The following is a 144,179-nucleotide window of genomic DNA, read 5'->3' as shown; positions in this document are numbered from 1 at the left end:
CCAATAGCCTCCAAAACAATGCAGAGAAACCCTGTCTCGTAAAAACCAAAAAAAATTTGTTACTGTTCACAAATGACCCAACTGAGGTAGTTCCCAGTCACCATGGGAAGAGGCTAAGACACTCCTGGACACCCTGGAGGCCGAGAGCAGCGGCAAATGAAGGGCAGCGTTCACTGGGCCTCCTCTTTGTTGTCCTGCCCTGCCGATTATTTCTGGGTTCATACCGCTCTTTGTGAAAGCTCTCTGCAAACAGAAACACTTCAGTCTGCTGTGATAAAAGCAATCTCTGCTTCTAAAAAGTAAGGCACAATTTTACGGATGTTCTAGAAGCTGCAAATGACATAAGGCTGGGAAGTGGGATTGAATGTGTGCAGTAAAGAGGCTGGGCCTCCCGTGCCTAGTGGCCCCGAGTCTCCCTTGGCTCATCTGTTCCTCTTGAGAATTCTCCTCTGTCCCCTTCCTCTCCCTCCCTCTCCGTCCCTCCCTCCCTCTCTCCCTCCCTCCCTCCATCTCTCTCCATTCCTCTCTGCCTCCCTTCCTCTTCCTCCCTCTCTCTCCCTCTCTCTTCTTCCCTCCCTCTCCCTCCCTTCTTCTCTCCTTTGATCTCTCTCCCTCTCTCCCTCTCTCTGTCCCCCTCCCTCCCTTCCTCCCCCCCTCCTTTTCTCTTTTTCAACTTGCTCAGGGCCTCTCTATCTCAGAAGCAGGAGGGTTTTGACTGAGCATGGCGCCAATTCCAGGTCTTGCTCCAAATGACCTTTCGGTTCAACCATTCGTCATCTGGCTCTGCCTGTCAATGCCCCAATTCCAGATCCCCGGGAGAAATGTCTGGGACAGAGGAGGACCTGTGATTCATAGTGTACTCAGCTACTCCAGGAGCTGAGGTCCACTAAATATGGGGTCTCTAAGAACGGAAGGTAAAAGGAAATTCACTCGTCAGTATCTCCCATCTCCCCTTCAAATGCTAACTCAATTTATATCATTACGCTAGTAACTTATATTTCTGACTGAAAAACAAAATACAAAGATAAGCAGATATATTTTCAAATACCGGCAATCTGGCCAGCTAATTATAACTACCACGAGCACTTTTTTTTTTTTGGCACAACCCTTCAGATTTTTTTCAACCACAAGTATTTAAATGTGTACTAATATCTTTAACAAGAACAAAATTAATTCATGCACAGTGCTTTAAAAACTGCTTTTTCATTTAAAAGTATGTATGAAAATGTTATATATAGTTCAGTGACTATAAATCAATGTGACTTTTAATTACTGTGAAATGTCCATGTTAACAACATGCTGTAATTTAACCAGGCAGTTCTTATTAATATTAAGCTCTTTTATTTCAATTTCTTCCTTAGCATGAAAAACAACAAAAACATATCTATATCCTTGGACACCCACATCTGCATAATGTCTGAGAACTTTTGCTACCATACATTCTTCCAGGAGGAGTTTCTTGTAGAAGGCAAGAGCTTGAGCAGCATACTGCACACACGTATAGTTCTGATACACATTTCTATGGGTAGTATAGCCATCTGAAGTGCAGTTTTCCTCATTTCCTGGGCATTATCATTCTCTTTAAACTACCTCGGCTTCCTCTTAACTGCTGAATTTTTTCCCCTGGCTTGCCATCTGTGTGGCAAGTTGGGTTAAAGTCTTAAGGGTTATGGCTCCCGTTAGGCCAGGAATCCCTCATCTGTGACTCCCCGAGACCACGTGTTTCATCTGACAAAGCATCTTTTCAGTCTGACCTTTCCCTGCCTTGCTCTCTCTATAACTTGCTAAAATATTTGCACTGAGCATCTGTCTTTCCTTACCAGCTGGGAGGAATCCAGGGTTGTTGCTCTCTTACTCTGTTTAAAGCTGTCAGACAGACCATTTCCAGGTTGAGCCCACAAAGCCTACTAAATATTCATCCTTGGTCAAAATGTGAAGTCCTGACTGCTGATGTAATTAACAATATGGCCAGTTGTCCAAGGGACTTATTTTTGAATCGGGCTTGGATATATGGGTTTCTACTTGCTTTTATCATGTCTTACTTTCATTTAGATGTATTGATTATATATATATATGTGTGTATATATATGCATATAATGTGTATATATTATATAACAATGGGATTCTATATAGTATTTCTACACATACATACAGCATTGACTGGCCAAATCCAACCTCCTTTTATCCGCCTAGCTTCTATCACTCAGAACTCTTAAGTTTGTTTCTACTCTGAAGATCGATCTTCCTTGTGTGAGAGAAGACACTGTCTTTTGTATCCAATTTATCCCATGTAACACAATATCCTCTGGGTCTATCCATTTTGCTGTCAATCACGGGATTTCCTTTTTAAACACTTTGATCATATTCACACCCAACTTCTTCCCCTGACTCCTAGACCCACCATCCTTCACCTGCAATTTTTGCTGTCCACACACTTCTGGATATAGGGTCATGCACTAGAGTATGGCAAGCTGCCGAGCGCCACGCCCTTAAAGAAAATGGATTCTCATTCCCCCAGAATGAACACTAAGGAACAGTTTATAGACAATTTGAAAGTCTTTATCCCAGCTAGCTGGGATGACACTCAAGTGTTCAGGGACCTAGGTGTGGCCCTGAGTATCCAGAACACAAGGCTTTTAAAGGCAGAAACCATGCCCTAGCATCTCTCTGGGCAGCTGCAGGGGACTTTACAGAAGCATGCACTCTGAACAGAAGCTAAGATGAGTTAGCTAGGGTATCTTGACCTTTGGGTCCTAGAATAGAGTTATGCAAATTCCCATGGGATTTTCCATCAAGGAGAATGGCCTCAGCAAGAGTGCAACATGGAGGAGCCTTTTTAGGCTCTTCCCCTGTCACACACTGTCCATAGTTTCTCAGTTCAGAATGGGGTCCCACCCCATGCTAGAATGCTGACTGCTTTGATCCTGTACAGGTCTTATGCAGGTAGCCATAGCCACTGTGAGTTTATAAGTTCAGTGATCATGTCACATCCAAAAGACACTATATTTCCACTCTGCTCCTCCCCAACCTCTGGTTCTAAAAATCTTTCTGCCCTCTGTTCCGCGATGGTGCCCAAGCCTTCAGGAGGAAGTGTGATATGCACGGCCCATTGGTGGCTGAGCAACCCACAGTCACTTATTCCTTGCACTCTGACAAGCTGTGACACAAAATGGGGAAAAGAGACCAGGGAAGGAGATTTAAGTGGGGACAGAAGAGGGGGTCGGGGAAGGGATAACTAACACTATTGATTTTGAAAAAAATATATAAACCTAATATTTTATACGGGTCTTAAATACATATATGTATATATTCATATAAAAGAGTTTCATTGGCATTACCTTACATATGGGTCATGCAGATCCAGAATAGACTGCCGAATATAAAGCCCAGTACCAGGGGAAGGGCATCTCCTCTTGAATCACCAGCCAGAGCAGTCTCTGAGACTCCAAAAGTAATACAAGCTATTGCCATTGCTCTTGCTTGCCCACCAGAACTTGATTGTGAGACCCTGTCACTGAATACAATACACACTATGGTCACGGGACATGTAGAAATTGAGTTGGCATGTGTAGAAATCAAGTTGCCATTGATCAGGAAGCTTCAGACCTCCCAGCTAGCTCTCAGGAGTACTAGAAGGGTGTAATCAGGATGCTGGGGGAGGGGCAAGTCAACAGTCTTAACCAGTAATGAACCTTGTGGACTGTAGTGATCACTGCCATGGCAAGACACACCCACACGTGTGATGGGAGACGTCATTCTGTAAATCTGTCTCTCTTATTGGTTGTTGAATAAAGCACTGTTGGCTAATAGGGAAGCAAGATAGGTGGGACTAGGAGTCAAGGAGGATTCTGGGAGAGAGAGGCAGAGAGAGACATGATGTAGACCACCAGAGTAAGAGGTCTGGAGCCCTTTCTCTGGTTAGAGAAATACTTAGATTAACAATTATGGGTTAAATACGTAAGTCAGAGCTAGCCAGTAAGAAACCAAGCAAATGGCCAACAGCTTCATAATTAATATAGTGTCTTGTGTGTTATTTGGGGACTGTAACTGTGGCAGGGCCTAGGCGGATGGCAAGGAAGACTATACTCTACATGTGTGGAATAGTGACACAGATATAACGGGGGGGGGGGCCAAGCACATTCTGCTTGGATGTATGGCCCCACTCCACAAGGAAGCACATCTGACCAAGAACACACGGCTGAGAAGCTCACAGGCCCCAAGACTGGAACCGTCACTATTATTTTGCTAAATGGACATAGTATCAGACTACCGTCTAAACTAATATTTCTCTACCCATAGATTACTGAAGCTCTCCAATCTCATCAGGAAGGTTTCTTTGTACAGTAGATGGTGACTAACCAAGGGTTTCAGTAGTCTTTGTAGATGAATAACATTTGAGTGTGTAGGTACACTCCCTTCATCCATTCACCTACTGATAAACAGATGAGTTCTAGATCTCAAATATTTGAAAGGTGCTTAAAAAAAAAACATGGGCACGTAGATATGCTGATTTCATTTCCAACATACAAGATAGCTAGGATAGTTTCTCTAGCTACTCATTGTTTAGGGGAAACAGGTATTCATTTATCTATCCATTTTATTTATCTTCTATTCACACATGTCATAAACAAGCCATGAGCCTCTTGCTCTTTTTGGTAAGGTCATCCTCAAATAACTCTGTTAATGTTGAGTTGCTCAACAAAGACAAATGAGAGCAAGCAGGTGGCAGACTTAGACAATCAGTAACAATATTTTAATCACTTCTAACAAACAGAAATTTGTGCTTATAAACCTAATTTCTCCAAATATGGGGCAAGCAAACGCAACTAAAATCATCTGTAATTATATAACCCATATGTAATCAACAGAAAGCACATTTTTATTTCTATTTCCTGCATCATTATCTTCAGCATAAGCCCAAATAATAGCTGCTAAAGAAACACTTCTGTTAAAGCCTTCAGGATGCACTTGTCTGCAAAATGGTCCTTTGGATGGAATGGATGATGATGACTAACCATGGGGAAGAAGGAACAGTAACCATCTTGGCAGTTTGTGTGTGTCGTTGAGATGGAAAAACTTGGAGGAAGTAGAGAGGAACTAAAGTTTACAAAAAATCACATGCAAAAGAATCACTATAGACCTAAAAAGCAAAAGGAAGGACTGGGGACTTAGCCCCATTGCTAAAGGACTTGCCTGGCATGTGTGAGACACCAGCTTTGATAACCCTAGCATTTGGGGTGTAGGCAGGAAAACCAGAATTTCAAGGTTATGCTTGGCTACATCACAAGGCCAGCCTTGGTTACCTGAGACCTGGTCTCTAAAACGGTGATGGAGGGAAGAGAGATACAAAACACAGGAGAAATATAATACTGGTTTCTGCATCAGAAACAGACCCTTTTATTAGTTAGACTCTTTCAGGGTAAATTTGGACACGCACGCAAGCACACACACAGAGGAATAAATAGTCTTTGGAATCATGCTAGAGTGTTCCTAGTTCATAAAGGAAAAATTAAACAGACCTATATGGAATTGGGCCTGTCCTGCCAAGCAGTAGGAACTATAAAGTCAAACAGCATGAAACCTCCTGAAGTGTGACTCTTGTCTTCATTTTCCTCTATGAGTCTTACTCAACACACCTCATTGTAGACCAGCTGCCGTCATATGTTAGAAAACATCATCGCCAGGAACTGGAAAGATTTTCACCCCAAGACTCTCCCAACCTAGACAGGACTGGCTTTCGAGTGCCAGATCTCCTCGATTTCCCTAGGAAGGCCCCATGGATTTCTCTGATTGTCCCACTTTGGATGGTGAGGAACCCTTCACCTGTGCCAAGTTGGCAATGCCAAGTACGACCATAGACCCTCATGGCTAGGGAGAGGGAGACATTTCTTGGGAGGCAATGGCATTTTTCTAGAACCTTCCAGCCTCTGCGAAGAACATCATATGCATGCATGGTGGCATACTCTGGTAATTCTAGCACTTGGGATGTAGACAAAAGAGGGTCCAGAGTTCAAAACTTGCCTCGGCCACTTAAAAACAAACAAATAACTAAAACAGAATGGTTCCAAATCATTTTTGAGAAGTTTGAGAGATAAGAGATGATTTTAGCTCCCTGTCTCTGGGAAACCATGAAACAGTCAAAATCAAGAGTCAACTTCCCAGCGCCTGTTTAGTTTAGGGGTTCCATCTACCTGTTGGCTCTGGCACCCATAATTCCTCCACATTCCCAAGAATCATTAACTGCCCAGGCAAACGGGCTCCTCCAAGGCAAACCAAGTGTTTTCTTAGTCCAAATCTGTCTTTTGGTATTGAGCTAGCCCAACCATCAGAGGGCTTCTGGGAAATATTGGGGATCTCCCTGTTAGATACTGTCCCAAGCCCAGCATAGGTACTCAGCAAGACACGGGCAAGCAAGTGCCGAGTCAGGCTAATCCTGGAAACAGACAGAGCAGACAACAAGCAGGGTGTGAGTTAAAACCCCAGAGATGCTTTGTTTTCTCCAGAAAACGCTATGCGCCCAATCCTAGTTTCTTTTTTATAGTATATTGTATTGCGTTATATTGTGTTACTTACCTTTTATTAGGGTTTTGAGACTGAATCTTGCTATGGATCCCGATGTTGCTGGCAACCCTGCTCGGACACCCCTTGGGGAAGAGGGTGAGAAGACCCAGAACCAAGGACTCAGGCACCGGAAGTCAGTGAGCAGCAGAGCAGGCTGCAGAGTCGTTCATTGAGGAAGTTAGACCTGACTTTATACCCCCTCCCAAGGTCCCATTGGCTCAGGCGCTGACTCTGCTGTGTGTCCTTTCCTCATTGGTGTTTCTGGTCAGGTGTCTCTGCGTCAGCATCTCTGGGCATAGAGGCAGGCTTGGCTCAGGAGGAAGTGCCTGCTGCGCATGCTCACGCAGGCTGGCCTGGGCACTGGGGGCAGGGCGACTGCGGCTTGGGTTGCTGGCTGCAGTTTTTCCTACAGCCCAGGCTGTTCTCAAACTCACAGCAGTATTTCTGTGTCAGCCTCCCAAATTCTGAGATTTAAGTATCTGCTGCTATCCTTGGTTTTGCTTTTCTTTCCTCTCGGCCTGCCCGCCTGCCCGCCTGCCCGCCTGCCTGCTGGTTTTCTTGGCTGTTAGCTTTCCTCTGTCTCCTCAAATCATAGGCTCTGATTTTATTTCCCAAGCGTTTATCTGATACTCCAAGTTGATAAAATGAAACCTGCTTAAGGACGTCCCCACTACTGCTATGCAACCATGCAAAGCAGAGCAACATCTAACATTCTAGACTGTACGTTCCATGTGAGCAAGGGTATGATTTTTCATTGCTGACTCTCCCCCGCCTCTAAACTTTCAACGAAATGTGACTTTGGTTAGGGCTTGGTAAACATGTGTTAAATGGGTTCGCATATAACCATGTAGTATTTGGATGTAACAACTATCCCTGCCATAAAAGGAGGCTCAGAATCCATGCTTATATATAAACAAGAAGCGCTAAGGACTTTGGCACCGCGTTTAGTTCACTTAACCCCGTATTTTATTGAGTGGCCAGCTCTGTCTACCATACTGTGCTGGGCTCGCACACCAGGCCACGACATGATCGCTTCCCAGAAGACAGAAGGGAATTGAACTCAGGACCTCTTGGAAAAGCAGTCAGTGCTCTTAACCATTGAGCCATCTCTCCAGTGCCGATTCTCTCTTTTTTGAAAGGAAAAATGATACTATTTTTCCCTTGAATTTTTTTAGTCGTGAAACCAATCCAAACATGTCTACACAATTTTTTTTAAATCCAACACTGAGCTTTGGTTTAATTGGCCTGGGAATAACCGGGTAGAGCACAGGACAGTGCTTTAAGGACACTGTCACCACACACCTTCTTGTCACTCCTGCAGCCACGAAGGACAAACAATCATTCATCTAACCATCCCCCCAGTTTAAACTTCGTCACTTCCTTTTGTGACGGCCTGGTGTTCCTTCGTCTTAGTGACACGCAGGAACCCCAGAACCATCTTCTCCTGCCCTTCTTAATACGTAAGGAAACGCTTTTCTCCTTTGCTCTGAGACCCACGTTGTGCAAACGCTTTCTCTGATTAGACTGCGGTACCTAACCCCCTCATTCCGGCTCTTGACCCGAAGGATTGTTTCCTTCCTAGGCAAAGGGGGAAAGCTGGCCTGATGGCATGGGCACAGCGGAGTGGGCAGGGTGACCAACTCAGCTCCCACCTGGGCCCAGATCCAGAGCTTCGAGTTGGCCCACCCCACCACCCACACCATCTGCTGGAGCACGTGAAGGGGCCGGTCCTTCGGAACCAAAGCTGCAGGATCTCCACACACAGAGCAACAGCAGGATATCCAAGAGGAGTCCCAGTGAGGACCCAAAATCGACAGTGTAGCAGAAGCCAGAGGCCTTGAACCAGACCAAAGAGTCCCTGCAACGAACATTTGCAAATTAAACTGTTTGGACAAAAGCTGTGGCACAGCCCCACTTTCCACGGCAAGATTTTTTGTTTATTTTATTTTGTTGGGGGGGGTTTCAAGGGCAGAGGGTGAGTATGGAGGGATGGGGAGAGGAGTGGGATTGGGGTATGTGATGTGAAATTCACCAAGAATCAATAAAAACTGAAAAAAATAAATAAATAGTTGTTGTGGTCATGGTGTCTCTTCACAATCATAGAAACCCTAACTAAGACACCTGGTTTCTGTGACTTTCAAAGACTTTCGTACATTCAATGAGTTCAGTGTGTTTTCCCTGGCTTTCTCCACTTCATGTAAGAACTGGTATCTTAAGTGGTTCTAAGTCCATTTCCACTATTTAATTTTCTTCTCAGATTTCAAATATCATTACTATATTCTTCTGGTCTGCTTCTCCTTGTGGATGCTTATCATTGTGGTAGCTTTATTGTAGACGTATCTACAGTTAACCTCTTCATTCATGGCTTCTGCTGTATAAATTCGTGCCTGCTATAATTAGGTAACAGCCAATTTCTCCACCCCCTTAAGTCTCAGTAGGCTTCGCTATTTGCTTGGGCCAATAGAACAAGGCAGCCTGTCCCCATGAGCTGCAACCTCACAGGGATTTGTAAGAGCCCACTCACTTTCTAGGGGTCCCCTTCTCCACGTGGGCCAGCATACGGTAACCTGATGGGGAAATGGGAAACTGAGCAGCTGGGTTGCCCCAGCTGAGGTCCTGGATGTGCGAGAGCACAACCAAGATCAACAGAGACACACTTGACCTGCAGGTGAGGGCAACTGTCTGAGACATCACCATCACTGCTGAGGGGAGGAGGGAGGGAGGGAGGGAGGGAGGAGAGCAGGGGAGACAAGGAGGGAGGGAGGGAAGGAGGAAGGAAGGAAGAAAGGAAGGAAGGAAGGAAGGAAGGAAGGAAGGAAGGAAGGAAGGAAGGACGGAAATTATTTGCACCAGGCTCCCACCCCACAGACCCTGACAATGAGTGCCTATGGTTTTAAACTACGGTATTATGGTATGCAGAAAGGCTATTTGGTGAAGTTTTTAAAAATCTCTTGCTGATGTGGAGTGGAAATCCAGCTGGGCGAGGATGCATGTGCTTAACCCACCATCCTCATGCAATACTCAATTCACTGTTTCATGCCCGGGGGTTACTGAGTCATGCATAGACATCACCTTAAGACCTAGTTATTAAGATCCATCCATTTAGTTTTTAATATAGTCACTTGGTCCTTACAAGGTAGGAACTCCATTCAGCATGGCTGCCACCGCGGCTGGTCTGTGGCGATCCTGTCAGTATGACGATACACCCAATGGGAAGCACACTCTGCCCTCCCTCTCAGTGTGGCCTTAGCTAGGGAGTCCTTTAGCATGATCAAGGGCTGGGATACATCATAACTGTGAAATGTAAGCAGTTAACCTGAAACTGCACTGTCCTGATGCATAACCTCCTTAATCTTCTTTCTCCTTCCCTCCCTTCCATCCTTCACCCCCTGTTGTTGTTATAGTTGTTTGTATTGTTTCTCCAGACAGGGTTTCTCTGTGTTATAGCCCTGGCTGTCCTGGAACTCATTATGTAGACCCAGCTGGCTTTGAACTCAGAGACCTGCCTGCATCTGCCTCCTGAGTGCTAGAATAAAAGGTGTGCGCCACCACACCCAGCTCATAATTTTTTGTTGTTTTGTTTCAGGTTTTTTGTTTGTTTGTTTGTTTTGTTGTGTGTTTTTGCTACTTTTCCACAAACAGCACATTGAAATGGTTTAAATAATCCATCTATACTGGGGGTAAAGCTTTCGAATATAATAGTAGCATGCAGTTCACAGTTCAATGTCTTAAATCAACAGAAGAAGATTAGAGATCCAAATCATGATTTTTACTTCCTGATATATACAACAGCTTGCTTTGTTGCCCTTCATTCATTGACTTCACTTTTATCAGCTCTCAAGATATCAGTAGTTTTCATCAGCTAAATGCTTACTTCCCACGATGGATTCTAAAGGAATTTATTTGAGTTAGGTCTGTGTTAAATTCAGCAAAGACAATGGACTTTGCATAGATTTGAAGAAAAATTGTTGGGTCTTTGGCTCTGTTTGTCAAACTAAGGCAAGAGACAGCACTAAGCCAATGCAATAATTGTTGGATCCCAGTCTAATTATGAAGCTTTGGGATACAATCATCGTTACACAGAGGCCTTCAATAATTTTTCTCAGCACTTAGCTTTTGTTTAATAGCTTCTAATTAAATGTACTTATTTTAGCCCTAAATTCAATGGTAATCTAATTCACAGACTTTTCAGAAGATAGAAAGGATTTCTGAGAAGTATAGAGAAAACAACAAAAGGAGAAGCATGTAAAAAATCCTGTGACCTTGATTAAATTTGGTGATACTTTGCACCCAATAGCGTCATCATTTTCATTTCCTACCGTAAAACGAAGTACCGATATGTTGGATGTAGCAAGCTAACAGAAACATATGGAAAGCATAAAGGAAAACTATGTCCCCATGAGAACACATAATAAAACATGTGTTTTTAATTTATTATTATATATATACAGTGTTCTGCATCCATGTATCCCTGCAGGCCAGAAGAGGGCGCCAGATCTCATTACAGATTGTTGTGAGCCACCATGTAGGTGCTGGGAATTGAACTCAGGTCCTCTGGAAGAGCAACCAGTGCTCTTAACCTCTGAGCCATCTCTCCAGCCCAAAACATATTTTTAAAATAGGATAATGTAAGAGTCCCAAGAATAAATTGATGAATAGTTATAAACACTGGCAGTATTGAAAGTGTGCTGATGAGTACCTTGTCATCCTCATTTAAAGAAAAGGCAACTAAGAAATAGAGAGGTTTAAAATGTTTCCATATATTATGCAGCTATAATGGGACAGACCTGGTTCTCAGACCCAGACGTTTGGTTCTGGAAGCAGGTTCTTGCATACCGCCCTGCAGCCCTCTGAATAAAACATTGCACACGTCACTTTCTGTGAATTCAGTCACCTCCAATGCACTTCCCTCTGGTAACTCCAAAACTGTCCTATAAGACATTATTGCATAGGTGTAACTGGTTATTTATATACAATTGTATCATCTTTACAAGTGTCTTTGTCTCAGTATATCTCCTTAGATCTTGTCACCTGCTTTTCCCCCTTTTTAAAAATCTGCTTTCTTTTTGCACAAAATATCCCTGTTGGAGGCCTATTTAACTAATTAGTGAAAACGATATGTTTTCATGATTATTGCAGGAGTCAGTTTCTTTTGTGTTGTACAGTTTGCGTGATCAATGCACCTTTTAAGTTCTATGGAGTGTGTTTTTCCTTCTAATTGCAGCAAATTGGTTACACTAATCACTGTGAGTTGTTGGCCAACATATTTATAGATTTGTACCAGGCGTCCTGCTACAAGATAATTGCTTAAAAGTACAGAGTGTGTCCACGGTGTTGATTGTAAAACTAGACCAGCATTAACCCCCATGATACATCAAGTGGGTGTCAGGCACTAATGGTTACATTAGGAAAAATAAACAAAAGGCATCGATACATTCTTTGCCTTTAAGGATACAACTTAACAGGTGTTATAATAAAAAAATCAAAGATGTTATGCTCCATCAGGGTCTGGAGTGGGGAGGATTGTGTAAAAGTTTCTATAAAAGCCTGAAGAAGGGAAGGCTTGACTGCTCTGCAGTCGTGGAGTCACAGTCACAGAGGAGGTGACAGATCTCCGGAGGTGAGCGAGTTCTCCGGTTGTAAAGAATGGCGCAGGACCTGGGAAAGTCATCACACTTGCGTGTCCCGCACGCAAGGTGAAGCTCCTGGTGACGAGGTCTTGTTGGCAGGGTGGATTCAGACCGTGCAGGTCAGTCGTCACGGAGGAAGACCGTGACATTTTTCATCAAGAATAAAGGATCTTGGAATTCCTCTCAATCCAAATGATTGTACCTCAAATTAAGCACGTCTCACCTTGCCTTGTGTGACGCTGCACAGCCTGACTCCTCTAGAGTCGGACACACACGTGCTCCACGAAACTCGGTGGATTCCGAATCGTGGAATTCGCAAGCTGATGTTTTGTTTGTTGGTTTGTTTCTTTTTGTTTGTTTTGTTTTTTAGAGACAGCTTGGTTCTGCAACGCGTGGATTTGATTGGGTTAGCTGGGGAGCATGGGAAACAAGTATTTGTGCGAATGCTAGGTCTAATGAAAGTTGGAGAAATAAGAACCTGAATGCAAAGCTACCTAGGCATAGTAATGGATTTAGCACCCTGCTGCTCTGATGATGGGGGACGCCCTTCAGTATATGTGTTTCTCTTATTGGTTGATGAATAAAACACTGATTGGCCAATAGCCAGGCAGGGAGATAGGCGGGGCTACCAGACAAGGAGAATTCTGGGGAGAGGAAGGAGAGAGTGGGCTCCCCTGCCCAAGGAGATCCCGGGAAGATAGGATGAGCTGGGCATTCTCTGGTAAGATAAGGCCATGTAGAAATATATACATTAGTAGTTTGGGTTAATAATTAAGACAGAGCTACCCAATAAGAAGCCTGAGCCATCAGCCAAACAGTTTATATTAATATGTGTCAGTGTGTTTAAATGGCTAAATGGCTTCAGGACCAGTTGAGGAAGAAACTCCGACTACAAAACTCTACCAGCTGACCCCATGAAATCCTAAACCACACGTGAAGCAAACTTACCCTGGAATATTCTCATGTAGTTCCTTAGTTTATGGAGGCCACTTACCGCTTTGCCTCTGAACATTCCATGATCTTCAAGGCTAATGCTTTCAGCCTCACAAATAAAGGATGTGAGCCAGTTTTTACTTGAACTTAAGCTCCTACCCTGTGTTATATAACCCATGCATCTGGTCAAGACTTTTGGCATAATTGTATTGCTTTAATAGAATGCCTCTCAACTTCAACTGTTTGGAAACTCAACCTATTTTTCCTGACCTAGCCACAATGATTTTTAGCATCAGCAAAATTCTGTAGGCGCAGGAACAACAGTTATAGGACGCAAAAGAGCTTGTAAATAAGAAAGACACTAAATGCTAAGGAGATGGGGGAAATATAGCGAGGGCTCTGTGCACATTTAGGCACTATATTTATAGTAGCGGGCAGGAACCTTAGATGCCTCAAGAGGTAAAGAAAAAGTGATGCTTGGAAGAAAAGGATTTAGAGAATATAGACCAGAGTGAAAAAATCTCCAATGTTAAACCTACACCTTTTAATGCCATTAACATTATAAATTACCAAAGATCACTAAATGTCATTCTGTACCTGATAATTCAGAAACAAAAACCCTGGAAATTCATTTTAAAATTACATTATATTCATTTTCCAGAGGTCTGCCTGTGACTCAGACTTTACTTAGTTAAAACTCTTTTCTCCACAGACTCGAACTAGGGGAATAACGAACTATTCTCCTCATCCCATGCCAAAGGGTCTCTAATGTACAACATCACCATATATCTTAAAAGCAACAAGATTTTCCTAGATGGGAAATTATAAGCAGAAGAAACCCATTATATGACAAACACAATTCTCACATCATATATTGATAAACAAAAGCAGGACCAGTATTGTACTCCAGTGTTGAGACAGAGACAAGCAACATCTGACAAAGATAACCAAGTTAAGACCAGAAATGAGAAATGAAGAAAACACAACTGGGTTTGGCTGAAGATGAAGCCCATCACCTTAGACAATGCCAAATTTGAAGGGAGGAAAATATGTACATTTTAATAACTGACTTTATTTTTATTCAATTTCATGTAAGAGTTTAATAAACTATATTATAAAAAGTCAAAGCATTTAATATCCATCAAAACACATTGTTTTGCTTGCACTTTAAGAAATGAAATAAATAAGAATGATATAAAATAATTCCATCAAGGCAAAAGCAGAGACCCGCAGCTAAGCATTGAGCCCAACTCCTGGAATCCAGTTGCAGAGATGAGGAGTGATGAGCAAAGGGGTCAAGACCAGGCTGGGGAAACCCACAGAAACAGCAAACAAGGGGGAGCTCATAGACCCCAGACTAACAGCTGAGGAACCAGCATAGGACCGAACTAGGCCTCTTGAATGTGGGTGTCAGTTAGGAGGCCTGGGCAATCTATGGGGCCTCTGGTAGTGGATCAGTATTTATCCCTAGTGTACAAATGGACTTTGGGAGCCCATTCCCCACAGAGGGACACTCTCTCAGCCTAGATACATGGGGGAGGGCCTAGAGGAAAAAATAATAATTCCAGTCAAAACTACAGTTTTCATAGAGGACACTTGCTATGGTATAGACAAGATTTCCCCACAAACCCACATGTTAAAAGTTTGATCATCAGGTTAAGGTGTTATTGGAAGGCAGTCAACCTTTAAAAGGTCTGGTGAGAGCAAACTAAGTCTTTGTGGACTCTCAGGTAAGCAGACCCCCTCCTCCATGAATTTGACCCTAGAATTCTGCTTTACTGTGATCTCAGAAGCAATAAACCAACTGTCTATGGACTGAATGAAATCTCCATATCTGTGAGCTAAAACCAACTAACCTTTCGTTCATATAAATTTTCTCAAGAATTTCTACCATAGTAACTGAGTTTGACCTCTGATTTGTTTTTATTTTTGTTTTTTTTTCCAAGACAGGGTTTCTCTATGTATCCCTGGCTGTCCTGGAACTTGCTGTATAGACCAGGCTAGTCCGGTCCAGAGCTCAGAGATCCATCCCCCCCACTCTGCCTCCCGAGTGCTGGGATTAAAAGCGTGTGCCACTACCACATGGAAGTGTCCCCTCCATCCCTTATTAAGAACAACAGCAGCTTGTCAACCCCATCTCTAGGACTACACCCTTGAAGATCCAATGGAAATGAGACATTTCAGGCTGAAAACTGTAGCACTCACAGAATTAAATCTATACATTGTGACAATTGTGACAGCTTAAGCTGATGGATGGAAAACAGGGGTACAAATCTATCCTAATAGACATTCCCACCTCATCTAGCTCATCTGAGGATCTGACAAGCTAGGCTTGGCAGGAACTTCACATACTAATTCTGGATCCCAGATGATACCATCCATTTTGTCTCCCGGTGGTGTCAGCAGCACATCTGGTTTTAACCCAAGTCTAGAAACAGGACAAGAAATCCCCGTATGAAGACAGCATAGTAGCATACTGCATTTCAATTCTTGTCATTCTCAAACTGTAATAACACCTTTAATTGGTCTTTGGTGAAAGAGTCACATTGACCTGCCCAGCCATTGGCTTGCTAACTTTTAATTTTTTTGGAGTGAGTCAGTTGATATGGGAATATTGCAGTTGTATGTCAACAATGGACTGCAAAAAAATGCCAAGAATTCCTGAAAACCATCTCTCTCTCTTTCTCTCTCTCCCCCCCCTCTCTCTCACACACACACAGAATTAAATGTTGACTGTTTTGCTTGTTGGTTATTCGTGTGTCTGTGATGTCTGATGTACACGTGAGAGAAGAAAGAGATTTATTTCCAATGAAATAAGAGTGTGGTGTTCAAGATGAGATGCCAACTATGAACACTAACCGTGGCTCTGAAATCAAGGAAAGAGGTTCAGCCGGGAGGTAGAACCACACGTAGATTAATAATTAGAGGTATGTCAGGGATGACATGGAAAATGAAGAGAACGGATACCTCAGTAGGCACTGATAAACTAAACCCCAGCTTGACGAGACCTCTGTATTTCGAGTCCTTGAATAATGAACTGAAACCTAATCTGACAATCAGACGCATGCGCCTCTTAAACTTATATTTTATTAAGTTGCTGCATTAGCATGCCCGGTAATGAATTTCATCGCGGCATCTTATGGCTGTGCCGTTACACTTTTCTCATTAATTCTCCCCCACTATCCTCCCCAACCCATCCCGCATCTCTATCCTTGTCCCCTTATTGCTGCCTCCTCCCACCCCTGTCCCCCATTTTTTTTCCTTCCCCCAGTTAGTCTTCCTCCAGTACTAAAACCTCTTAGCAAATGGCTGTGCCTCAGCCCATGCTGGCACTCCAGCTTCAGTCATCTGTGGGTGGCCAGCTGGCTACATTCAGATGAGACAAATTCTGAGCTGTAATCAACCCAACTGTGTATGTGTGTGTGACCAAAAAAGTTCAGCTTCATTAGTACAGTCTGCTGTGGCTGTAGCCTCATTTGCAGGCTGGCAGATTGGATGAGTATTGCATTGTTAGCTCTATGTAATAGATCAAAGTAGAAAGTGTCCCTGCCTTAGCAACATCCAGTCCAGGCTTTGACCTTGAAGTGACAACAGCACAGGCTACTACTCTACTGCAGGAGAGCCCTCCAGTTTCTGGGCTGTGACTGTGCCGCACACTTCCTGCAATGGAACTTCTTGGAACTTCTGCTGGTTTGAAGGACTTGTCAGTTAGCAAACCATTATTTGCTTGGTTAAACCTTTGAATGTGATTTGCCTAAAGTTTGTTATTACAGTCTCAATATCTTAAATGTCATGGTTACCTGAAATAAACTAACTAAATTAATTATGCGATGAACTTTAGTTCCGTTGTTGTTGTTTGCTTGTTTGTTTTGAGTTTGGCCAGTCTGGCATGTGGCCTCATTTGGGGAATTCTGCTGAGCAGGAAACCTGGCCCATCACGGCATGCTTTCCCACCCGGATCTGTACTGATGAAAGTCAACTCAGACTTGCGCTATCAGAAAAACTAGTTCATCGCTTCAGCTGCATTGGTTGAGCCGGAAGGGCTCTTAAGCCGGAAGCCATTGTTCAGCCTTATCTGCCCTAGCCCTGTGGGAGCGCTCATTTTGGAATGGTGTTAACAGGGAAAAAAGGAGCTTAGCAAGCTGGAGAAAAGACTTCCTGGTGCCATCATCTGTTCTATCAGATCCAATGAAGCCTCAATCCCAGCTCCTTCTGAGTTATCATTTGCAATGGAGAAAGATCTTCATTAATCCAAATGTTCGCAGAAAGGCGTTAGCATCAGAAAAAAAAAAAAGGAGGGGAAGCTGTATCCTAAATACATAGGAAGTGTTTAAAGAATGAAACATCTCCTTGTAAGAGGCGAAGTGGCCAGTTCTATCCAATATTCAGATTCTTGCTTCCTTGTTTTGAAGTAGAATTTAGACATAAACATGTCTCTTTCAAGATGAGAGCTTCAGAAGACACAAACGGTCAGGTCTTGAAAAGGTGACAGCAGCTGGAGTCTTCTAGGAGAAACACTGATGATGAAATGGATGTCTGTCTTCATGGTCCTTGGCTTTTCAAAGTGGCTAAGTCTCAGTCCCCCCACCCCTTTTATCCAGGAAGGAGGATCATAACTAATCGATTTCTCCCCAGAACTCTGCTGAGATTGCTTGTATAGATATGAGACCTTTTCCAACTTTGAGTTTCTTATTTATAATTTTTCTTGACTCTCAATTGATTAATCTATTCAGGCTCTCAGGCAAAATCCATTTACTACATTAAAGAGTAAAATAATTCATAACAAATGTGAACTTTTATAGTACATGTAGTTAGCAAATACTCAAGAAAAAAATCAACTTGACATACATACCCCGACAACAATTGAGGCTTTTAAAAATACCTCCTAAAATATTTTCATCATATGGTGACCCCTACTATGTGCTAGGGACCACACAGAACATTTTAATTCTGATACTATGAGGAGTTGATAGTGTTATCCTCTTATACAGATATGAAAAATGAAACTCAGAAATTGTATACCGACTTAGACAAGGAAAAGATAACCTCCATCTCCACAGAGTGAGACCATGTTCTCTACCAGGGTAGTGTGCAGCCCAGGACGGACTTCTCTGCCTGAGAAACTGTGGGCCGACACCTTTGCTACTAGAACTTGATTTATGAGGCTCCCCCGACACAAGAGGAAACATCTACATCTTTCTCGAAAGAAAGTTAGAATGCTTTTCAAACTTCTAAATGACAAAAGTGATTACAAAAAGTTGAGTCCTGGGGTCATAATTTATGCTTGACATCCTGGTATCTTCTGTCCTTATGCAGGTATAAGAATGACTTGTTTCAGCCTGGCTTAGTGGTGCACACCTTTGATCCCAGCCCTCAGGAGGCAAAGGCAGGTGGATCTCTGAGATCAAGACTAGCCTGGTTTATAAAGCGAGCCTTGGGACAGCTAGTTCCACACAGAAAAAGCCTGTCTTGACAAAACAGAATTTCTTGTTTTTTTGTTTTCCTCCCCAGCAGGTTATGAACTCTTAGAGAAGAGAGTCCATGCGCCATTCATCTCAGAATCTCTTGAACTTGGCTAAACTGTTTTCATGGAGTTTAATGGGTTTGTTGAGTAAAAGAATACACAGCTAAGGGATTGTTTTTTGCGGGTTGGTACAAGAGTAAGTGGAACATTTCACACCAAGTCCTTAAGAAACAAGAAATGCAGCACTTGAAACTGCAAGATTAAATGGTTTTTTGAGTAAGTTTTCTCATTTAACCCAATGTCAAATACCCCTCCTCCAAGCACTTGCCATGTTGTAGATACAGGACCCCTAAATCTTAGGCTCCCCATTTGAAGAACGTTTGGGCTGTTGGTCATCTTTTGATATTTACATGACCGTGTGTTGAGTATCATTCTATAAATACAGACACTTTTTAGTGAGTGTAGTAAATATGAGGTTGTACGTGACTATTCCTAGGGACCTGTGAACCAACAGCTATCCGTCCCAAGATCAATATTAAACCAAAGAAGTGATTGCACCCAAGCCTAGGGTGGTAAACCCAATGAGGTGATTGGAGCTGTTTGCAAGGAGCCTGGGTCAAGGGCTCCTTACAAAATCATGGGCGGCACTTAGAGACCAGCGTGGGTGATGGCTTACAAATACTACATCCCTACAGCCCCTGCCCAGCTTGCAGGCAGCTCCACTGAAGAGTGCCGCCACCCTCCCCAGGAGCTGTCTGCTGCTCAAACAACCTTGGAGGGGCCTCTAGTGTCTTGTGACTTTTTGAGGTCCCTAGGCCTTTGTGAGTCTGGTTAGACTTTTGAACCTCTTTCCTTCCTTCAAGAAGGAACCTTTCTATTTTGTTAGAAAAAATAACTATACAACAGTCAATAACGAGCGCATTCTAAGGGCGGGAGAGATGGCATGGATGAGAAAGACGTTTCCACTCATGTGTGGTGGTCCGAGTTCCAGCTCCGGTACTGACAGTGGATGAAGACTAAAAACTGTCCTCTGATTTCCACGTGGGAGCCATGTGTCAGGCGCACCTGAACTCACATATACACATACATACACAAACATAATTACACTATTGTGTTTTAATTTTAAAAACTAATACATACTTATCAAGCCCCTACACTTTCTTATTATTCACATACCTGCATATGAACATACACACACATATAAGATAGTAACAAATATCTCATGAAACAACATCGAGGCTCACTATATCCAGTGTACTCCTAATTGTAATAATCTAGTCTAGTCTAGTCATCTCAAATGTAATTTTCAAAATGACCGGTTTGGCTTACTGCATTGACTTATGGTCCACTAATAAGTATGGTCCCGAATTGTAAAAAAGACTGCCATAATAGAATATAATAAAGTAACATGGTTTGCCACCACAGGCCTTAATAAAAACATTATCACCTGTCAAGAATCAAACTCAGGATATTGGAGGGATTTAAATGCCTGGAGGCCTCAATTATCTCCTCATCAAGACCTTGTCATTCTCTAAATCTGGAGGACTGTTGAATTTTAAGCACAATCATCACCAAAGAGGAAAAGTAACCATTTTTCCTAGAAATCCAATAGGGTTGGAGCCCAGAAAGCCACAGAAATACGGAGTTGTCAGCCTTTCGATTTCCTGTGGCCCAGAAGAGTCTACAGGCTGTAATCTCCAGTGAGAACCTCACAGCAAATGCAATGGTGAATGCACCCACTGATTTGATTGCAGTCACGGCAAAAAGAAGTGAGGATCCTGGGGAACACGGCTGCCTACATATTGTAGGGAATACTACATATTTTATAGTAACGAGGGGAACATTTAATCAGCATTACGGTTTCTGAAGTCAGAACCCTAGGGTAACCAGCCATCCTGATTTGCCTGGGAATGTCCCAATTTTAGCTCTGAGGATCTTTTATCCCAAGAGAGTTCTCTGGTCCTATGTGAAATGCTGTGGCTGTCATCTTCACCCAGTCCTATGTTAAACTGGCGTGGCCACCATCTTGAGTGATTTTGCAGCTTATTGACTAATGATTACACTTGCAATGACACTGTAATATCCAATGGTATGACTCATCATCTCTGAATCATTCACTCAACATTTAGGGGCTGCAGTTTCCTCCTGTGCATCATGGGAGTAAAACAGAGCTTACCTGCCACCTATAGGAAGGCAGAAATATTGTGTGGTGGCTATGGTCTTTCACTGATGCAGGGGCTGGATCCAGAGACAACTCCAACACAGAGTGAGCTGGGAAGAAGCAAGGCTCTAAGAGCCAGGATTGTGGTCTTTGACCTCCAGCAGTAGCGACAACTCTTGCCACTTCTAAGTAATCTGAACAGAGATACAATGGCCTAGATGCCCAGATTCTTTCAGGATCGAGGGAAAGATAGGCATCTGTAAATAGAAGAGTTAATTTATTATAATTTTATGCATATATGCTAATATATGAACAACAAGAAAAGCAAACCACCAGCTGTGCCCTACCTCCAAAACAGAGAAAATATTATATAGATGCATTCTGTGTAAGGAAGTTAATGTTACTCCACAAGAGGTGTTGGCAATTGTCTAATAATTCCCATTTTAATTTTTTACACACATTCTTTCATGTTGGAGGTAGTCTTTTACTTTGCTTAAAATTCACAGAGTCAGCTATATTTATCTGAATCATTACCCTCTGAGATCCATATGTTCCAACTGATTTAATATGGCCTGCTTTTGTTGTGAATATAGGCCGTGGATAAAATGCTTCCTATTTATATTTTTAATTCCTTCTTCAAATGTTACTAGAAATAGACACAAAATTATTCAAAGCAGCCTATCCTTCCGAATGTAATATCAAGGGCCAATAACGCCACTGTTCTACAATAATAGTCTCTGATGACGCTGAGCCCGAAGACTGCAGAGAGACATTTTTAGAACCATGTTGAAAGAAGTTGTGCTGTACCCTTCGTAAATGGTTAAGCAAGGCAAAGTGTCAGCCATGCAGCAAAGGCTTTGGTCAGGGAAGATTCACTGCAGAAAAACGGTGAGCCTTACCAGCCAAGGCCGACAGCTTTTCCAGAGAAGTGGAGCACAAATCATACAAAACAAATTAAGACCTTTAAACAGCTCCAGAGGCAAGGAGTGACAAAGAGTAGAGATAAAATGTTAACATGACCGGGAGGACATAATGTGTAGGGAACAAATAAATCTTCACAACTCAAAGACCTCCAACCGCACTAATTAAATGCAAGTGATGTTTTTGTGCCCCATCTGTAATCCAGCTAAGCACCGAGTTAGCCATTCACCTTGGACAAACTTGGTGAGATGGGTATTAGAACCCATAGTTACCAGGAAGAAACAACAAATGTATTAAAGGCTACATAGCTATTAAATAACTGTTAGGCTTAAAATCCAGCTCTATCTGCTTCCAAAGAGAGGTGTGTGTGTGTGTGTGTGTGTGTGTGTGTGTGTGTGTGTGTGTGTGTGTGTGTACGTGTACTTAATATATGTCTAGGGCTGGAGAGATGGCTCAGCCATTAAAGGCTAGGCTCACAACCAAAAATATAATATATGTCTAGTAAGGGTTTCTATTTCAATGAAGAGACACCGGGACCACAGCATCTCTGACAAAGAAAAACCATAATATAATTGGGGCTGGCTTACAGTTTCAGAGGTTTAGTCTACTGACATCATGGTGGGCCTTGGTGGCATGTAGGCAGACATGGTGCCGGAGAGGTAGCTGAGAGTTTTACAACTTGACCTACAGGGAGAAGAAGGTCTCTGTGTGTTGCACTGGGACTAGCTTGAGCATATGAGACCTCAAAACCTGCCTCCACAGTGACACACTTCCTCCCAAAAGGACACACCTACTACAGCAAGACCACACCGCCTAATAGTGTCTCTCCCTGTGGATCAAGCGTTCAGATGCGTAAGTGTATCAGGGCCATACCTATCCCAAACTACACACACACACACACACACACACACACACACACACAGAGAGAGAGAGAGAGAGAGAGAGAGACAGTCACAAATTAAGATTAGTTTTTCAAAATCTTATTGACATAAGACTTTCATTTTTTTCTCAAGACTTAAATAGAATACCTTAAATTGGTAACTTTCAAATCAAGTTTTTGTCACTGTTTCTTAGTCTGCTCTCACATGGTGAGTAGTCATTCAATGCAGGTTAACATAAATTTCTCAAAGGTGACAGATCATGGCAGAATAGGATCACATCTCTACAGGTCAGTCTCAACTTTGGAAGAGTCAAATAGGCCTGGAGGCAGAAGATCAGGAACGCACAGGTATCTGGGAGTTAGGACATTTGCACAGCTGTCCGCATCCCACACTGAAAGTCCTGGGGATAAGTAGAGTCTTCCATTGTTAAGGGCATCACGGGTGCTCACTGAGGAAGCTCTGGTTTTGTGTAGCCCATTAATGGCAATAAGAGCCTAGGCAGAGATAACCCCCCCCCCCGGGGTTTGTATGGACAGAGCAGAATCTGCTGCATCCTCATAGTCACGGAACTAAAAGACTACACCAAGAGCTGGCAAAGCAAGTCTCCCACTTACCTGTCACCCGGTCCACGAGCCTCTTGTCCTTGCCAGTCTCTTTTGGTGTGCAAGCATCCAGGTCCTGCCATTTACCTTAGTCTGCGTGTAGAAGAATGTACAGTCGTCTGGGCAAACACTGTTCTGGGGATCGAGAAGGCACGCATAAATAAGATGAATAAAGACAGTTTTCCTAAGTAGTTCCCAGTCCAGTTAGGTATACAGATAAGACATGGCATTGTGAGTCTGGAGAGGCAGCCATTTAAAGATCAAGTCACAAGACTGGCAAGACAGCATAGAAAATGGAGTACCTGCCATCTAGCCTGAACTACCCCCAAGTTTGATGCCCCAGGAGCGTGATGGAAAAAGAAAACCAACTATTCACCCACACACATACACATACACAAAATAAATCAAAGAAGAGCTTGGATTGGCTTGGAGACACTCATGATGCTAAGACAAATGCATTGTAACCTATTCATAACAAAACGCCTTACGTCATAGAAGGAAAACCAACCATGAAAGTGTGTCCAGAGCTAAGGCGGCCAGAGACGGCAGCCATCTACAGAATATACACTTTCCAAACTGTCTAAAAATAAATGACAGATCTATGCACAGAAATGAGAGGGTGCTCAGCATCGTTTTTTTTGTTTGTTTGTTTGTTTTGTTTTGTTTTGTTTTTTAGTGCATCCTTGTGGGGTTTCCTGTGAAAATTTAACTGTCTGAGATTTGGGAGCTAAGAAAGCGTGAGGACCACAGAAACCAAGCAAGACAGATGAGCAGCAGAGGCTAGGGAAAGGATGAAGGAGTACGGTAGAGTTCAGTCAAGACTCAAGATACAGTGTGCAGATCCCAGGGGAGCTCACTGCCGTCTCTCCACCCAGAGGCACCTCTCTGCCGCAGAGCTGGAGAGTCCTGGAGGACCTGTTCCTTGCAGTTACTCCAAGGAGAGACTTACTGAGCAATGAGCAGCCAGAAAGCTCTTTCAACAGAAACACTGATGTGTGTGTGTGTGTGTGTGTGTGTGTGTGTGTGTGTGTATACATACATACATACTTACATACTTACATGTAACTCATAGCCTTTTTTGCTGAGCCCCTTTGATGCTGCAAGGTCCCTGAAGTCCAGGGCCCTGGGGTTGCTAGGCCTGTGAGCCTCCCGTTAACCCCTGTCCTCCCCATGTCCGGGCAACCCTGCTCTGGGTGTGAATTCCTGACGAGGTGAGATCAGCTTTCACGGTGCTTGTACTCGAGTTCTCCAGTGAGTTGTGGATTAGAAGACACGGAATGTTAAACCATTGCTATGGGACTAAGAGCGAATTGGTGTTCTCCCTTTGGACCTCGGAGAGGAAAATGAGAAGTGTGGCTAATCTGCAGCTTCCCAGCGCTGGTTAACATTACACGCCTGGGCACATAAGCCAGCCCTCGATACTGTTTCTTAAAAGGAATGAGCACTACTGAGAAAGACTTATGGTTTTAAAAAAATCATCAAAACGTATATTTTTTCAACAAAACTCAAAGTCAAATCGAGAGAAACAAATACTACGTGTGGCATAGCAAATAGCTGGTATTATCTATAATTCACATTACAAAACATTTAACACAAAACGTCCACTCAGTAGTGAAATTGATATAGTACATGCCATTTTAATACTATGCATTACGAAAGCTTCAGCCTTCTTCCCAAGTGGTTTCTGTCTACACATTAAATGATTGCAATGACTGTATTCTCAACTTGAGTCAGAAGTATGCAGTTTTCCCCAGAAATAGCACTGCAGTAAAACCCCAAAGATACCTGATTTTCCACAGAGTCCATACAGAGCTAAGGGATTCCAGAAACGGTTCGATTAAAGTCCTGCTCTCTGGTGAGCCCGTGGCATTTACCTGGAAGACTCAGGAGGGATAGTAAAACCACGGCATATCTTGCTCTTTTCCCTGGATGCTGCACCCATGTTGGACTGTGAGGATGTTTTTAGCTTAGAATTCTTCTCATCTCCATTACGAACAGGAACCACATTTGGCCATCAGATCTGCTATTCAGAATCTTCACCATTCAGGGAAAGACCTTTTCAACGGCAGTAGGTTCAGCGTTAGATTCCAAATCTTGGGGAGCCCAGCTACATGAGAGATTTTCTTTTTTCTTACAACTAACAACTGAAACTAAGCGAAGCAAATTGATAAATGGAATCACTCTCGTGATTCTACAGTCAGAAGCAATGTGGCTTTAGGGACAACTTGGGTCTAAGTGAGTCTCCCAATATATTGTAAAGAAACCCAACAGCGTTTTTAGCCTTGTTTTCTACCAGCCTAGAGACTGTAACTGGACACAGTCATTCCTTGGGTGCCATCAGAACTCTTGGGGTTGAACACTACTGGTTCAGTCCTCTGTTGAGCCCTGTGCCGTGACTAGCAACTGGAGATGCTGACCAGCAGCCCTTGGATTAGGCTGGAGTCACAATTAGGGGTAAGTAAGCCTCTAAAATAACACTTGGGATATAATTAGCAGGTATGCATCCTGCAAATTTCTTATTTTATTGTCTGTTCAGATACTGGTTTTGTGCATGCGTGTTTGCAATTGCCATAACAAGTTAGAGAAATGTTTAGAGTACTTCCCTGAGGAGCGTCTCCTCATTCTTCAAGATAGTACCATCAACCCAGTTAAAGAAACATTAGATGCATGATACACCTTCAGGCAATAAACTCCCACTTAAAAACACTGCTGTTGCCAAGCTCTTAATGACTCCTAATTGAATGAAAAAGAAAGAAAGAAAGAAAGAAAGAAAGAAAGAAAGAAAGAAAGGAAGGAAGGAAGAAAGGAAGAAAAGGAGGATATAACTGGTCCTAGGGGGTTGAGGATTTCATAATAGACATGAGAGAGAACAGCCAGAGACAGAGGCCTCTGGAAGAGTCCAGACTGAACACTCCTGATAAACTGAACTGTGCCAGATGAGGAGATGGGGAAAAGAGAGGGGAGAACCAGAACCCAGAGTCCAGGAAAGCAGCCCAGAAGACCAAGAGACAAAGAAACCCTTGTAGTCAAAATGACTGGGTTATATAAGAAGCAGAGAAGCTGGGGGAAGGGCAGCCCATTCCAGCCCCTGTGCTAGAGAGTTCAGAATAGGGAAAGCCTATGCTAGGTACCGGCCTCGCTAAGACTGACAAACATAGGCACCTTAGCCATTTGTCTGGAGTTGGAGTCCTAACATTAACAGCCGTTGAGTGGACGTTTCAACCATTTACTACCAATAAGACCATAAGGGCCAAGAAGGATCATTATTCAAAGAATAACCTGGGATTTGAGGTCCATACTCTGATGTTAAGTACCGGAGTCTACCTTTGGTCTTGATTCCTTTCTGCATTACATCTGTAACAAGTATTCTAGAGTTTATGAAAATACATTGATAGGAAACAGGCAGGCACTAAAGCCTAGAGAATGAGGAGATGCAGATGGTAACCTCCAACGTGGACAGGCCAGAAAATAAAGCCACCACTAGATTATTCAGTCTCCTGGTACTCCATGGTGTCAAGCCAATGCCAGCGTCAAAGTTTTCTACAATTTCCCTAAGGACACATACAAGGTTCTAGACAAGGGGGCTACAAAATCACTCTAGGTCCACTGGGGCATTTATACTGCTATTCAAGAAGACGAGGCAAGCTTGGAAAGCTTTTTTTCACACTCCACCTGCTTTGCCACAGGGTATTCTGTAGCCTTAGAAACCCTAGGATTCATTTGTTCGACAACAAACACTGTGTGTGTCGTACGCAATGTACACTCAAATACGTCCTTGTCGTGAAAACAGAAAAGACAACGAGGCCCAGGAAGACTAAATAGTTTGCTGAAGGTTTCAGACTTTGAAAGCAGCTCTGTGTGACGCAAATAGCCTGGGATCCTCCCAGACAGCCATGATTCCTTCTTGTGCAGTCTGGAAATGTTGCCTTGCTGCTTTCCAGCAATTTTTTTCTGATGCCAACCTCTGCCACAGCCTTCTTGAGCCTCTGGTATTCCATGATTCCTTTAAAAAAATAGTTACATGTATTGGTTTACGGGAATAGGGCCCATGCTGTAGCATGCATGAGGAGGTTGGATAATAATTTGCATGAATCGGTTCTCTCACCGTGTGGGTCTGTGGGTATTTGAACTCACATCATTCGTCAGACTTGGAGGCGGGTGTATTTATCTGCTAAGCTATCTCGCCAGCCTTTATCCTGTCCTTCATTCTCCTGTCTGGAACCAGGCCTTAGACCACTCTGGTGCGGTCTTCCCTAACTTCAACTGTTCCATTGAACGGACCTCCTCATTCTAAGACCCATCACCTAGACTAAGCAATTTCTTGCTCACTTCTCCCAGACTCTAATATCTCTTGACACTGTTTGACTGAAGTTATAAAACTAACCTTTGCACAGCTCCAATGACCAGCCTTCTGTTGACACACTAGATCCCTAAACAGGAAAAAAAATAGTCCTTAGGGTCTTTCCCAGAAAAATCTTCTACTTGGATCTTTTGACCCACAAACTCTAAGAATGGGTACACCATAAAAGATGAGACTGTGACCTGTCTAATTTCTGTAATTGAGAAATTATTGCAGGGATAAGAATTCCTGCAGCTACTCTGGAAAATAAAATGAAATGGTGATACAAAAACATGCACTTTAACCTGGGATCCTAGGACACAAAAGTTGCAGGGTTTAAGATTGCACATATATCCCTTCTCCAGCAGAAAAGCTACGTCTGACAGAGAGCCTGAATAAACCTCTGTGCACGCAAGCAAAGCATGCAACCCTTTAAAGAAGCAGACTAGGTCAATAATAGCCTATGGGAATGTCTGCTCCCTTGGACCAGCCTGACACTCCACTCACCATGCCCACACTCAGTGACTAATAAACACAAGCCGGAACCATGAGGTTCACTCCTCACTGACCCTGCTCCAGCAGTAACACACTCTAAATCCCTCAGTCACGGCCTCCCTTTAGGCTTTACAATTTGTCCCTGTGGCCTCTGGCCATAGCCATTCTAAAACTCAACTGTAGTGCTGCCTGGTAAAGCCCTTTAAAAGAACGAGTTCCATCTACGTGTATAGGGCTGCAGCACGATCCAGAGTTTGTAGGGAAGTTGTATCATAGGATGTTGTTTTTTTTTAAGTAAATAATGTCCAAAAAATCAGGTAGATAAAGCTATAAAAAGATGCATATTTAGATATTTATATGAATTTGAGTAAAGTTGATGATTTTTCTTTCACCAAGCAATTTTTATTGACAGCATAAGATAATTAGGATCGGAACAGAGACAGGATGGGGATATTTTACTATATTTAAATAAATATATTCTTTCTCCTTTTGGGGGGGTGTTGAGTCAGGGTTTCTCTGTGTAGTTTTGGAGCCTGTCCTAGAACTAGCGCTTGTAGACCAGGCTGGTCTCAAACTTACATAGATCTGCCTGCCTCTGCCTCCCTAGTTCTGAGATTAAAGGTATGTGACACCATGGCCCAGCTATACATAAATATTTTTAAATTACAAAACCTTTGGTATAATTCTATAGTGAAGTCACCACATACAAGTAAGATAATTTTATATTTAAGCTTTCTTATTCATTTATCTATTGTGTGTTTATACATGTGGGTTGCCTGTATGTGGAGCTCAGAGGATAACACGTGAGAGCCAATTCTCTCTCTCTAGCATTTCAGATCCAGAGATCAAACTCAAACCACCAGGTTTGGCAATAAGACCATTTATTGATGGAACCAGCTCTCCATAATTTCAAGAGAGTATTTTAAATAAGAAAAATTTTCACAGGAGAATGATCCCATCCATAGTGTGCCTCTGGGGGCAACAGTGAAAAGCATTGTTTCATATAATGCCAAGAAGGCCAGCCCTGCATGCCTATAACACCCCTCCTACCTCCCTAAGAAACAGCCCAGGAGTCCGCTGTGCTATCAAGAGTCACAAAAATCAGCCTTCTCATTTGGGTACTTCCTGGCAAAAAGACCATCAAATAGAAAGTGTGGGACTTGAGTCTCCAAGAAGTCTGAAGAGGAAACAGGAGGCACAGACGGGGTGACGAGGAGCAGCTCACTCGCTTGGCTTGGGATTCACCTGCGGATCCCAGCATGTCTCCCTCCAGAAGAGACATGACAGGTGACCTTGTCTGCCATGCAATTCAGTGGGCACACCACAGTTTGACAAATCACTATCGACTTTGGCATTTCGTGCGTGCGTGCATGTGTGTGTGTGTGTGTGTGTGTGTGTGTGTGTTTAAATGTGTATGTGTGTATTTATGTCTGTGTGTGTATATGTGTGTATATGTATGTATAAGTGTGTATGTATGTGTGTGTATTCATGCATATGTGTGTATATGTGTGTATGTGTGTGTTTTATATAAAATGATGGCATTATAGTCCACTGTCACCTTTTCATAGCACCTATCAGGAATGATGGGAGTCCTCAAAGAATTTCGGTATATGTAAAATAAGCCTCAACTTTGAGCCACTCCCCAAGAGGTATTTGCAACAGTGAACCTTTCATTTCGATCAAGAGAGCACGTCAAATATAAGAAAGACTGGGAGAATCAATCTACTCTAATTTATACAGAAAATAAATCTTCATAAGCCTCAATATTTCATCATGAGCAATAGAGTACATGAGTCACACCAAAATGTGATTGCACAAACCTCATTAATCACAACAGAGGATTTCTAACTCAATCCCAGAGAGCGTTACAGCAAGTAATGGGGGTTCTATGAGGAATTTTAAGTGCGTCTGTTTGAAAGGAGCAATGTGGAAAGCCCATGTTAACAACCATAAAAGGAAGTGTCTATCCTGCCCCCTCCCCAGCCTGGCACCTTAGACACTGTGCACCTGCTAACCTGCCGACAGACATGTACCATACAGCATCCTGAAGCTCCCATCTCAGATCTGCTCTGCATCCCAAAATGCGAGCCCATCATTGTCGCCTAGGGTTTCTGTCTTTTGACCCTATGACTCTTAATTCTCTGATCACTAAGGAATGATTTCAACATACCTAGAGACAGTCTCTCTCTCTCTCTCTCTCTCTCTCTCTCTCTCTCTCTCTCTCTCTCTTCCTATCACCTTGGAGAAGAGAGTCGATGCTGGCCATTCCCTCTAATACTTGATACCCACCCACTGTTACCAACTTGTTCAGTCCAAGTCCCTTCCCAAGGAAGCAGTCAAAAAAAGATGTCAGAAATAGTAAAGGCATTTGGGGAGGAAGGAAGTAGAAATCAGTAGAAATCTGATAAGAGCAAAATTACAAGGACTCAGATCAGAGACAATAAAGAAACTCTACATAAAAAGGAGCTGAGTTGACAATGACTAATAGTATGCGGGAGAGAAAAAAAAGAATTCTATAAATTTGCTACCCTTAAGCAAATGTATACCTCAACACACATAGAATAGAAGTCAACATAAATTCAACTTTTGGTGTTTGTTTTAATCCCTCATACCCGGGAGTTAGGGGTGGGGCCCTTACTCACGCTTTTAAGGTATAGTTCTGAGGTATACGTCTTGTATCTTGCCCTTCAGCATTAGAAGGAACAATCCCTCGTTTCAGGGCTCTTACCATCATTGTGGAAAATTCTCTCCCTGCATGCGATGGCTCCAGGTTGTAGCCTTAACCACTGTACCTTATGAGGCTCAAATCAACAGCAGTGTGTTTTACAGGATCATTTTTTTCTCCCTATGCTCCAATCGTATCTTAAAAGGTATCATAACTCAACGATCTTTTGCTCGGTGGCAATAAAGACGCCAGTCTCTTACTTGCAGGTGTTTCACGCTTTTATGGAACCTTCTAGGTCTCCGTTTACATCTATGTGACTCGCTTGGCTCCCGCGTGCGTTTCCATTTACTGTCTCTTGTGTTATTTTCATGGCTTCACCTATGTTATCTATTGGCAGCCACTCAGATCGTGGCAATCCGTGGCTGAAAACGGCTCCATTCTCCTCTAAGATTCCTCTTCCAAAGCTGCCTGCCTGCCTGCCTGCTGCTGCTGCTGCTAGGAATTCTCCCACCCTCATCTTCTAGTCTCTGGTCCCCGCTGCCTGTTTCCAGTACCCTGCGCACCCTTCAGACACCTTACCCGGGGACAGTAGAGAATTCAGACTGAGTGATGCCTGACACCGTTCTTGCTGCAGCACAATATTGTCAAACACCAGCACGGGCTGAGGCAGCTGGTAGCAGAGGGGACTCATCAGTCATTTCATGACCTCTCACCCACAGAGCCTGAGCAAAACCACCTCCTAAAAGAGATGAATTCCCAGCCAGGGATGGTGACATGTGCCTACAGATCCATCACTCGGGAGGTGGGGTTAGGGAAGATCATGGCTTCCAGGTCAGTTTAAGATGCACGGTCTCATTTATAAATAAAAAAATAAGTGAATGTGTGCAAATAAGTAAAGGTTAATTCCCTGTGCCACTTGAAAGACCTACCACCCGTCTCCATGCGTGAATCACGGGGATGCAGAGGAATAGACAATGTTCCTAATCAAGTACCTGATCAGGCTACATCACACGCAAACCGACAGCATCACAAATGACTTACACCGCTATCTGAATATATGAATCCATTTTAAAATCCCCAGTGTTTCTCATCTTCCTACTTGGGGAACAGATGATGTGGGAGCATCAACAGCATTCTTAATTTGGATGAAGCTGAGATGGACTCTGTCCACCACGGCAATTAGTCTACTATCCTGGCATTATGGGAACTCATGTTTATATGGGCCGTCCCATCTCCACTCCCCACTGCCTACAAATTCATAGGTGATATACGTGGACATGAGGCCTTTAGGAATTTATTAAATTTAGATTTGATCATGGAGGTCAGACCTACACATAAAGGTTAATGTCCTTAGAAGATGAAGTAGATTCACCCCCCCATTTCTGCCCAACCCAGACACAACCAAGAATAGCAGAATAAGCCCACAGCATGAAGAGAGCGGTCCACAGTCAGAACTGTGAGAAATAAATGCTTGTCATTTAAACTGTCCACCCTACAGTATTTTGTTACAGCAGTCCCAGCTGACTAAGCCATCCGGTAGCAAATGCAATAATCGTAAAAATCAAAATTAATAAACTGTAGTTGCACATCTAATGGCTAGCCATCAGCGCGCTAACTTCCCTTGGTGCAGAACCAGCCGTGCTGTCTGCTCTTGGTGACTCCGGATGAAACGGGCTACATTAAGACAACCATCTGTTCTGTTTGATTTGATGCCTGGAACTAAGACAAGAAACAGCAAGTTTATAGGCAGTGCAACTTAAACTTAACACAGCAGAAGGTAAACAATGTCTTCGTTGGAGGCACTGGACAGACTATCCTCCAGGAATGTGACTTGAATTAACTGTTGCCCCATAACAATCCAGTGGGCTCGATAAGTGCTAAATGTTTACGCAATTCCACGGCTCCAACATTGACTTGTTTTATTTTATCACTCTTTCACGCTTCATCGGTGAGAAAAAGCCACAAACATTATATAAAGATTTCAAGGCCAATTAGGTTATTCAATGATTATTTTTGCTGTCTGTGCGTGTAGACTACTGATGGCGTCTTGCTGATAGAGAGAGCTTCCAGCTGCTGGGCATTAAAGGATTCCTTGATTCTTACTAGGAGGGCGAAAGCTTCCCCTGGTACTTAGCGAGAGTGGTCACCCTCCTGCCAGCTCTTAAAATTGTTGGTAGCATTCCGGTAGGAACGGAACCTAAAAGCATTAGGTGCTAACTGCAAACAGCTGCTTTGCCGAACCAAACAGTGTACGGCTTTCAGAATAAAAACGTAAGTGGACAAGATGTACCACTGCTAACAATGCATTCTTCCACACAAGAGCAAGACCCGAGAAACGTCCTGGATTTGTGGGGCGCACACAGATTTTTTTTTTAGGAGTATGGTGACTTTATTTCTTCATGACGGAATTTCCCCAGATCTCTTAAAATTATGTCTTTTCCCGTGTTTCATGAGCAATTCCCTCTTACTGCCTGCAAGGGTAGTCAAATTACTTTTAATCTCCTCCTTCCAGGTTATTGAAAAGGATATCCAAGCGTAAGTGGCCTCATAATAATAGCCCAACTGACATTCTGCTAGACAGCCTTATCCTTGCTCAATCTAAACCAGAACCATCTTTCATTATGGTTTATGTGCCTCCGCTCCCTTTTCCAATCTGTTCAGAGCCTTTTTGATGTGTCACTCCTCCGCATGGAATTCTCTATTATCCTCCCGTCGGACTGAAGGGCAAGCCCACAACTGCTAATTCACACCAGAGACCTTCGGTGAGCTCGTCCTAACCTGACCCCATGCCTTTGGTCTCGCACCGCCTTCTTTTTCGTTTTCCACTCTGGAAGCCATAGCTACATTTTCGCATCTCCCACAAGATAACCTTCATTTGTGCGTGAAGGACTTTACACAGGCACGACACCTAGGAGCTGCATCTGGAAGCTTGGGCTCCGTCAGTTTTCCGTTAGCTTCCTCTTCTTCCTGCTAACCCTCTTCATAATACCTACCACGATTAAGTCATGATTTGTGAGTTCCTTGGGGGCGGGGCCTGAATTTGTCACGCTCACGCCTGTGGCCTCTGGTATAAGTCACAGACTTTCAGGAAATGCTTACAGAATGAGAAAATAATGAGCGAATAAGGTTTTTCATAAAAAGCCTACTTTTGAATCAGGCAGCAATTTTCTGCAGACTTTATGTGCCAAAAGAAGAAAATGTTGCTTTCATTGTAGTACCAACAAGAGTTTCACTTGAGGAGACCATTGCGCATTTTCCTTTTCAGCCATCTGAGATGAAAGAGACAAGGCAAAATTGACAGTATATACAGAGGAAGTGTATGCCACAAAGCCAGGATGATATTTCTACTATATTTGGAAGCTTCCAGTTTTAGATATACCCTAAGGAGTTTGTCTGGTTCTTACAATTATCTGATCCTGTGACAGATAGAGTCCCCTGCGATCACCTTCCGTTTCTCGAGAAGTTATGAAAGGCGTTATAGTTTGAAGAGTCTTTGGCACAAAAAAAATCTTCTGGGCAAGAAGACTGTATCCAGTGGTGTGGCAGTAACGGTTCACTGTCCACTGGGCTGTTGCCCTTTGGGGGTTCGGACACACACAGCAGCCCCTCCCCCCAGCCTCAAAGGAGCTCACAGTTCAGTCTGAAAATAACTAAGGACAACTCCAGGCAGACGCTCTTAGGCAATCACTTCGGCCTAGAGAACATGTAGGGTATGGACATGACTTACCCTGCCGTGAAAAAGCCAACATCAAAGTTTGGAGTTGAAGCAGGAGTAGGTATTTGATGGGGGAAGTCTTCTGTGCATATGTTTCTCTTGTTCCTTGATGAATAAAACACTCTTGGCCAACAGGGAAGCAAGATAGGTGGGATTAGGAGTCGAGGAGGATTCTGGGAAATGTAGTAAGGAGAAGTCACTGTGTGATCCAGACAGGAAGTGACTTGGCAGGGCAGAATCAGTATATAAGCTGGAGCAAGCAATAGCTCACTCTCTTCTCGTCTCTTCTTTGTGGAGACACTGAGCAGATGTGATATAGAGCCCAACGGAGTAAAAGGCCTGGACCTTTCTCCAGTAAGAGAAGACGATGTGATAATACTTTGATTGTCAGAAATGGGTTAATTTAGACAGAGCTAGCAAATAAGAAACCATAGCTAGCAGCCAGCAGCCAGCAACAGCATTGTAACACAGAGTCTCTGTGTGTTATTTGGGGGCTCTGAAGCGGCGATGGGACCCAGGCAGGAATCCCGTAACAAACACAGAAAGATTAGGGGAGGGGCACTCCCTGAGTAAGGCATATCGTAAGTGGTGTCCCTTCCTGTGACTAAACACGTTCAAGCACAGAGCACCCGAGGAAATGCAAGGAATCCCGCTGCTTTCGGGATGGTGGTGGAGTAGAAGCAAGGGCTTCTTCCATGCTATGCAGAGAGCCTGGACCTCACGCCAAAGGCAGCACACTGGGAGAGCAGCTAAGACTTTGAACCTGGGGAGCAGTGGGTGGCTGCTTTAGACAGATGATTGGGACAGGACCCTGTGAAGACCCTGGATTACAGTGGGGTGAGAAAGAGGTAGAAAATCATGTGTGACAGAGACCTCATCCCAGTAAGCCCAAGTCTCTATCCATCGCTGTTGCTCCTGAGTTATGGATGTGTCTTCATACTTCACAGGTGCCAAGAGACTTCTTTTTTTTTTTAAATGATGGCATTCTGCTGTCTTCTTGATCCACAAATCTCCTTTAGGTCTTCTTCCTCCTCTTCCTCATCATCCTCCTCTTCTTTTTTAAACATTAGTTACCATTTTGTATCATAAACTTAAGGGAAGAAGGGCTGGAGAGATAGCTCAGAGGTTAAGAGCACTGGCTGCTCTTCCAGAGGTCCTGAGTTCAATTCTTGGTAACCACATGGTGGCTCACAACCATCTGTAATGAGAACTGGCACCCTCTTCAGACATGCAGGCAGAACACTATGTACACAACGAATAAATAAAAAATTAAAACAAAACTTAAGGGAAGAAGTAAGAGCAACACTTAGCAAAGCAAGAAGATCTGATGGCCAACGTGAATGTACGTTTAAATAAGGTAATTCACTGCTGCGAAGGTTGCTCATCGTACGCCATCACCAACCATCATCAACCTGGTATCAAATGCAATGGCGATCACCGTTGCCCTTTGTTGAAGTGTTGAATAGATTGTGTTGTGGCTCTAGTCTCTCATATTGGGACCTCTCCAAAAGCTCTCTGCTGGCACAGTTGGTGGCTATTGTCCTCTGCTGGCTGGGACCTCAGCGAGGGTTCTCATCTGGACCTCTGTGTGGTCTGGGTTTCCTCAGGGCATGCTGTAGAATTGTACAGTGAGTAAGCTGAGGAAGACCCAAGTCTCTTCTTTAGAAGTGAGTCACTGTGGCTGGTTTGTTAAAAAGGACAAGAGTTAAGAGTTCTTATTTAATCAGGGAAATTTTTTTAAAAGACAGATTTCTTTAGCAACTGCCAGAATTTTTTCATGTCTCTGAACAACTCAAGAGATATTTCCTTTCATTCTGGTGCAGGACGAAGAAAGTGGTAAACAAACCACCATAACCAACAACGTCTGCAATAGATCAAAAGGTTGTAAAACTTCCCGTCTACATTCTCTGATGAACATCCCGATCTTAAGAGACTGAAGGATAAATCCATATGCAAAAGCTGAGCCTAGGCCATGGGAGTCTTCCCGAAGCAACAGCCTCCTGGAAGGTAAGAAGGGAGCTACGACTATCGTGCCTTCAGCTTGAGGGACAAGCAGTCAGTTTCCAAAGTGGGAAGAATCTGAAAACTGACGCTGGAATCTATGTAGAATTGTAAGTGGTTGCCATCATAGGGTATGGGGGAAGGATAAGTCTTTTTAAAAATCCTTTACATCATCCAAAGGTGACAAGGAACACATCCAGCTATTATGTACAGAGAAACCTGGATCCAGGGATGACAGAACTACATAAAAACTTTCGTGAAGGAATTTTCTTATAACAAGATTTATTTCCATCCGGGTGTGATGTGCTTTTCGCATCTGCCTTACAAGAGGAAGAGTATTTGAAATTCACACAGCTTACAACTGGGTTATACTAATGCCATTTACAATGTCTGTGTGATAATTTTCTATACCCTGATCGGCAGAGAGGGGGAATGAGCATGACAGGTATAAGTGTGGAGAGGGGAGAAAAGGGAGATGCTCTGTCTGTGTGGTTTGGACCTACTGTTGGGGAGAGAAGAAGGAAGCGTTTGCATTCTCGTCCATTTAGAGATCTCCTGGCTTCTCTATCTGCTCCTCGGGAGGGCAGCTTAGGGTAAAAGAATAGACTAAGAGGCAATGTTTGGTGGCCCTGTAATTACTGACCTAATAGTGAACTGATTCCTGACCGTTTCAACAAGGAGGTCTCAAATTTTAACCCTCATAAAACTCAAAAGGACCTCTGCTTGCACACTGGCTGGCTATTGCTGGCTGTGGGCTGTGACCTCAGCGAGGGTTCTCAACTAGGCCTCTGTGTGGTCTGGGCTTCGTCAGGGCACACTGTGGGATTCTACAGCGAGTGGGCTGTGGAAGACCCACGTTTATTCTTTACAAGTGAGTCACTATGGCTGGTCTGTTAAAAAAAAAAAGGCAAGACAGAGTTCATATTTGGTAAGTGAAAAATGCTTACTTAAAATATTTGGTAAGGGAAAAAATGCTTATTTAAAAATGCTAATTTCCGGTTCTCACACATACCACCAAGATTCCAGCTCAGCAGTAGGTCTGGTGTGGAAAACTGAAGTGAAGGGGACCGTCTTCTGTGGACCTGCCACTGTTCTGGCCTCAAAGGACGCACCTTTGAATAAAATACGGCCTCTACCCTTATAGCTGGCCTTCCAGACAGAGGGACACACAGTAAACATGTGTTTTTTCATGCAAAGAAGGGACGCGATGGACAAAGAAGTATTCTAACATCTCAGGGTGTAGGGCTGTGGTAGAACATTTGCCTACCATGTGCAAGCCTTGAGTTCAGCCCCCAGCACTTATAAAAGGAAGGGAGGGAGGGAGAGAGGGAGGGAGGGAGGGAGGGAGGAATAAAAAGAAAGGAAGGAAGGAAGGAAGGAAGGAAGGAAGGAAGGAAGGAAGGAAGGAAGGAAGACAGAGGCGGGAGGGAGGAAGGATTCTGGATAGGTAAAGGTAACTCTATGACATGCTGTGTTACTTATTTCATTCAAAATGTAGCATACCTACAGAAAAAGCAGTACATACCTGTGGTGTAAAATGGAAAATAAAGCCTCTAAAGAGAGGAAATTATTAACCGGGCGGTGGTGGCGCATGATTTAATCCTAGCACTTGGGAGGGAGAGACAGGCCTGGACCGACAGCCTCCAAAACAATACAGAGAAACCCTGTCTCATAAAACAAAAAACAAAAAAAGAGGAAATTATTAAATTGTGCCAAGTCCCTTGCACAACCTCTTAAAAAGACAGGAAGAAACACCATGACCGATATCATACAGAGAGCCTCTTTATCTAGTCATTTAACAGACATTTATTGAGCACCTACTGTATTCCAACCACTGGTCCAAGAGCTGGACCTTCTTCTCCTGATTGTGACAATCTGTCTACCATAAGCTATAAATGAGTAAATACAGTGTCAGGCTGTATGTATATATATATGATGGAGAAAGCTAAGCAATGAGGAAATGATTCCAAGTCTGGGTAAAAAAAACATAAGGATATATAAGTGGGATTCAGAGTGGAAATATCTGTGGGAAATAAAAGAATGGAAATTTTACCTCAGGGTCAGAATGGGAAAGACCAGGGTCAGGGAACCAATAGAGATGACTTAAAATAGAGAGAAGGGAGCAGGTCCATGTGAGTCTCTCGGCTTCCTCACGCCAATAGAAAGCCCTCTCTTTGGGGCTGATAGGAAACTAGGAAGAGTTGTAAGGGGAAGGAACACGTTGATTGACTGTAGCGGAAAAGCTGGTGGGAAACCAATGGGACAGGCATTAGAAAATACCTGGAGAGCAAAATAACTTAGACAGCGTTGTCTGACCCACTCTTACGGAGCCTCTCCGCCTCCATCCAAGCTCTCGGGTGCTGTCTTCCGTCTGCACCCGACACATCTGGGCTTGGATGCCCATTCTGTCTGCGCACGACACATCTGGGCTTGGATGCCCATTCTGTCTGCGCCCGACACATCTGGGCTTGGATGCCCAGCCCTTGCAGGGTCTTTGTTCACTCAGCTTGCAAATTCCCCACCCAACTCCCCTCCCATCCAAACTCAATCCCTTTCTGTCTCCCATTAGAAAACAAATAGGCTTCTAAAGAATAATAATAAAATATAACGTGATAAAACGAAACCTAATACATCAGAACAAGACAAACCAGATGGCAAAAAAAAAACAAAAACAAAAACCCAAACAACAAAAAAGGAAAAGAGCCCAACAGCCCAAGAAAAGGCACAAATATATATATATATATATATATATATATATAGAGAGAGAGAGAGAGACAGAGACAGAGACAGAGACAGAGACAGAAACAGAGAGACAGAGAGAGAGAGACAGAGAGAGACTCCTTTGCATACTCGGAAATCCCATAAAAACACTCAACTGGAAACTATAATATATATGTGTGTGTGTGTGTGTGTGTGTGTGTGTGTGTCGTGTGTGTGTGTGTGTGTCTGTCTGTGTGTCTGTGTGTCTGTGTGTATGCAAAGAGCCTGTACTGTAGAAGGAGAGGAAGAATACATAAGTAAAGATAAAAGTAAGATTAAACAACAACAAAAAAGCCAACAACCTGACACTACATTATGAGACAAGGAGCTTCCGAAGATGCCTTTGAGCTCATTTTGTTCGGGCCACCGACTGCTGGTCATGCGTCCTGCCGTGAAAAGGACTTCGATTCCTCTGTGAGAGTCCCTTGGAGAAAATTAAATTTCCATTTGCAAGTGGTTGTCAATTGGAGACGGATTCTGGTTTAGGAACTGGGGCCTGATGTCTGATTCTCCTTCAGCTCTAGCACCCCATCTGGTGCAGACCACAGCAGCTCTTATAAAGAAAAATATTTAATTGGGCTGACTTACCGTTCAGAGGTTCAACCCACTACCGTCATGGTGGGAAGCATGGAGGCGTGCAGACAGACGTGGTGCTGGAGAGGCAGCTGGGAGTTCTACATCTGAATCCACAGGCAGAAGGAAGGGAACGCCACGCTGGACCTGGCTTGAGCACCTGAGACCTCAAAGCCCTCCCCCCATTGACAAACTTCCTTCAACAAGGTCACACCTCCTAATAGTGACCCTCCCTACGAGCCTATCCCAGCCATTTTTATTTAACCCACCACAGCCTATGGACCGCAACCCAGACACCCTCAGCCTGAGCCATTATTTTAATTTAAGTAATTGGGCCTTAAAATATTCCTGCTCGTCTTGATAAATATTGTAGAGCTCACGTAGCTACCTCAGAACGTATCTATTATCTAATTTTTACATAACAATGTACATACACAGACCAATCAACGCATCAATAGTGACAGATAATACTTAGTAAAAATATGTCAGTGGTTGTTAAACCTGGCTAACAGTAGACACGTCTGGGGGTGTCATTAAAGTTCACAGTTTTAGATTTCTCCATAGACAAACTGAACCAAAACTAATATTAGTACCTGTGAGATAATCTGGAAATTGCATAAAGAAACAGGCAGTTATCTTACTGCATGCTACAGGCAGTTATCATCTTACTGCATGCTACAGGCAGTTATCTTACTGCATGCTACAGGCAGTTATCATCTTACTGCATGCTACAGGATGCAGGCACTTATAGACGGCCAGGGTGTCCAACATCCCCCCTGAGAAGGCATGGGTAGAGCAGCAATCTGTATAGAACAAGTGTTGCTCTCATTTCCATGCACAGAGCTCATTATGGGAAGATTTTACAGCTCATGATCATTTTAAGCACCGTGGATTTATGAGTGTAGCTGCCTCCACTGTCTCAAAAACTTCACTGAGAATTCTGCATCTTCCTGCAGCCCCTGGATATGGAGATGATGTAATGCGTTCTACCATGAGAAGGTGGGGGGAATGTTGTGGGGAATTAAGGAGAATGTAAAACACAATATAGAGTGTTGCAAGCCTTTGCAGTAACATTTTCTTTAACATCTGTTGTGACTTTGTAATTGAAGTCTGAGAATTAATTTTTGCTCCACAATTTTCCCCTGGAAGAGAAAGAATTAAAAAAAAGTATTTAAAAACAAAGGCAATTGAAACTTTCTATAAATACACCCCATTTCTTCACTCTCCTGGTCTAAGCTTTGCACTGTTTTATACCAGATCTTAATAACATCCTTAAGATGTGCCACTTTTTCTAAAATGTTAAGTCATAACATATGCCATGCCTAGCCATGACAGAGGTCCTTCCTGAAGGTGACATTGGTTTTAGTTCCATTTTTATAAGAGAATAAAGGCAACATGTTTTGGCTGAGCGTTGTACCATCGGCTCCAACTGGCTACCTCCAAGCAGAAGGACCAGTTCCTTCCCTTACAGATCTACTGGACAGAAGACCATCCCAGGGATGCCAGCGTGACTTCAGGTTCACTGCTGGCCAGGATGCTGCTCCTTGAATGGGCTATAAAAATATTTACAATTCTAATATTCAAAGCCAAGCTCAACAAAAATATAAATTCCAATTCTGTATTATATTTGTTGTTGTTATTATTGTTGTTTACAGACAGGGTTTCTCTGTGTAGCTCTGGAGCCTGTCCTGTAACTCGTTCTGTAGACCAGGCTGGCCTTGAACTCACAGAGATCTGCCTGCCTCTGCCTCCTGAGTGCTGGGATTAAAGGCGTGTGCCATCACCAATATTATCCTTCTTATACTCTTGTAGGGATCTGAGCACCCTCCAAGATTTCCTAGGCAACTTCATGGTCCCAGCATCACAGACAAGAAAGACTTCAGAACCTCTTTTTAGGTCTGCTTCTTTTGAATGTTCAGAAAACTCCCACGTGCATTTCTGAATTCCAAAATCTCACCTTAGCTACTTGCAAGTCATGCCGAAATTAGAAATTTGTTCCCCGGAGGCTGACAGGATCCTAGCATAAGGAACACTGAGTCTCTCCAGATGTTAGCCCAGGGCTACATTTACTATTATCACTAATTTGGGCTTGTGGTGGTTTGAAATAGGATGGCCTCCCACAGGCTCGGATATTTGAAAGCTTCGCCCCTTAGTTGTTGGAACTGTTTAGGAAGGATTAGGAGGTATGTCCTTGCTGGAGTCACTGGGGGGTAGGCTTTGAGGTTTGAAATGCCCAAAGCAGCATTATCGCATTATCAATTCTCTCTCTCTCTCTCTCTCTCTCTCTCTGTCTCTGTCTCTGTCTCTGTCTCTCTCTCTCTCTCTCTCTCTCTCTCTCTCTCTTTTCCTCCCTCCCTCCCCCCCTCTCTCTGCCTGTGTCTGTGTCTCAAGATGCAAGCTCTCAGCTCATGCGACAGCACCATGCCTGACTTTTGTGGCTGTCTGCTGAGACTGTAAGCTCTCAGAAAGCTTCTCTAAGTCGCCTCGATCGTGGTGTCTCATAGCATCAGAAAAGTAGCCACAACACTGCCCCTGCCTTTAGTACCAGAGTTCAAGCAGCTATTGGCTCTCACCTTGTTGATAGACAGTCTACCACCTCTACTAGAAACTGGGGCTTCTCAAACAGTAGCCTCAGACTTTAACCTGAACGAGAATGTCCTGCAGGCCCATTGAAATACAAAGGCTGGCTCTCCCCAGCCGAGATTTAATGTAGTGGCCGTAAGAATATGCCCTGCACCGTTTCCAGGGATGAGTGCCCCCAGAGAGGCAAGGCAGCCTAGGAAAATGCCCTTCCCATGCCTTCTAGTGTGAAGAAATGCCCCCATTTGTTTCTTTGGGCTGCTGTTCTAAGGGTACAAAACAGAACCTGCACATGCAGCCCCAAATAAGAGAGTTGATCGGGCCCACCCCTGCGGGAGGAAATACAAGCTCATGAATCAGCAGAGGGGACTGTTCTCTTGCGTGGGGCCCTTGTCTTTTGTTTCTGTCCCCAGTCACTCAGACACCTCCTCACTACTCATGTCTGCTACCCTAGGAAAATTGCTACCCTTTAACCGTCTAACTTTTGTCCAAGCAAGTCCTTGGGTTTTAGGTCCTTCTGCCCTTTGTGGTAATTTATATCATTTTATGGTTGAAGGGTTTTTTTAATGTCTATCCTAGATTTGCCCTTACCCAAGGCCAAGTGACCTTCCCAAGTGAGCGCGTATAATATTTAATCCGAGAGTACCATAGTCTCTCCTGCCCTACAGAGTCCTCAAACGCAATGGATTTCAGCATTGTCTTGGCAACCTTCAAATTCTATGGTCGAGATGCCATAAGGAGACCAAGTGTGACTAAGGGCTATTAATAGATTTTTTTTATCACTTTGGGTGATGAGCCTTAATTAACAGATGCAGGGCACATGAACCAATGTGTGCATGTGAGCGCGCGCGCGCACACACACACACACACACACACACACACACACACACACACACACCCCTAGGGGGAATAAAACTGAGATTGCAAGTTCCGCGGCCGAAGGAGATGCAATGCAAGGTTTTCCTTTGCTAGGAGATGGCTGCCTGTGCAGCTGTGCAGCTGCCTGTGTGCTGGGTTTTCCTTTGCTAGGAGATGGCTGGCTGTGCACTTGCTTGCTTGCCTGCGTGCTGTTGGAGTATTAACTTCCTCGGTAAATCAATAAGCTGTCAGTCACAGCGTGCAACAAATCTCCAAACCCCAGCCTTAGCGGAGAGCGTGCCAGCATTAGCATAAATACGATCATAATCATAAGGAAGTAAGTAGACAGGTGAGCCCTTTTTTATGGCTGGTGACCTTTATTGTCTCAGCGTGGTATGCTATTATATATGCAAGCCCAGTCAGCTTGGAAAGCGCATATTAATAATAGTACCCAAGACTTGCATCCTGATCAGGGTTGCCTTATTTGATACGTATACAGTTATAAGTGTGTAGCAATAGCGAGAATTTGTTCAGTGTTGCTCACTACCAGTGTTGACTCTGTAAAGGACCTTAAGGTGGGCTCAGTATAAATGATATTGTAGAAGAAAAATTACATTTCTTTGTTCCCACTACTAATATAGGTAGATTACTTTTGCGTGTGCTTTAAGGTAAAATGAAATTACTCACCAGTGTCTTTCGAAAGTAAACAAATCTGAATGAGAGAACAAAGAACTAAGAAAATGAAACACCTTCACTTATGCACGTGAAAAATTACATGTGTGTTTAATAGCCACATTATAATAGCATTCATTTTTACAATCTCGAATTGATAGCTGTTTTTCCTTCACATTTTAAGCTCCCAAATGTAAGCATTGATGCTGCCGTTCTATTGCACACGCCTCACAGTTCATACATGGATTGAGCTTCAAGAACTCTCTTTTTGTTTTTGACAGAAGTCAAAGCTTGTAAACAGAGCCCTTAATTGGTCTAGATACTAAAAAGGCTAGAGTCAGATACAGAGGGAAACGCTGAGAGATCAGAGAGAAGGAGCAAGCCACAGCACACCTTACCTCCTTCGCTTCTCAGTAAGAGAGCGACTTCCTGTTTCTCCCTGCTTATATCCTGTTTCTGCTCCACTAACTCACTTCCTGTCTGTCCGTACAGACCTCCAGACCTCTATGGTTAGCTAGTGGCTGGCTCCGTTCTCTCACCCCCAGTCAGGCTTTATTAGTGCAAGAAAGACATCCCCACAAAGGCTACTTTTGGAATTCATGATCCTCCTGCTTCAACTTTTCCAGAGCTTAGCTGGGAGCCTAGGTAGGCATATGCCACCATGCTAATATAAGTTGTTTTTCTTCTGGAAGATATAACAGATACTCAAATGAACAAAATAACAATGTGATCTCAATGCAGCCTCACAGGGAAAGCTCTGTTTAGGTGTAACTCAGACGCTAAAAGCAGAGGAACTCATTATGTAGGCAAATAGACACTGCCAACACTCTGTCCATGCCAAACACTAAACAGTTGTCCCCAGTTTCAGGAAAAGAGTGTCCCAGAGTCTCTGGCACACATCTAAAGCCAGGCTCTAGCTTCTTTTGTAAAACGTTGTAGCATTTGCATGTGAACTACCCGCATCTTCCTATATGCTTCAATAATCTCTAGATTATAATACCTGGTAGAGTATAGTCGTCATACTGTATTGGTCAGAGACCAATGACAAGGGGAAAGTCTACGTATTTTGTGCAGTTTTATTTTTTTTCAGAATACTGCCTGTCAACATTTGGTTGAATCTTCAGGTGTGGAACTTGCGGGTATGGAGAGCTACTGTGGGGAGCCGCCCCCACATTCTCTGTTACAAGATGGCGCCGACACCCGTTGTCGGTTGGAGTAAACAACTTTGGTGCGCACGTGCCTGCTACTTTTCCATCCCTTACTCTCTGCCTCTCCCGTGGCGTCATATGGGCTGACGAGCAGGAGCCAGTCAGGAGATGACACGTCCGAGGCGGGGACTGCTGAGCTATATAAGGGTTGGGCTTTTCGCTCCCCGGGGTCTCCGCTCTGTAAGCTTATGCTCTCCCTCTCAAGATCCTAAGTGTGCCACATCGTTCTTGCTGGCGGGACAGAGCTACCTCTCAGCAATCGCCACCTTGCTCGTCCCCAAATGAACCGCTAGACTCGTGCATGCCTTCAACATAACCACCTCCTTCTTGGACCTTACGTATCTAGATTCTACTGAATCTTGCTTTTCTTACTTCACCCTATGTTTTAGATGTAAGCTGTCCACTGTACTTGGTGAATTCTGTATGTGACCTAACAAAAGTTACACATGCATTCATTTGTTTTGGGGTGGGGGAGACATTGGGCTGTTTTCAGTTTGAGATTTCTAAAGCTGAAGCCATGTGGGTGTAGGAGCAATAAGGCAATATCAGTCGGGGATACTGTACCGCACATCCAGACTCCTTTCTGTGGGTATTGATCGTCCCGATGACAGTGCAAATATTAGTGCCGTTGCTAAGCGTATGCATATTATAATGTGCCTTGTGTATGACACAAGGCAGGTGTTAGAAAGCCCCTGTGCACGTGTCTGTTGAGCGTGTACCTGGGTGCGGAGCTCCAGAGTCAAGCAGAGTATGTGTGGCCTCAGCTTGACACCAATGACACCAACGTGTAATGCTAACATATACTCTTATTGGCGTTAAATAAAACCTCTATCATTCTTCACCAGGGTCTCAGCTTGAATTCTATGTCCTTTGGGTATCCTAGTTAAAGAACACCCAAGCACCACCCTTCCTGAACTGTCTTGTCTACCGCTCTTAACAATTTTCCTTGATATTTGGTGTCATGTTGTTTGTTGATGTGGGCTCCTCCAAATGAAGGTGAGATCCAAGAAAGCAGGAACATCTTCTTGCCCAAGACAAAGGGCTCATCTGGAACACAACAGCGTCCTGACAAATATTTGTTGAGTGCCTGCTGTAGATGTTCACAATAATGCCAGTAGGAAAGATGTCACAGAATATAAATTTTGAGCATCCCTGTTGAAAAGAGCAATGCTTTTTGAATAGGAATTTCATGATGCGTGAAATATGTTTACCAGTTAGTATTCAAGAATAATTATCCATTTAAATTATCCTTTAATATGACCATCATGGCACATGTAAAATAATTTTTCCTGCCTTGTGTATATAGGTAGCACTAATATTGCCTGTGCTGTGTGAGAAAACAGTGCCTGTAAATAAAGACTTCTCGCCTTTTAAAGTAGAGCCCACAGCAATCAATTGGCATGCCTGCCATAGACAATAATGCATGATTTCTCAAGGAACCCAGCATGTAATTGATGATTTAGTCTGAAGAAGCTTGGGCCTGTGATTGTCTGATGTCCATAGGATCCTCCAGCCAACCTTACTGTCTTGATTTTACCCAGCGCTTGGAATAAATATTCATGAATTTTCATTTTAAATCCAGTCTCTGTAAAATGGGAAACAGTAGTGCATGACTCTGGGAATATGCTGAATCCTGTCATAGCACTTCAAGGCCACAGTGACAAACACCCAGTCAGGGAGAAGGAATTCACTTCCTTGCAGGAACAGGACCAATTCCCCCCGCACCGCAGTGAATCTAAATACTCGAGTCAGGCAATGACATGTTAATCTATAGTTCATGACAGATCACTTCCCAAAGCCCCACATCACTAACTATTAATATGACAACTGATTGGGTGGAGATTTTCAGTGTTCCAACCTCTTCACTGGTCCTCAGTTTCCTTTCTTTTAAAGGTGTTCTGGACAGGTGGCTCTACCCTCCTGACCCACAGTTAACTGGGATGAGTGTCTAAATTCCGCTGGTGGCCTGTGTGGTGACTCCTCAGCCAGCAGTAGTACTCCACTCAGAAAAGTAACTAAGTAAGTCGAGTTACCTCCCGTAGGGAGTCTAAATGCAGGACATAAACAGCATTAGAAAAAAAATGGGGGAACATAAAGGAAACATGATGGAATATGTGGTTTTCACTATAAAACTCGGGATGTACAAATCACAGTTTTATTTCTTCTGTAATCCTCCAGATATTAAAATTATTCATGAGGCTGGAAAATAAAAAAACAAATAAAAGCCAGGAGAATTATCTTGTGCAGCAATCTACTAATCTTTGATTTAAACCCTTATGCACCAGCTGCTGTACAGACAACAGAATCACAAGGCAGGCAGAAATCCAGAGAAAAAGGAGCCAGTGGGAACCACGCGGCCACAGAATCTCTGAACGTCTGCTGCAGGAGAAAGCAAACTCAGGAGGTGACCAGCAGAAGGGCAGAGAATGACAGCGGCAACCTAAAAAGAGGTGGCAACTTAGAAAAATAAATAAATAAATAAATAAATAAAGTCATTATATAATCGCAAGGTCTTTACAACGACGATAACAAAATAGCAATGACGTCAACATTAATAATAATGCCAGCAAGAAATTATTATTAGAGTCAAGTGAATCACCCGAGTTTTCATGATTTTGAGACGTGGCCAAATGGCGAACATTCATTGTCTTCCTCTCTTTTTAAATTTGCGTGAGACTCAAACCTGAGATCTGAATTCAAAGTGGATTACCTCCAATGCCAGAGAGTTTCCAGTTTGGCAGATCCGAGGCATGCCCTAGGAATCTTCAGTGTATATGTCTAAGCTTGACATCTCCCCCCAGAAAAAAACCATGTCTTACAAAACACTGTTGTAAAATATCCTGTGATTGTCATCCATTCTCTTCAGTTTTGCATGTACAAACCAGTGTTGCTGCATTCAAGACACGTGGCTGCACTGGTTTTAAAATTATATGTCTATTAAGTATGGTTTTCCTCAGAGTTACACATTTCAGATATTTCATGATGAAAGTCCTTGTGTGTCCTGATCCCAGTGACATACAGCAGCTTATCTTCCAGTTACTCTGCTCCAGCCAAACCCATTGATTCCCTAATGAGCTAATTATGTTTGTGTTGGAATCCATCCGTGCATCCTATGGCAGTTTTGAACAAGGAATGCTCCCCCACAGGCCCGTGTTTTGAACATTTGGTCTCTACTTGATGATGTCCTTTGGGGGAGCTTATAGAACCTTAAGAGGGTGGAGCCTTGCTGGAAAGAGCATATCCCTTGGGGTGGGTGAAGATTCATAACCTTGCCTTGCTCTCTTCTTGATCCTTCAGCTTCCGGTGTGCAGATGAAGTGTGGTCTTCCTGTTTCCTGCTCCTAACACCATCCCTGCTATTTCCCCACTATGACGGACTCTCTCCCTCTGGAACCATGAGCCAAAATAGACTCCTTCCTTAAGTTCTTCTTGGTCATGGTATTTTATCACAACAACAGAAAAGTAACAAAATACATACCCACCTACCCAACCTAACCCAGGGGAATAGTGAGGAAAGAGCTCTAAAATAGACTTGTGTAGAAAATTGAGTGACGAGAGCCTGGCGTTGGTGGCGCACGCCTTTACTCCCAGCACTCAGGAGGCAGAGGCAGGTGGATCTCTGTGAGTTCAAGGCCAGTCTAGTCTACAGAGCAAGTTCCAGGACAGGCTCCAAAACAATACAGAGAAACCCTGTCTCGAAAAACCAAAAAAAAAAAGAAAAGAAAATTGAGTGAAGATTGTGTTGGGACTTAGTTTGGGGGTGGGAATAGAAGTTGGAACTCATTAGAGATAGTCCAAACAAGAGCCAAGACTATGTCTCCTGGTTAATATCAAGTTTTAAGACTGGAGGATCATTGCAGAAACTGGGGACAGGAATCAAGACCAAGATCTTAGAGCTGGAAGGATAGAACGAGCAAAAAATAGAGTCCAAGTGAAAAGGTCTCAGACATCATATCACTTGACGTTATATCACGTTATATCCAAATGCCTTTTAGTGGTTTCTGGGTAAGTTCATGAGCTGGTGAATGAGAGTCAATGAAAGGAAGATTCTTGTCAGTCTAAAGGTCGCATTGAATCAATTCTTCTTCTAACAATTCCTGTCTAATTCCTAGATTCTTAGAGGATGGGAAGTTGGCAATGGGACCTCTTCCTAGATACCACAGTATTTGCAGACAGAACTCCCTATGCCATTGGACTAGAAGATACTAATGGCTTGTGAATTAATATCTTGATAACATGCAAACTGGAAAATATGATATCTAATCAACAAATCAATGAGGATTAGAAATAGTAATACTCATATAACCACCTGATGGTTAGTCAGCACTCCAAACTTCTTGGTGGCTGCTACCACCAGTGTGGCTGCTATATGCCACTATTGCTATGATCCGTTATTACTTCTGATCAAACAACTTTTTGTGTGTGTTTACTTTTTCATTGAGTTATACATTTTCCCCACTCCCCTTCCCTCCTCTCCTTTTCCACCCTACCCCCTACTCCCCACGCTCCCAATTTTCTCAGGAGGTCTTATTCCCTTCTTAGGGAGATCCATGTGTGTCTCTCGTAGGGTCCTCTTTGTTACCTAGGTTCCCTGGGCTTGTGGCCTGTAGGCTGGTTATCCTTTATTTATGTCTAATATCCACTTATGAATGGGTACATATTATATTTGTCTTTCTGGGTCTGAGTTACCTCACTCAGGATGGCTTTTTCTAGATCCATCCATTTGCCTGCAAATTTCAAGATGTCACTGTTTTTTTTGTTGTTGTTGTTTATTTTGTTTTGATTTTTTACGGCTGGGTAGTACTCCATTGTGTAAATGTACCACATTTTCCTTATCCATTTTTCTTTGGAGCAGCATCTAGGTTCTCCCTGTTACTAACAGTGCTGTTATGAGCATAGTTGAGCAAGCGTCCTTGTGGTGGGAGTGGGAGTGTGCATCCTTTGGGTACATGCCCAAAAATGATATTGCAGGGTCTTGGGGTAGATTGATTCCTGATTTTCTGAAGACCCTGCCAACATCTTTCTCCTTTAATCTGGATCTCTCCTTGATGCTTACGGCCTGCCCAGACCATGTCTCATGCTTTTGACCCTCAGCTTTCTTCCCAGCAATGAATTGGCCTCAATCTGATGTGTACCCAATTATTACCCTTCCTTTGGAGTTACATGCCCCACCAGGTAACAGATAAACAGGTAAAAGCAATCCCCCCTTGATTACCAGTTATGCTTGAAGGCCCGATTCAGACACCTCCTCCTTCACAATGCTCTCTGATCTCCAGAATGCCTCGTACAAGCAGTCTAAATAATTAATCTGTCAGTTAATCACTTAGTCGGCAGTCTCTTGAATTGTTATTTGAATCATGTACTATTATTTAATTTATCGTGCATCTGTCCTGTGTGCTTAGTAAAATAGACCCTTCGGATGGTAGCAACGATGCCTTACTCATCTTTGTATGCCCCACAGCTAAGCACCATGCTTCGCACAGAGCTCAATAAATAAATGGGATTTGACTTGAAATGCTTAGTTAGAATACCATAAAAGACCAAACCATTCCACATACGGGGGAAGTCATTAAGATTTAAAGAGGCCATTAAGGACTAATCCAGTAAGGGAGAGGAGAGTAAATTGCTTACCTTTAGGAAGATTGGTTAACTTTCTAGGCCACTCTCGTTCTATTTAGACAATTTACTAAGGGCAAATTACCAAGTGGTACAGGAAGCTCAGAAAGGTTGATACCTGTTTACTTTTCACTAAGAGGTGAGCTATGCCTCTCTTTCCAACCAGATCCATCTCTTGTTTACAGGCATATTGAGAATTACGTTCAAGTCACCAAGTCACAGACTAAGAAAATCATCCCTGGAGAAGTGTGATGGCATGTTGGTTTTAGTAATAGCTGACTTGCTGTAATGTTGACAACACTCTTCCTACCCCATATTCCAAAAGGCTTATATGCAATAGGAATGGGAGGGAGGAAAAAAATGAATTCAGTTGTATTCACTGTTAACTGTCAGGAGACTGGTACTCAACACTACTAAAGTATGGAACGTAATGCTCTCTTCATAGAGCTGCCACCATTCCTGCTGAGAGAGGGAGAGGGTGGGGAGGGAAAGGAACAGGAAGCACATCGTCATGACACACTTGGGTGTATGTTGCCGTGGGATATTTTCAAGTGTTCTAGGAAGATAGAAGAGAAAGGAGGAGCCCTGTGGCTTTGGAGTAGACATGGGAGCAGTAGATATGTGAGCATCCAAATGATGTGAAGGGAAGGGAAGATGATCCCAGCAGACAGAGATGCAGAAACAATCAAACAGTTTGACTGGGGAAGAGCAAGAATCGTGGAACGGTAGACAGAGGGAGATTCCAGAAATGTTCTCATCCAAACCATGGGTTTTATAAACAAACATAGATAAGACCAAAGCGTGTTAAGTGACAGCCACACCACTAGGAGTGGATAAGCAACCCATGGACCTGTGTCTGCCTGATCTAGGCCAGATTGTGACGTATATGTGTGTTTTACCATCATAAGTTTCATATTTAATAGAAGGTCAATAAAAAAAAACGCAGGCTTGGCAAATGAAATTTCAGACAGATGAATTTTATCACTTTCTCAACAGGTCCTTATTGGTACCAACGCTACGCTGTGCCACGTCGTTCTTGCTCGAGCGCAGCCAGTGCTTGTGCTATGACCACCTTATCTCTTTTGTTTTGGGTTCTGAGCTTGCAGACCAGCCAGAGAATAAACACTATTCCGCAGCATAGGACTGCTCCAAACAATCCCACCCCCACCCATTCTTTGAAATATTAAACAGCTGAAGAAATCCATGAAGACAATCCCTCCGTGAAGGACAGGTCAAGGCGGGTAGAATTAATCTGAGCAATGGCGACCCTCAATTATAGGTCCAATTCATTGCAATTAGTGCCATCAATGTCAAGTTGTTCCTCTTTGTCACAGAATATGTCTCACCATCCTTTTGCTCCATAACGGTTCTGGTGAGTCGTTCTGGGTCCCAAAAGGGATTTTCTTCATTCTGTGGAAAAACACAAACAGCTCCCCTGGATCTTATTAGAATAGGATCCGGGCCTTTCCATTCATTAGTTAGCACATCTTTCCATTTTACAAATTCTTTGGGTCTTTGCGGATCTGAGCAATGCCTTGTTGCTGCATTTTGACCCTTATCATCCAGATTTTTAAAAATTCATAGTAAACAATGCCATGGCAATAGCCACTCTTGGTGTTGGGGGCAACTCCTTCATAATTCCCCCTTTTTGTTTTATTAGGTAAGACTTAAGTGTGCGATGTGCTCGCTCCACGATGCCTTGTCCCTGAGGATTGTAGGGCAGGCCTGTAGTATGTGTGACTTGCATTTGTGCAAGCTTCCAGTTCCTGAAAAGGGTATAAGCCTTCTCCCCTTTTTTGTTTATCTTCTAATGTCCCTCTTGAGGACTGTAAGGGCTCCCCCTTATCCTTAAATTTACCGGGGGGGTTATCTTTCTTAGTTACAACCGGTTTCTTTTTACGTGCACCTAACCTCTCACTACGCTTGGTTTCTGACGTGCTAGAAGGATTGAGAGGAGCCATGATAAAAATAAACACCTGCGGCTCAAATGAAACAAAAGTAACGACCGCGCAGCTCTTTTATCTACAAGAGACTAAAGCACACAGTCAGGCACTGCCGCTTATCCTAACAATTGTAACGATGTAACAATTGTAACAGAGGCTCCAATCCAAAGTCCTAGAATAGCATACCTCTCCGAGCGTAGTTACCTGCAGTTCTGAATCCTCCTTGAATCCAAGGGGTCTCCGATGGTGCTGACGATGATGAGGTCTGAGTTCCCGGGTTTCGGCACCAGATGTCCCGCGCTACCGTCTCGCCAGCAAGAACGACGCGGCACACTTAGGATCCTTCTGCAGAACAGCTTTAATGCGTCTTGAGAGGGAGAGCATAAGCTTACAGAGCGGAGACCCGGGGAGCAAAAAGCCCAACCCTTATATAGCTCAGCAGTCCCCGCCTCGGACGTGTCATCTCCTGACTGGCTCCTGCTTGTCAGCCCATATGATGTCACGGGAGAGGCAGAGAGTAAGGGATGGAAAAGTAGCAGGTACATGCGCACCAAGGTTGTTTACTCCAACTGACAACGGGTGTCAGCGCCATCTTGTAACGGAGAATGTGGGGGCGGCTCCCCACACCAAGCGTTCCACTTAAAGACAGGAAGCCAAGACTGCAGTGTTGGAGAGTTCTGGGGTGCACCGTGACTTCACAGAGTTAATGTGTTAGTGCAGGATGTGAGCAAACAGGCAGGCAGTTAAGTCACATGTTACGTGTTGTAACAAGGAAGTAGAAGGGGGTTGTGGACACACAAAGGACTTGGAAGAAGTTCTGGGACAAAGAACATTTCTCCACGGAGTAAGATCTAAAGGACGAGAGTGGGCTTGGCAAAGTATTCCTAAGAGGGGCAACAGTACATGCAAAGGCCCAAAAGGAATAAAAGATCAAAATTGTGAGTGGATCATACCTGAGGAAAAGTCAAATCTCAATACGTTGTAGCTATCAATGTCTTGTTTGTTACAAGCATTCTTCCCACCAGCCTGAGCCCAATGTCACCTCAGCCCCAAATGAACACGCAGATGCTATATTAGTTATAAAGCTGTTGGCCATTTGCTCGGGCTTCTTACTGGCTAGCTCTGTCTTAGTTATTAACCCATTTCTATCAATCTAAGTATTTCCGCGCGGCCTTATCTTACAGGAGAAAGAGTCCGGATCTGTTACTGCTCTGGCATCATACACGGTGACCGATTCGGCCTACATTTCCCAGAATCCTCCTTGTCTCCTAGTCCCACCCATCTTCCTGCCTCATTGGCCACAGTGCTTTATTCATCGACCAATAAGAGAAACATATGTACGGACGGGGCATCCCCATCACTTGTTAACTGCATTGTTCTATTAGTGGACCCTCAGACAACTCCCGCTTGTCACTGGAGTCACGCAAAGAGACCGACGCTCGCGAATCGATGATGGAGATTGAACCAGTGCTCCCCCGAAGATATCCAAGTCCTAACTGATGGAATGTGTATCTTCTTGTGGATTAAGGGATGGGGGGGATGGTTTGCAGATGTAATTCGCTTAAATAGAGGAGAGAGGCAGGGCACCCTGAGTTATCAAGGCAGACCCCAAATGCAGTCGTGTGCGGAACGCTGCAGCCACAAGCTGATAAGGGCCAGTAGCCAGCACGAGCTGGAAAAGGCGAGGGAGAAGCAAAGCTCTTTGGGAAGGACGTGGGACCTTCGAGAGGCAGGGTCTGATGGTGGCTCTTGAGGTCTATAGCCCAGCCCCATTTTTATTTGCTCTGTCACTGCTTTTAGGCCCACTCAAATGTGAACAAACTACTCCGTGCTCCTTCTGCAACAGTCACAAGCTGCCCCTACTGCCATCCTGCACCACTCCCTAGTAAGGCTGGGTATACCCCCAAACCAAGAGCCAGAGTAAGTCTCTTACTTCTTTCAGAAATGTCAACGCAAGATAGGATATTGGGGCCAAGAAGTAGGGGGGCCGTTGCTATAATAATAGACCCGATGGTGTGGCTGTTTAGTCTTTGAAAATGTGTGCCATGGATGTCAAGGGTTTGGAGCCATGGGCTTAAGAAACCCTGGGATTCTGTAAACAGTTTAATGGGGTGTTCCGGTGGGAGTGTGGAAGACCAGAGTGCGGAAAGAAACAATGACAGTGAAGTCTTGGCTCATGGGGGCTTTGGAAAAGAACATGAACTCTGCCCAGAACCAGGAAAGGTTATTCGTGTCGCGTTCTGGCAAAGGGTCGGTTCTCCTCTGTCGGCGTCGCAACAACTTGAAATGAAGCTGAGCTGAAAGGCGATGGACTCGTTTGTTTGGCGAAGAAAATCTCAAGGGAGTGTGACACTCAGACTGTGACACAGCTATTGACCGCTGTGTCCACCTGACTTAAGTTGGCAGAGCGCTTAAGACACAAAGCAAAACAAAACTGTAGTTTGGTGAGGAAAGGGGCGGAAACCTGGAAAAGCAGCGGACAGGCCAGACAAAGATGAGGTCATTGTTAAAGAACTTGGTACCACTGAAGAGAAGCCTCAGACTTTGCACTGGGTCAATAAGAAGGATGGGTTGGGGGTAAGACTTGCCCCAAGCCCACCTAGGGTGTAGCAATGCAAATGTATTTGAGAGTTTCTCATCAGAAAACAGAGTGCCCCAACAAAGACAGCTTGTAGGCTGCTTTTTAAAGTAACCAACTTAAATGTTGCCCTGATCTCAGGCATGAAAACACACTGAGGCATTGTATCAGTGGACCACAGGGGCCCAGGCTTGCTTGTCAAGCTGGCAGCTGAGCTTGGCATCATCCATGTGGTGTTGGTTTGGTAGCCGTGCAACACACAGGGCTTACCAGGTCATGGGAGCCCACTATGAGGTTCCAGAATGCCACTAAAGCTGGACAATATATAGTAGGGTTATAATTCCTGCATGGAGGTCCCAGTGTGTGTGTGTGTGAGTGTGTGTGTGTGTGTGTGTGTGTGTGTGTGTGTGTGAAGCTGTGAAAATGAGGCTAACATTGTAATAGAGACTTCAAGATATTGTTCATGCCAGAAACATGGGATATCCACCAAGCAGAACTCAGACACAAGTTGCTTGTTCCTATTATCCCTTCCCCACCATGATGGGCTGTACCTCCAAAATATGAGCCCAAATCAACCTCTCCTCCCTTCACTTACTTCCTCCAGGATTTTCTCAGAGCCCTAAAAGTCACGTGCACAGCAGTGAAAACTAGGGACTGGCTGGGACCATAGCCCAGGGGCGGAGCCTTGACCTACTAACAGTCAGGGCCCTAGGTTAGAGTCCAGTGTCATGAAATATCACCTGCAAAACTAGTCTAACGGTAAGCTTTGGTGTGAGAAAACCTGTTGCCATCTCAAAACACAGCTACACAAGCTTGCTGTTTTAAATCCTCTTGTCACGTGTAAACAAAGCCAGTTTTTTAAAGATTAGCTACTTATGCAAGCTAAATATTACTGTGTGTATGTCTGTATGTATTTGTGTGTCTGTCTGTCTGTCTGAGTGTCTACATCTATGTGTCTGTGTGTGTGTATCTCTCTGAGTGTCTATGTCTGTGTCTGCATGTGTCTATATCTGTGTGTGGGGGTCTGTGGGAGGGGTACGTGTGTGTGCATGTCTGTGTGTGTGTGTGTGTGTATTCCATGAACAAAGCTCTAGGAATACAAAAATTAACAAGGCATTGACCCAGCCATTACGAAGCTCAGACAGCAAGGGAAGCAGACAGGTAAGCAGGGAGGCCGGGACCCTGAGTTATACCTCACCACTTTTCAGTGAGGTTGCCAAAGCTTTCATCTTGTGGTTGAAGCAGACTAGAAACCACGGGACTCCCTTTCCTTAGCTGGCTTCATTTGCTTTGAAATAACAACTGACACCTCCTAGGAAGACAGCACAATGAGACAAAAATTGTTACAGAAGACGATGGGGACATCTACAGAGACTAGCGTATTTAAACTTTGCCCTTAGACGTAAGTCACTCTTCTTTTAATACAGAAAAAATGACGGAGATGATTTACAGCTAAATGGAATGTGTGAAGAGAACACGGCGTGTCCTGGGAAAAGGAAGTGCTTCAGAAAAAAAATCTCAATTATAAACAAATGTTGGGAAAGAGAAATACAGTGAGGGGAGTCAAGCCTCTTAAGTTAAGAGCTGGAGTGCAAAATCCCTGCAGAGCTGTGATCTCCGTGTTGTCAGCAAGGGTCATACCGAGTTCTCATGTGACTCCGAGACTCAACCCTGGTCATTCTGGCTCTTGCTGGCGCCGTGTCATTAAAATTAAGGGCTTTTAAAAGGTAATGCTGAGAGGTGTATAAAAGGTTGATGTGAAAAAGACCAAGACTGTGACAGTGGTGTCACGTCAAGCAGGACCTGTTGGGGAACTGAGAGAGGAAACCAGCCACAGTTTATTGCTTACTAGGATGGTTTGCGTACCAGAGAGGCGCGTGGGCCCTGGTGAGGAACCCAGGATCATTGTGCAGTCCCTAGCTTGACTCATTGCGAGATGATTGCCAGGGTTGCCGGTATTAGGTTCCAGTTGATACTGGGCCACCTGGGAAGGCAATTCAAAGCGGAAAACTGCTTGTTGTTTAAAAGCAAGGTAACGGGTTTGAGATGCGGATTTTGGAGAACTTCTGAATTTGCACGACACTGGTCCTTCATTCTAATCCAAGTCCTTTTCTAACCTGTATGCTCAGAGGTACGATCAGTTCACAGCCATACCGCACACAGATCTCACAGTCCTAATGTGGTGATAGCTGGCTTGAACAGGTAAAGTCTGTCTGGGGCTCAGAGAATGGAGCTTGCTACTAACTAACCATAGAGGTCCTGTACGGACAGACAGGAAGTGAGGCAGCTGGGCAGAAACAGGATATAAGCAGGGAGAAACAGGAAATAGCTCTCTTGTCTGCTGAGATGCTTAGGAGGTGAGGTGTGCTGTGGCTTGCTCCTTCTCTCTGGTCTCTCAGCGTTTCCCTCTGTATCTGACTCTGGCTTTGTACTGTCGAGACCAATGAAGAGCTCCTTGTACATCCTAAGACTAGAAGGCAGCTGAAGAACCTGATGGCATGATGGCACAGGTCATCTGTCATGCAATGTGATGCTGATGGAAGAAAAGCTTTTGTTCTACCAGGTGCATGGTAGAGAATCATTATTATTGATGATTTTACTGGCTTATGCATTAGCTACACTCAACCGTTTAATCGCTGGTTTAGAGTGTACTCAACTATTTGCAAAAAAAGAAAAAGTTGACTTTCTTGACATTTATCACAAAGGCATGAGTTGTGTTCACACAACGCAGCTGGCTAATGTACACATCTCAGAACGCGCCCCGTTGTTAAGGATTCTATGACTGTATCTGCCGTCAACTACGATTATAGTCTAATCTACCTGAGTCATTCATAAAGCTTAGTACTGAGCCAGAATACAGTGAAAGGGTTATGATCTCATCATGATGACTCACTGTGGTCAGAGAGTGGAGATGATGAACGCCCACCGTGTCACAAGCTCTTGACGATGACTTCAACAGTAAAAACACAGTCTACATATTTCTGATACATGCCTGACTGTAATACTTGAAAGACAAGTGCACTTTAAGTGAGGGTGTATATAGGGTCAACCAGCATACCAGTGTGGCTTCCACTGCCACCACCATGATGGCTTCTACCGCCACCGTCACGGAAATCATTTCTTTTGGGGTCTCCAACACTCGCTGCGTTGCAAGATCAGTGGGGGCTTTCCACCCTCATCTTAAGGAGCTACTCCTAGATTTCCACAGAGTAATGATTCTCTTTCTTGGCACATTCTTCTTGCATGACTTGGCTTGGCTTCCTCTCTCACTGGCTACTACATTTTAATCTCCATGGCCAGCTCCTTCTCCAGTGCCTGGCTCCAAATGACGTAGTTCTCCAGACCTAAGTTTCAGAGCATGCGTTCTCTTAGTATCCTGCCTTTTCCTCTGAGCCATCCATATGACTTCAAGTACTTTCAATTCTTTATGACATTGGAGTTTACATCCAAAGGACATGGGCACCAGGCACACATACCCATCTGCTTACCTGAAATCTCCATTTGACCACATCTTAGATACCATATCCAACACAAATCTTTTCCCCCTTCCCTATCCCCAGCTCCCTATATTGGCCTTTCCAAAGAGTATTGACATGGTACGGATTTTAGTCATGCAAGCCAGAAATCTGCCAGTCTCAGATTTTTTCTTACCCACTTGCTTTTTTATTTCTATGAAGAGGCACTGTGACCAAGTTAGAAGGAACAATTTGTTGGGGACTCACAGTTTCAAAGAGTGCGTCCATGACCATCATGATGGGAACATGGCAGCAGACAGGTAGGTAGGCATAATGCTGGGACAGATTCAGAGAACTCACATCTGATCTACAAGCAGGAAGGAGACAGAGCCAGAGCTAGAGAGAAACAGAGAGAGAGAAGAGAGTTAACTGGGAACGGCCTGGGCTTTTGAAACCCCAAACCCCGCCCACTGTGACATAGTGCCTCTAACAAGGTGCCACCTCCCAATCCTTCCCAAACAGTTCCACCAACTGGGGACCACGGAAAGCAAAGACTCAAATATTCAATCTACCACGCCAACATCTACAGTTGTTCCATCACTTCCTCCTCCAAAATGTACAGTAGTACTTCAGATACCTTCTGCTTTTGTCTTCCCTGCCACCTTTACCTCTAAAACCCCAGTATTTCTCTCCTGCACTAATTCTTTCAACGTCCTGTTCTTTCAATACGCTTCTTTCCGATCATTCTAGTGGCCATGTGCCATTCAAATGCATACGTGGGTGAACGGAGTCTCTCCATCCTCGTGAGACACATTTCAACGTGAAGGATGCTCTCCGCAAGACACGAAGAAAGGGCTCCTAAGATCCCATCTATTTAGAGACACAGAGGGGCATAAAGGCACTATGCGTCTACCAGTGGTAACAAAGAAGACACAAGCAAACCAAGCCTCTACCTTTCCAGTCTTTGGATCTGATCCGAATTCCCCAAATCCCAACAGGACCTGACACCCACCTTTTCTTTTACTAGGCCCTGACTCCTTGGTCTACAACCACAGTAGCCTTCCCAACAGTCTTGGATCCTGACATGTTCTCTTGCTCCCTACTGGGAAAACAGTGTTGCTCTTTCATGGAGAGTAAACATAGCTTCCTTGAAGAGGCATTTCCCTAGATACCTTACTTAAAGGAGCCCTCGCCTTTACCCACACCTCACTTTATCACACACTGTATTGATTTTATAGTACTTTGTTTCTTTGGTGTGTGTGTGTGTGTGTGTGTGTGTGTGTGTGTGTGTGTGTGTGTGTGAGTGTATACATATTGGCTGTCCATCTCCTCCTTTAGATTCTAAGCTCCGCTAGGATAGTGAGCATGTCTGATTGCTGTGTTCTCAGCACCGATCGTAGAGCCTGGCACATGGTGACAACAAATGAAATACCACTGGAAAGGCACGAAGATGGGAGGGAAGGAGAGAGGGAGGGAAGGAGAGAGGGAGGGAGGGAGTGAGAGAGGGAGGGAGGGAGGGAGGGAGAGAGGGAGAGAAGGAGGGAGGGAGAGAGAGAGGGAGGGAGAGGGAGGGAGGGAGGGAGGGAGGGAGGGAGGGAGAGGGAGGGAGGGAGGGAGGGAGGGAGGGAGGAACAGAGTGGCGGAAGGGAGTTTGGTTGTTACAAACTTTAGGACCTCTTACTAAGGACAGTAACTTTAGCTTTTGTTGTTTAAAACAGTACCATCCTAGCTTCTGTAAGCAGACATTTGGGATTTGCCTTGTGACACCAACACTCGTACAACCGAGAGAATTAAAGCTGGTAATTAAGGCTGGCAATCAGAGTTTTTCACTTCTTCTGGATTTTAATAACCCTTAATTTGCAAATGCTTGTGCCAGAAAGACTGCATCTTCAAAAAAAACCGCAGAAAACATGAAAACATAACTAATAAACCGGCACCCTCTGTTTGATTAAACATCAGAGGAGGAATAAAACCCCGAAGAAAACATTCAAATGTTCAGCACATCTTACTGTAAGAGGAAGGAAAACAGGGGCAGAATGAATTCAAGAGGGCTTGTGTGTGTGCAGGACTGTGGTTCCCCCTAACCCCGCCCCTCCGTGTCTCAAAGGAAGAAGCAACCCTCTTACTCCGGGCTAACATCTCCACCAATGTCTTTTTCTTTACCCCCTCTGGTACCCTGCTACAAAGGCAATGTTCTCCATTCCCCGTATGTCAACATCAGGATCCATCCACAGATTCCTCTTCTGAAGCCTAAACAAATCCAGCTTCCTAACCAAAACGCCACTGGTCCTCCATACCAGAGGGTTGCACATCCTCAAATCAAAAAACCTCTGAATGGGAATATTTGGGGATGCACACTTTTTTTTTGCTCTCCGTTATTTCCTGGGTGATACAATGTGAGCACCTCACACATAGCCTTAACTCGGTGTCAGCTATTAAGGGTGACCCAGGGTAGAGCTGGTACGTGGGAGAATGTGTGTGGGTTATACCGGCACATTCTGCCTGGAGCCTGCAAATGTTAGTAGGTGTTCCTGGAGCCAGTCTCGCTGTGCATACTGAGGGGCAACTGTAGACAGTTTTTGTTTCTCCACGAGCAGCCTGTCTCCCTCTCTAGCATGCTCCCCTGCAGAACAGTCTTTCCTGTCGCAATGCATTGCCTTAGAGATTCTGCTCTTAGCTCCTTGACACTGCATTAGCTTAGGTCATCTCTGACATCCCGACTCTCTGGACCTCCCTCCTTCCACGTGACCCCTCTGCAACAGCCGACCAGCCGACCATACCGACACCTCTGTGCTCGCAACAGTTAATGCTTCCTTCGGTTAACCGGAAGCAGTGCTCTTGAATCTCGAGCAGATAACACCAACCCTTCTAGTCCCGTTGGCTAGCCACTTCTCCTCTCTGACCGTTTGTACGGAATGGACTGGAATCCACCTGTATTTCTTTCTACCTATACGTTCTCCTGACTGAGCTTACCCAATTCTCGAGAGCTCCGGTTGACACCTGCTTCACGCCCAAAGCCACGTCCACTACCCTCCTGTAAGTGCCGATTCTACTAAACTTAGTTCTTTGCGGGCACCTAAAACCATCTCCAATCTCTACACTCAAGCTTTTCTAAATGCTCCGTATCTTAACGGATGGGCTGGCACCTCATCCATCATCTGAGACAAGATTCTAGAATCAGCCAGACTCGCCCTTCTTCTTAATTCCAATGCACAACAAAGTCCTACTTTTAAGTCATTTTCCCAATGAGTTTCCTTCCCGTCAGGCTTGTGTGACCACTTTCTAAAACTGTCTCTTCCTCCAAATTTAACATCCATCTACCATGTCATAGTCAGGTGCTCCTTCTTCTTCTTCTTCTTCTTCTTCTTCTTCTTCTTCTTCTTCTTCTTCTTCTTCTTCTTCTTCTTCTTCTCCTCCCCCTCCTCCTCCTCCTCCTCCTCTTCCTTCTTCTGTTTAAGTTCTTTCTCTGTATCCTGCTCCTCACCCTTCTATATCAGCTCACCCATATCCCTGGTCCAGAGTTTCTTAGGCTTCATTTTACTCACAGAGTGTTTGCTGGATTTTCTGTCACACTTCAAGGTTAAACTCTGTGGGGGCTTCTTAAGCCTCCCAGCCCCATAAAACGGATGAGTCATCCCGATTCACTCATTACAGTGCACAACAGACATCTGCCACACCACCCCAAACACTAAAAATAGCTCCACTATAGTCTAGGTTTCCTTTGTTCTATTTTCACTCCCTTGATTCTGAGAACTGAGACTTTCGAGTCTTCCTACTCTCTGCACAAGCACGGCGTGAAGCTCACTGTTGGCCATCTCGGAAGCTTGCTGAGTGAGGAAGCCTCTACACTGTCAAAAGGACACACACACACACACACACACACACACACACACACACACACACACACACGCACACAAAATGCCATCACGAAAGGCAGTCCCTCATGCCTGGCGGCAGTCATACAGCACATTAAAAATTTACTGCGCCAACATTCACCTCAAAATCTGGTTTTGCCTTTAAATGACAATCTTAACTGTAACTCTGATGGAATATTAAATATTTATTGAATAATGTTTTCTATAACAGAAGGAAGCATACGTTTTCAGGACTGCCTAGAGGTCTGATGGTTATCTAGACCCTTCCATTTGCCATTCGCTGCAGGGACTCTGTCTCTCACCCCTTGTGGAGCCATGAGCCTTTCTGACTTTTCTGTGTTTCCCATACTACAAACACATGCCCGAGCCCTGGGTCATGTCTGTGCTCCAGGTGCCTAAAAGTGTCATGAGAAAAGATCAGGAGTCACGCTATGTTTCAGGGATCTGTGCTTTACAAAGGCTCCATGAGTGGACTATGCCACCACCGGCATCCTATTGAAGTTGTTACCGAACACTCCTGACCTCCCCTTACTTAACTTTGTCTGGCTTCCTGAATTCACTTGAGTATCTGAACCTGACCTGTGACTTACTGTTATCTTCAGCTCATCATCAGAGTTAGTTCCTGGATAATGCAGACTAGGTCCCAGAAGCAGAGGGAATCGATGGCGACCAGATAAAGAGAATTAACTGAAAGTTGGCAGGAATGAAAGGACCAAATTCCAGATTCAGCCCAGAGTTGTATCTGGTCCTTTGATGTCAATGACTACCAACCACATCCAACGGGGAGAGCACTGGGTAGAAACTGAGAGGTGGAGACAGGGAGAGCAGACCTCTTCAGATCAATGACAGAGCGCGTCAGACGCTGGCCTGGTTCCCAAGAACAGACAGTAGTAGAGTCACAGTGAGAATTTGACTGTGATTGCCAGCCTCCAAAGCCTGCGCTGACACATCGAAGCACCCTGAACCTTTAGGATGCTGGTGGCAGTCAGTGCAAAATATAAAATGCCTGACTTGGCACCTGGTGCATAGTCCGTGGGCACCGTTCACAGTAGCATTGTCTACGGTTGACCCCACAAGGTCATCGGCCACTTTTTTTTTAACTGTGATGTATTTTGTTTCAACATCCGAAGGAGCTTCCTGTACCCTTCAAATTTAACAGCTCCGTCATGCTTGCCTTTCTTGCAAATTTTCACAAGATGGCTGTGGACTACCATCGTGGCTTTTCCTTATGTGCGTCAATTGTGAGTCTTTCTCTGTGCAAAGAGCTTCACTGTAACGAGATGATTGATTTCTCTGTGATTTCACCTGTGGACTTCACTCCGCGTCGATCTGGGGTTGCTTTGCTGCACTTCTCCAACGTCCTTCACAGGATTCTTGTCTCCATTTGAACACCAATGCTTAGAACTCCAACACTCATCTTCTCTACTCTCGGAGTTGGGGTATAATTAATGTCTCATCCGGGGCTTGATGAACTCCCCCAAAGTTATTATTCTTCCAATAGAAACATTTTAACGACTCAGTGATAGGGATGCTGTGTGCCCTGTACGTGTACACAAACAGAACACACTAGGTATACTGTGCCAGCTGGAGAGACGGCTCAGCAGCTGAGAGAACTGGCTGCTATTACAGCTGACGTGGGTTCAATTCTTAGCATCCACGCGGTCCCTCGGAACTGTCACAGTTATGGGGATCAGGTCCCAGGGAATCCAATACCTCCTTCTGGCCTCTACAAATACAAGGCATGCACACACAGTACACCTGCATCCATGCAGGCAAGCATACAAAATGAAAATCAGTAAATATTTAAATAGATTAATCAGTATGGTCAGTAAAACAAGTGGACTTACAGGATATGTTATTTTTATGAAGACAAACGTCTCACTAGAAGTACACAAGGAACAAAGAATACTTTAAAACGTGGTTCCACACACACCAAGGAGGACCATGTGCATCTCTAGGAGATTTAGGGTGGTCCACATGGGGAACTTCCTACCTTTTGGCCACGCCTATATTTTTAATTTCAGCCAATTGAGTTCCGAGTAGAAGTAGAAAGATCAGCAACTTGTAAAACACTCCATGGCATGCAGAGCTGTTCAACAATACCCAATACAAACTTAGCAACACAAATTCCTCCGCATGGATAGCTACATCAGAGCACTATCAGACCAATAGTGCCCCGTTTAAAAACTAATAGAGTTTTAAATTTGAAATTCGATCTTCCACAAGAACATAAGCTTAATGTCTTTGCCATTTCTCATTTGTCTCGAACTCTACTGTTCATATGGCATGAACATGAAAAAGTGGAGTTTCTGCCAGGCAAGACGATGACTACTAGTGACTATAAGCACATGACCTGGATAATCAGTGCAGGTGTCACATTCTGCTTGAACAGTAAGAACACATAGTGTTGGTTGTAAATATTTATGCTCATTTCCAAAAAGGAAAGAGCCAGGAGTAATTTGAAATTTAGGAATGGAGTTTCTTAGGATCTTAATCTTTAGATCAGAAAGCCGTGGTATTATACTGTTAAGGTCATGGTTTCTTCCATTTAAAATGATAGGAAGAGTGACCAAAGAGATTTGGCCATTACACATGGAGGAAAAGAAAGAACATTTTTCAACTTAAAAGGGTACTCTTACAGCACAGATTAAATAATACCTTTACAATGGCCTGTGGCATTTGTTTCCAAAGAGCAATCCAATTTCTGGTTTCTACATGCTTGGTTGGATTGTCTTTTAGTGCAGTTTCTTGGTGTTCCAAAGTTATCCTTCCTGCTTTGAAATGGTCAGTGTTCTTAATAAGTTTCTTCTGCATCTCCTGCATTCACTTCAAGTTTCACACACAGCAAACACTTAGAGTTATTATTACACAGCTCTTACATCCATCAAGAGCCATTAATAAGCCTCACATTTAAAGACTAATTTTACATCACGCACGCGCTTGCTAAGGCCGTGAACTTTGTCATCAGAAGCCCGGTGAAGCCGAGTTCTGACACTTAGCCACTGTGTAAGCATCACCAAACTACTGATCTCTGGGAATCTGGCTCTTGATCCGAAGAATAGGAATTATAAGAACTTCCCCCTTATAAGCCAGTCTCACTGGTTCTTTTAACTTTGCCACGTTTCTGAATCCCAGTGCTTTCCATTTGCCTCTTCTATAAAAGAAAGCGTGAGCACTGCCTCCTTTGTAAGGGTATTTAAGGATCGAATGAGATGGCCTGTGTTAAATGTGTAGAACAAGCATGTTTCCAAAACCATCATCTGCTGTTCTTGCTAAAAGGACAAGATGAGCTGTAATTAGCACGATCGAGTAGAAATAGCCCAGCATTTAATAATTTGGGTTCATCTTATGCTCTGCCATTTCTGGGCTAGAATATCTTATATAAGTTACTCAACAACTCTGAGCTTTAGTCACTTCAACTGTATCAAAGTCAAAATTATCAATATTAAAAATAGCGTGTATGACGGACTTTGGACTCCCATAGAACAATGTGAGGTGCACTCTCACCCTGAACTCTTGGGGAAGGGTCTAGGCCCTGCCCTATATGAAATGACAGACTATGCACACCCCCATGGAGGGCCTCACCCTCCCTGGGGAAATGAGGGGATAACGGGGGGGGAGATTGGGGGAAGGGCACGAGAGGAGGGGAGGGAATGGGAGAGGGACCTGGAACTGACTTGTGAAGCAACCTCGTTTCTTATCTAAATTTAAACTGGAAAATAAAATTAAAAAAAAATAGCGTGTATGAAGAACAGAGTAGGAACCCAATAGATAGTGGTAATTTTTAGTATCATGCAAAAATCACTCCCCTCCCCCCAAATAAAACCCTCATCTCTCAGAAGCCTCTAGCTCAGACTTTTTTTTAGGACAAAACAAGAAGAAAGCATGTGTTAGATAAAGAAGAAAAAAAAACAGCAAAACAACTACAATACTAGAGCAAAATATTTTAAGAAATACACCAGGAATTTCACAAAATAAAGAGAAGGCTCACTGAAATCACAGTTGTACCTTGCACTTTGTAGATGGTCAAACAGTAGCTGTGGGTACAAAATACACAGATCTCCTTCTAAGAAAACCAGGCCTTGCCCATAATTGGCCTTGGCGATTATCCTGACAAACATTCTAACTATGCAGAGTTGAAAAAAGGAAAAGGAAAAGTGTGTGTGTGTGTGTGTGTGTGTGTGTGTGTGTGTGTGTGTGTGTGTGTGTGACTTCCAAATCAGGAGGGCAGGAGGGTAACGTTTTGCTGACCTACTTTGACACGCCAGGCTGTTACGGAGGCTGTATTGTGAGGTGTAATCTTCCACATGTGACGCCAGAACCGGTGAGCACTGGATCTCACTGAAATCACATGTGATCAGCCTGCTACCCGTGACCATGGTGAAAGGACAGCTCTTTGTCACGGCCACCGCTCACCAAACTGGACAACGTGAAACTGATCCCTAGAACCTCGTGTGGTGTGGTAGGCAAAAACTAACCCCTGCAAGTTGCCATTGATCCCCTACACTTACCATGAGGCATGCACCAGTCTTACACACACACACACACACACACACACACACACACACACACACACACACACACACACGCACACACGCAATGCCCACATGCAGGCACACAGAGACACACAAATAAGAATGTAAAAAAATAGTTTAAGTAGTGCCAACAGACTCATGACGTTTTTCTAAGGTTGTTTTCAACATCAGAAATTAAGGAAAGACATAAATATATGTTGAATAATCATAGGCATATAGAATACATATTAACCGGTCAGAGAAGAAATGGGTGTTTTGACCAGTAAACAAACCCAGCCACCCTTCAGTATCTGAGGAAATCATTCGTGGAATTCTGACAGAGTCAAAATCCACAAATGCACAATCACTTTTAGATTGATTGTAACACCTAATACAATTAGATGCTATATAAAATAGCTATGGTACAATATTGCTTGAGGAATAACAATGAAAAGGTCTGTCCATCATGTATAGATGTAATTTTAAAGCCTTCTTTCGTCCCACCATTAGTGGAGTCCACATAATTGCTGACGGGAGACTGCCTGTATATGCCACAATACACAATGATCTTAGTTGCCATTCCTTAACCTGTTCTAACAGCCAAAGACTGTGCTATGCCAACTTGCTCCTTCATGATTCCAGGGCCACCCCTGTTCTGCTTCCAGAGACTGAAGTGCCTATCAGTATTATTAGGTCAGGCCTCTTCATTGCTGTGTCAACAACCAAACTATACCACCTTAGGGCTGGAGAGATGGCTCAGCCATTAAAGGCTAGGCTCACAACCAAACTGTACCACCTTGATTGTTAACTTCTTGTGTTAACTTTGCTAGGCCATGGTATCTAGTAGCTAGGTCAATTATCTGTCTAGAAGTTGCTTTTGAGGTGTTTCTCAGGTGTGGTTAGCATTTAAATACATAAACTTGATTGGAAACAGACTATCCAGTACAGTATGGGGAGCCTTATCCAACCACTTGAAAGCCAACGCAGATGCTCTCTGGGGAAGGAAGAGGTCCATCTTCAAATTGCCACTTCGGACTCAAGCTGAAAGCCAGCTCTTCCTTGGTCTCTATCCTGGTAGCCTATCCTGCAGAATTCACAGGAAGGGGTATGCTACAGGTGTGAGGAGCTAGGTGGGTGTAACGTTGTCAACTGTTAGGCTGAAATACCTGCTCTTCCCTGGCCTTAAGCCTGGCAGCCTGCCCTGCAGGTCTCGGGATTGCCAGGCACCACAATTGCACAGACCAATTCTTCAAAAGTCCCAGTACATTCTCTCTCTCTCTCTCTCTCTCTCTCTCTCTCTCTCTCTCTCTCTCTCTCTCTCTCTCTCTCTCTCTCTCTCACACACACACACACTAGGAGAATAACAGCTGAGGATGAGGCTAAAGTGATAACCAGGTAGAGTAGGGATAAGTCCAGATCAAGTACGTCCTTGTATAACTTGAGAGCGCTCTCAGAGTGAGTGCAGAAGCCCTTGGGCATTTTTGAGTACATAGGACACAGCTTGACACGCTTTTTAAAGACTTCGGTCTGAAAGCTGACCGAAACCAGCACTGGAAATCAACTTCATTTTTCTGTTTAGCTTATTTGTAAAATGTATAGGCCAGATTAGAGATCCTTTTAAGTCTCCAGTTTAATTGAATGTTTTATAGTTTATGATGAACCAATTGCTTGACTTTTTTTTAAATGATGAATATGTTTGATGATACTTAACTTTGTGATGTATGTCTCATCAAAGTGCCCTTCGAATGTTCAGACTCTGCTGGTTGCCATGGTACCTTTCTTTGCACACATTCTCACGAAAAGTTGGCTTGAAGAGCTTCTAAAAGGAAACATGGCAGGGATTCCGCAGAGTCAAGTTTTATTGTGAATCGCATCTAAGCAAAACTGATCAAGCACTTCCATGAGAAGTCCAGTACAATGTGCTGAGACCTGTTTCCCGGATAACACTCACAAAGGAAATCCAAATACAACTGGTCTACCTAGACCAAACTGCTTAAAATAATATATTTCTGCATTGGATTAGTGTTCAGTGTGAAAATAGTGTATATCTGTATGTATTGCCAGGGTTCTTCAGAACTGAAAAGATAAATGATGGTAGATGATAGATAGATAGATAGATAGATAGATAGATAGATAGATAGATACATAGGTGATAGCTATAGATGGATGATAGATAGACAGATAGATAAATGTTATTGATAACAGACATTCATTTTAAGGAATTATCTCTTGTGGCTATGGTTGTGTGTCTAGCAAGTCTGAAATTTGTAGGACAGCAAATTATCCCACTTGTTTGAAAATTCGTGTTATATTCCAATCATATTTTCATTGTTCTCCACTTCTCTCGTCTTTCTCGACATAAAACCAAGATCTGTAATTCAAAGACCTCTAATTAGATTCATGCATTATAATGCATGAGAGCTCATAAGAGCACTAGTATCAGTGATGTGGGAAGAAAGAGCGAATTTCTTCTCTTTCTCTGTCCCTATGTTGATAATGTAAGGGATAGTTATGAATTGTTAGGATATCCCTAGATTCAGCTCAGCTATTGCTACATGTGATTCTCTTTGAATGTGGGGCCTTTGGGGGATGGGGTGGGGTGGTTCATACTGCCTACCAACTTGACAGGATCTAGAACCACCTGTGAGACAAATCTCTGGGCACATCTACATCTACGAGGAAGTCTGATTGAAGTAGGAGGATCACCTACCTGCGGGTCGAAGCATTCCCTAGGTTGGGAATCCCAGACTGAGTAAAAAGATTCAGCAAGCTGAGCTCCGGCATCCACCTCCTCACGTACTGACTGTGGATAGTATGTTCTGGACTCACTTGTGCTCAGGGGTCCACCCATGTCCCCCAGCAACAGACTGCTTGTTCAAACCGTGAGCCAAAAGAAACCTGCCATCCCTTACATTGATTTTGTCACAGGAATGAGAAATGTAATTACTACAGGAGGTCATTTCATTATACAAAAAATAATGCCCACATAAGAAGGGACCCCAGAGACCATACCTACCCCATCTCATAAGAGGCTATAGGAAAAAAAAAAAGATGGCGGTCTTCAAATTTGCCAAGCACAGAATCTGCCAGCCTCTTGGTCATGGGCTCCTAAGCCTCTGTAACTTTGACAAATAATTGGTATGTTTTTTTTTTTAACCTACAGAATGTTCATTACAGCAATTCAAGTAGACTAAGACTTCCGTTACATGAGAAGTCTCTCCTACTTAATGGGCCTTGAGAGTGCCTCAGTGAAAGTGAAGCCATACCAGGCCCGGAGTAGATTATTTCGACACCACCACTTCCGTGCCCAGCTCTTAACTGGTAAGTTTTCCATCGTGATTTTGGGTAATGCTGCTGCCTCTTCTAGACGGCTTTCCTGCAAACACCGTACTAATTGTCTGCTCACATCATTTTTCTAGAGGCATACTACAGATTTTTTTCTTCCACATTTACTGTATCACTCACATTGAGCTTAAAGGGAAAACTTTGCTAACCAATTGCTTCCTGTCTTTCGGGACCTTGTCACGGAGGTTTTTGGCCAGGACCCAAGCAGGCCTCTGGCCCTGGGTCTCTGCTGTTGGGATATCTTTGGGCTGACGCACTTCCTCTTCTGTTTTGGTGAAAAGATCTTTTCTCACAATGCATTTACTAGGAAACTTGCTCCCCGAGGCTTATATGTAAATAGAGGATTATGAGCATAACTAATTTACATGAGATACAAAACACACTCATAAAGCATAACGTATTACAAATGATACAGTGAACAAAAATGAATATGGCTTCCAGTCGCATATCAGAGTAGACAAGTCCCCTTGTCATTTGCTTTTGCTTTGAAAACCGTAGTTCATAACAACTTTTTTTTTTTTTTTTTTTTTTTTTTAGCCAATGAGCCAGTCTTTCTTTTTACATCAGAGAACTTCGGCAGAGACTGTCTCAGGAAATAAAATATCTATACAACATGCATAAGCTGGATCTTAAAAAAATGATTAATGAGATTGTTTTCCTTTTCGGGAGCTGAATTGAATCAAGAGCATGGTGAAACCACTTGGCTGCACAGCAGACAGTCATTAATATTGCTTAAAGATTTAATAGGAAACAGCTGATTCAGGAGACATGGAGATATACGGCCTCTGTAGGGTTGAACTTGTCTGTCCTGAACCGCATTTGAAGGTGTTCCAACAGCTCCAAACGAAACGGTGACAGAATAATTGGCATCAAACAAGACAGAGGATATGGTGCTCTTTGGCTATTGTGTTAGCAGCTAAGTACATTGAAATCTGCCAGAAATATGATTTCCAAAAAGAGCATTACCAATGTAATAAATGTTTGTGACCTTTAACTCTTCCAAGGGCTTAGTATGACTATAGGAGGGAAGTCCAGACAGTTTTTACATCGAGTTAGCATCCTCTTCCTCTGGCAAGGGTTACCTCACCGCAAGAGGCTGTCTTAGAAACGCAGTGGGGAGACCTTTGACGACCCCATGTCTTTCTCACAGTGGCTAAAACTCCACACCAAACCTTTCCCTAAGCGTCTTCTCGCTGAAAATCTCGGGGAAAGAGACATTTGGTTCCAGTATGGATTCTTTCACCCTCGAGAATCACCACCGAGGAAGCAGAGTCGAAGGTACGGAAAAATACAAACCCATCAAGAGGGAAAAATACAAACCCATCAAGAGGCTACACTCGCGTGTAAGGCCAAGGGCGGACCTGAAGGTTTGTGTGCTTCAATGTCATACCTAGGGCCCGTCCCAAAACTTACAAACACAGAAGCTGAATTCAAAATAGTCGATGCGACAGCATGAGAGGGTTGGGAGGGAGGGCGTGTTGCAAGAGAAAGGACACACACATCACTCGGAATTCTCCACTCTGCTCTGGACTAAAGGTCAAGCGGACAGATCTCCGCGGCAGCTGTTAGGTACATACCCCGCACCAGATGCTCTGCCTAACCTCTGTTAGTCCCCACCGTGCATGCATAGATAGAAGACGATTGTGCCTCCTGGACTCCGCCCTCCTGTTCTCCCAGGCTCCCCTCTGCCTTCGCTGTCTGTCCCCTCTGGTCATTTTAGATCCGTCCTCCTTCCCTTCCTTTGTTCTGCACTCTTGATTTTCTGTTCTTTCAAGCCGTGATCAATCATTGCATTCCCCCCCCCTCCTCCCCACTGGTGTAAGTGCTCCTCAGCCTGTCTCTTCGATACCGCCGCCCCAGGCCTTGTCACAGACGGCGCAGGACTCCTCTGCTCAGGTCCTAGGAGGCCCTCAGTCACTTGCATGCTACAAAAGAAAGCGACTCGAGGTTGCATGTCAGTACGCGAGCAGGCATGCACACATGCGCGCGCGCACACACACAACACACACACACACACACACACACACACTTTGAATCCTCAATACCAAACCACTTTACATTCTCAGAGTGATTCTGTCCCTCTTTCCCGTCTCCACCCACTCAGTCTTCCTGGGGTGGAAATGTTTTCCCATCTACTGTGAGTATCCCCTTGGCAATCTCCCATGCAGTTCTCAAATGGAGCGTCTGCTCTACAAGACCTTCTCTAACTCTTTCTAACAGCTCTGGTGTGTCATCCGCAGGTACCAGAGTGCTCGCATTTGTCCACTGAGCAATTAAGGCACCAGAACGCGCACTCCCGCATGGCAACGGCTCAGCAAAAACTCGTCGCGTGACTGAGAGTTATATGTACGTACCGGCATGTCTCTCCAACTGTAAGCTTCTCTGCACTCACAATAACCTGCCCGACAGAAGAGAACTTTCGCTGCTCCGTGCTCCTGCCAAGGAAAGTCTCCAACTACTACAGTCTCTCCACCGTCTTTAACCTCTTTCCCTATTTTGACAATAAAAAACCTCAAAATTCTAGCTAGTTTCTAGAGGGCTGATTCTATTTGGCTTAACGATCAACTTTAGTGACTTCACATACATGGAGAGGAAAATAAACAATTAATAAAGATGATTTGCTGAGTGTTTTCAAATTGGAAACTACTGTGCATATCTAGCATTTGTGATAATGGCTAAAGGGTCAGAGAGTCATGAGCTATTGAGCATAACTTGAACATGTGCCGCAGGGGTCTACCCGTCTGGGATGCTTTCTCTGCTCCTTGATCCTGACTTCATTCTGGACACGAGTTTCTTCACCTCTGAAACGGACACAAGGAACGGCGCCATGCCGTCGACAAGAGTGTTGGAATTGCTCTAGACAAGTGAAGCGAGGCATTGGCTCACATTTGCCGAAGGGGGATGCTTTGAAGGTGCTCGGTGAAGAGGCTCTGTTGGGTGAGAGAACAAAGGTCAGATTAATTTTAACAGCCGATAAAATGCCACATGAGTTACAGATCCTCTAGAACTAATTGAGGCTATGAAGAGTCCATTTTGCTTAGTATAGAGGAAACACTAAATATTGATAACAAAATTATAGAAAACTGTTGTCTTCATTGCCAGAATGATTTTTGTTTTAATCTTGGCTAAGCAACATCTCCAGTATCATACAGGGTTATGTGGATTTTGCTTTGCAGTGATGCTTATTGGCTAAGACCAAACTGAAAGACCCGCCCCCTCCTCCTCCCTCTCCCTTCCATTTATCCTGCCTGATGACTTTGTTCCTCGTTTTCCCCAGGGGAACATTTCCTTGCCTAGATCCCCAGCTCATCCTTCATGAAAGGTTTTCTGAGCATCCACTTGCCTACACACACTTACCTGGGAAGATTCAGTACTTAAATAAAAGCAGTTTAAAGTCCTTGTCTATAGTGATATTTTGTTTGTGATCTAACAAATGAAGCTTGCCTGGAGGTCAGAATGCAGAACTAAGCTACTAGTTAAGAGCTACGCCTCTAGTTAAACTACACACCTAAGTCACTGAGGACAGGCGGTGGTGGCCACACCTTTAATCCCAGCACTCAGGACACAGAGGCAGGGTGGATCTCTGTGAGTACAAGGCCAGCCTGGGCTGCACCAGAGTGAATCAGTCCAAAAGAGAAACAGAGCTCACACCTTTGATCCCAGCATTCGGGATGACCTGCCTGTAATCCCAGCACAAGGGAGGTGGAGACAGGAGTGGTGTGGCTGGACAGAGAGAGGAATACAAGGCAGGAGGAGACAGGAGCTCAGTGCAGCCTAGGCCGTCTGAGGAGCAGTGCAGTCTGGAGATGCAATCAGAGGGCACCATTTCCCCTTCGGTCTGAGTGTTGGTAGAGGTGCAGACTCTTTAGTGGCCTGGCTGCTTGGCTTCTCTGTTCTTCAGCTTTAGCCCCAACATCTGTCTCTGGGTTGTTATTATTCGTCCTACACCTGTCCACCTGGAACTTTCTTTACTTTACTGTTCTTCTCTAATTGAAAATGGGAGAATCCGAGAGTTTTGGTTCTATTCCCCAGATCAGGGAAAGGCACCAGTCATAGACTACAAAGGCCTGCTCCAGTTTTGAGAGTGACGTAGGGCTCAGTTCTTAATGCTGTCCTTTCTGAGGGACACTCATGAAGGGGCTGGCCAGAACAGGTCTGAAGCCTTCCCTAGAAGGAGGCTTCTCAGGCAGTGATTAACCATCCTGAGAAGGATTAGTGACATTAGTGACAACTGAGAAGGGATTTCTTCAAAGTCATCAGCCGTTGAATGTAACTGGCCCTCCATAATCTCAAAGGAGTGGTACTTTTAGGAAGTGTGGCTTTGTTGGAGTGGGTGTGGCCTGTGGGATGGGCTGTGAGGTTTCCTACGCTTGGAATAACAGCCAGGGAGTCAGTCGACTTCCTGTTGCCTGGAAGATGCTGCACTCTCAACTCCAGCACCACATCTGCCTGCAGCTGCCATGCTCCCTTCATGAAGATAACGGACTGAACCTCTGAAACTGTGAGCCACCCCAATTAAATGATCTCCTTTGCAAGAGTTGACTTGGTCATGGTGTCTCTTCACAGCATTAAGGAACCTAAGACACACTGTAACATGTAGTCTTCTGGGTCCCGTCATCACTTTAGCCCCCAAACAACACACGAGAAACTGTATTAATTATGAAGCTGTTGGCCGTTTGCTTTGTTTCTTATTGGCTAGCTCTGACTTAAATATTAACCCATAATTACTAATATGTATTTTTTATAAGATCTTATCTTACTGAGGACACAGCCTCATGCATCCTTTCCCGTGATCACACGGGCGATGACTCTCTTACTATTGACTACATTTCCAGAATCCTCTGTGACTCCTAGTCCCACCGATCTTGCTTCCCTGTTGGCCAACAGTGCTTTATTCATCAATGTCTACGCAGAGGGACTTCCCCCATCAACACACTGAATAGGAAAGCTAGACAGGAGTAGAGAAGCCCGTATATCCATGGCGGGCAGTGTAGCACACGTTCTAATTGGTCTTAAACATAAAAACCTGGAATCAGATATCAGGGGGTGAAAGCTGAAAGACCAGAGAAACAGAGCTGTCGTCAGCTACTAGAGCTCTCGCCTCTACCAAATCTTCAGTCTGGAAAGAGCCTGAGCTCCTGTCTCCTCTCGCCCTATATTCTTCTTTCTGCCCCGCCATCTCACTTCCTGTCTTGTCTGTACAGACCTCCAGACCTCTATGGTTAGCTAGTGGCTAGCTCTGCCCTTTGAGCTTCAGGCAAGCTTTATTTGTTAGAGTATAAACAAGACGTCACCACAGTTAAACGTTTTCACTTATGAGTTGTCATGGTCAGGGTGTCTCTTAACAGCATTAAGAAACCTGACAAGACACACTGAACAGGAAAACTAGATAGGAGTGGAGAAGCGTGTACAGGCATGGTTGGCAGCCCAGCTGACTGCCTGGGTAAAGCTATGAAATAAATGGCAGATGTGTCCAGGAGCCTCATTCCCTGAAGTCTGGCCTGCGAGAACAGAAGGTCAGAGCTGCTGGGACTCAGATCCCATGAGTGTCAGAGCAGCTGCCTTCTCTTCCAGTCACGTGACAGCTGACGACACCTCTGAGGTTTCTCCCTGCTAATTAGTACTGATTGCCTTAAACCCTGCATTTCAAGGGAAAACATATTTTATGAAATCTTGTAGGTACGGGTTTATAAATTGGAGTTACCATGTCAGGAGTGCTTGGATTTCAGCAGGGTTGGTAATAATATGGACAGGGCTTGTGGTGACTATAGAGTGATGAGTGGCATGCCCTGGTGACTAGAGTCATTGGAACTAATGCTCCAAAGTGCTTAGCATTCTTTTTTGGTTACTTAATCCATTTCACTGAGTATAAGAATAAAATTTTTATGTTGAAATTCTTGTGGTACAATTTCCTTCCCATTCCCTGCTGTGCGAGCAAGGCCAGCAGACTAAGTACGGGAATCCAAAGGCTTAGGCTGCTCTTTTACATCACAGCTGGTGTGTATTCAAAATGCAAACCCGCCTGGGTATTTCCAAGGAGAACATCCTATTTATGATGAAGCTGGAGTAATCTATTCTTCAGTAGCAACGACCTCTGTTTTCATGGCCTCATAACTGAGCAGTTTCATATGAGTTGATGTATTCTTTTGAGATCAGAAATATCTGCCATAGATTTTTTTTCATGAAGATCAGGGCAATAAGCAACCTAGGTTTCTCTGATCTTCAAAGGAAGCTATAAATGACTCCAAGGTCACCAGGAAGAAATTAGCATGAGCAGCAAAAAAAAAAAAAAGCCAGATGGATGCTTCATCTGATTGATTCTCATTGCTTTTCCAAAATGGAAGGAAATAAAAAAGTTTTAAAATATGACTTTTGTTTTTCGAAATAAATCTAAAAAGGCTGATGTCTCTTACTTAAACTGAACACAAGGTAATGTTGATCTCTTTGGTGAAACAAAATACAGAAAAACAATTCTATAGATTTTATCTTAAATTACATACTAGAAAATAAGGACTGCTCTGATTATATCATTTATGTCACATAACAGTAGCTGTCATTTACTGCCTAAGTGCCTGGATTTACAGATAGCATAGACTGATGGCATGTGCAGGCTCTAAGATGAAATGTCCACCATTTACCATCTGTGTGATCTCAACAAACTACTGAACCTTTCTGCCTGCTCATTCATTTGAACTTTGAGGATAATATTATTGACATGAGAGAATTATTTGAAGGCTAAATGAAAACCATGCCGTGGGTTCGCATGCATGTATTATTTCTCTGATGGCATGCAACGGAAGAGGTCAGATTCCATTTTAACAGGGAGACTATGAGATACAAGCATTTATGATTCGTCAAGGCTAACCACCTAGATCAAATCAGCCTTGTAAAGCTCGTCAGATCTTGGCTTTTATCTGCCACAGCATACTGCATTTGTTAAATACACTGGCAACTTCAAATTCTATTTGATTTGGGCAGAATACAAAAAAGTTATATGTGCCTGAAATTAGCAACATGTCCCCATAAAGAATCATTCATTTGACATCACAGTCTTCAGGGTCACTGCTCCTGGGCTCATGGAAACTTGGGATGGAACTCCCATCCAATAAGAACTTCTGGTTCATATCCTCAGTCAGTCATGAGAAGACTTTAAATGTGAAGGCAAAGACATGTGTTTAGAAACTTTTTTCAACAACAAAAGCTTGGGAGTGTTTCTACCAGTGTGTATAGCCTTGCTGTTTTCCTTTATTATTCTTGATGGAGGCAATGATTTTAAATGTCTACAGGTGCAGTGGTCTGGCTTGACAATGAAGAAGTTAAAAGTTATAAGGGCAAAACTAAATGTGCTAGGATTTGGGCTATGCAATGTAGAACCAGAAGTATGCTTTGACTAATAGGTACAACGGTAGGCCATTGGAGCACAGAACATAGTAAATAACCTCAGTGAATGTGCTGGGGAACTACTACTCAAATTGCCTAGACTGATAGCTCTCAGTTGCAACCCTGTGTTATTCAACTCCAATATGACAATTTCCTTAGGAAGAGTTCTAATTTATTTAATTGCCACCTTTAATATTTTTGTTGCTGGAGCTTCCCACAGCCATTTGGTTCACAAATAAACAGGCACACGGATGCTATATTAATTATAAAAGTGTTGGCTGATGACTAGGGCTTCTTACTGGCTATCTGTGTCTTAATTATTAACCCATTTCTGTTAATCTGTGTAGTTCTATGTGGTCTTATCTTACTGGAGAATGCCTGGTGCATCCTTTTTTACCCGTCCTTACATGGCAACTGTGTCTGGTGGGCTTTCTCTGCCCACCTTTCCCAGAATCCTTCTCTCTCCTAGTCCCACCTATCTTCCTGCCTTATTGCCCAACAGTGTTTTATTCATCAACTTGTAAGATAAACATATATGCAGAAGGACAGACCCCATCAATTTTTCCTTGTATTTATATGTATTACCCAACTTTGTTTCTCATTTGAAAAATACTAATGCAGTGATTTGTCTTTGTTTGGAAGTGTGCCAAGAAGAAAATACACTCTCATCAGTTTTCTTCCTAAGCAAAGATGATGCTCAGAGTCCTAGTTTTAAATTCCCAGAGGAACCTCAGCTTTAAAGAGATCCTCAAATGCCATCAAATAGAACACAGTTTACAGTGGTTTTTTTATTCACTAGAGTAAAAATTAAACCATAGGTGATGATAACCAAAGGAGAAAGATCTTTAAAATGAAAGAATTTGGATTATGTAAGGGCATAGTCCCACGGTGTGGAAGATCGTAGCCTTTTCCAAAATACTCTAAGGCGATATCCAAAAGACATCCATGTATATAACCACTTTTATTCTTGAGAAGTGTGAGACTCACTGGGGAAAGTATTAAAAAGCAACTCATAACTGCTTTAACAACATTTCCTTAAACTCTACTGGTTGACAGAGTTCTTTAAGATCCCATGGAAATAATCTCCCTATGAAAAGCACACCAACACAAAAACTTGGAACTGTCTCAGAAAGCTTACCAGGTTACTCAAAGCATATTTATGGATATAAGGACAAAGAAGGAGGAAGAGGAAGAGGAGGGGGAGGAGGAGATCGAGGAGGAGGAGGAAAGAAGAAGAAAAAGAGGAAGAAGAGAAGAAAGAAGAAAGAAAGAAGAAGAAGAAGAAGAAGAAGAAGAAGAAGAAGAAGAAGAAGAAGAAGAAGAAGAAGAAAAAGAAAAGAAGAAGAGAAATGTTTCCTTGGGGCATGATTTATACTTTATCAGATGCAAATCTGAACCATCCAAGCATAATAAGTACTCCACTCGATGGAACGGTTACTAAAACAAACCTCTTCATAGCCAGTGTTCTAATGGATCTCAAAGTGCTTCTTCATATGACCAGTATAACCTAGAGAGCGAGGAAGGTAGGCTAGGCAACATAAAAGGTTGTGCCTGTACCTGATAAAGCACCTACTCTATGACATGTTGCTTAACAACACCCAAGATTCTAGTAAAATTATTCTGATAAGGAAAAATGTTCCCTCGTGAGTATCCTTTCGGGTCCTTGTCTTTGAATCCTCTAAGACAGACAGCTAGAGCGATAGCTGTTAAAGTTTCAAAAGCTGTGGGTTCTTCCATCAGAAATATTTGGAACCTCAAATCCTTAGGAGTTTTGTTGTTATGTGTTTGCTTTTGAGTTTCTGAGTTTCAGTGCTCAGTGCTTTGGTTCACCCCAGAGGTTGGAGATGCACAGGCTGTATATGGTGGTGGGAAGTGTTTCAAGGAAGTATATGAGATCCTTGCTTTGTCAACTTGCAGTTCTCTGTCTGACTTTCTTACTAGACGTCAACCAAAACAACAGATTGCAACAGATTGGCTGCAGAGGCAGATATGAGAATCCAGATGTTTCCAGACACAAAGGAGGTCTGCAGAGATAGAAACGATGACACTTTTCTATTTGTTTTGAGGATGTTAATATAGATTTGAATGTTTTATTTTAAAAGAATTAAAGATGGTTAAAGATTTCATTTTAATTTCTAAATAGATGCTCTTTGGAGTCCTCATTAAAATTTAAGAACGTTAAAGGGGCTTGGGTAACAAGACACTTGCTCATTTGACAAGTCTAGGAGAAAGCTCAGTATTAAGTACAGGTGGAGGATTGCCGATTAAAGGATAGCTGCCTCCTATGTGGGCACCACGTGACTTCTCTTGGGACAGAGTTCTTTGAGTGGTACTCAAAGTATGGGGCGGGGGAGGGACCCAATCCAGTTTACTTTTTCATTTTGCTTGTGGCCTGACCCAAACACAGCTGCTGTGGCAACTCGATTAACAGAAAGAGCTCTGAAAAGGCAAGCGAGCAGAGTGCAGTATCATAAAACAAGGAAACATCTGCAGACTGTAGGAATCAAGAACACCAAAACTGCTGCCTTCTCACCAAAGAGCTCAGGAATTGTGTTTGTTGTCACTTTGTAAAAGATTCGTAAACTTCTGTAATACCTGTCAATAGAGTTTTTCATCTTCTGTAATACCATTTCCGGGTGGTGGTGGTTATTAAAAGGTCAAGTCAACAAGAGATACAGGAAAAAGTCTAATGTACTCCCCCAAGGCATATATTAAAATTTAACAACAACCGGCAGGCTCTAAGCGTTTTGCTGGATTTTCCTGCTACTGTGGGCAGAGTGTTGACTTTGGAACCGGGAAACAAAAAGTTTGTTGGCGATTTACTTGATAACCTCGTTCAGGATATTTTAACTTCTTCAAGTCTCCTTAACTTATCTAAAACGCGGATAATATGTTATCTCTTCTAACCCGTGCCAACAGGACAGTACAATGCCATGCGGATCTTCCAGCGAAGAGAGGACGGTGCCTGTCAAGGGCAAGGCTCCAATTAAGACAGTGCAGACAGACGCTTCCGACGGTGGAGGGTCTGGTGTGCCAGGGCCACCGCACACAGAGAGAAGCGCCACGGGTCACCCTTGCTAGGAAGTGGGAAGGGGCTTGGGAGGACCCATCCGTCTTTCCACCTGCGACCCCAGGTGCACCCCAGCCACCCCACCGCGCCAGCGTCCAAAGGGCGTCCCCCCGCGCGGCTTCTCTGGCGGCTTAGGGGCGCAGGACCCTGCAGCCTAGCAGGTCACATCCCCAGAGCCTGTGCTAGGGTACAGGATCGGGCTGTCCACGCGGACCCACCCGCTTGCTCCAGGGCAAGTTCCAAGTGCAGCTGGCACAGTCTGGGGTGGGTGGGCTGGGGTGGGGTGGGGTCACAGCAAGGAACTTCCAAGTTCACCGCCGGCGACCGCCCGCCACCCTCCCTCCGCGGGTGGCTACGATCGGCCTGGAGGACCTGCCCGGACGGGGTGGGGCCCGATCCCAAAGTCCGGGACGACAGAGCTTCGCCAGAGACCACCCCGAGCCCTCCACTCCCCACCCCCGGGGGCTCCGGAGCGGCCGGGGTTCGTGCGCTCGCCCATCGATTGGCGCTGCCTCGCTGCTCGGGCTCCCGGCGGTGCGGGGAGGGGGGGGGGGGATTGGAGAAGCCGGCGCGAGCCCGGGGCCGAGGCCAGCGGAGAGCGCGCGGGGCGGGGGCACCCAGGCAGGCGGGCCAGGGGATTGCCGAGCGCACGGATGAGCGCGGCGGCCGGCTGGCTGGCTGGCTGGCTGGCTGGCTCGCACTCCGGCTGGTGCGTGCGTGCGTGCGTGAGTGCGGCGCCGGGGTCCCCCCGGCCCCCCACCGCCGGGAGCCGAGCCCCGCAGTCGCCGGCAGCCACCACTCCCCCCAACCCCGGTCGGCGCGCGCGCACACGGCGCGCCCCTGGGGCTCCCCCAACCCCGGGGGAAAGGGCCGCCCCGCTTGGGGCTCGCGGCCGAGGCCGGGCCGGCGGGAAGGAGGGAGGGAGGGAGGGAAGGAGGAAGGAGGGAGGGAGCGCGCGCGGGCGAGCGGGCGAGCGGGCGGCCCCGCCCCTCCCCCTCCGCCGCCGCGGAGCGCGCAGGGAGCAGCCAGGGGCTCGGCGGCGGCGGCGTCTGGCCCCAGCTCCTCCTCCTCCTCCTCCCCCTCCCTCCTCCTCCAGCTCCTCGCTCCCTCCATCTGCCGTGGGTATGGCCCGTCGCTGGAGCACAAAAGAGTCTCGGCGGCGGGGGTCGGCGTGGCTCCTGCTCTTCCTCGCCGGGGTGTACGGTAAGTGTCCGCCCTCCCCGCGCCCCGATGACCGCACAAAGCTGGGGCGACCCCGATGGGGCCCTCCCCTCTCCCCCTCCGGGTGGGGGGACTCCAGGACGGGCCGTGCCTAGGCGACCCCGGGAGCGCCCCCTCGGCTCGGCTCGGCTCGGCTCGCAGCCGCTGCCGGCGGCGGGACAAAGACCCACGCGGGGTGTGCGAGCAGGGTCGTCCGGTGCGTCCGCCCGCCCTCGGGGATGCTCCGGGTCCGCTCGCCCACGCCGAGCCCTCGGGGCACGGCAGGGAGGTGGCCCACGTCCTGGCCGGGGGACCCTGCAGAGCGGCAGCGGGCGAGCGGGCGAGCCGGCCGGACTTGGCAGCCCCGCGCGCGGCGCCAGGGCCCCGGCCGCTCTCTCCTCCGCCGGGTGCACAGAGAGGGGACCGGGATGGCACGAAGGGGAGAAGGGGAGGTCGCCTCCGGGACGGTCCTGCCACCACCACCACCCCCAGATCCTCCCTCCCCGAGGCAGGAAGTTCATCTCTTCTCGTCGCGCCCATCTCTCTGGGTCCCCACTCGCTCGCTTCCTTCCCACCCCTCCACCTCGGTGCCCCGGGCTCCGTGGGTCCCGGGCGTGTAGGATCTTGTTGTGCCCCAGTAGCTGCAAGCCAGAGGAGGCCAGAAAATAGTTTCCAGCCCCACCTCAGTGTTGCCCTATCGGGGCGGACAAGTCCGCCCTGACTCTCAGCTCGCTTGTCATTTCATCCCTGCTCTCCTCCCGCTACTGTGGTCACTGTTGCCCTCTTCCAGTGCGTGGTCTGGTTAGGCACACTTCTTGAAAGGTAGCAGAAGGCTGATGATGTGTGTACCAGGAGTGTGTTCTGTACGAGCGAGAACTAAGGTCCTGCTTCGCCATTCTTAGTTCTCATTAGTTAACTCCTTGGATGGGTATTGCAGAGAACATGATTAATATCTCCTTAATAGTTCCATTTTGGAGTATTGCTTTGATTTCTCCAGAAAAAAAAACCAGAACAGTTCGAAGCTACCTTTTTTTTTTTTTGATAAATTTTACTTATAAAAAGTCCTAGTCATTTGCCACAAATACTGACTCAGGAGTATAGTGGTGTTGGCTTCTGTCAACATGTAATTCCCCGGCATATGGCAGCATCTCTTTTGAAAGCGTTTGTCTGTGGAATTGAATATGATTCTAACTTCCAAAGCCTGAGAATTCATATTACATGGGAAATGTAATGGACTAAATTGCCGTTCACTGCCAGGCAAGAAACGGTTATCTTTTCAGTATAATTCGGGGTGTGTAGCTCCCTTACCTGAGAAGTGTAGTTTCTATGTTTAGTTTTTATTTTTGTTTTCTGGGCAGGAGGATGGGTTCATCCACATGTGGTGTGGTAAACTGTCAGTGATGTGTTTGTGTGGGACCAGGAAACCCAGGGCATGACTTGTGTGTGTTAGTTCCATCCCCGCTTGGCTGATGACTTGTGGGTTCGGGTCTTACACAAACGATCAATAGGCTATTATGTTGTCTCTCCCAGCCTGGAGGTGAGTGTAGTTCTGCTCTATCTAGGTTTGGTATTACGACCCAGCAGAAAGGAAAGCGAGCAGATTCTTTCATCTAGGGTGATTAGGAATGTCCAGTTGTGTGTGCCCTGCGCTGTAATCAGAACTGAATTTACGTGACGTCTGATCAGACTAGGTAGGCAAGTGAAGGCTTCAATAAAACCCACACCGTCAGTGTTCGAACTAAAAATCTTTTGCCTTTAGGAAGGTAAAGAAGCTGTGAAGCAGTGTTGGCCTTGGTGTATTCTTTGATACCGATACACAAAGTGGCCTCCTGGTAGGGACTTTACAAACGGTTATCTTTTGGGTGTTTGTATTCAGTGGGGGAGGGACCAAAGGTAGAGACCCAGACTCCTTTTTCCAGCATGGTGGGATCGTGTTTATAAAACTAGCCAGTGATTAAGGTCTCCAGTCACTCGAGTTTCAAATGACAAGAAAATAGGAGGCAGGGAGATCGGCCAAACATTGAACTCTGTTGGCAGAGCGAAAAGGGACCCTTTGCTGCGGAGCTAGAGGCATTCTCTGTGCACACAGCTGCATGCGTGTGTGTGTGTGTGTGTGTGTGTGTGTGTGTGTCTGTCTGTCTGTCTGTCTGTCTGCCTGCCTGCCTGCCTGCCTGCCTGTCTCTTCACCCGGGTTTGGGTTTCTAGTAATGACAAAAACAACACACCATAGTGACAGGTAACATATGCACTCACCTTGGAATAGTGGCGTTTGGGTAAGTGGACTATTTAGTAGTTGTGATGAATAGTGGATATATTCTGAGAGAGTACATTTAAATATTTTTTAAAAATTATTTTAGGAGATGCCTCCATAAAGTGCTTGAAGACCTGAATTTCATCCCGAGAACCCATGTAAAAAGTTGGGCAGGGTGTCACACACTTGGGAAGGCAGAGACAGCCGGATAGATTCCCTGGGGCTCATTAGCTAGCAACCCGTGAGAGAGCCTTGTCTGGGACAGATGGGCAATCCCTGAGGAGGGACACCTGAGGTTGTCCTCTGACCTCTGACCTCCACATATACCTACGTGTGCGCACACACACACACACACACACACACACACACACACACACACACACACACACCATTGCGATAGCTCCATAGGTGAAAGGTGTTTGCTACAAAGCTGGTGGCTTGAGTTGAAACCCTGGAGCCCACATAAGGTGGAAGGAGAGAGAACCATCATCACGGAGCTGTCCTCTGGCCTCCAGGAGCATACGCCGTGGCGCCCGTCCTCAGTCACGCACAGGTCCTGCACACACGAATGTTTCCGTAAGTAAAGGAATGAATACATAATATTAGTTCAGTTAAAGCTAGTGGCTATTCTGAATACCTTGACATATGGGCCAGGTAAAGAAAGGTTTTCGAGCCTATGTTTAGGGAATTCCAACACTTGTTTGCTTGCTTGCTGGGTGGGTGGGTTGGCTTTTTAGGTTACTCTTGGCTGCTAGCTAAAATACAAACTTTTAAAACATTTCATATAGTTGTTTTTTTTTTATTTTGATTTTTCAAGACAGGGTTTTCCTGTGTAGCTTTGTTATAGACCAGGCTGGCCTTGAACTCCCAGAGATCTGTCTGCCTCTGCCTCCCAAGTTCTGGGATTGAAGGTGTGTGCCACCACTGCCCAGCTCATAGAGCTTTAAAAATCCTTACTTGGTGTTTATATTCTTTACATGACCCTTTATTTTTTAGTGAGCTATGGCTATCATAGTGGCAGGGTATGTTTCTCGATGCCCAGGTCAGGTCTTATTTGAACTTTAGATTGTGTAAAAGCGTGCAATGAATTTTGATTTATGTGACAATCTACGGTTAGTGTTTTCTGAAGTAGTAGTCCAGGACCGATAGTTACCTTCTAGTTGTTCACACTCTAGCTTTGAGTGTGAGGGAGATGAGGGGAAAATAAAGATTGACAGCTGCCTTGTTTAGAAGGTTGAGGGAGTCACAGCATTCGTGCGGAATCCCAGAGCTTACCTGGGCTGACCCTAGGCCCACGGCTCCGCTTCTCCTCTTGAGAGGCTCTGAAAGTCTCCTTCCCCTTTCTGTCTGCCGTGGAGATCAGTGTTCGCCCCCTGCCACTCAAGGCGACCCTTAGAATAAATTCACACTGCTTCCTAGATACATCTGGGAAGAGAAAGCTCTTCAGACGGCGCCCGTAGGTTGGCGATACTCTGGGGCATACCGTCTGTCAGCATGCTGTCTTCCTGCTTTTCTACCTTTCCTTTCCTGGCTCACTGGACCGAACTCTTTGGGCCTGCTGCATCATTTGATGAGCACTGCCCTAGAGGAAGCCTTTGCATGTCATTCGGGACACTTGTTTTGCTTGTCTGTGGCTTTCTAAATCGCCTCCAAGAGTCTCGGGTCATTGGCTTTTGTTAACTTCCCGCTGAAGCATTCCGTGTCAGTAAAAAACTCCTCCTGATGTGTAACTGACTGACCTGTGATGACATTCGTGTTTGAACTGTCACCTGGTTGTGGCCAAGTGTCTTGACTGTGCACCTGCTGTCCTAGATGTTGTGGAAGGGTATAGTATCCTCCTTAGTCTTTATTTTATATTTCATGGATGAATCTTCTTTCCCATGGAACATTCAGCAGTGCTAAAAAACATTTCCAGTTTAAGGGTAGACTAGAAGTTCCAATTTTAGAAAAGTGGTAGAAATAACTGGAACAGAAGGGGGAGAGAATGTAAGCTGATACCAATTACTTCTGAGAAGTCAAGCTTGATTACATAAAATATGTTGAATAAAACTGAATTAATTGCTTAATATAAACCTTCCTTGAGTTCGGAATCGAAATTCTGTCTGTGTCCTAGAGAGACTGGAAGACGGGCACCGCATTCCACACAATTCTAGGTGGTTGCACCGAATCACAGCGCTCAGAGGGATAGATGTCTCCATTCCAGGAAGAGCTTAGAAGAGATTTGAGTGATGCGTAGGAAATGGTTTAGAAGGTTCCTGGAAAGTATAGTCTCCACTGCAGAAAACCTAAAAGAGATAGGAAGCTGAAAGTGACCCGACAGTTAGAAGAGAATGTTAAAGCCTAAATGTTTTAAAGCCAGGGTCTGGATCTGTAGCCCAGGCTGGCCTCAAACTCACAGCAATCCTCCTGCTGCAGACTCCCCAGTGCCGAGAGTACAAATGTGAGCTCCCAGGCCTGAGCCAAGGTGACCACGACAATCATCATCATCATCATCATCATCATCATCATCTTCTTCTTCTTCTTCTTCTTCTTCTTCTTCTTCTTCTTCTTCTTCTTCTCCTCCTCCTCTTCCTCCTCCTCCTCCTCTTCCTCCTCCTCCTCCTCCTCCTCCTCCTCCTCCTCCTTTTCCTTCTTCTGCAAGAATAGAAAGTTTAAGGCTTACAGAGAAGTAAAGGGGATTTCTATTTCTGGTCTTAGTTGGTGGTTTTTCTTAAAACATATTGTCAACAATATTAACTAAAGAATGAAAGTTAGATGGGGGTGGATCCAGATGAGATCTGTGTACATTTATGCAAACAGCAAGTGCTTTGACATTGAAATTGTAAAATGAGCATGAATATGTTCTTGCTCCAAGTCTTTATGAATAAATGAAGTTAAGTCGATCTCTCTAACTTCTAAGGTCCCTTCTCTGCTCTTTTTCTCCCTTCAGTCTGACTTCCTCCTCTTTTTTTGAGAGAAGTTGACAGATGTACACGACTTAGTGCTGTTGTGTGTGTGTGTGTGTGTGTGTGTGTGTGTGTGTGTGTGTGTGTGTGCGTGCGCGCGCGCGTGCGTGTATGGGCTAAATTAGCTTAGTGAGGTCTCACCATCTAACCCTTAAGAAGAGAGAGAAGGAAACTGACATTTACTATATTAAGCTTCCAGCATTTACCGTTACAAGTCCTGTTCTTGGGACATTATTCATTGATAGTTTCAGTGCGTCTTACCTGTTTTTTAATCAAGAAGAAAATTGAAGTTCTGAGGATTGACTTGGAGTCATACAGAAATCGATCAGTGTTGAGCCTAACCTGTTATCTTTACTCCTCCTGGCATCTTGCAAGAATGTGTTGAATACTTGTCTCGGGCACTGGTGGGTGCTAGCTACCTCATGGTGCTTACGGTCTGGTCACTGGATTGTGGCAAGCTCTCTGGCAGAAACCAGCACGCTTGGGGATAGTAAATAATGGGAATAATTAGGGACAGATGTCTTTCCTAGGGGCACATTTGTAAGACCTAAGTGTTAGGGGACCATGAGAGTCTTAGTCAGAGAGTCTTATGTGGGAGCAGTATGTGAAAGACCTAGGATCCACAGAGCCTGGGATGCCTGGAGCGTCTCAGACACGGGGGGTGGGAGGGGTGGGGGTGGTGTTGTCCTGTTGATAGACAGAAGGGTATTTCCTTATAGACAAATAGGGAGTGAGGGGTAAGGGGAGGGTGGAGAGGGGCGTGCTGGCGGTTTGTGCTGGGTGCATGCCGTGGGGCGGGAAGGTGTACTTGTGTCTGATTGCTACTGTATGCTATCCCGAGGTTGGGTAACATGAGTCACGAGTTAAGAGCAGAGAGGAATAAGGATGTGCTGAGGGTGATTTCCGTTCCTTCCATTCAGTCTAACAGTCTGGACCCCCCGGGAAATGTCTGTTAATCCTTCTAGAAAAGAAAGTAGTGAGGACACTCAGTGTGAGGAGTGACGGTGACCATGCTCCCTACCGGGGCATACTGTGACGAGTTTGTACAAATCACAAGAAGGTCTGAGAAGATGGAAGTAGGCAGGGTGGAGGAGATCCTCTCGTGGAAAACTCAGCTCTCCGGCTCATTTTCTTCTCCCACTCAGTATAGACCATAACTTTATGGGTCTCAGCAGTACTTCAGGCGAGAATCCAAGGGTAGTAGGGAAGCTAGATCTCAAGTATCATTTTGCCCAAATTTAAAAACTAAGAGATCAATAAAATCCGCTTTATGTCATTGGGAAAGTCAAGACTATATTGGTAGATTGTTGAATAAAGTCACCTCTCACCTTTTTACTGGATCCTGTATCTTCTTTATAGAAGGTTGTAGAACATCACCATAAACGAATGTGACAGAACAGGTCTCCAGCTTTCTTCTTAAATATTTGATAACTCACTGCCCTGCCTGGACTCAGTATGATGAAGTCAAATTGTTTTAGACCGGTGCTGTCACTGCTGAAGGAATCCGACTTAATACCTCCTTAGTTCTCTTAGACATTTCAGTTTGTAGAGAGGAAAAAATGGTGTCGACGCTTCAGCATTAGAGTTAAGTGAGCACGGTAGACTGTTTAGCCCTTGGGACTTAACCCTGTCAGAGATGAGGACGAGAAATGCCAGATGAGCGCATACACCTAATGCGTTCTGGAGTATGATTCAGATAGCCAAGACTTGTTGCTTGTTCTCATGACTCCAAAACCTTCTTTAGGAATAGAATATAAAACAGCTTTCCAGACACACTAAGTGCCTGATGAATTGTTGCAGTCGGTGTGGAGCGGCCTCCTCCGTAGGAAAGACAAGCTCGGCCCAGGGACGTTGTTCCCCTTCTTCTTGCTCTGCCTTCTATATAAAGATGCTCATCGCCTCATTCTCAACATCAGTGATGTCCTTTTACACTGTTGTACTAGCTGCCAACCAGCCTGGGATTGATTCAGTCACGCCACACGTGCAAGCCAGGGTGACTTTCTCTGAAATAAACGCAGGTCTCCTCATGTAGCTTCCTTGCATAAACCCCGGCCATAGGGCCAGGGACATGATTCAGCTGGTAAAGGCGCTCACCACCAGTGCTGGCACCCTGAGCTCCAACTCCAAGACCCGCAAGTCGGCCTCTGACTTCTACACACATGCTGGGGTGGGACGGGACACCCATGCCCACCCGCACACGCCCATGCCCACACACACATAAATGAATAAACTGTGTGCGTGGGGGTGGGTAACAGCATCTCCCATCCCTTCCTTGCTCTGCCGAGCCCGTGTTGTGCTGTGGGTCTCCTGGCCATCACACACGCCCTTCTGTCCACGGTCCACACTAGGCTGCCTCCTGTCTTTCAACTTCCCTTTAGAAGCTGCTACCTTGAGAGTCTTTCTTGGCTTCTCAAAAGCTATTATAGACATCTCAAATATGTAAGCCTACAATGTAAAGCATGTATATGTACACACTCACACACACACACTCACACACACACACACGGGCACCAGTAGCCATGCTTTAAAAAAATAAAGACAACAAAATTAATGTTAATATGTTTAGTCCAGGATACCTAAAACATTATTGTTTGTACATAAAATCAATAGGAAATAATTGTTAGTTAGGTACTCTTCAACCCCAGTGTGAATTCTATACCTAAGGCTGGTTTTCTTTCTTTTTTTTTTTTTTTTTTTTTTTTTTTGGTTTTTACGAGACAGGGTTTCTCTGTATTGTTTTCGAGGCTGTCGGTCCAGCCCAGCCTCGAACTCACAGCGATCTGCCTACCTCTGCCTCCCGAGTGCTGGGATTAAAGGCGTGCGCCACCACCACCCGGCAAGGTTGGTTTTCAGTTCAATTTACCATGCTTAAAATGTTCACTGGCCGCTTGAAAAAGTCGGTCTCTTGACATTGAATATAACGTTCCCTGTGGCCCAGCGGCCTTACTATAAGGTATAAAGCTCAGCACAAGTACATAATGCGTGCCAAAAGGCACGTGCATCCTTACTGGTTGTAGTTGGAGACTGGAAACAGCCCGTACCTGCATCACCAGGGGGCAGGTGAGCAGACTGGAGGGCAATACAGCAGTTCTCAGCTGGAAAGTCTCGGGAATCACTTGTTTGGGAATCCAAGGAGTATTTTTAAGTTGGAGTTGTGTATTTGCCTAAACCCGTAACAGAAATTAAAATATTGTTAATGTTAATCTATCTAAGATGGCAGTAAGAGACATGCTACCATACATACATTGATAAATAAAAGTATGATAAACAACATGTTTTGTACAACAACAACAAAATCCAATGAGAAGAATGGAATTGTTTTCCATTTGTGCAAATTATGGGCAGAGTTCTACTTGTGTGTGAAACATACCAGACAGTACTTGTTGAATGAATGAATTCATTTACCCATAACTGAAGCAAATTATATTCATGGTATTTCTAATGTTGCAGTGTTACTCATTCATGAGAGTGACATAGCAGGTTGGTAATGATAACATTTTGTGCTGAAATGTGTTTACTAATAGTTGTTAGACTTTGCGTTTGCACAGCCATGCCTTCTTTTTCCCTTCAGCCCTCTCTCTTCACTCCTGTGAGCCAACCACCCCCATCCCCGCCTGATTGTCATATCTGCTCATCCATTCTTTCCAGTGTCGATTTTAGTGGCCAGAAATGTTTTCAGTGTTTGAGTTGCGGTGGTTTTGCCTTTTAAGGTTGGGAAAGCGAGTTGTGTTTATGACCAGTGTTGGTCCTGTGGCAAAAGCAGAAACGAATGGTTTCGTCTTAATAAGGACGGCGAGAAAGAACGTCCTTCTCACTGTGATGAAGCTTGATTTCGCTGAGCAGCATAGCAGAAAGGAGCCTGTAGGAAGGAGTGCATGCCTGCCTGGACTTGGAGGAGATGGAGTGCCCTCAGAGAGCCAAAAGGCCCCGCCCCGCCCCCGTCTGAAAGGCAGAGCTGGGGAGGGGCCAAGGGGAGAGGTACCAAAACAAGAGATGCGAATTGAGCTGAGGGCGGGGTGGAGAGTCCCAGTCCTGTAAGTCACAGTCAGGTACGGTGCACCTGACTACAGACTTGACACCAAGTAGCAGGTTAAAGCCAGTTTCCTTCTTAGCACCACTGTGGAAATTTGTCTAAGTACCAGCTAAAATAGTTGGCTATCGTTACAGGCCACATGACAAACATAATTAGTGTAGATAAAATTGCCTCATTAAATGAACTGAACCCCATATTACTTTTCTATCGAATTACAGTAAGGGGCTAAATTTTTTTTAAATTACATTGCCATACACTGTGCAGACTTATGGAGTATAGCATCATAACCAGATATACATACATACATACATACATACATACATATACATATATTCCATGTGTAATGATCAAATCTGAGCAATTAGTATTCCATCTCATTTTGTGTGTGTGTGTGTGTGTGTGTGTGTGTGTGTGTGCTAGGAACCTTTAAGCCATTCTGATTTGTTATAAATATAATACATTGTGAACTGTAGTTGGCCTGATATGCTAGAGAGACTTAGAACTGGGATACAGGATGTGTCTTTGGTTTTACTTTGCTATTTTATTTTTAATCTCTAATCTAGCCAAATGTGGTGGTGCAGACCTCTGTAGTCCCAGCCAGCCCATAAGAGGTGGAGGAAGGAAGATTCAGGGGTTCAAGGCCAACCTGACACCCTGTCAAAAACCAAACACACCACAGAATGCCTGGCCTAAGTAGGGAGTTAGCTTTAGTAACAGACGTTGCACCGCCTAAGGCTTCTTAGCATTCCTGGGAATGTAGTATGTGTGCATGATGCCCTTGGAGGGATAACTCCTTGGCTGGTTGGTTGGTTTCCAACTTCTTCCTCATGTTCAAATTTGCTAATTTATATTTTCCTAGGGTATAGTCATTTCATCTATATTTTTATTTTGCTTTAAAGATAAAAATAATGTTCTCTTAAAACATTTTCCACATTAGCGATTATCGCAGGTGTCATTCTTAAGAACCCATCTGTCTCCTAGCTCTGTCGATGTTTTCTTGAATAGACTTAGCACACACGTGCCTCTGTTTTAATTGATCTCCTCAGTTTTCAGTTTGGTTTTTGTGGTATACTGATTTCCTTGTGTTCTCACTTCTGAGACAGTTGTAATCTTTAACAGGATAGAGAAAACTGACCTTGATTCGTGAATGTTAACCCGCGCGCAGATTGGCACAGTTGGTGCCAAATTCTGGATGCAGAACAGCTGCATCACCTGGGACTTCTTCCTTCTGCTAATCCCCAGTGATGGCGCCTGCTGCCCACACGAACTGACCCTTGATAAGCGCTGCTGTGTTCATCGCCGTAGTTATGGGTTTTTGAGAATGCCGTATAAATGGGATTGGTCCTAGCCATTCGAGACTAGCTCCTTCAGTTAGCATCACCTTGAGAGTCATCGCGTTGTCACCGTTATCAAAAGTCCGTTCCTTGTTACTGTGGAGCAGTATGCCATGGTATGGCTGCACCGCACCCATGCCAACTGGAGTTGCTTCCAGCTGGGGCTAGTGTAAACCCGTTGTAGCGCTAAACATTCGTGTGCAGGTTTGTGTGGACACGAGCTTTCTCTAGAGTGAATATGCAGGGGGTGGGGGGCTCCTGTGTCTTACCTTTCATACATGTGCTCAAATCGAGGAGGAAGCACCGAGCTGTCCCCCCAGTGCTTGAGAGTTCGCTTTGACCAGCTGTGTGTGACGGCTGCCTTGCCGCGGGCTTCACCAAGTCTCAGTCTCGGAATCTGTTTTGTCACGCGGAAGCTTCCGTAGCCGTCACTCCTGTTTCGTTTTGCATTTCTGAGTGACCGATGGTGTTGAACATCTTTTCACCTGCTGTTTTGCTGTCTCGGATGGAATAGACAGTTCGTTCATTTTCAGTTTTTCGTTTTACTGTTGAATTTTTAGGGGACCGTGTGCTGGTTTCCTCTTGCGCCTATAGCTTGTCTTCTAGAAAGTGTCATTGACAAAAGCAAAAGTTTTACATCTGGTGACGTCAAGCTTATCAATATTTTACTTTATGAGTTAGTTTTGGTTATAATTTTCTTTACCCAACTACAGATCAGGAAGGGTTCTCTCTCCATCTAAAACCTTTTCATCTCACATTGTGACCTAAGATCTATTTTGATATATGAGCAAAGTTTATAAAGGAATTCTGGTTCTGCAAATGGTTTCAACATCACTTGTTGAAAGTATCACCCTTTCCCGTTTGCGTTGCTCTTGGAGTAAGTGACCACATTGCTGGATCAGTTCTGGACTCTGCAATGGCTTTCCCTGCAGATCTGGACTCTCCGATGGCTTTCCCTGCAGATCTAGACTCTGCAATGGCTTTCCCTGTCCTGTGCAATCACCTCACCTGTCTTCATTGCTGTGGCTTTATGGTAACCATAAGCAGGAGAGTATAACCCTTTACTTTTATTCTCCATCAAAACTTCCTGATATTCTGATCCCCGTTCCCTTCCGCGTGTGTTGTAGAATTAGCTCATCTTTGTCTGGGAAATATCCTGATGAGATTTTTTTTTCTCTTAACCATACAGGGTTAAACTTCTAGACCTTTCGGGGGGGGGGTTGATATCCTCACTGTCTTAATTTCAGCTCCATGAATATGGAGTCTTTTCACTTACTAATTTCCTTCATAGATATTGTTTAGATTTCATTATAGATACAGGTGTTCTTTACCGTCTCATTTGAGGAGAGTTGTTGAAAAGGATAGCGCTAGTCTGGACAGACAGCTCCGCAAGTATGAGCACTTGTAGCTGAAGCATGGGGACCTGGGTTCAAATCCCTGCATTCATGTGAAAAGTTAGCCATTACTGCACATGAGCCTGTAAGCCCCGCCCTGCTGGGAAGCAGCCACGAGGCTTGCTGGGCTCTCTAACCACCAGCCTAACTCTAGGTTCAGAGAGACCCTGTTGACGGAAGGGAGGTAGACGACGATGACAGAGCGTGACAGAGCAGGGCACCCAGGGTCCCGCTGCCTCTGCCCTCCTGCACTCCCATACGGGTGTCTGCACGAATGCTCACACAGCCCTCCTCCTACTCCCCCCCACACACAGAGAACACACTCAGAAATAAATTTTAAATAATGAAAATGATAATTTTTCTAAATTTAGCTTCTAGGCATTGCGCACTTACTGGTTTTAGGGGTATTTCTGTATTTTTTTCTGGGATTTCTTTCACATTTTAATTTTACTTATGACTAAAGACAGTGTTGTATGTGTCTATCCAAACAGTGTAGAGTTGAGACAGGGTCTCACTGTGTGGCTCAGGCTGCCCTTGAACTCATGGCCCACCTGTTTCTGCTTCTGGCACGATGGGATTCCATGCATGCACCGTAGCTGGCAACCCAGGTTTTAATATTTCTCAAGCCTCTCGTTCTTCGAGTAATCCACTCAGTCACTGCGTATCACAGGTCTTAAAAGTTGGTTGTTTGGGACAGGATTCCACCCAAACCCTATGGCTCGGGCTGTTCTGGAACTTAGGTGTTGTACATCTGCCTGCCTCAGCCTCCTGAGTGATTCGATTAGATGTGCCAACCTATTTGTTTTTCATTTCCAAATATGTCACTGTGGACATCACCCTTTTCAAACGTCAACCTCTAGAGTACAATTCAGTTGCTTTTAGTATATTCACAGACTGGCAACCACCACACCTGCCCACCATGAGAATATTTGCCTCTGCTCCAGAGAATAAATACCCTGTACCTATTAGTGATCACTGCCTGTCCAGCGCCCTTGACATGCGGCACATGATCTTCGGGACATAGCGTTTACCTAGCATGTGTTGTTTCTGTGATGTACCAATGCTGTAGCGTGACTCGGCACTTCATCCCTGATTTTGTCCAAGTCATATTCTGTTCTCTGTCACATTTTGTTTATTCATGTTGTGTGGCATTTCAGTACTTGTCACTTATTGTTCTTTCCCTCATTTGGGGGGGCTATTTAAAGAGGAGAGGATCTGTGATTCATATCAGAAGCCTTTATGGAGACTTCCAATCCATTATCCAAATGCCAGTGCTGTTTTGTTCCCGTTGTTAGCATGGCATTCTCCACTCCGCACTAATGCTTTGCCGTCTGTCTGTCTGTGTTTTCTTTTTTCTTTGTTTTTTTTTTTTTTTGTTTTTGTTTTTTGTTTTGGTTTTTCGAGACAGGGTTTCTCTGTAGCTTTGGAGGCTGTCCTGGAACTCACTCTGTAGACCAGGCTGGTCTTGAACTCACAGAGATCCGCCTGCCTCTGCCTCCCGAGTGCTGGGATTAAAGGCATGCGCCACCAACGCCCGGCCCATCTATGGTTTTTATCAAAGCTAAATGGGTGTGAAGTGGAAGTCATTGTGGTTAAAATAATGATGTTGAGGGTGTCCCCTCCCCTGTTTGATGGCTGTTTGTGTGTGTTCTTTGGAGAAACATCCATTCAAATCCAGCGACCAGTAAGTTAGCTTCCTTTACTTTTTGTTGTTGCGGTATGACAGTTAGAAACCTTTGGTGCCGGGTTTGGAAAACCTGCTCCCTAGGTTTTCTTTTCACTTTCCTGATGTGCCCTTCAGCATACAGGTGTTTTCAGTTTTAAACAATTACAATGTATCTGTGTTTCCTTTAGTTGCGTAGGCTGGTGTTGTATTTATATTTTACAAGGCACTCCCTAGACTACGGTCACATGGTTTTACTGTTGTGCTTTTCTTGTTATTTTTGTGGAATTGTTAGGTTTAACCCTTATTTTAAGGTCTCAGACCCATTTTGGCGTTTTTGGTTTGGTTTGGCTTTTTAATATGATGTGGGGTAGGTCAGCTCATCTTTGTGCGTGTGGCTTTCTGTTTAGGTTATCTGTTAAACAGAATTTTCCCACATTTAATTTTCTTGACACGGCTGTCAAAGGTCCATTGACCTAACTACTGGAGCGCACTTCCGGGTTCTTAATTCCATTGCCTTCCTCTCTCCATCCCTATCTTAGTGTCTTTTCCCGATGCTGTGAAATCCAATGCAATTAGAGAGAGAAGGGTTTATTGGTCTCTCAGTCCAAGGGCACAGTGCGTCCTGGCTGGGGAGCCAAGGCACAGAGGTAGCAGAGACTTGGTCACATTGCCTCTGTGGTCAGAAGCAGAGAACAGGCACACATGCATCCTGCTGGCCACCATGCAGGACGCAGCCAGGAACTGCACACCTGCAGTTGCTGGGCATCCGCACAGGAGGTGGCTCCTTCGATCCCAGTTAACAAGCAAGATAAACCCTCACAGATACACCCAACGTCCTGTCTGCCAAGTGAGTCCGGAGTCTGTCAAAGTAACAATTAACCCCGTGTCCGTACACTGTCAATTCCTCCCCTTTCCAGTAAGTGTTCAGATTAACAACTATGAATTCTCCAGTTGTCCATCTTTTCCAAGGCTGGTGATTCTGGATTCCTTACATTTTCATGTGTTTTAGGTTTAGTTTGTCATTTTCTAGTCATCGTGGGGTGGCCGGCAGCTGGGTGATCATAAGGATCATATTGACTGTTTGCTGAGGACGCCTGGCCTACCAGCTATGGTTATGATCCCTGAGCAGGGTTCTCTTTCCATTTTCGTCTCTAATTTATTTTAGTTTTGTTTTGCATATAGATTTTACATTTTTGTTATTGTAGTTGAATGCATTAGTATGTTATTTTCCTTGCTCCTGTAAATTGAATTATCTTGGTTTGGTTTTTAAATTATTAGTGCACAACAAATATATTTTTCATACAATTCTGTGACTTTATTGAACTTATTAGCTTTAATTGACTTTTGTTTTTTTAATAACTTGGAATTTTTATGTAAAAGATCACGTTATATCTGCAAACAGTGAGTTTATTTCTTCTTTACTAGTCTACTAAATAACTTTTTGTTTTTGTGTCCTTAGCGAGTTGTCTTTAGCAAACTAAAACCTTCAGTTATTTTTAAAAAAAATAATAGAAGTACCAAGAATAAGCATTCTTGTTTTTACTTATAGTTACATTTAAATTATTGTAGCAAACATATTATTATTATGGAGATGGGAGGATGGTTCATGTTATAAATTTATACCACTCTGTTTTGCCAAAAATGATTAAAAAAAAAACCAACAACAGTAAAAACTAAACACGTTTTTTAACGTAAAAACTCAAACCACTTGCATTAAGCTAGCCCCCATTCTCAATACCTATATTTAAGTGCTTAGGTTTTTCTCTTTCCCTGTTCACTGGCTTTGTTCTTGTTCTGTTTTTATCTCGGTTTCCTTACAAGTATTTGAGCTGACGGAACTGTCTGTGATCAAATGATTTTGTACTGTATGTGTGATCTGAATGCTAGTGTCTCCTCAAATTATTAAATGAAACCCCTAATCCCCAGGGTGATGGTGTTAGGAGGGGCGGGGCCCTTGAACATATGGGTCCTGCTCTAATGCTTGGAATAGTTGCCCTTAGAAGAAACAAGGGAGAATTGGGGAGACGCTAGCATTCCGGTTAAATGTACAACACAAAATCATTTGCTGTAACAGTTCTGTCAGCCTAAATACTTCCCATTTACATTGTATCCGTATCAGCCTAAATACTTCCTGTTTACATTGTATCCATAAGGAAGCCGAGGCTCAGGGCAGTTCATCTTCTTAACCTAGGCCACATAATCACAAATAAAAAGGCTAGGATTTGAACCTGGATAATGTAGCTGTAGATACTGCACCCCACCTCAATTTTTCTTTGATATTTTGAAAAAGCGAAGCTTCTGTAAATGTATACAAACACATTTATAAAAGTCGGTTATAAAGAGAGTTATGCTATAACAGTCATATACCATAGACTATCAAATAAAAGCCCAGTGCCGGGGATGGGTTTTCAAGTTGTTGGTCAGTGGGGTCCCGTAGACATGCCCCCAAAACATTACAGGTCCTTGTTACTCTCGGTGGTCCTCTAGAACCTGATGGTAAGACCCTGCTACTGAATACACCCACACTTGAGGCATAGAACATGGAGAGATCAAGCTGGAAGGTTCTTTACACACTGCTGGAGAAGAAAAGTCACCCCCAGCCCCACCAGCTGTGACCCCTGAGAGCTACAGTAACACATGGTCTGGTGAGACCTACCCACTGGTGCAGTAAGTATAGGATCTGGTCTCCAGCACACAATGCGACTGCTTCTCAGTGTTGCTTAGAGACCGCCCTCAAGTGAGTGCCTCTTTGTAAACAAGCTGATTTAATTCTTCTTGCATTTATTCATTTTAATTTATTACTAGAACTTATCTGCTTGTGGGCCTACTGATAGATGGACCAGAGATGCCAGGTTATCAATGTTTTCTGAATTTATTCCAGTTTGCTCTTAATTGGAACTTCTAAGTGGCAAGATACTTGGTTATTGGATTCTTATGCTGCCTCCCCTCAGGGTCGGCTGCAAGGCTATTAAACGACTCACACAAAGACTTTCAACACCAAATGTTAATTTTCTTTTTTCTTTAGTAGATAGACAAATGACAACTTATAGGAACAGTAATTGGATAGTTAATAAAGTTAGAAAGATTAACTTCAGAAGCATTTAAAAACACCAACCAATTTAGCAAATAAGTAAAAATCCAACTGCTCTATCAAATGTTCAGAATCATTACTAAGGACAAAACAAGACTGGGTAGGACTCAATGCAGTGAGCACTCACGCTTAACTAACAGAAGTGCTCTGGGTATTATTTGATATAACTTGAGCACATCTTCTGTCCATAAACTATTTTCTTGATGTTTATCATATTACTTATGATTTTGTTCACATTAATACTAATGCTGTAATTGATAAGCTTTTGCTAATTTTTTCTTTGCTTTTGGTGTTTCTATAACTGAGCCATAAAAGTACAAGTCAAAGGCTGGAATACTTTTATTAAAGTTCTCAATAAAGTAATACCTAATTTATATTGAATGCTTCTTTTACTAATTATTACATTGAATACTTTATATATAATTTATTTAATCTTTTCCCCCAAACTCAAAATGGATCATATTTTAGCTCCATAAGTAAACCACAGAGAAATCTTTTTTCTTTAATTGTAGCCCAGATTTGTTTTCTAGAAGAATTTGAGTGCATTAAACCTTTGCTCATAGACTTTAGATTATATGTCTTTTAAAGCCTTCCCAGTGAACTATTACAATAATAGCGGCATAGCAGTGAGCACAGGCAGAGCCGTAATTATGGTCGCTGAGTGCCATTTGTCACTGAAAGGGATGCGGGGGTCATGGAACGGATGATTGGTGCCAGTGTGGTACGGAAAACAACCAATGACTGGATCTTTCTGCGTTACAAAGCAGGGACACTACCAGAGACCACCAGTTCATGTCAAAAGGACACAGGCGAGAGTTGATCTAAGAGATCCGTTGGCTGGAGTTGAGAAAACAGAAGTATCACCCCGGTCGTGAAGACAGGTGATGGGAATGTACCAGATGTCTAGAAACGAGAGTGCCTACTTACAGTAGACACACACTGCTGTAACAAACTCGTGTGTCTACCGGTGCAGACAAACGGCTGGTCCACTCTCTGTCCCCTGAAAATAAGCAACTGTGAGACAAGAATTAAACATTTCTGTGTTTTCTCTTTGTGAAACAATGTTTCAGGGTAAGCAAATACCTTAGCTAGGAAGGGTGTTTATTGAAACGCAGGTGCTGGTTTGTGTACATATTGTCTGTTGAGCTGAACGTTCGCCGCAGACTAAACTACCGAAGCTCTCCTTTTCCAGAAAGTGTTCGCTGATCCTTGAACCAGGTGGACAAAATTTAATGAGCTAAAAAGGAAGTGACGCCACAGAGCGTGGACACGGAGCAGCTGGTCTCCTTCCTGTGCCAAATCAGTCCTGTGGACATGAGACAGATCAGTCCAAGTTCAGCTGCTCTGGAGAATTATCAGGCAAATCTGATTATGGCCTAGTTATAGTAAATGATATCAAGACTCTTTAAGATCCTCGTTAATAGCATTATAGGTAAGTAGAACTCTGCTTCAAGACACACCGAGGAGGAGGGAGATGCGTTGACTTTTATCACACCTCACAAGAAGACAGTGTAACAAGCCATATCCAAATGTAAGACTCTTAGGCCTACAGGTCTTACACACATCCCTAAGTGTGGTGGGCTTTCGGGTAGCTTGCTTTGGGCAGCTACTGGCACCAGCCTGATCTTTGGAAATGCCTTCATCCCTGGGCTTTGTAATCAGTGGGAACATAGTAGTGGTCCCTTGCTGCAATGAGACATCTGCCCAGGATGAGTTCCCATCCTCAGGAGGCAGCATTTCATACCCGACTCTGCTCCTTAGGAAACAGGAGACGAATGTATCCGTTTAACTGCTGGGCTGGAATCTCTTGGAGTTTAGATGCGGCATGTGAGTTATTCCACTTTGAAATGGAAAATACGTAATAGGAAAGTGTGTGAATGACGGAACTATTAGCTGCAGTAAGACACATTTATATCTTAGGAGGTATCACGAGACAATTAAGTGCATGATTTTTGTAATAAGATGTACATAAGCTTGGATATTATGTCTTCTAGCTACGCTACTGTGAACAAGTTACTACTGTCCTTAGCATTTAATTGCTTTGTTTGTATATACTGGAGACAATACCTACTTCAGATATTTGCCATAATAAGTACATTGAAATCAGCAAAAGACCATATTATTTGTGAGACTGGGGTGGGAGCTCAGAACCCATGTAACAAAAAAGCCTGGTGTGACAATGCACACTTGGGACCCGTGCCCCAGGGAGGGGAAGACAGGGGTGGATCTCTAGGGCTCACCAGCCTGATGCACTTGATGTGCTCCCGTCCAGTAACAGGTTCCCCTCAAGAGAGGGGGGAAAAAGATGGGCAGCACCTAATGATACCTGAGATCCTGTGGCTTCTGTGTGTGTGTGTGTGTGTGTGTAAGCTCACAGGCCACAGCACTCTGGTGGAGACGAGAGGCTAACTCTCTGGAGTTGGTACTCTCTTGCCACCTTGTGGAACCCTGGGATTGCATGCAGGTGGTTAGGGACCCCTGCACGCGCCTCTGTCCACTGAGCCGTCTTGCCAACCCATGTATTGTAACGGTTTTAGTCTTATGATGAGGGAAAGTTGTGAGATACACTTTTTAGAGATAAACAGGAAGCTACCTGTTCACTGAGAGGGAAAAGGAGTAATCATATTAAATGACATGAGACATAAATAACCATGTTATTAAGAATATGGTCTGTAAGCTAACAGTGAGCCCAGGAGTCGCTGGAGATTGAAAATGGTAGCAACATGTGCTTTCCTTCACGTGTGAGACACTAATGCACAGACAGAGCCTTTCCTTCACGTGTGAGACTTCTCACACTTTAAAAGCCCTGTGCCAAGTAGATTACACTCTCAAGGCCACTACCAACAGTGGCCTTCAATGCCTGTAGTCAGGGTGACAGTTAATCTGCATGCTCCCCTCTCCCTCATGGCTTTCACGTATTCATTCATGAGAACTACTTGTCTTCTTCCTCTTTAGGCTTCCTGTTCCTTTCCTTATCTTTTCTCACCCTCTTAACTGTAACATAAAACCAAAGTTTATTCACACCGAGGGTATTTTATGCCTTATTTCAAAATCTGGTAGTTTTGAGCCATTGAATTGGTAAGCATTTGGAAATCTTACTGTCAGAAGGCAGGGTAGTGCTCCAGGTGACAGCAGGGCTGTCAGAAGTGTGCCTAAGACGCTCAGGGTTCGAGTGAATTGAATTAGCTGAATTAATTACATAAATTACGGCAGCTGATTGTAAGGGCTGCGGTGTGTGTTCAGAAGTCAGTACTTGTAACGAGCATTCTTCCCGCCAGCCTGGTCCCAGAGCCGCGTCAGTCCCAAATGAACACACAGGACACTATGTTAATTATGAAGCTGTTGACCGTTTGCGTGGGTTCTCATGGGCTAGCTCTGACTTAATTATTTACCTATAACTGCTAATCTGAGTATTTCCACGTGGTCTTCTCTTACCGGAGAAAGGGTCCTGACCTCTTACTCCTCTCTCATCCTACATGGTGACTGACTGTGCCTCCATTTCCCAGAATCCTCCTCGACTCCTAGTCCCACCTATCTTGCTTTCGTATTGGCCAACAGTGCTTTATTTATCAACCAATAAGACAACATATACACAGAAGGACTTCCCCCCATCAAATACTAATCTGATGGGTGTAGGAGCAGAAAGACCCTCTCCTATCCTAAACACAGACATTGTTTCCTGAGCTGGGTGACGGGTGTTAACTGTTGGCTGTCCGGTAGGGTGTAGGAGCAGAAAGACCCTCCCCTATCCTAAACAGACATTGTTTCCTGAGCTGGGTGACGGGTGTTAACTGTTGGCTCTCCGGTAGAGGTCTGGCATCAGATGTACAAGGTAGCTGAACACAGATGTATAGGGTGAAACAGAAACGATAAAGGTTAAAAGGCAGGAACGAGCTGGATCACGTGGGCCTTGTCAGCTCTTATGCAAAAAGAAGTTGAAACGTTTTTTAAAGATTAATATGAGATGTGCCTTTAAGCAGAAATGTCTTGTAGCAGTTCAGAGAACGGGAGGATGAGAACAGCCAGGGATCAGAGAGCTACGAGATCAAAAGTAGGAAGCTGGCGTACGGGCTGATTCGCTCCTTCCCGCACTCAGCGAGCCTTCATCTACTGTCTAATATGAGCCTAGCGAGCCTTCATCTACTGTCTAATGCGAGCCCCGCACTGTTCTGTGCTTTCATCCTCGTGGAGCTTATAGTCAGTGCAGAAAGATGGGGGAAATGTGTTAGGGACACAAAACAAAGAGCTCGGAGGGATAGAAAGAAGGGTGTGAAGAGCCGAGAGAACTGAGCATGTGCTGCATGGGGGAGGGAGAGATAGTGAAAGAATGTGGAGTCACTTCCGGGTTTCTGTTTGGACAAGCCGGTGTCATTCCCCAAGAGCGTAGAGGCAGGGTCCAGGGGTGCAGAGAATCCCAGTCTTTTGTGTCGGTGGCGTTACGGCATGGTGATACAATAGCAAAAGAGAGTCATTAGGAGAAAGCTGTCCCCAGTGTGGTGCTGACCCCGCCCAGACTTGGCGATGACTGGAGTCGACTAGAAGACCCAGAATCACACATGTGCCAGCAATCATCTGGTTCTTGAGAGAACATACATGGGGGAGGTCACCTCTGTGATAAGTGATGCTGGGAAAACTAACTGTCCGTGTGTTGACTGAAACTGGGTTCCTAGCCCTCACCCTGTGCAAAGATCAGTTCACACTGGACCCAAGACATTAATACAAGATCTGCTTTGAAACAACTGAAGGAAATGTAGAGGAAGTCCTCCAAGACATTAATACAAGATCTGCTTTGAAACAACTGAAGGAAATGTAGAGGACGTCCTCCAAGCGTACACACGAGCAAGGACTTTCTGAGAAGGACTCCAGTCGCTCAGGAAACAACCAGAACTGGCCCAAGATGGCATGAAATTGAAAGGCAGAGGTAAGAGGGAGAGCGTAGGGAAAAGACTCGGGAAAGAACCGGGCTCTCACCAGCCGCTCAGCTCACAGATGGTCAGTATAAAAGGTGAGAGGAAAACACACCCCTAGGGGGAAAGTAATCCAGTCAGCAGATGGACTGCAGATGATTTTAAAATGAACCAGTACAAGTAGCCAGTCAATGCAAGAAACAGTACCCAACCTCATAAGCCACCAGGGAAATGCAAATCAAAAGAAGTACACCAAGACTCTTCCTCACCTCAGTCAGAATGGCTGTCATCAGGGGCTCCAGTGAGAAGTTTTGGCAGAGATGCCAAGGGACAGGGACCCTTAGACACTTGGTGGCTTCACTGTGTAGCCCTTGCCGTCCTGGAACTCACCCTGTAGACCAGGCTGGTCTTGAACTCACAGAGATCCACCTGCCTCTGCTTCCTGAGTGCTGGGATTAAAGGCGTGCGCCACCACCACCTAGTAGGTTTCAGCGTTATAAACCTGAAATATCTCTGAGACTGGAGGCTAACTTTTAGCTGTGAACAGTGGTGAAATCGAAAGAAAGTTCATATAATATAATTACATACAATATAACATAAAATGGCACAGAGTGAAACGGCCCATTCCAAGGGGAGAAATGGGCATAGCAAGAAAAGAACAGACCAAAGCAAGATCGACACGCAGTAGGTACATATCAAACCATATAGCCCCGGGTCCATCATCTCAGACACACATATGGAGGCGTCAGCTGAGCCCCATCCTTGCCTGGTGGGAATGCAAACCGCTACAGCCATTGGAAAACAGTTCGCTCATACCTCGGAACAGTAAACACTAGGTTACCATACACCCCCAATTGCATCCTCTGTGTACACATTGGAGAGGTGTGACCACGCCCTCACAAAAAGTAGAGCAGAATGTCCTGTGCCCAGTAACAGAAAAGGGGGCGAAGCAGGGAGTGGCCATACAGTTTTCATGTGTTTCGCTAGAATAGGCAGTCTATAGAATCAGGAAACAGATGTGTGTTGTTAGGGCCTCAGTGTAGGACGGGGTATGCAGGCTGCCTTCAGGGAATGGTAAAATATTCAGACCTTAGAAAGTGGAGTTGGTCGTGTAACTTCTTGAGTATCCTAAAAGAAAATCACTGACTATACACTTTTAAATGATTTTATGGTATATGAAATGTGTTCTAATAAAGCTGTTAATGAAAGTAGTATAAACGTATGATTTATGAGACTTTCTTGGAATTCTGACTCCCCTAGTACCTTACTGTTCATAAATCATAGGAGTGATGGGTAGGAGGGAGTCATTGGACTTGTAGTGTCTTAAATTCCCTTTCTTTATTATTACAAGTTCTTGTTCTGGTGGTTCAAGCCAATTTTAGAACAAAAATTATTTCCATCTTTATGAACAGTCACCGAGATGCTTAACAGCAAAAGTCTTGAAGCCTCTGTGTGTTCTCTCTGGGGTGTGATTTGTTCATTAGATTCTGACAGCTTATGTTGCTTAACCTTTACACTGGATAGTTCGTTGTCATTGTGTGTGTGTGTGATGTGGTGTGTGTGTGTGGTGTGTGTGTATGTGTGTGATGTGTTTGTGAGGGGTGTGGTGTATGTCTGGTGTGTGTAGTGTATGTGTGGTGTGTGTGTGTGCACATGCACACACCTGTGCATGTTAGTGCAGGTGCCTATGGTATCCAGAAGCATTGGGTCCCCTGGAGCTGGACTTAAAGGCAGTTGTGAGCCACCAGGAAGGGTGCTGGGAATTGAACTCAAGTCCTCTCCAGCCCCCAGATGCTTATCTTTAAGATATTTCAAACAGAATCATATTAAGGTAGTAGTATCGGATATCTTCAGTGTCTTTTTCCATAAAGCTAATATTACAAATAGCCATTAATATTATTTTAGGTGGCATATAGATTCTGGTCAGTTCGTAAAAACCTGCCATGGATGACTTACATTGGAAGGTTGCAGAAATAAAATAAGAGAGTACTAGTAATTACATGAGACAGGAAAATCTAATCATAAGTCTTTTTCGGTATGCAGCGTCTCATACAGCCATTTTGTGGTGGTGCTGTCTTCTGGTTTTGTTTGTTTTGATGCTAGGAAGCCCTTCCTCATGGCACCGAATTCTTTGCACATTTTCAAAGAATTCATAAACGGGTCAAATTATATTTGGAAAAAGTGCATGTATGTGTTTGAAGCACCACATCAAAATGCCTCTGACTGGCACTTAACAACAGACATTGTTTTTGCTGCAGTTGTGGATACTGGAAGTTCGCGGTGGTGTCAGACTGAATGAAGCCCTGTGTCCTCTCTCTGTGCACGTGCGAAGGGAGAGCTCTCTGCTCCTTCTTTCTCCTAAAAGATGCCCAGGGTGGGGCTCACATCATAGGACTTCATTTAGTATGGCCACTCTGCACATGGCCTGTCCTGTCCTGTCCTGTGTAACACAGGCAAAGTGTGTTTCACTGTCTAGCTGGTTCTTCTGACAGACTGCATACAGGGTTAGGTGTGACAGACTCATTGGTAGTGCAAAGACAGTATGTATTTGCCCTTTCTTTCTCTTTGTGTATTTATATACACACACACACACACATACATACATACATACATACATACATACATACATACATACATATCCATCTTCACAAATAAAAGGGTATGGATGGATCAGGCTACAGCAGGTCAGAATTGAGGATTCTAGGGCCAGGGTGTGAGCAGGTCTCCCTGAGGTTACCTTCTGTCAGGTTCTCAGTGTATCTTGGTTTATGTTGAGGTCTTTGATCTCTCTGGACTTGAGTTTTATGCAGGGTGGTAAGTATGGATCTGTTTGGGTTTTCTACATGCAGCCCATCAGTTTGACCAGCCCCATTTGTTGAAGATGCTGTCTTTTTCCAGTGTATATTTCTGGCTTCTTTTTATCAAAACTCGGGCATCCTTAGATGTGTGCGTTTATGTCTGGGTTTTCAATTCAGTTCCATTCATTGTTAGTATGCAGGCATCTGTATTGGCCTGCCTTTGGAGTTTGACAGGATATGCCCTCAACTGCAGCTACTAAGAGCACCACCTGTGCCCATTCAATGCATTCCCTTTTAAAGGGGCCCTGCCCACCTCCCATCTCTCTCTCTCTCTTTCCCTCTGTCTGTCTGTTCCTCTCTCTCTCTCCTCTCCCTCTCTTTCTGCCTCTCTTTTCTCCTTCCCATTGCTCCTGTTCCCAGAGGCCAGTCCCCCCACTCCCTTTCCCCCTTATATTATCCTTTTTCTTTAATAAAAACAAGCTCTGTTGCATGGCGTCTTTCTCAAACCGCTTTTTAAAAATTACATTGATCAACATGTCTGGTTTACTGGCAGTACCATGCTGTTTTTTATTTGGTGGGTGGGTGGGTTGGTTGGTTTTTCAAATCAGGGTTTCTCTGTGTTGCCCTGGCAGCCCTGAAAGACTCACTCTGTAGACCAGGCTAGCCTCAAACTCACAGAGATCTGCCTGCTTCTGCCTTCTGAGAATTCTGTAATATAATTTGAGATTGGGGATGGTGAGAACTCCAGCAGTTCTTTTCTTATTCAGGATTGTTTTAGCTGTCCTGGGTTGGTTTTTTGTTTGTTTGGTGTGTGTGTGTGTGTGTGTGTGTGTGTGTGTGTGTGTGTGTGTGTGTGTGTGTGTGTGTGTTTCCATATGAAGCCAAAATCCTTTCAAGATTTGTGAAGAATTTTGGTAGGGATTACATTGGATCTATGAATTGCTTTCAGTAGGATGGCCATTTTTCACCGTGTTAATCCTACCAATCTATGAGCATGGGAGATCATCCCATCTTCTGATATCTTCTTCAATTTCCTCAGCGCCTTCAAGTTTTTATCATACAAGTCTTTCACTTGCTTAATTAGAGTTACTCCAAGATATGTTATATTATTTGAAGCTGTTATGAAAGGTGTTGTTTCCCTGATTTTTTTTCCTCAGTCTGGCATTTATATATATGAGTGCTTTCGATTTTTGTGAGTTAATTTTGTACCCGGCTGCTTTGCTGAGAGTGTTTATCAGCTGTCAGAGTTTCCCAGTGGGATTTTAAGGTCACTTACGTATAGTACCATGTCATCTGCAAATAAAGACACTTTGACTTCTTTCCAGTTTGTGTCCCCTAATCTTCTCTTATGTTACTGTTCTAGCTAAGACTTCAAGTACTATATCAAATAGGTGTGGAGAGACTAGATGACCTTGTCTTTCCGTGACTTTAGTAGAATTGCTGTGAGTTTTTATCCATTTAAGTTGATGTTGACTCGAGGCTTGTTGTAGATGGCCTTTTTTATATTTAGGGACATCTGCTATATTCCTAATCTCCCTAGAAGATTAAAAGTATCATGAAACGATGTTGGATTTTGTCAAAGGCCTTTCTGCGTCTACTGAGAGGATCATGTGGTTTTGTCTTTCAGTCTGTTTATATGGCAGACTGCATTTACCAATTTATGTATGTTGAACCATCCCTGCATCTCTGCTTAAACGATCATTTTTATGTGTTCTTGGATTCAGTTTGCAAGTATTTTTTTGAGAATTTTTGCATATATATTCAGAAGGGAAAGTGGTCTGTAATTTTCTTCATTTGGCCTTTATGTGGTTTGGGTATCAGGGCAACTGAGGCCTTGTAACATGAATTGGGCAATATTCCTCCTATTTCTTACACTAATTTGAGGAATGTTGGGATTAAAGGCGTGTGCCACGACTACCCAGCATCCCCCATAAGTTTGAATCTGTTGTGTATTCATTTTCATTTGATTTTAGGAAGTCCTTAAAATCTTTTCCTAGTTTCTGTCTTGACCCACTTCTCACTCAGTGGTAAGTGGTTCCGTTTCCGTGGGTTCGTGCGCTTTCTGTTGTTTCTCCCCTTGCTGGTGTCCAGCTTCAGCCCTTGGTGGGCCGATCGTGTGCGGGGAGTTATTTTAATTTTCTTGTGTCTGTTGAGACTCGCTTTGTATCCGAGTATGTGGTCACACTGGAGAAAGTTCCAGGAGGTGCTGAAAAGAAGGTTTACGCTTTTGTGTTCCGGTTAAATGTTCTGTAGGTATCTGTTAGGTCTGTTGGGTTTATAATGTGGGTTAGCTCCAGCATTTCTCTCTTTAAAGTTTTTGTCTGGGTGACCTGCCTGTCTATTGTTGAGAGTGAGGTATTGACGTCCCTGCTGTTAGTGTGTGAGAGTCAATGTGTGATTTAAGATGTAGCAGTGCTTCCTTTACAACCCCGCGTGCTCTTGTGTTTGGTGCATAGATGTCAAGAATTTCTGTGTCCTCTGGGTGGATTTCCTTTTCTCTGATGCGTCTGTAGTGTCCTTCCCTATGTTTCTGATTAGTGTTGGTTTGAAGTCTGCTTTGTCAGATATTAAAATGGCGACACCAGCTTGCTCCTTGGACCCATTTGCTTTTCTGTCGTGAAGTGAAGTCCATCCCGATTTTAATGTTTTAGAATGCACCGCTAAAGGGCAAAGAGCTTTCGTTTCTAATGACTATAGATGGTATGCATTTATTGTTAGCTTTAAAGAAAATTCCCTTGGTTTTATTAAAGAATCCAGCTACGTTCACGTTTACATTCATTTAAGCTTTTGTTGTTTTCTGTTTGTAAGTTCAATCCCCGCCTTTTGAGTGTTTTTGTAAGCAACCAAATATGTTTTAAAGGAGCTATTTTTACAGTTTCCGCACTGGAGTTTGCCAAGTGTCTTTCGGTAATGCAATTAAAGGTACTCCGTGTCCTCTGCCTTTCCTATAAATTGGAATTGGATTTAGAACCAAGACTTCATGGCCACAGGAGCTATTTTAAGTCTAAAGTTGACTTAATTACAAAAATTAACTTATTTGCTGTGGTACAGGGCCCTCATTTCAAATGACCGATAGCCTCCGCTACCAAGTTAGATGGTGTCTCTGTGGTGTGTGTTCATCTTGACAGGAAGTCCCATGTCACAGCTCTGCTAAGTGCAGGCTTGCTCAAATTCACTTTCCTTTGGGGTGTGCTCATCTGCTGGGAGGCAGGCAGTGTCTCCAAGCCTCTCTTCTTTCTGGCTTTCAGGGCGAATGCTCGGGTCCGCTGTGCCGCTAAAGGGCGCAGAAGGCTGGCCATACTTTCAAAGTCACGTCTCACTACATGCTCCCCACCATGTCACTGCTGCGTTAGCTCACGTAGACCGTGTCACTTCTCAGAAGTGTTGCTAAGCGAAGCTACAGCAGGAGCTCGTCTGCTGTACAGAGGAATAGAGGAAGTTCAAATTGAAAATGAACTATGTAACTCCTCAAGTGAGGCTGAAGGACCCGACTCCATCTTAAAGGGAAATGCTGCAGCTGTAGCTTGTAGCTTTGCGGGCCGTCCAGTAGTCCCTTCCCTCCTCTTAGTAACACCCCGGTGTGCTTTAGAAAACCTAATACCTCATCCCTCAGCCTGGAACCTTCGTTCCTCTCGTCTTCTGGTCCTGTGGCTGCAACAGCTGTAGCAGGACAATGGCACTGGCACTCTGTCTTCCTGCCAGAGTGATGCCTGGGACTGCTGAGCTCCTTTGTAAATCCGAGGAAGAAGGCAGCCTGTGGCCAGCGGGATTACAGCGCGGAAGCTGGACCTCTAAATCGAGTCTTGTCTGGAGTCCAGCCTGCCTGCTTCTCCCCTCGCCCCCAACTTTATTGAGACAAAATTTGCATGCAGTAAAATGGGCTCATTTTGAGGATATATTTTGGCAAATTTGCACATGTAACACTCCCTGAAATACAGAAACGTTTCATCATCTCAAACTGTTCTTTCTTTCATTGCATTTATAAGTCAGTTGCCCTCGCTGTCCACTGTAGGTGCTACTAGGCTGTTTTCTGTCACTCTTGTGAGGTGTTTCTTTAACTGGGATTTTATGACTAAAGTCCTACTTTGGTGCCCTAGCAGGCAAGGCTGGGCTGGCTATCCGCGCTGGTACCCCAACTACAGAGAAGAGTAAAAAAAGGAGGAAGGAAATGCAGTCGACACACCAAGAAGAGAAACAGAGGGTACTCCTTTGGGGTGCTTGCATGAGTTTTAGTTGTAAGTGGAGGAAGGATTAGGACCAGGGCAAGAGGCTCTGACCACATCTTGAAGAGACATAATTAGCTGTCTACCCAAGGTGGGGTCTGGTGACCTTCAGCACTCTGCTTGTAAGTGGTCGACTGAGGAAGTCGTGACTCTGGTTTCTGTGAGGTGACCTGACTGCTGCTCCACCCACTGGGCCTCTGAGGATCCAGGGTGACTGCAGCCTGGAGGGGCTGATGGGTCAGGTTGACACATAGATGCCCCTGCAGTGATTCCTGTCCTGTTCAGACTTGAAGCAGACAGACAGACAGCGAAGGCACAGCTTTAGGGCCTAAATGAGGGCTCGGTGCTGGCTGCTGTTTCATAAAACAGGTCTAAATGCTTGTTACGTTTCCTTCTAGAACCCTCGTGGCTTTTCTAGATTTACTTCCTTGTCTGATGCTTCCATTTACCCTTACACAGGCGTGCGCTTGGTTGTGCACGTTCAGCATGAGAAGAAAGTTTCCTGAAATGGCTGTGCAATCTTATACTCCAGCCAGCAAGTGCTTTCATTGTAATTTTATTAAATAATGAGTTTATCTATTTGGAGAGTGTGCGTGCGTGTGTGCGTGCGTGCGTGTATATGTGTGCGTGCATGCATGTGTGTGCGGGCACGTGTGCGTGTGTGTATGTGTGTGTGCATGTGTGTGCGCGTGCATGTGTGTGTATGTGTGCGCGCACGCTATCATGCACATGCATGCATACTGTGATGCATGTGTAGAGTTCAGAAGGTAACTTGACAACTTGCAGGGGTCGCTTCTCTCTTTCTACCATGCGGGTTCCAGGGATAGAACCCGGGTCATCAGGGCCAGTGCCAAACGCCTGCCTCGCTTACCCAACCCTGCGCCATTGGGGAAGTTCCAGTGGAAGTCTCACAAGAGCAATAGGGGTGGTGCCCTTGATAAAGCACCCAGTTAGGCCTGCTGCTGTGCTAGCTGCTGGTGGCACCCGGACGGTCTCTCCAGCTGCTGGTAATAACCCGGGTGGTCATTTGCAACGCTCTACCTGACAGTTATTCCACACTTGAGAGAAGTGGGCCTAACGTCTGCTCTTGACCTGTCCCCTGGGAAGACTCTCCTACACACGTGCAGGTGTGTCTGAGACTAGGACCCTGATGGACATTTGAGGGGTAGCTTTTTTGTAAGGTTCACCCAGCTACCACCTCTCTAACCCAGTTTCTGTTCCCTCAACCTAACAAGATTTTCCCCCTCTGCTGGGGATGGTCCTGGTCCAGAGGCTCTCTGGGTGCAAACCCTGTACAGTAACAGCACCCACCTTGCTTGTCCCTTTTGTCTGGGTAATTGCCATCCTACATCACAGACCGACTTCGAGTCCCTGGGTTTTAGTCACCTTTAACCCAGCTTGCTTTTCGACATGGACTTGCTGGCATATTCCAGTACTCATTGTGACTGATAGGAGGAGTCCCATGTGTGTACATTTTCTGCTCTCTCTCTCTCTCTCTCTCTCTCTCTCTCTCTCTCTCTCTCTCTCTCTCTCTGTGTGTGTGTGTGTGTGTGCATGCGTGCGCTCATTTCAAATCCCAATCCTCCTCCAGTTTTTCCCATAGTTATTTTTGTTTGCTGTCCTGCCTTTTTAAAATAGACGTGCAGTTACATAATCTACAGATCGAATTTGACATGTCTTTTGCCATTCTCAGTGTCTGTGGTTTTCCAATTGAATTGGCTCATATGGGAAACTATAGTGGGCACTATCCCCAAGTCTTACTTTTGGCAGAAAGTCCCTAACATTCCCTCCTTGAGTAGGACACTTGGATTCTTTGCTTTTATTTCATGTATTTTTGGGTAATTTTCTCAAGAGATTGCCAGCCCTTGAGAGCCAGGACTTGGCATAACTCTTATTTACATGTCAAGTACTCTTTATTTGAGCAGAGAGAGACTAAATTTCCCCAATTATGTCATGTTCTGTGCTAGTCCCCAGTGTTGAAAACTAGCAGAATCCAGCTTCATCACATTTCTGGCCACGGCTCTCTTCCCCAACTCCTCTCCCCCTCCCAAGAGGACCTAGTGGAGAATTATAAATACTACACAGCGAACACAAGTGTGATACATTTTTCAGCAGTGGAGTAAACATTGTAGAAGCCCACTGCAGAGTGGATTAGCCCAGTTTAGGGAATCAGAGCCACCTGTATAAAGCAAATCCATTATTATTGCAAATGAAAGCCAGAACGAGGATGTAAATCAGAGATGAAATTTTGCAGTCTGTTAGGTGGAACCAGTCTGGAGACTTGGCAAGCCTGGCCAGGACTTTTAACTTTTCCTTTAAATATAGTAAAAGACTTGCTATATTGCTCTCTCGCTCTCTCTCTCTCTCTCTCTCTCTCTCTCTCTCTCTCTCTCTCTGTGTATATAAGTCTGATAACTCTCTCTCTCTCTCTCTCTCTCTCTCACACACACACACACACACACACACACACACACACACACACACACATATATATCGGAAAAGAAATTGTGGGATGCCGAGTGTGCTACTGTTGTTAGCTGTCAATCATTAAGGCTGCTTTTTCTAGATTGGGGTAGCTACCTCAAATGGGTTTAGTTCCAAGAGCTAAGCATTACTTCTTTTATAAACAGGAAATGCATGTGTGAGCCCTTTGTTTTTAAGTTAGAAATACGCAGTTCTTTGTGCCATGGGAACTGTTACAGAATCTGCATTCTTCCTTAAAGTAAGAAGCATAGGTATATTAGAGACTAATGACTGGTGATCTGGTTTCTACTCATCCTGTTGCTTGGTCTGAAAAGAAATTACTAGGCCGTAGCAGCTTTGGTTTCTTCCTGTGCTAGGTGACTGTGAAGGGTGAAGGACTCACTTGCTCGGCGTTTCGGAGTTAGCGGGCACACATCTGCCAACCCTTCAGTGCGGTTCTTCTTCAAGAGCCTTAGCTACTGAATGACAAGAGAGCAGAAAGAAACCACCAGATGGGGAGACCATAAGTATAAGCGTTATTTATGATCCCACCACTTGATACGAGTGAGCAAGCCCAGGCTTTCAAGAAGTCAGTGTCTCAATGCCACAGAGCTGGAGCGGGATCCCCACCAATCCATACCAGAATTCACGCCATCACCACGCTGTGGCTCTTAGCCTCACACAGCTTCGCTCCTGGTTGGTTGTCAGAGCTGCAGAAGTGTGCAAAGCGGAACTATTAACTCCTCTCAGTGGTTAGTTAGTGACGTGGGAGCCATTAATCCTCAGTATTTCGTTATCCAGGTGGGAAACATTAACCCTTCCTAGGATTTATTTAAAGAAGTGAGGACCATTAACCCCTCTTAGTATTGAATGAGTGATACTGCAAACAAAATTTGTCAAAAGAAAGAATTTTTTTTTATTGAAAACCTTTTAGGTGTTCCCAGTCTGTTGCCTGGCGTTTTAACTAGCCGGCTGCTAGGGTATAGTTACAAACGTCATGTTTATTACACTGTTTCTTTTTCCGGTATTTGCCACCAGGAATGGTAACTAAGGTTCTGTGAAACTCTCTGTGGAGAGCACATATGTTCTGCTGCCGTGGTAAAGAAGGCAGCGTGTGAGCACATTCGTGTCTGTGGGGCCGGAACTGCCTTCTCTGGGTTAGCATGGAAATCTAAGTGATGCGTCTGTTAAAGTATTTTTGATAGCAGTGCACGGAAATTAAATTATCCAGTTCAGCTGATATGAGTCAGGAACATCCCAGGTAATAAACAGCGAATGTTGGATTTTAGCAGAGACTATCGGTTTGTTTGTTTGTTTGTCTTTTTGACGTCTGAAGAGGACCATGTTCAAGTAAGAGTGAGCATATGGAAAAGAAGCAGTAGCTGGTTTTGTGTTCGAGGGAGTTATCAGTTTCTAATAGCACTGATGCTTTTCTGAAATCCCAGTCTTTTTCAACGCTGAGCATTGTCACATTTCTATTCACTTAGAATGACAAGCCATGAGCAATATTTATTCATTTGTCTTTCATTTTTATATAATATGAAGAACATTTTTAAAGTGATCTGTGCCTATAAGTGCATACATACATGCATATTTACACACACACACACACACACACAGCATATATCTCAGATTCAGTCCCTGTTTAAATATACAGAAGACACCTGTCTAACCCCTGTTCCTGGAGTTTACGGTTTTATATACCCCTAGACCTATCAGAGTTTATATAGGTGTACATACGTGTGTATGTAACACACTAACCTGCATACCAGGTGGTGGGGCTGGTCTTAGATGCTTGGCCATCTAGTCTAGAATCCACAGCATGGCACTTTCCTTCATCCTGTTCTTATTTACTGTTCTGGAAAAGGATTTAACGTATCGTATGTCTAACATTAAAATCCACAGTTTCGTATGCTCCTCTGGGGATTTCAGAGCATGGCTGTAATATGTAGATGGGCATTGTATGGAAAGTCTAAGGCAAACCACCACGGTGTCACTCCACCTTTCCCACGTATGTGGGCTACTCTGTGCCCAGCTTTCACACACACACACACACACACACACACACACACACACACACACACACACACGTTACTCTGTGCTTGTATGAAGGTTTGGCCAGGAGACCTGCCCTTTGACAAACTGCGGTAGTTGCTCATTGAATGTGTTTCTTGTTTTGCTTCTTCTGCCTTTAAATAAGCAAGTTGTGAGTGGTGAAGAAGTGGAGGGGTCTTTCTGATGGCTCTCGCTCTCATCTGTATGATTTACATTGTGGGCACAAATAAATGATGCTTCTGTGCTGTTAACACAATAGTTGAAATAAGCGCAGCCGGGTTTTCCTGCATGTTTAATGCCTTACATACCTGCATTCACTCCTTCTGCTGTTTCTAACTGAGGGCATCATAGCAGTTCCTTCATTTGAGCAATGCAGCTGTAGTCCGTTGAGTGTGGTTTCGTTAGTATTGTTCTATTCTACAGTAACAATTCTCTACCTTACCTACTTGGGGGAAGAATGAATAGCTGTTCAGGGTTACATGTCATGGCATGGCTCCGTCTTAGGAATCGTGGTACCTCTCATTTATTCATTGTCAGTGCTTTGAGCCTCTGCCCTTCTGGGAACTGAAAAACCAACAACAAACACGTGCTTAGCAAATAAACAGACTCTCTCCTACCTTCTCTTAGTGAGGTGAGTGTGTTGGACAATGGCCCCTAATCATGGAAGTTAGTGTAGTACTCAAAAAAAAAAAGTTGTTAGTTACAATGTTGCAGTTTCCCCACAATCAACCTGAAAGAATTCCCCTTTCCCTTTCTTTTTCTCAACTAGCTTCAAGGAAGAACTGGGGGTGTAACTTAGAGAAAGTGTTTGCCCTGGAAGTACAGGACCCTGGATCTGTCCCCAGACAAGCAACAGTGTTGGCAGGGTGGTATTTGATGGAAAATAATATATAATAAAACTGAAAGTGTCTTTACAAAATGAACAGCCAAAAGGACTGCAGACACCTTAGTGCTTTTCCAAAGTCACACTTTGGCCAGGTGGCAGTGGCACCCGGCACGTTGCTTGTGTGCCTCCCTGGAAGGAGGTGTACAAATCAGTGGCTCCCAGGATGAGAGACAGTTGTCCCTTCTCTTACAACTGTGAAAACCACGAGAAAAGGTTGAAGGCTATACAAGACAAAGAGAGACCTTTGTTAAAGTGGAGTGCGTGTGGAACTCCCACCGTGACCGTGGCTGATGGAATGGGCTCTGAGCGGGATGTCCCTGAGTCACTGTCCTTTCTACTGTCATGCTCAGTCCCTGCTGCTCCATAGCTAATCGCTCCTTCTGGTGTTGATCAGCTCTCTGTAGCTGTGAGATCTCTATACCGCACTGTATTGTGATTTCCAAACTGTTTTGTCTCACTCTTTTTTTGAATATTATTATAAAAATTTAGTTTCTAATGATTGAAAGTCATTCTGTATAGTCATCTCTTAAAAATGCGAAAATTTTCTGAGTTTTACCTTGGAAATTAGTTTATTTATTATGTTTAATTTTAGGAAATGGTGCTCTTGCAGAACTTTCTGAAAACGTGCATATTTCAGGAGTGTCAACTGGTAAGTCATCTTTTGTAATGTTTAAATTTCATGCATGACTTCTATGGTAAATATTGAAAACCCCCTGGTATCTTCTGAAGTGATATTTGGCTATAAAAATTATTGCTGCTTTTGCCGCATGTAATACGGAGGGAAGGAACTGGAACATTGAGGAATTCTAATAAGATAAAGTGATATTGCATGCCTGAGGGTCGATTATACTTTTCCAAGCAGAATACGTAATTATTTTCATGTGGAAGTTAAACCAAGAAAAAAGCCAACTCAGGTGGAATTAGGTATTTTCTCTCCGTGCAAACTTGTATAAAGTGAAATTAATTTTGAATGTTATCTCTAGAATCTACAGCCTTAGAAAGGAAGTGTCTTGTTAGATGTTTTAGATGAGAGCGATACTCCACAAGAACCTGTTTGCTTGAGAGCACAGCCTGTTACTGGAAAGCAGTCCATTAGCATGCTTGGGTCTGTGGAGCTCAGAAGTCTGAGGGAGAAGCAGGTTCTTATTCCGCCATAGCTACAGCTTCATGACCAAAGGCTACAACTACACCACAGCTTGTGGGTGACCTCCAGTCAGATACTGTATTTGCTCCACTCGATGTCGTTAGCGGTACATCAGACACAATTTATTTTTTCATGTATGGATATAGTTTCTCACTTCTAATAATTAGTAACAGTTCTTCATTTCCCTGTGTTATTGGTAAGATTTGGGTAGTTAAAAGTGACACAGCAATATTTATCAGTCCACTGAGTTTTTAATTATAAATTTGTTGTTGGTTTCGTGTCTCTGACTTTGTTCTCAGGGAGTTAGTGGACTTGCCACTGTCTCTGGCTAGTCTGTGTGCTCACACACCTGGCCCCCCCGAAATCAAGCTACTCTGTCCATCCCTTCCTTCTCCACAGGTTCTTAATTGCCCATCAGTTTTACACCTCAAATAGAAACAAAGATGTTGTAGTTTTATCTTACTTATTATCATATGGGGGGCACACTTGATGTGGTCAGAGAACAATCTGTGGGAGCTGGTTCCCTTCCACAAGTGGGCTACAAGTTTTAAAGAGGACCCCCCACTTTAATAACAAATGAGAATTGTGATCACAGTCCCAACTCACAGCAGGAAATCGTGTTTACAAATACTTTTATTTCTACATCCAAAACTCACAAGTTTTTCTAACTTAAATCTCAGTACATCTTTCAAATGTTGGTACTCTGAGCCTGCCGTAACAGGTTAAGCTAAGCAGAAGCAGTTTCCTCCAAGTTCTAGAAGCTGATGTCCAAAGTTAGGCGCCAGCAGGGTTGCTTCCTGGTGTAACCCCTCCTTACTGTTCCAGTGGAACATCTCCCTGTGGGCTCACCGACTATTCGGGAGTGCTCAGAGGAAAACGCGGAGTCTCTCTCCCTTTACAGTTCTTTTTACAGGACGTTAAGAGTAGTACCAGAGTGCCCTCGGCTGCTTTGTTCCGATGGAAATCACGTGCCCACAAACTGCATGTGTCAGTAACCCCCAAGCTTTGGTAATCGGGACTCTCAACTCTTAGCATTACAAGTCCTTGGTGGTGTTCTGTGACTGACTTTTCCTGGGTAGACACAACACACAGAGTTTACCCAAGTCACCTCAAGAGAGGGAGCCCACGACAGACCAGACTCCAGCTTGGCGAGCCATTGAGTTTTACTGGGGTTACGTTCAGGGATATGAGTGAGGGTTACTTACAGAAGCAGAAATGACTCCAAACAGCTGCATCACCAAAGCCCACCCCCGCGTGAGTGAGTGACAGTTGGCCAAAGCTGGGATCCTGGAGCACACTGCACAGCCTACAGGCAGCTCAGAGGGTTGGAGGGTTTCCTTTCCAGGTGCCTCAGCTGGTCTAAACCTCTTCCAAGCAGCTGGTCTGTTCCTGTCTCTCTGAGGTAGCTGATCCGCAGTCAGGCTTCCTTGCAGACTGGCTCGTCTGAGAGCTTTCTTGTCTGAGAGCACCCCTCAGCCCTCCTGACTATTTACTCTCAGAGGGAGGGGCCCAGTGAATCTGGTCAGTTTCGGGAACTTCCTGAAGCCGTTTTGAGTTGTTCACCTTGTGTCTTAAAGAGCTCACTCCCACTCCGGGATGGGATGTTATAACAAAGAAGCCATCAGACAACAGATAGTCCCGGAACTCCTCCAGTTGACTGGGCCAGGCCTCTCCTCTCCGCATTCTGTCCCGTTGCTCCCTGGAGTCTTAGGCTGCTGCTGCTGCTTGTTCCCGAAGCTGGCAGCCATGGGAATTTGGTTCTTGGTAAAAACCAGCTCACCCCGCTTCCCCTTGATAAAGACCACTGACAGATAATAAATCGGCGAATGAGTCTGTGTTGGTGTGAAGGCTGCAGCACCAGGGTTACAGTGCCTAGGACAGAGACCCTGGAGAGGGTGAGAGCACGCTGCTGTGTGAGGTCAGAGGTCACACACAGCTGCTATGAATGGGGGCATGCTCCGGGTAGACCTGTGTGAGGTCAGATGTCACACACAGCTGTTATGAATGAATGGGGGCAGTGCTCTGGGTAGACCTGGGTGAGGTCAGAGGTCACACACAGCTGTTATGAATGAATGGGGGCAGTGCTCTGGGTAGACCTGGGTGAGGTCAGAGGTCACACACAGCTGTTATGAATGAATGGGGGCAGTGCTCTGGGTAGACCTGGGTGAGGAGGTCAGAGGTTATGTGTAAGGTCATCTGGAGTAGCTCCAGACCGGGTCATTTAAGGGCCTGTCATTGGAGCTGTCACAGCCAAGCCTTCCCAAGCAAAGCAGTGGCCATGAGGACCGCAGGGGTTCCTGAGGCCGTAGTCGGTCACCTTAGGTGTTAGTCATTGGTGTAAGTCACCATCCGCCATCATCTGCAGGTCCAGCCTCCCCTCAGCTGTGGGGAGGCCCTCAAAGTGGACATAAAGAGTCAGGGAGGAAGCCGCCGCCATGGCCCTGGTGAAAACGGCGGAGCTGTGGCCGCCTTCCTGATGAACTTTCGGGGGCAAAAGCAGTTACCACCCACGGCCCCGCTGGACCCGGGAACCATGGAGACAGACGCACTTGCTCTCAGGAGGCCTTGGCCATGTCCAGCTTGGGACGGTGGTTGCCCGCTTGAACTTTCTCAAAGTTAACCCCTAGTCTCCCCTTAGTGGCCTGTCTCGTTCCACTAGCTGTGGCCAGGTGACTAACCACCCCCCTCCACCTTTCAGACGATGGGGTTATGAGGCTGTTGATGAATGCCTCCCACAGAAAGCATCTTTCTGTGTAGCTCAAGTTGTCCTGAAACCCCAACGCCCCTGCCTTGGGAGGCTGGCATTGGAGTTGCCGGTTCCCAGCACCGTGCCCAGTAAGAGTCCATGTGTTTGATCACCCCCAGTACTTACAAATCCAGTTTAAAACAGCAAGAATGGGTTTTATTGCAAGCTTGTGTCCAGAGCAGAGTTTTATTAAAGTATATTTTCAAGACAGACGTGTCCACAGTATTACTGCTTCCTGATATTGTGAAGTTTTTATTGGTGGATTGGAAGTGGCCGGGCTCTCAACATCTGTTTCTGCATTCAGTCTTCTGCAGTGTTTTATTGGACACGTGAAAGTGATGTGATTGATACGTAACTAAAAGCCCATAGGAGTGTCTTAACAGTCTTCTCCAGACAATTGTGACTGCCCTTTGTTGCAAAAGTCCAGCAACCGGTAGCTTCTACAAGGCGAGCTGCAGGTGCATCTGAACGCACGTGTGGGCTGCTTGTGCTCTGTGACACTGCGGGGTGGCTGCCTTTGGTCTCCAGGTGCACTTTCATTACCGGGTATGATTTTATAGTTTGTCAGTCACCTCATCCTCCTTGCTGAGTTGCTCAATGTGGAGTGGGAAAGCTAGAGGAATTTAGACATGTCCGATGTCAAATTGTAAATCTAGTACCAGTGCATCAGGACTGAAGTATGCTTCTTACTTTTGTCTGTTGGCTTGAGGCCAGGCCGCTGGACTCTTGTTTAGGATTCTCCTCTTGGAGAAACATCAGCCGAGAGTCACACTTTCAAAGCCTTCCCCCACTTAGGAATGTCAGACACGCGTAGACATAGTTATTGTTTGCTGGGGCTGCCATACCAAAGCACCGCAGACTAAACAACATAATGTGTTTTCTCGTGAGCCTGGAGGCGAAAAGCCCACAATCAAGATGTGGCAGGGATGGTTTCTTCTGTGTTCTCTCGGTGGCTTTTAGATGCCATCTTACTGTGTCCTGCCCTGGGATCCGTTCTGGTGACTTCTGAAGTCCCAGCCCAATGTCCCACCCAGGTGACCTCATTTTAACCTAATTACCTCATCAAAGAGTCTCCCTGTAATCCACTGAAATACTGGCATTAGGACTTCAATAATCGAATTTTGAAGACAATGTAACTCATCCTATAACAGTGTATATTCCAATTATATGGATTTATATATCAATAAAATACTCCATTCCAGAAGACAGCAAAACCGTATCAATATGGAATGTTTTTTCTGAAGGTGAGTCTTATCATCCTTCTATGAAGACCAGCATATAAGACCCATCCCTATTACACATTAAAGAGTGTAAACAGATGCTGTCTCAAAGGCTTTGACCAGTGAGGAAAGCTACACATGCATTGCTAACCCTTGTGTGAAGTGTTTCGGGTTTGGAATGTTTGGGGACTGGACTATGTATGTATGTAGACTTTATTAATTAGACATCTCTAATCCAAAAATCTGAAATCCAGAATGCTCCAAATCGTCTGTAATAGTAACCAAAAAAAAAAAACAAACAAAAACAAAAACAAAAACAAAAGAAACCTTTCAGACTTCAGAGAATTTTGGATTTCATATTTTGAGGCTAGCAAAACGCATGCTGTACAGGTTTCTGAAATCCTTGCATCCAGTAGAATTAGGTCCCCTGGGTGCTGGTCACAGGCTGGGCCGTCTCGCAGGGCAGACTCTAATGTCAGCACGGCTTCCCTTGAAGAAGCCGAGCTCAGGATGCTGCGTGCTCTGCCCACTCTGCGCTCAGCCCTCCCCTCAAGACTTCCCACTCCTTTGTTTGTTCCTGTGACCCCCTGCTCCACTGCGAAGCCCACTGAAGATTGTTAATTAGGTTCTAATTTGTCCAGTTAGTGCACTTTGAATCTTTTGAAAGACTTACTTTTGCCACAGGAAAAGTTGGGACCAGCCTAGGCAAACCAGGACTCAGGTTCACCTCATCTGTAGCGACTTTGTTCTTTTCTGTGTATGCTAAAGCGCCTAGGGACTCGCCCTGGTTACTTTCCCATTGCTTTATAGAGTTCCTGATAAAAGGGAATTGAGAGAGGAAGTGTTCTTTTAGCTCACAGTTCAAGGTACAGTCCATCGAGGCAGGGAGCCATGGCCGAGGGAGCTTGGTGGCCTGGCAAGGAGTGGATGTGCACTCTGCCAGCTCCCTCCACCTTTTACCCCTTTTACCGTCTTAGGTCCTCTGCCCATGGAGTGGCCCCTCCCACAACTCGGATGATGTCAGTCAGCATCATCCAGATCATCCCCTACAGGCATGTCCAGAGGCCTGCCTCCTGGTGATGATCGGTCTTGTCAAGTTGCAGTTAACAGGACCCTTCAGAGTAGGCCATGGGTCTCAAGGAACCGACTTAATGGAAGAAGTGGTCTTATCATGACAATTCCTGTGGTTAAGTCTGTGATTTTGCAGAGAGGGCATGGTAGGGCGTGGCTTGGCTCTGCTCGATCTGGCCATTCTGGAGGGCATTGTTAATGATAGAATTTTGGTACCCATGTTTGCAACACTTAACTTCTAATAGACTGTTTGTTTCTGTCATTTTTCCTCTTCGAAAAACTTACAGGAAATATATAGTTGTCCCTTGCTCATTTTATGCCTATAGGTTGGCATAAGAAGTACTACATTATAAAGTCTGCTAACTGTGAATGTAAAAAATTATTAAATATCTTATATTTTTTACTTTAATGTAGAACTGTCTTTTTGCTTTTTCATTTTTTAATGCTTAATGAAACTGTAATTAAGAAGTAAATAGACATTTTGAAAACCAACCTGATTTAGAAGCAATCAAAAGTAAGAAAAGAATATTTAAGTATTGGGTCAATATCATAAGTGAGAGTAAAATTTATTTTGAATTCTATACATCTTTAAAAATCAAATACATTTGTTTATCACGTGCAAAGTGCTTGTTATAATGAACCTAACCTAAAACATGCTCCATTCAATGGAGTAAAGAAGCTATATTTTGGCTATTTCTTTTTTAAGATAAAGAAAACCACCTACAGGCTAGAGAGATGACTCAGGGGTTAAGAGCACTGACTGCTCTTCTAGAGGTCCTGAGTTCAATTCCCAGAAACCACATGGTGGCTCACAACCATCTGTAATTTTCTGATGCCCTCTTCTGGCATGCAGGTACACATACAGAGCACTGAGACATAGAATATAAATTAATTAATTAAAATTTAAAAAAGAAAGAAAATCACCTATTATACTTATCTTCCTAGTAAAGTGCATGAGGGAAAGAAATAAAAGCAGTTCCCCTCGGCGTCATTTAGCCAGGAGCAAGTCCAGATTTGAATTCTGTACTTTACCCTCTGTGGGTTCTGTGTCTGCTGTGCTGTATGAGGCTGAGTCTGTGCCTGCCTGAAGGGTTGTGAATCTTGTGGCTCTGTCCTGTGTCTGTCCGCGTGTCTGTCTCTTGTGCCACTGTGTGTTTGTCCCTCTGTATCTGTTAACAACACGGAAAGCTGGGGAAGATCGCATGAACCACGTGGGGAAGGGTTGAGGAGTGCTTTACAGGCATCTGCAGAGGCGATAAATAATCTTTAATGCTTTAGCTGGTCCAGATAGCAAAGCTGTTGTTCATTAACAAGGATCCAAATGTTGCATTCGACACCTGTGATGAATACTCACTTGGAAGATCACTTTGACCTCCGCCTCTGCTGCTTTCAGCAGATGAGACACATGTAGTCCTCTGGGCTGGGGCACAGACGGGTCTGTAATTTAAGACGGCAGCTATGCAGTCACTGTTCAAGCTGATTTCGAGGGAACTCCAAGGCAAGCAAGGCGGACTGCTGCATCATTCTCTTAACAGCAATTTAAACAAACAGGCTGAGCACACAGTAGGCTAGCAGTCTTGTCTTGAGTGAGGTCCAGCAAAAGTTCCAGTGTCGTAGATGTAAGAGATGGTTTGTCATGATGCACTGTCACAATATATGTAGCGCTTAGATTTATTTCATTTGTGTCTTTCTGTGGATACCTTGAAAACTATGTTTTCACTTGAATTATAACTAATCTTAGCTCCTGCCCTTCCCACTTAAAATCTTATAAACTACTTGTTATTCTTATTCATGCTTATTTCCATTACTTTAATTCATGATATCCCCATTGTAGGGACTTACAATTAATGTTTTGGAACACATCACTACCTTCGTCCAGTGATTTCCCCCTAGTGTAGATCATGATGCAAAAGATAAGTGTATTATTGGTTAATATACACATATATATTTATTTATTTATTTTTGGTTTTTTGAGACAAGGTTTCTCTGTATTGTTTTAGAAGCTGTCCTGGAACACGCTCTGTAGACCAGGCTGGCCTCAAACTCACAGAGATCCACCTGACTCTGCCTCCCGAGTGCTGGGATTAAAGGCATGCGCCACCAACACCCGGCGGGTAATATATTTTTATATGTACCTCATGATTTTATTTCTAAGACTGTCCTCAACATAAAATTCTAGTAGAATTGTTGTATCAACTGGGGGTTGAGCCGGCTGACACAGCTGTTCACAGCATATGTGAGCATTTGCATTAGGTGTGATCATCATTTCTTGCTTCATATTTTTTCCTTGTGTTATTTCTATCAAGTCCTAACCTTTTACTTTCTCTACTCTATTTTTTTAAAAAAGAAAAGAAAGAGGAAATTAATCGCTTCTCTTTTTTATTCATGGCCTAGAGATATAATATTGTGAACAAAAAGAATAAGATTGACTTCTCTTTATAATTAGACAAAAACTATGCTCATTTTTTTTAAATTCTGGTTGCTAATTAGAACAGATTTGGGGCCTTAATCCTTTTACAGCTGAAAGGAGGTTTGTTTGTTTGTTTCGTTTTTCATTTTATTTTAATTTTAGAACTGGTATGTTATACTCCATTCAACAAGACAGCTCTATGTTCCCACCTTTAATGTCAATAGTTGAATGCTCTAAATGAGGTTAGTTTATCTGGAATCTACTCTACAGTTGGCATGAAATCTTTTATCAGGCAGAGAGAACATATGAGAGCTTGATGTCTTCGTGTAACGCTATCACATTGGACAGTGGGTAAACTCAGCACTGGAACAGTTGGGGTGAGTGTGTAGACTGTAGCTGAAGCGTGTTGCGTGGTGAGAGTGTATGATGCTTGTCTGACGGAAGGGAAGTGCGACCGGAAGAACAGGTCTAGTGCACGGAGTGGCCAAGACCCCTTGAAGATATAGAGCAGACATGTCCACAGGTGTGATGTTTTCTCTTCCACTGTGACACTTGGGAATAATTAGCTACTGTACAAAGCCAGGCGCTTGGTGGGTACTTTAGTTTGGGTCTTTCCAAAAGGCCCAGGCATATATGTTGTGACAGTTGTGTAGCCTGGTCCTCTGTGACACGGCTAACATTGGGGTACAGGGGCTGTCTCTCTGACTCTGTTACAGTCTTCATCACCTTGCCCAGCCATAATCCATGGGAGGTGCTTAGTCTCACTGCAACTTGATATGATATGTTTCGTTAGTACTCATGGGAGGCCTGCCCTTCCCCAAACAGAAAAGGAGGCATGGACTGGAGGTGGGAACAGAGGTAGAGGTGTTGGGGGGGGTTCTGGGGGGAGCAACTGTGACCTGGATGTAAAATACATAAATAAATTTATTATTTAAAAAAATAAAAATAAAACGGTTCATGTGTTAAAGGCTTAGGCCCCAAGACAATGGTCGCAGGAGGAGGTGGGGCACTGAGGTGAAGAGGGAGAGAGGGGGGGGGAGGGAGGGAGGGAGGCCTTGGCATCAGCAGCTGCAGCAGCCAGCCCTCAGTGGTGGTTGTAGGACCCTGGTCCCCTCTTGCTCTCTGGCTCTCTGGGTCATCACAAGGCATCACAGGTTCCCACCGTGCTGTCTCACTGGAGCAGTGAGGCCCCTCACTTGACCAGACTTCCAAAACTGAGAGCCAGAAGAATCTGGTTTTCCTGTGTAAGTCGAGTATCTCTGCTACTCTGTTATTCTTGCAAGAAACCACAGCAGGTGGGTGACGGGATATCAGCTTGCTGATACAGCCCGGTATACGTAAGGGAGTTTTTGATCTCCAGTCACATGAATGGAAAGAAATATGGTATCCAGAGCAAAGGAGGCAATAGCTTTTTAATCTCCCCCTCATTCAGCACACTGTGGTATGCCTTTTTGTTTGTTACTCTTCGAAAAGGACACAGTGACTTAGTTATGAATGCACAGTGTGTCGTAGCTGATCGAGATGTTCGTTTGCCAAGTACCACTTCCTGCCTCCTCTGTTCTGGGCGTCCCTCAAGAGTCACCATAAGCCTCACGAAGTAATAGCTGGGGAAAACCATTCAGGAGCAATCGCGTACTTCGCATTTAAATCTCCAGTGTGTAAGCTAGAAAATGTAGGCACCATAGCAGTAGCTTCCATGCCCTGGTGGCTTTAAAAGCTGCGTAAAAGGTGGAATCCTCTCCATTCATCTCATCTTGAGATTTGCCGGCTGTTTGAGAATTCGCCCTGGAACTCAGAAACTTCCTAGGGAAGGGTTCGTTTCTTACAGTGCAATTGTATTCAGCTTGGTTGCTTCCCACACCATATTCCGCTACACCCCCAGAGTTCCTCTTCAGTATTCTCTGCCTCTTCTGACTTTATTGGGTGTTTTATTTGACCACCACGTAACATTTTCTTATTATCTGTCCCGAGCATTAGCGATCTGCTATGATTAGAGCCAGTGTCTGAGCAAAAACGACTTGATTCTTGAGGCATGCCAGTTAGAGTAGCTGGAATAACTCTACTGACACATCCATCCTTACACATCTGCGCTAATGCAGGAGAATATTCCTGTGTGTTATCAGCACGGGATGCAGGATTTCTAATAATTAGTGTAACGAGAGCCCTGTAGGAATGATAGGCTACTGTTGTTTTTTTTTTTCCCCCACTTGTACTCCTTCTTACCTTTAAAATTGCGGTATAACATTTCCCCGTTTTAGACTAGTAGATAATGTTGTTAGAATGCTAAAATCCACTGAGGGAAATGTTTGGTTTTCTGTGGGGGAGGGACCTTCTAAACCTCTTGCAATAGCTCTACCACCAAGAGACTGAGAGACACTCTTGATGCTTCTGATTTCTCTAAAAGATTCATGTTTTATTTTAAATTAGGTGTGTGTGTGTGTGTGTGTGTGTGTGTGTGTGTGTGTGTGTGTGTGTGTGTGTGTACAGCTTCCATGGCCAGAGGAGTCCAGTCCTCTGGAGGCAGAGTTACAGGCAGCTGTGAGCCAGCTGGCGTGGGTGCTGGGAACCAAACTGGGTCGTCTACAAGGACAGGAAGCTCTCTCAGTTGCAGAGCCGTCTCTCCAGCTCAAGCAGACTCCGCCTTCTTACAAAGCAGAACATAATGAGTTTTGAAGTACTTCTTAGTGAGTATAGCTCATACTCCATCTCTTTCCTCCCTTCCGACGGAATCCATCCTCAGTGTGGGCAGTTCTGTTAGGACAGAGGAAGTTCCCTTTACTAAGCGGAATGATGAACCCCTTCAAATAGTGTCACAAGAATATATATAAAATATAAGTGTAGCAAGTCTTAAAATAGCTAATCCTTTGTGTAGTGGCGTGTCTCAGCCTTGTGCAGTTATGTTCATGTGTATTTGGGTGTACAAGTTCACGTGTGTTCATGTGTGTTTATGCATATTTACATGTGTCCTGTGTTCACACAAAAGCGTTATTTTTGGTATGTGAGCACCACCTATTGGTTTCTCGTGTACTTGGACTTTTTTTTCTTAAAACCTAATTTTTAAAAAACTAATAATATAATAATAATCTTTCTAGTTTTCCCCTGGAGTTAGTCTAGTGTTTATTTAAAAGTTGGAGGTTTTATGCTATGTCACAGTCTACTCCATGAGTGCTATGGTAGAAAAGTAACAAGAAGAAGGTCTATAGAATATGTTTCTCATGAGATTGCTGTGGCTGGCTTAATAGAAACAAAGCTGTACTTTGTCCTCAATAGGTTTTTATAATAGAATTACACTCGCAGAAATCGAGCCATCATTCATTAAAATCAATCTTTTTTCTTGTTAGGGAGGGGATTTATTCTGTAGTCAGAGATGACCGCAGTCTCTGATCTTCTTGCCTCTGCCTCCCAAGCACTGGGATTGGAGGAGCGTCCACCACCGTGCCCAGGTCAGGAAATTTACTAGTAATGAAGCTTAACGATGGCAATCAGTACATAAATACTCACTCAATGAGTGAGTTACAGCAGCCTTGATTGTGACTGGGCGTGACGGCAGAGTCCTTGGTGTGTGCCCTGAACTCTGGGCCATGAAGCTCCGTGCTGTAAAAGTGGCGTGCATCTGACCCTTGGGCAGTGCGTTCTGGTTCCCTTAGGCTTGAGCCTTAGCTCTGCGGTAGGACGCACTTTGAACATTGGCGTGGGTTTTCTACCGACAGTGGTGGTTCTGGAGACTCAAGAACTGACTGGAGGCAGTTTGGCTTGCTTTATTTTGAACACCATCAAAGATATTAATTACCGCAGCTTACTTCCTGTCAGGCTTAGTCTAAGTTAAGTGGGCTTCACCCCCATTTAAAAGGAAGGATTTTACCCAGGCGTAATGGCAGGGAGGGTATTTGGCTGTCCACAAGTCTGACTGCCTCATCTTTTAAAGCCTCAGTGCAGGCCATAGATGGTACCAAGTACATTGCTTACACTGACTCGCTTTGGCCCTCAGCAATGCTTTTTATAGGCATGTATACTAATTAGTTAGTTAATTGGGACACAGTGCTCATCAGGGTTTTATGATTTGACATATAATTTTTATTGTGGTTTTCTGTAAAGTGTCCCAAGATCTCTAATAATTCCTCATGTCAGCTCCTCTCCCCACTACTTTAAAGGTCAGCAAACATAGTTGATTAGAAATATACATATATATATATATATATATATATGAAATAATAGTTTACAAGGCTTAAGTTCTGCTAAAACCGTTAGGTAGCTTTCTTTCTTTGTTTTTTGTTTGTTTCATTGTCCTTTTCTTTCCTTCTAGCCGAGTGTTTTTATTTTTAGTGGGAAAGAATATTACCGTATTACTAGCATGATTCTAGACAAGTAAAAGCATATCTCGGCATGAATGTTTCCTTTTTGTGGTATTCAGATATTTAATCACACTGTGATATTTCAAGCATTACTTCAGGAGGTTATCTTTCAGTAGTTGAGGACTCTTTCAAGACCCTTGTCTTGGTTAACTTTCTGTCAGTGTGATAAAAACTCCATGACCCAAGAAACTTAGAGAAGAAAAGGGTTTGGGCGTGCACGAGGTTCCAGAAGGAGGAGGCACACAGTAGGCGTGGTGGCTGGGGCAGTGAGTGAGTGGCAGCTGAGGCTCACACCTCCACACACAGGAAGGGAGGGGTGAGCAGAAGCACCGCTCAGCAGCATACTTCTTCACCCCTAAACCTACCCAGATAATGGCGCACAGCCACATCCGAGCCTATGGAGACATTCCCGCTGAAGTCACGGCCCTGTGATTATGCCTGAGATTATCAATGGAGCACATGCAGGAATGGCTTCTCAGTGTTTTAGAGTCTTGTGTCTTCATCCAGTGACCTACTTTATTAAAACTGCAGTTCAGTGTCTTGCGTCCATTTAGCGCTCCCAGAAAATAACTTGATGGTCCCAGAGATCTAAGCACATTTACTGAATAAATATTGAACTTTAGCTAGCTCACAATACAATGAATTTAAAAGATAAACTTGAGAAAAGATCTATGGGGGAATTGATTGATCTCTATACGTAAACCTAAAACCTCCGATGCCTGAGTCATCTAACTGGAAAAGTCCCTTGCCTACCAGTTATGTCCAAGTAAGGATACGGTTCTTTTTCTAAAGGGGAAGAAAAATAAAATATCAGAGTGGAACAGAGAGGGAGGCTAACCGAACCACATCTTCTTGCATGGGATTTGACGTCGGAAGTGTTTGGCTTTGCTTTTGTTTTGTTTTTTGTTTTGTTTTGTTTTTTGTTGTTGTTTTAAGAAATGCTGGTTTTTTGCTTTGTTTTGTTTTTTTATGAGGATGTAATGATTAGCTAAGGTCGCTTTGGCTATCTTCCAGCTTGTGGAGAGACTCCAGAACAAATCCGAGCGCCCAGTGGAATAATCACGAGTCCAGGCTGGCCTTCTGAGTACCCAGCCAAAATCAACTGTAGCTGGCTCATACGGGCAAACCCAGGGGAGATCATCACTATAAGGTAATTCCAATACCTTCCGTTTTGTTGATTTATAGAAATATAAATACAATCTGTAAATAGCATTGCCATAGATACAGCAGTATAAAAATAATCTCGCAGAACAGAAAATAAATGATAGTTACCAGTGTCATTTAAAAAGTAGGCAGTGACTGAACAACAGGTGTCTTTAGTATTCTCTGCTGCCGACAGTGTGCCGGGCTGAGCTAGGAGTCCTCAGCCTCCAGAGGGATGGGTGTCCGCCTCCTGAATCCAGGATAAACACATCACATAAAACACATCCACTACACCCAGCTCTCCTAACTACTTCTTAACACAGGTGCAATTTGCTGAAAAGCTTATTGGGATCAAGGGTGATCTTTAGCATCGAGTAGTCAGACAAAACCCACCAATCAGCTCAAAGATCCATGCCACCCCCTTAGCCTCGTTCATTCCGCCGCCTCTACTTTAAAGAAGCTAAAATACGATTCCAGGTGGGCATGGCGTGCTCACAAAACTGTAAACATGCCGTTAAGCACATCTTGAGTTTTATTCTTTGCTTCTTTGATGTATGATTGCATGTGTCACAGGTAATGCTCGCCCACGGCTACACGCGTGTGATTGCATGTGTCGTAGGTATGCTCGGCCACAGCTGCACGCGTGTGATTGCATGTGTTGTAGGTATGCTCGCCCACAGCTGCACGCGTGTGATTGCATGTGTCACAGGTAATGCTCGCCCACGGCTGCACGCGTGTGATTGAGTGTGTTGTAGGTGTGCTCGCCCACGGCTGCACGCGTGTGATTGCATGTGTCACAGGTATGCTTGCCCACGGCTGCACACGTGTGATTTGCGTGTGTTGTAGGTATGCTCGCCCACGGCTGCACGTGTGTGATTGCGTGTGTCGTAGGTGTGCTCGCCCACGGCTGCACGCGTGTGATTGCATGTGTCACAGGTGTGCTTGCCCACGGCTGCACGCGTGTGATTGCATGTGTCGTAGGTGTGCTCGCCCACAGCTGCACGCGTGTGATTGCATGTGTCACAGGTGTGCTTGCCCACAGCTGCACGCGTGTGATTGAGTGTGTCGTAGGTGTGCTCGCCCACAGCTGCACGCGTGTGATTGCATGTGTCACAGGTATGCTTGCCCACGGCTGCACACGTGTGATTTGCGTGTGTTGTAGGTATGCTCGCCCACGGCTGCACGTGTGTGATTGCGTGTGTCGTAGGTGTGCTCGCCCACGGCTGCACGCGTGTGATTGCATGTGTCACAGGTGTGCTTGCCCACGGCTGCACGCGTGTGATTGCATGTGTCGTAGGTGTGCTCGCCCACAGCTGCACGCGTGTGATTGCATGTGTCACAGGTGTGCTTGCCCACAGCTGCACGCGTGTGATTGAGTGTGTTGTAGGTGTGCTCGCCCACAGCTGCACGCGTGTGATTGCGTGTGTCACAAGTGTGCTCACCCACGGTTGCACGCGTGTGATTGCGTGTGTCACAGGTATGCTTGCCCACGGCTGCACGCGTGTGATTGCGTGTGTCATAGGTGTGCTCGCCCACGGCTGCATGCGTGTGACTGCATGTGTCACAAGTGTGCTCGCCCACGGCTGCACTCGTGGGAGCCCGAGGCTAAGGTTGGGTGCATTCCTCCATTGCTTTGCGCCCCTTTCTTCTGAGAGGGGTCTCTCACCGAGCTTGGAGCTATCTTAGCCAGGGAGCTGTGGGCATGAGCCCGCACCCCCTGAACCCTCTAAGCACCAGAGTCACAGACATGGGCCACCATGCCACATGGGTTCTGGGCGCCCAGCCCAGGCCCTCATGTTTGCACAGGAGGCACTTTGCTCACGGAGCCAAATCCTCGACCCCCCTCTCAGAGTTGAGAAGCGGAGTGTCCCGTGCTGTGATCATATACAACCCATTCAGATGTACAGATGAGCCCATGATAGGGAAGTTTAAGTTGATTTACTTTATTAATAAGCAAAATAGAAAGTGTATCGTTGTCCAGGGAGATGCTTTAAAATAGCTGTTCGATTAAGGATAAGATACACGTTCAACTTTAAGATGAGGTTAAAATCCTGACTAACATGAACCGTATAGGAACATGGAAATGTGCTGGTGTGTGTTTGTTTGTTTAATATTCTAAGGAACCAAGGGTGCCCTGAATTCATGACCTTCCCCCCTCAGCCTCCCTAAGAGTCACGGTTGTAAACAGTCTGAATTAAAGTGGGGAAGAAGAATCTGGAATACACGAGTGAGGGCTCCCTACGTAGACTTCATTCTTCTCCCTCAGCCCACAGACAGAGAGTACTGAGTCACAGCCAAGGTCTGGCTGTTTTGCTCAAGAAAACATGTGGGGAAAAAGAAATTCTCGTAGCCATCAGTTGCCTCCCAGCGAATGTGAACGACTTTCCGTGGTGGAATCTGCAGCGGTGCGAACCACCGTTTAAGACTAGTTGTAAAATAGAAGCCTGGAGAGGGAACACAGGAGAGAAGGAGGAAGGCAGGGAGGTCCATCCAAAGTAAGCCACACCCCCAAACTCCAGACGGTGTGGGAAAAGTGCTAAGTGGTCACGTAATCCACCTGTAATACAGCGTACTCGGACATTTCAGTACTCGTGATGTCAGGAGCTTCTTTACCTTCCCTCAATACTTGGTAGTCTGCTCAAACCTATGAACTAATTCCCAGAATGTTTCCTGATTTATAAAACACATCGCATTACAAAATATAATTGCATTAAACTATAGCTAACTACTGGGTATATTTGAATCGTTAGAATATGGTAATAGATGTTTATTGACATGTTGACTAAAACAAATCACAGTTCTGATGACTTTCAGGGTAGATAGCATTTTCAGGCTTCTGACTTCTTGTAAGAGAGAGAGGCATGCACATAGAGATCTCTGAAAGTGCTGTGCATGGTAACGAGACAAGTACCAGCCTGAGCAGAAGTTATTGAGAGTGCTTAAAGAAAAAATAGCGCGACATAATCCTTGCCGTTAACTTCCTTATCGCTTAAAGCGGAGGCAGGGAGAGAAAGTCAAATTTTCATTCATTTGCGAGCCGTGTTCAGATTTGGAAGCAAAATTGGATTTCTCATTTCTGCTAAGCAGTGGCTGCTTCCCCGTTCTTGTTTGACTTTTTGTCATTTACTTGTGCCCATATTTTAGGAACCACGTGGTAATGTTTAACTATCAAGTGATTTATATGAGTTTCCCAAACTCAAGAACTTTTCACAGCAAATGTTAACTTTTGTTTGCCCCTGCTCCTCCCTCTCCCTCTCCATCTCCCCCTTTCTTCCCCTCCTGTCTCTGTCTCTTCCCCTCCCCTTTTCTCTCTTTGTTGCTGGGATTTGCGGTCCTGGGAATGTTAGCTAGAGTTGCTTTAAGGAAGTGGGTGGCCCAGTCTAACTGAAGAGAAAGAGTTTTTTCTAGCCTACCTCCTCGGAGCTTGAACTTCTGGCTCAAGCACGAAGAACTGTGGGATGATGGGGATTGGGAAGGGTTTTCCTAAAGATATTAGCACAGGGGCCTGTGCTGTCACCTGGTTCGGCACAGTTCTGAACCTTCGGGAACGATGCAGGCATAGGGGCTGCAGAGGCTGCTGTGGCTGCTGGCGTTGCGGCCGCCGGCTGGGGCGTAAGAAGCCGGGACTTGGGGTCCTGACTTCCGCTGCATCTCATGTCTATGAATGCTCTTGTTTTGAAAGCTTCTTCTGACGTTCTCTTGTTTTAGTTTTCAGGACTTCGATATCCAGGGGTCCAGGAGGTGCACTTTGGACTGGCTGACGATAGAAACATACAAGAATATCGAGAGCTACAGAGCTTGCGGGTCCACGGTGCCGCCCCCTTACATCTCCTCACAGGACCATGTGTGGGTCAGGTTCCATTCGGATGACAGCGTGTCCAGGAAAGGCTTCAGACTGGCGTATTTTTCAGGTGTGTTTTTAGAAGGAAAAACACCGGACCACGTTCTGTGGTAGTAACCGCCCGATCACTGGTAGTCGGTTTTCTGAACAGTGGCCTGTCCCTTGTGCGTCAGCCCTCAAGGTGGCTGAGGTTATAGCCATCTGCCCTCGAATTGAGTATCCAGTTTGGTGTTTATATCACCATAAGGAAATGATTAATTGTATCAACTGAGGTCTGCCTTTTAAAACATCTGTTTCGAAAGAAGGCTCTTCTCAGCCCATATCTCGAAGACTACATCGGAGGGTAACTTTTAGTGTGGGAATGACTGTTCTCATTGCATCTTAAGCAGAAGACAGAACCTATCCCACGGTTTACAGCCTCAGACTTTGTAATTTTTCTTTTCCTAGACCATTTCCAAGCATGACAAGTCACACACATGTGGAAAACTTAGAGGGGGGTGCCTGGGGGGTGACTTTTTCTTATAGCCACCTCCTTAGCCACAAGTAAGCTGTTAGTGGACAGGCGGCAGCAGCGGGCCAACTTGTTGTCTCTTCGGGGGCTATGGGAATCTGCTAGGGTCTGGTTCGCCTCTGTTGTTCTTGAGGAATATTTAACATGGTAGACTGAAATACGTAGAATTCCCTAAACACCCCCCCCCTTACCAACAATTCTACCCAGACTTTTGTCTCCCTTGGAAGCGATTGTACCTGGAAATAGACACTGGCGATCAGTGAACTCTGCAACCGTATTAGTTCATGTGCCCTGTTTTAGTTGTGCTTATGAAATGTTGAGCTCTTAGGAGGTATATCCCTTGGCTCGTCTGCCTTCAGTCATTTCACTAGATGCTCTGCAATGAAATAGCGCCCGTCCTGTCTTATCTTTAGGCAGAAGTGCCAGGAGCCTTGCGCGGAAGGAGCTGAACATTTAATGAATATAATGCCAGTGCTAAATTCCTCACTGGAATTTAACCAGACTTTTAACAAGGTTTTTAAAAAAGCCCTACCGCGTATTAGAAAAATATGCGGGCCCCTTGTCTTTTGTGGTGTGGGTGTGTCTTATTTTTCTTCTTCCGCCTCCATCCTCCCTTCCCCGCACTCTCCCAGGGAAATCTGAGGAGCCGAGCTGCGCCTGCGGTCAGTTCCGTTGTGGGAACGGCAAATGCATCCCCGAAGCCTGGAAGTGCAACCGCATGGACGAGTGCGGGGACAGCTCGGACGAGCAGGTCTGCGTGGAGGACGCCTCCGAGGGCGCCGGCCCCCCGACGGCCGCGGCCTTCCAGCCGTGCGCCTACAACCAGTTCCAGTGCCTGTCCCGCTTCACCAAGGTGTACACCTGCCTCCCCGAGTCCCTGAAATGCGACGGCAACATCGACTGCCTGGACCTGGGGGACGAGATCGACTGCGAGGTGCCGACGTGCGGGCAGTCGCTCAGGTACTTCTACGGCTCCTTCAGCTCCCCCAACTACCCGGACTTCTACCCTCCGGGCAGTAACTGCACCTGGCTGATAGACACGGGCGACCACCGGAAGGTCATCCTGCGCTTTACCGACTTCAAGCTGGACGGCACGGGCTACGGCGACTACGTGAAGATCTACGACGGGCTGGAGGAGAGTCCGCGCCGGCTGCTGCGCGTGCTGACGGCGCTCGACTCGCACGCGCCGCTCACCGTGGTCTCCTCCTCCGGGCAGATCCGCGTGCACTTCTGCGCCGACAAAGTGAACGCCGCCCGGGGCTTCAACGCCACCTACCAGGTGGACGGCTTCTGCCTGCCGTGGGAGGTGCCCTGCGGGGGCAACTGGGGCTGCTACACGGAGCAGCAGCGCTGCGACGGCTACTGGCACTGCCCGAACGGGAGGGACGAGGTCAACTGCACCGCGTGCCAAAGGGAAGAGTTTCCCTGCTCCCGGAACGGCGTCTGCTACCCGCGCTCCGACCGCTGCAACTACCAAAACCACTGCCCGAACGGGTCGGACGAAAAGAACTGCTTCTTCTGCCAGCCGGGCAACTTCCACTGCAAGAACAACCGCTGCGTGTTCGAGAGCTGGGTGTGCGACTCGCAGGACGACTGCGGGGACGGCAGCGACGAGGAGAACTGCCCGGTCATCGTGCCCACCAGAGTCATCACCGCCGCCGTCATCGGCAGCCTCATCTGCGGCCTGCTGCTCGTCATCGCCCTGGGCTGCACCTGTAAGCTCTACTCTCTGAGGATGTTTGAACGGAGGTCAGTGCCAAGACAAAGTCAGCCCACCGTGCGCGCAGGAAACGCACGCACGGTCCCCCGGGGGGGGGGGGGAGTCAGGGGTGGCTGGGCCGGTAAAGCCCCTGCCACGCAAGCAGGAGCTTAACGTGATGGCCAGTGCTCACACATAGAACTAAACACGGTGGGAGAGGCGTGGGGACCCCTGGGGTTCACCACCACCCAGCCTCTAGCGTAATTGGCAGACTCCAGGTTTCCTTCAGTGAGAGACCTTGTCTCTGTAAACACCGTGCCAGAGGACACTCCACGCACACACACACACACACACACACACAGGAGCATACTAAAAAAGGAGAAAAGTTTTAAAAGCGCTACCCAGGTGTTCACCATAAGCCCTTTTAATGTGGTTTGGAGATGTATAGATGTTTAGGATATACAGAATTAGGATGAAAAGCCACCAGTCAAAGATAAACACAGTGCAAAATATTATTTAGCTTTATGAGATAAGAAATATAGTTACTAGGTCACTGTCTTGAGGGGTTTTTGCAAACTGTTAGTCTCAGTTACAGCTTTATCTTGTTTTATAAATATTCAATAATCCCGCGTATCGGAGAGCCTCCGGTGTTTATAGCATCCTACAAGTGAGAAGAAAATAAATGAACCACAGTTTCCCAAGCAGGCTCACGCTAAGGAGGGAATTGGTGGGCGGGGTAAATGCCAGCAGCAAGCGATGGAAAGTCTGTGAAACAGTGGTGTCAACGCCCTCGTGGTGGCGCATGCGGAAGTCCTTAAGGCAAGGGAGCCTTTTGAAATACGTGAGCATAGAGAAGAGAGAGACACTGGCGGGGTTTTCTCTGGGGAAGTGTGTAGGATGCCCAGCCTGGCTCCAAGAATAAGTACAGAATCCATTTGGTCTGGGGCCTTGGAAACCCACGAGGGACCGTGAGACTCAAGGCCTGGCCATGCGCAGCTCAGTGAGAGACAGGGTCTCGGTTTAGCCAGGGGGAGGATGGACCACAGGGAGAGCAGCCTCCAGGGTGGCAAAAGATAAAGCGGAAGAAGCTGATGGCAGAGGCGTCTCCCAAGGGGCCGTTGTGGGGACAGCTGCCTGCAGTCCCAACAGTTACAAATGACCAATTAACGAAGAACATGCCAAACAGCGAAAGGTCGCAGATGGCGCGCAGATGCCCAGGCGGCGAGAGCCGCTGCTGCACCCCTCCCCTGAGCGGCTTGACCATGCTACAACAAAAGAACAGTCGGGCCTCCAGTGCCATCCCGCTGCCGCAGGCACTGTGCTGGGGGCTCATTTCACTCCGACCTGAGACGACGTGTATAGGACGTGTGGGCCGAGTGTCTCCCGGGGCCTTTCGACAATCGTCTCCCAAAGTCTAGGGCTTTGGGTTTTAGAACCCGTTCCCCTATGGTGTGCCCTTTAGAGAGATGCAGGGATCTAGGTTCTTGAATAGAGCGCCTCTGGACGCGCCGTTCACGGCAGGCTGGCCCAGACTGGAGCAGCCCCAGAGTAGGATGGTGCCTTGACTCAGCTGGTTGGCCTTCGGTGCTGATGGTGGAACGCAGCCCTCGCCGCCGTCTGACCCTTTCATTCCCGTTTACAAAGGTCGTTCGAGACCCAGCTGTCTCGAGTGGAAGCCGAACTGCTCAGACGAGAAGCCCCTCCCTCGTATGGACAGCTGATCGCTCAGGGCTTAATCCCACCCGTGGAAGACTTTCCAGTTTGTTCACCGAATCAGGTATAATGCAGATTTTAACCCGTTTTGTCTGTCATCTTTTAAAGTGTGTGTGTAGTCAAGCAGATATTAATTATCTAGAGAATTGAAAATATGCATTTTATGATATTGTAAACAGAATCTATAAAATGCTAATTGTTATGATTATAATATGATTGCCATTGGACATTTTGCTTTTCATGATAAGTGAGTGCACTGGAATTTAAAAACTTGGACCAATTTTCTGAATGAACAGAACACTTAGAGACTTAAGGATGAATACTAAAATTCATATACTCACAATGTTACTTAGCCAGTTTTAAGCAATTGAAGAGAAATTATTTGCCCCTCATTTGAGAGAGAACTTCAAGCTGGATTTTACGGTGTCTGAGAATTTGGTCCACTTTATTTCTTTGGGTTGTAACTCATGTTTCTTAAATCTTCAAATTTCTCTCTAAGTTTTTTAAAACTTTTCACAATATAAAAATATACCAAGATTCATTTTAGTTAGAAGGATTTATATGCATGTAGATTTTAAATTGCATTCGCAAATGTTTATAGAAATGATTCTCAGAGTTAGAACTGAAAAAAATGGATATTTCCTCAGTGACTTAACTCTTTAAAAATAGAACACCATTTCATTTGAGTGTTTAGCAAATCCTTGCTAAGTATTTGTAGGTTTTGAACGTTTTTCCAACTGTAATTTATATTCAGAATTTATAGTGGTCAAATTTTGGGTGTGAGACAGAAAAAAACTAAATTAGAGTTTTTTTATATTGTTTGCTCTGCCAAAGTCAGAGTGTCTTTGAAGGTAGGTGACAAACCATGGCTGACTGAGTCCCCAGCTCCCATAACCCTCCCCCTCTATGCTCTGTGAAGCTAGTAGAGCACAGACCCAGCCCAGTGACTGCTCACTGGGACCATTTGCAAGTTCAGGGGCCTCCCCAGCGGCTCCCTCTGGTTTCCTAGCTCACTAGAAGACTTCGAAGGGCTCACTGGAGCTGTTTGCCCATGCTGCATTCTATTGCTGTGAGAGGACTGAGGGACAGGGCAGAGTCCAGGCAGCCCAGGGGACCCAGCGTTGCTCTGTTTACTCCTGCATGGAGACCATATTCCCGAGCTGTTAGCAGCCAAGGACACCCACCAAGCCCCCATGCAGACTCACATGGTCTCAATTAATTGTGTGGGTGATGGAAGTCTGTACCCTCCTGAAACCGTCACCCCACCCGAACTCACCCAGAGCCCCACCCTAACTCACAGCATTGTAACTGCCTGCCAGTCCCCAGGGAGATGGCCTTTTCCTGTCAGCCGTGACGCTTGAGAAGCCAAGACCAGACAGAGGAAGATCAGACAGAGGCTTCGGGGAAGGCTGAGTTCTTTGTTCCACGTTGCTCCTTTCTACAGAGCTATAAATTATCCCCCTGAGAGAGTTCTCTTTAAACAACATTGAACAGTAAACTAGACTTTGTGTTAATGAGACCAAACACTCAAGTTTGAAATTTATGACAACAAATGATCATCTTTGCCCCAGTTTTTCAAAGAAAATGATTGTGTAATCTGCCATCTAGTATAAAATAAGAAATGTTTCCGGGAAGGATTTGCTGCGTCACAAGTTAAACTATAAACAGTCACCAACCAAACATCCATGACAGTCCCCTTGTAGAATCTGATGTTAAAGTGGCCACCTTTATGAACAGGCTTTTAACTAGGCAGAGAATGCCTCCTGGTTGTGGCCGACCGTAATGAGGAAGTTTGTATAAAGTGTGCAGAGGGCCTCCCGGCCTCAGCTAAGCGCTGAGTGGCATAACCTGTGCCCACTTGACTGGGACTTGAATACTAAGTGCTCAGGACCAGATCTGTGGAGAAGTTCTTTCTAAACTTGAGCTGCTGTTTATTTTTAATTTTGTAGTTAGGTACTTCTTAATTGTTGAAGAAAAATAACTTCACAATTTTGTACTGCAAGTCCATGTGTGCTGAAAGCCAGATTTCTTAGTGGTGGCGTGTGTTTTCCTAAAGCCGGACTAGGAAATGTTCCTGCAATTGTGACCGCTTAGCATTTGCTGAATTGTTTTCAGACTGTTCAGGTGTAACTCTAGGGCTGTGACAAACAGGTGGGGAGCATAAGCTCATGTGTCTTCCCTGTTGGCTTTCCTTTTGTTTCTGTGAGAGGAGAGCCAGAAGCTGGGCTTGACAGAGGAGCGGTCAGCCAGCCGTCACTGAGACAACATAGGATTTCAAATGCTCAATCCAGGTTCATGAAAGCTGTGTCTGTTCCAGCTCCATAACCACTAGGTGGAGCTTAAAGACTATTTAAATGCTGCCCGTTTACTTTCATCTAGCACTTTCATCTAGAACAGAATTTTTCTTTTAATTACATTTATTCACTATTGCATGACAGAGGGGCATGCCTGCTGTGGTCCCTCCTGTGGCGGTCAGAGGACAACTTTGATGAGTCCGGTCGGCTCTAGGCATCCAACTCGGGCGGCCAGGCTGGAGGCTCCTGCCTTCACCTGCTGAGCATGTCACTGGCCCCTAGACTTTCTTTTAGTTGAGCAAGATACTTTTGTTATGTGCTAATTAATCTATGAAGCATTCCACATTTTAAAGTCTGTAACTTTTTTTAATCAGTTTTTCAAGACTAATTTGGTTCATGTTTAATTCTAAATTGAAGTGAAAAGCTAAATTCTTAAAATTGACGAGGAACCCCAATGTATACTTTTGATTTCTATTGGGTATACAAGTGTGTTCTGCCTTTGTTTACAACAGTAGAGCCGAATTCTCAGTACTCATTCACTCCACCCTGGAAGACCAGCTCGGAAATGCAATTCCCACACTCACAGGACAGTCCAGCCTTGTAAATCAAGGCGGTTTTGGCTTTTGTTTTTTTGAGAGGATAAAGGATCAAAAACATAAACAATACCAGGTGACTTAGTGAAGTATGGTGAGATTTGTTTATCTTCCTGGCTGTAAATGTATCTGTTTTCTACAGTTTTAGGATTGGATTATTAGTGAGGTTTGAAATAAAATAACTGTTGTGATTGATGTAACTATCTGTCGGTCCTGCCGACTTGTCCGGTCCATACTGAGGAGGAGGGGTGTGGATGAGGAAAGAAACAGGCTAGAGGCAGAAGATGGAGTCAGGAGGGCGTCGCTGTGAACACTGGGATCCACCTTAAGTTAATTGCTCAAAATTCTTATATACCCCCACCCAAAGTGGGGAGGGGGGCAAAAGACTTTACCCATGATCCAAGGAACAAACAGACTTAACTACTTCCTTAATTCCCCAAACATTTAGTAACCACACCTTAGATCAAACCTCTTGTTATCTGGCCTTGAGGATGAAGACATCTAGTAAAGGTAGACGAGTATTCTGTCATCTGGGTAAGACACCCACACCCTAGACCAGACGCCTTCCAGTTGTCACGGCTTAGACCCTTACTCCTAGCCCTTTAACCTTGAGAGAACAAGGATAGTTTCGAACTCTCTGACCTTCGACTTCTATGGACCCCAGCAACTCTCACTGGAAAGTCGAGGTTTAAGTTAGATTAGATTCTCTGGGGTGGACCCGAGGAGCCTGGGGAATTTACCCCATCCCGCCCTAGAAGCAGTGAGCCAGAGAACGTTCTTCATGGTGACCCTTGGTGACTAATGGTCTTCCTTTCCGCCCCGTAACCTTTGCAGGCGTCGGTTTTAGAGAACCTGAGGCTCGCCGTGCGCTCGCAGCTGGGCTTTACTTCCATCAGGCTCCCTATGACGGGCAGGTCCAGCAGCATTTGGAACCGGATTTTTAATTTTGCAAGGTCACGGCACTCGGGGTCGTTGGCTCTGGTCTCAGCAGATGGAGACGAGGTCGTCCCGAGTCAGAGCGGCAGCAGGGAGACGGAAAGGAGTCACCTTCACCGAGGCTTGTTCTCCGTGGAGTCGGACGACACCGACACCGAAAACGAGAGAAGGGATCCGGCAGGAGCGGCCGGTGGGGTGGCAGCGCCCCTGCCCCAGAAGGTGCCCCCCACCGCGGCCGTGGAAGCCCCGGTGGGAACGGGCGGGGCCCCCTCGGTGGCGGCGCAGAGCAGCCGGGGTGGTGGCCGCGCGGATGCCAGGGACGCGCCCGGCGCGGAGGCCCCGAGTGCGAGCCCCGCGCGCCACCAGCTCACCAGCGCCCTGAGCCGCGTGAGCCAGGGCCTGCGCTGGGTGCGGCTCACACTGGGTCGGGCGAGCGCCCCGCATCAGAACCACAGCCCCCTGAGACAGCTGGATAACGGGGTGAGCGGCGGGAGAGAGGACGACGATGACGTGGAGATGCTCATCCCAGTTTCCGACGGGGCTTTGGACGTTGATGCCAGCGACTGCTCCCGGCCCCTTCTGGACCTGGCCTCGGACCCAGGACAAGGGTTCAGACAGCCCTACAGCGCCGCCAACCCCGCGGCCAGAGCCGGCAGCCGCGACGGCCCCTGCCTGCGCTGCGGCATCGTGCACACCGCCCAGGTACCCGACACCTGCTTGGAAGCCACGGTGAAAAACGAAACAAGTGACGACGAGGCTTTGCTAGTGTGTTAGGACGGCGTCCCCAGAGAGACTGCAAGCTGGAGCAATATCCATTCATTGTTTTGTAACTTCACAATTAAACTAGTTTTGGTTTAAAACAAAGAGATGCAGGGTGATTTTTATTACTATTATTGTCATTATTATTATCATCATTATTATTATTATATGTTAGCCTGCATGGTTAAATTAAACAATAATGCGTGACTCTATGAGCTAGAGTTTACTGGTTTAGCAGTTGAAAATGCATTATGTGTTTGGTTTCAAGAGTCGTGTTCTTCCATTTGTTTTTACTTATTTTGTTTTAACTTCTGGTACTTTAGTTTAATAATGAAACATGGCTGCTTTAACTCACTGTCATTGTATGTATCTTATGTTAAAAGGTTTGTTTGTGTAATTGAGTCTTTCATGCTCTTTGACACCATGTAATTTATTATTCTAGATGCTAAGGTTGTTAATGTACAAAAACAAAAAAGAAAACAAACCCACGTAATCACCTCTTTATTTACATAACATTGTCTGCTGCTGGATGGGCCTGTCAAAGGGAAAGGAATTCCCTCTCACGTTTAACACACATTGACGTAGAGTTAGACACATTGCTGTCAGAAAACAAACTTTTCTAGATTTTCTAACGCTGACTTTAATACTCTAATATGGTACAGACCAAATGGTAAAATCCCAAGACATTTCTGTTTTCATCTCCATTTAGGGGCAGAATTAAGCGGATGAAGATACTCTACTATGCATTAAACTTTGAACTTTATAAACTATGTACAGAAATTGTACATGCTAAGTTCCACCTGGCAATGTCTTTCTCCAGTACAGGGGTTTGCTTGAGTTGGATCCTAAGGGGTTTGCACTAAAGTCCTACCAAGGTCTCCCGAGAGTCCGGTGCGCTGGCACCATCCTGTTAGATGCTATCATTTGCTACCACAGTGACTATATATTTCCATAGCTTTGGGGGAGGGGGACCATTTTTACTACAACTTGAACTTGCTTTTCCGGTTTCATATTTATTATTTGTTGTATTTAAAAACTGCATTATTGTAAGAGTGATTTTTTTCACAGTATATTTTATTCTTGGGGTACAGAGAGGGGGAGAGTCACTGCTACAATCTTGAAAAGCAAATTAAGAATTTGTTCCAATTGCCCCCCTCTTTAAGTAGAGTGAATTACAAGACCCCATTTTTTTTTTAGTGTCAATTCTTGTTTATTTATTCCTTAGCTGTCTGTTTCAGTAGCTTAATGATTGGGTATGAAGACGTGTTTGTATGTGGTTCTTGCTATTTATTACGTTTGGAATACTTTGCTGAATGTCATTTTAAAGCATGTTTGAGGTCTTGTGTATCTGTCCTGTATGCCGTCAGGGAGACCTGACTTAAAATGTTTTAATATGTATCAAAAAATTAAAATAATTTTTTTTATTGCCTTGAGGTACTTTTTAAACCGACGTTGCCCTTTCCTTTTGTTAACCTTCGTTCGTACGCCGATCCAGGCCGTATGTGATACAGCTGAAGGCATGGAGCTTTGGTATTGAGTTTCATGCTAGTAGAAGTCCCCTCGGCTAGGGGCATCTCCCTTTAAGAAGGCTGCCTTTTGCTTGATAAATCTCATCCAGTCTACTGATGCAAAAAATGCAACATAGCAAGTGAACCTTCTTTAGGTCCTAAGGAGTCTACTAGCAGCTGGAACCTTGAGTTGGTTTCC

The 144,179-nt window shown here is 44.8% G+C and overlaps 1 protein-coding gene and 2 long non-coding RNA genes across 5 annotated transcripts; 2 read left to right on the top strand and 1 right to left on the bottom strand.

Annotated features, from left to right (window-relative positions):
- Nucleotides 1–19,689: 19,689 nt before the first annotated feature.
- Nucleotides 19,690–34,462, bottom strand: LOC121133697. The gene is made up of 5 exons (XR_005870663.1): nucleotides 34,380–34,462; nucleotides 25,028–25,208; nucleotides 23,166–23,288; nucleotides 22,699–22,870; nucleotides 19,690–21,006 (listed from the first exon to the last, which is right to left on the bottom strand). It is a non-coding gene; the product is annotated as an uncharacterized LOC121133697 (long non-coding RNA).
- Nucleotides 34,463–61,418: 26,956 nt separating this feature from the next.
- LOC121133654 lies at nucleotides 61,419–72,867 on the top strand. Of its 2 annotated transcripts, none has more exons than XR_005870593.1 (4): nucleotides 61,419–61,646; nucleotides 70,163–70,320; nucleotides 71,495–71,622; nucleotides 72,585–72,867. It is a non-coding gene; the product is annotated as an uncharacterized LOC121133654 (long non-coding RNA). The 2 variants fall into 2 exon arrangements; XR_005870594.1 differs by having other exon boundaries at nucleotides 71,495–71,711.
- Nucleotides 72,868–81,444: 8,577 nt separating this feature from the next.
- Nucleotides 81,445–143,918, top strand: Lrp12 (LDL receptor related protein 12). 2 transcript variants are annotated; one of them, XM_021228719.2, is made up of 8 exons: nucleotides 81,446–81,503; nucleotides 81,891–81,997; nucleotides 116,633–116,689; nucleotides 129,998–130,133; nucleotides 133,835–134,037; nucleotides 135,111–136,227; nucleotides 137,822–137,954; nucleotides 141,612–143,918. In XM_021228719.2, exons 1-8 carry the CDS (start codon nucleotides 81,448–81,450, stop codon nucleotides 142,485–142,487), a joined length of 2,685 nt encoding a protein of 894 aa, XP_021084378.2. In that variant the 5' UTR covers nucleotides 81,446–81,447; the 3' UTR covers nucleotides 142,488–143,918. The 2 variants fall into 2 exon arrangements, with proteins under 2 accessions (XP_040586349.1, XP_021084378.2); XM_040730415.1 differs by lacking the exon at nucleotides 116,633–116,689 and having other exon boundaries at nucleotides 81,445–81,503.
- Nucleotides 143,919–144,179: the final 261 nt, after the last annotated feature.

Source organism: Mesocricetus auratus, unplaced genomic scaffold (genome assembly GCF_017639785.1).
Source record: "Mesocricetus auratus isolate SY011 unplaced genomic scaffold, BCM_Maur_2.0 Super-Scaffold_100023, whole genome shotgun sequence".
Taxonomy (NCBI): domain Eukaryota; kingdom Metazoa; phylum Chordata; class Mammalia; order Rodentia; family Cricetidae; genus Mesocricetus; species Mesocricetus auratus.
Note: the sequence above shows the minus strand (reverse complement) of the source record. Positions and strands in the feature narration are given on the sequence as shown.

Coding starts and splice junctions, on each gene's coding strand:
- Lrp12 (XM_021228719.2), top strand. CDS start 81,448: ATGAGCGCGGCGGCCGGCTGGCTGGCTGGCTGGCTGGCTGGCTCGCAC. Junction 81,504..81,890: donor GCTGGCTCGCACTCCGGCTG/GTGCGTGCGTGC, acceptor CTCCTCCTCCAG/CTCCTCGCTCCCTCCATCTG. Junction 134,038..135,110: donor CAGACTGGCGTATTTTTCAG/GTGTGTTTTTAG, acceptor GCACTCTCCCAG/GGAAATCTGAGGAGCCGAGC.